This window comes from Stegostoma tigrinum, chromosome 14 (genome assembly GCF_030684315.1).
Source record: "Stegostoma tigrinum isolate sSteTig4 chromosome 14, sSteTig4.hap1, whole genome shotgun sequence".
NCBI lineage: Eukaryota > Metazoa > Chordata > Chondrichthyes > Orectolobiformes > Stegostomatidae > Stegostoma > Stegostoma tigrinum.
Genome location: NC_081367.1, coordinates 61,768,300 through 61,893,093, shown reverse-complemented (window position 1 = coordinate 61,893,093; position 124,794 = coordinate 61,768,300). Strand labels below are relative to the sequence as shown.

The window sequence follows — 124,794 nt, the reverse complement described above, 5'->3', positions numbered from 1 at the left end:
CTTTCCTCAGGATCAATGTTGGTACCTTTGCAATTCGTAATATTTACGATTGATTTGGAGGAGAATGTAACTGGTCTGATTAGTTAGTTTGTGAATGACACAAAGGTTGGTTGAATTGCAGAGAACAATGGGGATCATCAAAGGATGCAGCAGGACACAGATCTGCTGGTGACTTGGGCAAAGAGATGGCAGAAAAGGTTTAATCCAGAAAATTGAATGCATTTTGGAAGGTCTAACCCAGATGGAATAATATACAATCAATTGTACGACCCTTAAGAATGTTGATAGGTAGAGGGTTCTGGGTATACAGGTGCACAGATCACTTAAATTGGCAATGCAGTTGGGGAAGATCATCAACAAGGCATATGGCATGTTTGCCTTCATTGACCAGGCTTTTGATTTTAAAAATTGGCAGGTAATGTTGCAGCTTTATGGAATTTTAGTTGGGCTGCATTTGGAATATTGTGTTCAGTTTTGTTTGCCACACTGCCCAGATGGTATGGAAAGATTTGCCAGGATGTTGCCTGGTAAGGAGGGAATTCGCTATGAGGAGAGGTCAGAGAAACTTGAGTTGTTCTTATTGGAACAACAGAGCTTGAATTGCAGCCTGATACAGGTCTGCAAGATTATGGAGACCATGGACAAAGTGGACAATCAGAAGCTTTTTTTCCTCAGGGTGGAAGAGTCCGTTACGAGGGAGCATATAGTTAAGAGTGATGTACGAGGCAAAATGTTTACACAGGGGATGGTGGGTGCCTGGGACTTGCTGTCAGAGGTGGTCATTGAGGCCTATAAGATAGTGACTTTTAAAAGGTGTCTTGACAAATACATGAATGGGATGAGAATAGAGGGATGCGGTCCCCAAAAGGGTAGTGGGTTTTCGTTGTAATGGGCAGCGTGTTAGTGCAGGCTTGATGGGCTGGAGGCCCTGTTACTGTATGGTAATGATCTTTGTTCTCACTCTGAGACATGGGAATTCTATTATCAACAGAATTTGAACAGCTTTTGGTCATTGCCAATTATCTGTTTCTGAAAAGATTGATGTTCAGTGGAATACTGTGCAACATATGCCAACTCCCATGGTGTTGGTGGTGAAGGTGGAAGGTATTGGCTGTGACCACACTACAGATCACTGTGACTTGCAGGTCATTTTTCTTTGAAACATCGCCTGGATATTAAGACGGCGAAATCTGTCCAAATATTTTCTGGGTTGTTACACTGCAACTTGAGCAGGACAAATCAGATCTTCAGCTTTAAAGCATATCTTTCTTCATTGTTCTTTTCCCTCAGTCTCCTAAACATTTTATTGTCATTATAGAAAACCTTCCTTTAATATTACATGATTTTGTTTTGTTAATAGTTGATTTATCAAGCATATTTGGAAATGTAATTTCTACATTAACTGTACTGCCTATTTCGTGCCTGTATCTGACTTCATCAAATACTAAAACTCAATCATACAGACGTGTTTTTGATGTAAATGCGACAGACATTACCGAGTTGAAAAGATTTTCATCAGAATGTGTTTTGGAAAAGGAAATCAGAATATGATTGCAAAAACACAGAACAATGAAACAGAAATGCACCTCCAGGTATGCAAAAAGGAATCAGTTCATTGAGAACAATGTGGGTCCATTAGATGTAGAGTTAGCAGCATTTATAAGGGGGAGCAGACATTTAGCCAAAATGGTAAGTGATTACTTTGAGGATTCTTTTTTTTTTCGTCGTCACTGTGTTCATACTTAATAATTCAGCTGCTAACATTCTGTTAGTTACGTTGCCTCTACATTCAATTTGTTATTCATGGAGAAATGTCCTGTGAATCCAGCAAAACTAGAAAGAACACATAAGATACAGAAATTCTCTCCCAGCAAGAAAACAATGACAGCAATCGTCCTCCTGTTAGTCCTGACAAGTGATGTTTCTTATTTCATTATCAGTGCATTTTATGCAGTCAAAGCGGCAAAGGGGTTGTTCTTTCCGTGTTCCGATGGGGCAGCTTTTGAAACAAACTTGTCTTAAGAACCTGATTTTAGAGAAGAAATCTTATTTTCTTTATTTAGTATCTGATATTCAACATTTGAAAATTTTCTTTATGAACAGCCGACCCAGGAAACTGCAAATTGCTCACTTCTTTAACATTTCTGTTTGTGCCTTTATTGCAATTATCATATTAGCATGATAACCTGTTGATTTAATTTTGGGAAATTGTTGGAATGGATATTTAGAAACTGCGTGACGCCTTCATGACATCTGAGCCAATTAAAGTCAATCCAAGTTCGATTCGCTTATACAGTGTTGCCAAGGCTACAATTTGTTACTGATCCCTGATTGACTTTATTTGAGGTTTCTTGGGCTATTTTTTGAGAACAAGACATATAACGACCGTAGATTTCCTTTCTGACAGAATATTCCTGAAGCAGATGTGTTTTTAGAAGAATCGCCGGAGTGCTACATTTTAATTTCGATTTGATGGAATTTGAGTTTCATTATCTGGCATGGTCGGTCCTGAGAACATGAGCTGGGTGCTCGGCATTTCCAAACATGTTACAATCGGCAGCACGGTGGCTCAGTTCAAGAGACCCGGGTTCGATTCCACCCTCGGGCGACTGTCTGTGCGGAGTTTACCCATTCTCCCCGTGTCTGCGTGGGTTTCACCCAGGTACTCTCGTATCCAAGATGTGCAGCGGAGGTGGGTTGATGATGCTGAATAGCCTGTTGTGTTCACGGATGTGTAGGTTAGGTGGTTTACAGGGAGACAGGTCTGAGTGGAATCCTCCAAGGGTCAGTGTGGACTTCTTGGGCCGAAAAGTCTGTTTCCACTCTGCAGGGATTCGATGATAACATTATCACTTAGTCCTTTACTAAATGCGAGTTCTCCTTCACGGGCTTATCTAGCAGGTCTTTTACACCATGTCAGTAAGCTTTAGTCAGGAAAAATGAAATAATATAATCTGAAATTTTAGCCTTTACATCTCGAGAATTAAAACAAAACAAGGAGGACATTGTCCAACAATTACACAAAGCCATTCATCGCCACATCTGGAGTAATTATATTCATGATTAGCTCTGCAGCTTAGTAATGGCAGATTGCTTTCGGAATCAGTGCAGTCCCACGTCACCGGAAAGCTTCCAAAGGAGGTATCGCACTTTCAGACCTCTCTTTTCTACACAAAAGAGCCATTGGATGTTCAGTCTTTCGTGACTGAATTACAAAGTAACAGTTACGTGACACCTTTACTCTATGCAGATAAAGTAAGTCTGACTGTGTTTTCGTTGCATTTACTCATAATTTATGCAGGGAAGGGTCTGAGGAAGGGTCACCGCACCCGAAACGTTAACTCTGACGTTATGTTTCTTCACTGATGTTGCCAGACCTGCTGAGATTTTCCAGTGACTTCTGTTCTTGTTCCTGATTTACAACATCTTTTTATTTATTTGAGGAAAGGAATTGCAGTTTTCTTCTTTCACGGACATCAGTGAAGCAGATGGGTGTTTGTTCTTTTTTCAACGTGGTCATCATCAGACTTTTTAATCCATATTTTTTGGGAAGTTTTGATTTTTTTCGAAATTTCACCATTTTCCATTGTGGGATTTGAATACATGATCCCCAGCTCATTGCCTGGGGCTCAAGATTATTAGTTTAGTGATTACCCTATTAGACCAATGCCTCCCTTTTATTTGTCTCCATTGTAGTTATGTAGAATATTATCAGGTAAATACAATTGCATTCAAAAGTGTCGATTAGCGTGAGTCTATAAATGACAACAAAAAGTAATATGAGTAAAATGCTCTGGATGCTAGAAATCTGAAACAAACACAAAGAATCAAGACTCACAAAGGACAAAAACAAAATTGCAGGTAAAGCTCAGCAGGTCTGGCAGCGTCTGTGAAGGAAAAACAAGTTAACCTTTCGGTCCTGTGACCCTTCCCCAGAGACTCGTATCCGTTATGAAAATCCAACAATGATAATGTGCTCCTTATTCACATCAGTGTTGCTAAACCTACTGTGACAACTCCCCATCCTGAACATCAGTCCACTTTCGAAAAAGGGAGTGGTAATACTGAAAACAAAGTGATCTAATTAACAATTCATTGAGTCCACAGGACACAACTGTGAATTTAACTCAGGTTCCTATTTTTTTCTTTTATTGCAAGCAGATCTGATGGAATGTCTTTGGTTTGAAGCTATTTGGATTGAAATTCGCTATCTTCTACCTTTGGTCCTCTGTTTATCTTAGTCTCGTCCTTTCTTTTCCTTTTGTTTAACTTTCTCTTCCAGCCCATCTATTTTTACTGTTCTAAAAATAATGGTATTGTCGTTAGACTGTTAATCAAGAGAACGAGGTAATGTTCTGGCGGCCTGTGTTCAAATCCTGCCAAGGCAGATGGTGAAATTGAATTCAATACACAAAAAATCTGGAGTTAACGGTCAAATAATGATTATGAAGCCAGTTTTGATTGTCATAAATTCCCATCGGATCCATTAATGCCCTTCAAGGAAGGAACTTATCCTCCTTACCTGGTCCGGCGAACACATAAGTCCAGATCCACTGCCATTTGATCGATTCTTAGCTGCCCTATGAGAATTCGGCATAAATGCTGGCCCAGTGAAGAATGCAACATTCTGTGAATTTATGCATTAAAATGTCCTCCATTCATAAGACTGAATCCTCACCATGTTATTTTATTGCAGCTCAGTTTGAAAAAGTGTTTCACAGTCCAATTTAACCTTGGAAAGAATTTAATGAGTGAATAATTTGTCGCTGTGCCTCCCCTCTCTTTTAGTATCAATACAATTCAGATCACAGAATTCCGATCGGATGAAAGCAGGCAATTCAGCCCATTCCGCCCGCATCGATTCTCTCAAGAGCTTCCCAACAAGAACCACCAAATCTCTGCAAATCTCTATTTCACACTGCTAAGCCACCAGCAGGCATGACCTTGGCCAATACTGGGAGTTCATGAATCATTAAAAAATTGTTTTATAGGTGCAGCAAGTAATGAAGAAGACAAAGAGAGAAGATTGTGCTTCATCGCGAGAAGGATGGAATTTAAAAAATAGGCAGATTATACTGCGGCTGTTGAGGGTGCTGGTTAGGCTGCACTTGGCATACTATTTTCAGATTTCGTCTCTTTACTTGAGAAGAGATGTCCTCGCACAGGAGGAGGTGAAGGAGAGGTTCGTTAGGTTGATTCTGGAGTTCAGACAGTTGGCTTAAGAGGAGTGATGGAGTATACTGGGACTACATTTATTAGAATTTTGAAGAATGGGGGTGTTTATAGAAACATGTAAATTATGAAGGGAATACATAAGTACAAGTAAGGAGGTTTTCTCCCTTAGCGGATGAAAATAGAAATGGAGGCATAGCCTCAAAATTGCGGGAGCAAATTTCGGACTGTGTTGAGAAGGAACTTCTTCACTCAAAGGACTTTGAATCTGTGGAATTCCCTGCCTATTGAAACAACTAAGGCTGGCTCAGTGAATGGTTTTACAGCAAAGATAGATTTTTGACCAGTAAAGGAATTATGGTTTGTGGTTAGCAGGCGGGTAAGAGGTGCTGAGTCCACGAAAAAAAAGCCACAATCTCATTGAATGGCATGGCAAGACCGACGGCTTTCTTTGGTAATTTAGCATCGCCAAACATCTATCGGACACTTCTTTGGGCTGTGGAAGAAACCGCAGCATCCGGAAGAAACCCACGCTGACGCGAGTAAATTTGCGATAACAAGGTGTAGAGCTGTGTGAACACAGCAGACCAGGCAATGTCAAAGTAGCAGGAAAGCTGACATTTCGGGTCTGGACCCTTCCTCAGAAATCTTAAGAAGGTTCCTGAGGGAGGGTCCAGACGGGAAACGTCAGCGTTCCTGCTCCTTTGATGCTGCCTGGCGTGCTGCGTCCGTTCAGCTCTGCACCTTGTTATCACAAACGACAGCATCGGCAATTCTGACCATCTCTGAGGGAGAATGTGCGAACCGCCCAGAGACTGTGGCACGAGGCTGTAATCAAACGCGGTGCCGGAGAGCTGTGAGGCGGCAGTGCTGACCACTGAGCGTCCGTGCCGCCCGAGGCCCTCGGGAATCACGTTTGACTCCTCCCTCCGTGTGTCTCACGCATTAGTTTCCAATCCGGTGCACACCCTGCACAGCAGTACTTGACACCTCACTGCGCACATCGGACACCAAGAAAATCCTGGAAAGCAAACATGTTCTTGTCTGAATGTGACATGAATTCCTTCCAATGCCTGGCGCGCTGAATGCTTCCGCCATCTTGCATTGGCTGTGTCCTGCTGTTGCCGCAGTGCAGCTTCCAAATATAAAGCATTTTTCGGAAGGACCGTACCTAACACATAAAAGTGTCGCAGCCAATTACACAGATACAGTTACATACATGTAAAACGAATGCCATGAATAATGCGAAAACGACAATTTGCTTCAAAAATTGCGTATGTATATCTGAATGAATGAATACGCTGCGAAGGAATCGTGACGACTTCAGAAGTGTCAAAATGTGCAATTCGATGTTGGAGTGTCTGGTTCAATGAGACGACAATTCACCATTTATTAAGCACCGCATTTGTACACGGTAGCCTAACAAATATAGTCTTTGAGACAATAACTATACTCACCTTCATAAACATTAAAAGCATCATTTCTGATGGTGGATTGAGTGACATCCACCGCAGCATTATAATTCCCTTATGACTTTAATATGGTTGGGACAAAAACACTGAATTCCCCTAGAATTTGCATAGTAACAATCTTGAAACCTGGTGCAAAGATGTTTAGTCTGGAAATACGCATCAATATTGCTGATAATACAATCTCAAGTCAGCTCTGTTGAAAAAAAAAACTGCATATCTGGGAGTTGCACATGTTTATCTTCAATTAAGAGATATACCTTCTAAAAGCCAAAAAACAACGAGGCCTAGTGTACCACTGGTTATAAAGAAACTACTGCAACATTAGTGCTTATAATTTAATCGAAAGTTGCCTCTGTGGCTCGGTCCGGTCCGAAAGTAACTCCTTGCAACTGAGCCTGTTAACCGCGTCGGCTGGGCCTTAAAAATGGCTGGGCAGCCGATTGTTACTAAACTGTTTCGATGTTACACCCGATTCGTTAAGCTTCCAGTCAACGCTCAATATATACCTTAAAATTACAATCATAATAATAGCGTCATGTTTATCAACCTCAACGACTGTTTCTCCAGCGATTGAATGTTGCCAAACACTGTCAAGACGACGGTATATTTCATTGCGCAAAAACTTCCTGAATTTTTATCAGAGATTTCGCAAAATATATGAAATGGTAGAAAACATCACAACTCTTGGAACCTTTTGCATTATAACGTTTGTGATTGCCTTTGAAAGGAAAGATGCAAACAACCGAAAATCGCGTACGTCCTGAAAACTTCGTCATGAAAAATGTCACTACCTTTTGTCAAGCCAGGAACGTCATCAGTCCTCGATTGTATGCAGTTTATATCAATCTTCATCAACGCAGAGGTAAGGAGGTAATTTTAAGGCTCAAAGCAGACCGCAATGCATTTTAACGGTTAAATTGTGTCTTGTTTCATACAGCACCCAATTCTTATTGCATGTTCCAACATTTAATGACAATATGTGAATCCGCTATCAATAGATTACTGTTATGTTTAAAAAAAACGCCCATTTGGGTGGTGGTTCCTTGGAGATATCTTGCACAGTGTTCGCATATATCTGCTAAATGTGTCCTTCTGGATGGTCGTAGTTGCAAATTTGGGAAGTGCTGTTGAACAAGCCTTCGTGGATTCCTGCAATGCATCTTGTAAATGCGGCTACAGTATATTAGTAAGGGAAGACGGAACATTTGTGGATGTTGTAACAATCAAATCAGATGCTTTCTTCTAAGTGGTATCAAGCTGCTTGTATGTAATTGGAGGTGCATTCATGCAAGCAAGTGAGCAGTATTCTATGATATTCCTGACTAGCACCTTGTTGGTAGTACAGAGGTTTTGGAAATTCAAGATTGTCGATTATAGGGTAGGCAATGGCCTTGTGATATTTTCGGGATGCGATGAATACTGAAACCCAACTGATGGTCTGTGGTCCCAGGTTCAAATCCCACCATAGCTGGTAGTGGAAATGGAATTCAAAAAAAAGCCTGGAATTAAGAATTCAATGATCACCATGAAATCATTGCCAATTGTCAGAAAACCCCATGAAATTCATTAATGCCCATCAAGGGAGGAAATCTGCCACCCTCAACTGGCCTGGCCTACATGTGACTCCAGACCTACAGCAGTGTGGTTCACTCTCAGCTGCCCCCTGAAATAGTTCAGCAAGCCACTCAGATGCACCAATTGCTCCAAAGAATCAAAGCAATGAAACTGTACAAATCACCTGGCTTTGGCCTCGGCACCAGAAAATAAAAAAACGCAGAAACAGCCCAGTCGACCATGCAAAGTCCTGGGGTAGGCGCCAGAAGTGGGAGAGCTCTCTCAGGCTAGTTAGGAAACAGTCTGACATAGTTTCACTCACAGAATCATACAGAACAGAAAATGTCCCAGACGCCACAATCCCCATCTCGAGATATGTCCTATCCCACCAGCAGGACAGAACCAGCAGAGGGGGCGGTACAGTGGTATACATTCCGGAGTGTATTGCTCTAGAAGTCCTCAAAAATGACTCGGGACCACGTAAAGATTCATGGCTTCAGGTTAAACATGGGCAAGGAAACCTCCTGCTGATGACCACATACCGTGCTCCCTCAGCTGATGAAACAGTACTCTTCAATGTTGAACAATGCTCAGAGGAATTACCGAGGATTGCACGGGCGCAACACGTATTCTGGGTGGCTGATTTCAATGTCCACTACCAAGACTGGCTCGGCAGCAGTATTTGATGGTCTTTGATCTTCTGTGAGCAGGACTAGTGATCGAGCTGGACGGGTCCTAAAGGACAAAGCTACTGGACCCAGTCCGTAGCAGGTGGTAAGGGAACCAACAGAGGGGAAAAAAACATACTTGAACTCGTCCTTACAAATCTGCCAGATACGCTTGCATCTCTCCATCACAGTCTCGGTAAGAGTTACCATTGCACAACCCTTGTGGAGACAAAGCCCTGCCTTTACATTGAGAATAACCTCCAACGTTTTGTGTGGCACTATCACTGTATTAAATTGGACAAACTTCACACAGATCTAGCAACTCAAGACAGGACATCCACGAAGTGCTGGGGGATGTCAACAGCAGCAGAATTGTACTGCAGCACAGTCTGTAACCTCATGGCCCAGCAAATCCTCCACACTACCATTATCAAGATAGGGGATCAACACTGGTTGAAAGGAGAGTGCAGGAGGGCATGCTTGGTGCAGCACTAGGCATGCATGAAGAAGAGGTATCAAAATGGTGAAATCACCAAACAGGACTAAATGCATGCCAAACTCACTGGAGGAGGAGGGTCGACAGATATCCCCATCCTCAATGAGAGACGAGCCCTGCACATCAGTTCAAAAGATAAGTCTGAAGCATTTGCAGCAATCTTCAGCCAGAAGTACCAAATGGATGATCCATCTCAGCCTGCTCCAATGGGCCCCAGAATTTCAGCCAATTCAATTCACTCCACGTGATAACAAGAAACAGTTGGAGACACGAGATACTGCAAAGTTTACAGGCCCTGACACCACTCCAGCAATGGTACTGAAGACTTGTGTTCCAGAAATTTCCTGTCCCCAAGCTAAGCTATTCCAGTACAGTAACAACATTGGTATCTTACCATCAATGTGGATAAATGCCCAAGTATGTCCTGTACTCAAAAAAGGACAAATTCCCCTGGCCAATTACTGCCCCATCGGTCTACACTCGATCATCAGTAAAGTGATGAAAGGTGTCATCAACAGTGCGCTCAAGCATCGCCTCCCAGCAATAACCTGTTCTGTGACACTCAGTTAGTGTTCCACCAGGGCCATCAGCTCCTGATCTCATTACAACTTTGGTACAAACATGGACAAAAGAGCTGAATTTCAGAGGTGAGGTGAGAGTGCCATCCCTTGATATCAAGGATGCATTTGACTGAGTGTGGCATCAAGGAGCCATCGCAAAACTGAAATCAATGGGTATCGGGAGCATACACTTCAGTGATCGGAATTATCCCTGCACATGGGAAGATGGTCATGGTTGTAGTAGGCCAACCATCTCAGCTCCAGTACATCTCTGCAGGAATTCCTCAGTGTAGTGTCTTAGTTCTAACTGTCTTCAGCCGCTTTATCAATCACCTTCCGTCCATCATAAGGTCAGAAGTGGGGATGTTTGCACAATGCTCAGCACGAATCCTGACTCCTCAGATACAGTCCATGTTCAAATGCAACAAGATCTTAAATGTATCCAGGCTTGGGCTGACAAGTGGCCAGCGACATTCACGCCACACAAATGCCAGGCTCTAGCCATTACCAATCAGACACAAGCTAACCACCGTCCCATGACATTCAATTGTGTTACAATCACTGAATCCCACACAATCAATATCCTGGGGGTTACCATTGATCAGAAACTCAAATTGACTCCCCACATTAACACAGTGGCCACAAGAGCAGGTCAGAATCTCGGAATACTGTAGCGAGTAACTCCCCTCCTGACTCCTCAAAGTCAGACCACCGTCTACAAAGCACAAGTCAGGAGTATGATGGAATACGCCCCATTTGCCTGGATGAGTGCAGCCCCAACAGCACTCAAGGAACTTACGCCATCCAGGACAAAGCAGCCAGCTTGAATGGCGCCACATCCACAAGCATTCACCCCCACCACCACCAACGCTCAGTAGCAGCAGTGCACAACCTCTTCATGATGCAATGCAGAAATTCACCAAAGATCCTCAGCCAGCACCTTCCAAATGCATGATTACTTCGATCTGGAAGGACAAGGGCAACAGACATGTGGGAACACAACCACCTCCAGGTTCCCTTCCAAGTCACTCACCATCCTGATTTAGAAATGTCTTATCGTTCTTTCAGTATTAGTGGGTAGTGGGTCTTATATTTGTCCATTAAAGGAAGTGGATGGTGTGGCTTAGTTCCAGTAGCTTCAGCCTGTTGTGCAGATGGTGTGATGAGGGTCTTGTTCTTGTTTTACCCAAAAAAATAGACTGATCACCGGTAAACCCATGGGATCACCGATCTCTGGACAAACAGCCTAAGCAAAGAGGCAGAGAGGAGAAAGTACATCCCTTCAACTGATCCAGCCAAAACTATGGATACGCTAAGTGGACGACAATTTTGTGATGTTTACATGAACTAAACTGGAGGAGACACATGAACTAATAAACAACCCACTCACCAGAACCAGATTCAACAGGGAAGAAGTGACAAACAAATATCTCCCATTCCGAGATGTCATGGTGAACACAGGATAAATGGAGAATTCCTAACAAAGGCACACAGGAAAGCCACAAACTCTGACCAAGTACTGAATTTCGACTGCAACCACCTGAACACACAAACAAAATTGCATGAGAACACTATTTAAAAGAGCAATAACACACTGCACGCAGCACAGAGCTACACCAAGAAGAAGAAGAGTACATCTTCCAGGTATTCAAAGATAATGGATAACCGAAAAACTGGGTCAGAAGATGGCTATTATACTAATGACACCAGGAAGATACGACACGCCACGACACACTCATGACACTACTTTACACCAGGAACACAACTGAACTGACCACAAGACTGCTACAACCACTGGGCATTAGAGTAGCTCACCAACCTCATCAAACCTACAACAACTGCTCACCCAACCAAAGACCCATGACGCACCAAGGACTGTACCAGTGCATATTAGAGATTCCCTGCAGAGACTGTGACAAACTCTGCAACAGAGAAACAGGAAGGAAATTAACAAAGGGACACAAATACCATTTTGCTACAAAAAGACATAACCAGTACTTGTTCAACTCTGTCCCCTTGAATAAGGAGAACAACTCACCTGGGACAACACCAAGATACTGGGACAAGCAAAACAGAGACAAGCATGGGAATTCCTAGTAGCCTGGTACTCCACTGAGAAAATCTTCAACAGTCACATCGAGTTTGACCCCATCTCCGCTCCATTGTGAAGGAAAACTGAAAGTGAGACATTCCAGCTCAATGGACACCAGATTTTAAATAACAAGTGGGAAAATACAAGGTGCTTTATCGGTCGCTGCATTGATGATGTTACCCAGCAGGGTATTGAAACACCGGCAGAACAACAAACCAGCTCGGCGAGCTAACCAACCACACATCCACAACCCGAATGATTAATCTACTCTCAAACCTTAGAAATGTTGATTGACCCTGTCCATCAGTATCCTGTCCAATAATTTGCCTACCACTTGATGTCAGGCTCACTGGCCTGTAGTTGCCTCGCTTGTCTTTGTTAGCTTTCTTAAGCAATGGAACAACATTAGCCACCTGCTAATTTCTGGAGCTTCATTAGTGGCTAAAGATGAAGCAAAAATCTCTGCAAGGGCCCTTGCATTTTTTTTTGCCCTTGCCATCAACAATGTCCAAGGATGGACTTGATCAGGCCCAGTGGATTTATCCACCCTATGGCACTTCCAGACTGCAAACACCTCCTCTCTGTTAACGTGTTGCAGTCCAAAACATCCCCACTTCTTTCTCTTATTTCCCTGAAATCCATGAGGATAAATATTCATTAAAAAATCTCCCCCATCTCCAATGGATCCACATGTAAATGGTCAATCAGATCTTTAAGGGGGCCTATTCACTCCCTTGCCTCCCTTTTGCTCACTGTGCAGCAGTAGATATGTTTTAATGATCAGGAGATTTTCTTTCACAATATTTATCCGAACACATTAAGTACTACGAGGTGTGGAGTTAACATTCAGGCCGGCCATGCCGGCACTCTCTCGGTTCCGTACCCGTGTGTCACCATCTGTACTGACTCTGTCCAGCTCGTGCATATGACATACTCCAGCACAGTGATGGCACTTGTGGGACATCTTGTTTAATGTATGAATGTGTGAGTTCAATTATGCAGGCTTCCACTGGGCTAGTTTGTGAGATACTTGATGCAATGTTGGGATTCATCCCTAGATGTAAGCAAGGGGACAGCAGAACAATGCTTGCCATTGTCTTATTTGATGCTTTTGTGAATGTCAGGTGGTATATCCGATGTCACACCTTTATATCTTTGATTGTTGCAAATGAATGGTTTTCTAAGATAGTTCAAATTGAAGTGAAGAATAAAGCGTATCTTGCTCAACAACTTTATCTCTATGAAGGAATATTTGTGAACGAGGTGTTTTAATTATTCAACTTTAATTCCAGTTTTTGGTCAATTTAGATTTCAGCATTTACTGTGGTTGGAACACCCAGACCCATCCCTTTATCTGAGTAACAACTGAAAAAAAAGACTGTGAATGTGGTAAATCAGAAACTAAAACAGAGTTGCTGGAAAAGTTTAGCAGGTCTGGCAACATGTGTGAATGAAATCAGAGTTAACATTCGGGTCTAGTGACGCTTTCTCAGAAATGGATGCTTTGATTGCTAGTCCAGCCAGAGTACCACTGGGTCATCGGCTCCAACCAAATCAACTCACCTTTATATTTATTTTAATCAACCTGTTCAGATTTTCTCTGACACAATTGAAATTGAACCCGGACCATCTGACATGGTGGTTTGCAAATACCACTGCGCCATAAGACCTCTGAATTGACTCAAATCTATCTGAGACTGAGCAATACGCAAATAAATGAAATTTGAACTCTCCCCTCCGTGTTTATCTTTGATTGGCTTGTCAACCTCCAAGATCGTTAAGATATTTTACAATTAACCTGTTCAGAGATATCATTGCACACATCTGGAACAGGTGAGACTTGAACACAGACATCCTGGCCCAGATGTGGGATAGTACCACGCCACCACAAGAGGACCAAGACTCTTTTAAAGTTGATGATATTCCGGACGCTGAGGCACGAAAGGTATACATTTTACTCGCATCAGACTTTCTGAAGTATCGAATCTCATGCAAGAGAAACAAATCGCGGCTGAACACGCACAGGAAATGTAAACTAAACATCGCAAAAGTCAATTAAAATTGAAGTGCAGACAATATTCTCAGGTTGGAAACAGGGCAGACATCTTGCAGAGTAAGGTCTTCAAAACTGAAATGTGATAATGGACACTAATCAGTGAAAATGATTGAGAGTTTTATCTTCCACGGGACATTTGCATATTTCTATTCTCACCTATGAACATTACAACTGCAGATGTAAAGTGTGGCTGAGCGACCAAAGAGAATATCAGCTAAAGTCTCAGCCAAAACACTGAAACTCCAGAACAGAAATATTGCATTTGTACAATGTCAACCCAGTTCGTTGCGATTAGCTCAATGGAGTCGTTCTTGAACAGAAACACTCTGATGTGAACTTACATACGGAGCCACGACACCACTTCTGAGACATTATTGCTAGAACGCTAATTTCATCTAAAATCATACCGAACAAGAAGAATTATGCTGCCAAACAAAAATATCAGGCACTTTGAGAATGCAAAACTAAACATTGTCTTTTTTAACAAATAAGAAGGGCTGCTTTAAATAGGTACCCTGGTCCTCAGTGAGAAACAACGAGAAATTGTCTTGGACAAAGCATTTTTGGAAAGAAATTAAATGGCAGAAAAACAAAGTTCTTCAAGACCACGTATTTTCAACAAATTTCATTCATTTATTTTAGAAAATATAACAAACCAATTGCCTCATAATTTAACATTGAAAAAGTCGTGTCCTGTTCTGCATTACCCACTCCTGTGATTGTCTCCCATCTGTGCTCTATCCTGCTTCCCACAGTGCAATCCCAAGCTCGTTTCCACTGTGAACGATATGAGAGTATTTACTCTCTGATTAACTGATTTTAATACATGCAATCACAATATTGAGAAGTCATTTCACAGGATGTCAAAAGATCTGCATTTTCCAGGGACTATGCAGTTCATTTTAGTGTTAGAATTCGTGACATGAAACTAGTATTAAAGTAGATACCAGCAACGAAAGACTGTGATTTACTGATATGAAATTACAAATCATGAGTGGAATAACTAATGATCCTTGGAAGTTATTTAACCATCATGTGCTTCTTTGTATTTCTGTCTTTTCTCAACAGGAGAATGTAACACTTAGGGGCAAAAATGCAGAAAATGAGCCCGGAGCTGGATGCTAAAATCGCAAAGACTTCCACAGCTACTGCATATTTACCAGGGGAGCTGATATACGCTGGAATAAAAGTTATCCACACAGAGCAAAAGATAAGCATACTAAAAGTTATGTGTTTTGCTTCATTGAAATTGTTTGGAAGTTGTCGAGCTAGAAAAGCAACCACAAAACACACACAAGACAGAAATCCAATATAGCCCAGCACACAGTAAAAGGCTACCGGCGAACCTACATTGCATTCAAAAACAATTATTTTGCTGCTATAATTACTGTTCTTTGAAGGATGTGGAGGTGACGTTCTCAGCCAGACTGTGCATGTGAAACATTGTACCAGTGTGAGGACACACACAGACAGACGCTGCTGTGTAGGGCCAAACCATCTCATCATATCATTGCTGGGAAGGACCGCATTAAATGCCATCACCACAACAACTGTTTTACTCAAAACACACGAATTGCAAAGAACAAAAATGACACCAAATGCTGTGTGACGCAATATACAAGACCAGCTGGAAGGTTCTCCAAGGAATGTCACTGAGCACAGAAAACACAGAGTCAATGCACAAAGAAGCAAAAAGCTCAACTCGGAGTTGTTGGCTTTAACAATTGGAGTATTCCTGTGAACATAAAACAAAACAAGTACACCGATTGTGATGGAGGCTCCGAGAAATGCCAAAGTCACCAAAATAATCCCCAACAGATCGCCAAAAGAAAGAAACTCAATGTCCTTTGATATGCATTTATCTTGTCTCCAGTTGGGCCGATATTCCCATGGACATTTAATGCAATCTGGTGAATCTAAACAGAATGACATAAAAATGAATGAAAAAATGAATGTACTTCAAACGAATACTTCTGTTTATTCTAAATAATTTAATTCATAGCATTTCTGTTTGTCAGATCTCCCTTGTGTTCCATTCGTCATGAATGATGAACCATTCTGTGGACCAATGATACAAGTAAAACGGCAAAGTTCTTTGAAAATACTGAAATTCTCTCTCAGCAACCAATTCCATGACTCAATCTTTCTTGTTGCTCCTTACCAGTGACGGTGCTTATTTCACCATGAGCGCATTTTATGCAGTCAGAGCAGCAATGGGGTTGTCCTTTCCTTGTTGTTTTCCTCGTCCCTCTGGGACAGCTTTCCGAGCAAATTGCTCTTGGAACCTGATTAGAAAGTGAAAGAAAAATCATTATTTTCATTTACTGTGTGATGCTCGTCATTCTGCTTTTTTAAAAGGAAAATGTGAAACAGAACATTGGTGATCTATTTAACATCTCTGGTCATACATTGATTAGAATCAATACACTTTAAATTTGGGATAAATCTATGTTTGTTCAGAAAGTTTATTCAGGCATACGGGCCAAAAGTATGCATTTAAAGTTAGACCACAGATTAACTTTGATCTCATTAAATGCTGGAACACCCTCGAGAGTCTGGATACCTAACTTCTGTCAAAATGTCCCTATAATGAAATATTCAGTTTACTAAACAGCATTAAAACTGCCCAGATCGTATGGATGCACATACGTTTTCAAAAGGCAAATGAAACCTTCACTGTTCTACGGAGAAATTTAGAATGTCTGGTTGAGAATGTTTCTCACAATTTTGCAAGAATGTTGTTCGCCGACTTCTCGCATCCCATGCAAACAAGACTCCAGCACCTCACGATACTTTTCTTGACTTGCATCTAGTGATTCACTTAAACTTCCTTGAACTGCAAGATTAGATTGCAAAAAGTGACGCTCCATCTGTGTTTCCATTTCTTTTCGTACAGAAAGGTGCGTTGAATTTGCTGTTAGGAGCTTTCAAGGAATTGCAATGGTATCAAGTGAAAAACATTATGCGGGCAGGCAGCGGAGGAATTAAAGGTTGCTAAGTGAATTAAAGTGGCATAAACATTCGCAACCAGAAACGCTGGTTATTTAACTTGTCAATAGTTTTTGTTTTCAGGCCATCTGCAAAAATATACGTTCTTGCCAATGTTTTTTCACTGAGCGACTTGCAAGTCTATTTTCAAACGCTATCAGCTCAATTGTTAACAAAATAATAGTATTTTTAACTGATCAAGGGACCTAGAATGGAAAAGAATGCATACTGCTGCAGGTGTTGTAAATCTCAAATAAATACAAAAATTGCTACAGACACCAGATGGCATTCATGGAGAGGAGAATTGAGATGACGTTTTAATTGACTCTGACCGCTCGTCTCCATTTTCATGACAACTTATATTCCACTTGAAACATTAATTCTAGGTCCAGCTGTGCTGATATTGTCAGAGCTGTTGAACGGTCAAGCTTCTTCTGCCTTTCTACCACTAGTTGACCTGCTTCGTAAGATTACGGTGTAATTGTGTTATTCTGGCGGATTATCTTGCTTTGATATCTTTACAAAATGATGTTCGGTAAACTGTACACAATTTTCTATCGTATACTCGAATAGCTAATTTTGGTTTAACATTGCATCCACGTGTTTAGATATTTTTACTAAACTGTGCAGAGATTTTATGGTACACCTCTGGAATAAGTGGGACTGGAAGACAGTCCTTCTGGCTCAGAGTGAGGGACACAACCAATGCCCCACTGAATTCCTCAGTCATGGATTTAAATTCAAAAATACTCATTTGCATTCAATCGGGCTGTAATCATTTCTTTTAACTGTGAAATCTGCCACCACACATTCTCTATTCAAACTTACAAGAAAACAAAAAGAAAGGAGGTTGGTGAGACAGACAGGAAGAGACACCCGACTCTTGGTTACTTTCACAATGTAAGATTAGGAAGCTTGTAAAAGCTGGCGGTGCAGCTTCCGGAAAATACCCGTAAATGAGTGCACAGGAAAACATTTGGAAGTTTGGAGAGAAAGTGAACATCACTGTATGGTGATGTAATGATTGTTTGGTCCGGAAAAGCAAAAACTGAGTAAAAAATCTTACTGCTTTAAAGAAACATAATTTCTTCGTGCATTTCATTTGAAAACAAAAAGTTTAGCAACACACTAAGTAATTGCTCTGCACAATAATTAATTTGAAGGTTGAATCTTTGCAGTTTCGTCTGTTAAAGTAAATGTTGTTTTGAAAACGTTTGATTTATTTGGCATCTCCAAGAACATTATCGTTCGCAAACAGCAGAATTCAGGCCAAATCACTTGACCATTTTACTCGTCTCTTCACACTAACGTGCTGTCCGTGCAGAGAGATCATTATTACTGTTGTATTATGGAGAACATCTTTAACTCACAAATGAAGTGGGACAATTTGAAGATGGCAAAAAACCTAAACATCTGAGACGAGGAATCGCAACTTGACAAAGATGTTGAAGGCTATTCAGTCCATCGAATCAGCACTGGTCAAACACTGGCACTCAGTGATTCTAATGTCACTTTCCAGCATTTGCTCCGTCGTCTCTTATGTGTTGGAATCACAAGTAGCTATTTAAATACTCCCCAAGTGTGATCAGGGTTTCTGCCTCTTCCTCTACTGACATTGCAGGCAGTGTGTTCCAGCTTCTGGCCATCATCTCGGTGAAGCAAAAGTCCTCAGATTGCCTCAAACCCCCTTGAAACTTCTCTTCAAGTTTTGTACCCTGGTTAGTCATCCCTCTTCGAAGAGGAAGCATTCCTTAATGTCTCACAAGCATGGGTCCCTTCTTACGTCATTATCTCAAACATGTTTCCCTCTGCCGCCCCCTCCCAACCCTTCATTCCCCGCAGTTTCCTCTGTTCGGAGGAAAACAGTCCTAGTCTGTGCATTCTCTCTTCATAACTAAAGATCCAAAGCACAGGAAACGTCCAGATCGATCTCCTCTGCACACTCTCCAATGCAATCATATCCCTCCTGGAATGCGGATTAGAGAGCAGTGCTTCATCTACGATCTGAAGAGCATTTTGTCAGCAACAGGATAACTTCTCCGCACTTAAACAATATGATTTTCTTCAGAAAGACAAGTAACCCAGGGCACAACTGCTAAACGCGGCCATCAGTTCATGCCCTTCAAATATTCCGAAATATGTTGCCCTTGTAAAATGAAATTTGTCCGCCAATGCAGGCGACGTAAACAATCACATTTTACTCGAAAGGTGTGTGGATATTTTTTCACATCCACACTGTTTATGGCATTAATGCATTCCTACTGTGCCTACCGTCTTCTGACCTCCACTCCATAAAATCAATTCATCCTTGATCACAATTTCTTGTCCTGGAGGGGCTGAGCCGTCATAGACCCCAACAACGACAATGTCCACGCCACCAGCTGCATTCGGTTGCCAGTTTACGATGTCATAGATGGCCACCGGATCTCCATGATCATCAAAATGTATTTTTTCACCGATCTTGGTCGTGAAATTCACGGTTTTCATGTAATGCAGAAGCTTTAAAACAGAGCAAAGTATTCAGAAGTTAACATTAGTTGGCAAGAAAAACCGTACTGTTTAATAATATTTTCAATTTGATTGCAGCTGAAGCAATATTGACATATTACCTGCAAGGGTTGAAAACTTGAGATATTTGCACAACCTTTTTGGAGAAATCGATTTTTGCTAGTTTTACACAACAGCATGTCATGAAGAGCGTATGCTATCACATATGTAGCTTTATATACATTGTAAGTAACCCGGAACTGTGATTCATCAGTAAGTTCATTGCGTGTCATCCACAATCTCTCTTTTCCAGTGCATTCCTTCATCATAGTGGAGGATACATCATCTGTTGTGTTATCTGCGCCCTTCAACGCACAGCCAAAAGTTGATTCCCAAAATTCTTTCACTAAATGGTTGCCGGGATACATGGAGGGATGTACGTCCATGAGAAATTCTCTCAGTCCTGGTATATCTATCTGGCGAATTGCAATACCGATTGTGCCAGACACAAGCTGCCTACTCTTTTCCTGGGATAAAAATTGTGAAGATACCCAAGCCTCACTTCCAATCCATTGTATACCAGTCACATTCTGTTGTGCAAACTCATTCACTAAAGTTTTTATTTCCACAACATCAACGAACGCCACTATAACTTTGGTTGAAGATTTACGAACAGTGTCTACGATTCGAAGTAGCTTGTCTCTGTGGTAGGTTGTGTGAATAGACTCGGAGAAAGCAATGCAAACGCCCAATTGTTGGACAGTTTGGATGAAAGCTTGCATCCCAAAGTTGCCATAATCATCATCCTTCTGAATTGTCCCGATCCACGTCCAACCAAAGTAGTTGACCAGTTGGGCTAAGGCTCTTGCCTGAAATTTGTCACTCAGTATCGTTCTGAAAAACGATGGATATTCCTCCTTGTTACTCAGGCATGCACAAGTGGAAAAATAACTGACCTGTTGGAAATAAAATTTCAAGTATGTTATGATTTCCTCTGCAAAATCTTGAAATTCATGTTAAATAAAAAATCCGAAAATGAATTAAATAATTATACTCGTTACAGACGTGGTATTCATTCAGATTCAGCCCTGTAAAGAACAAAGTCACCAAATTAGAGAACAGTTGCAGCAAACGAGAAGGGCCATTCAGCCCACTGTACCTACACCGGGTCATCGAAAGAACATCGTTACCTCACGCCAATGTCCAGCTTTTTTTTAACCCAAACTCTTATTTCTATTGAAATATTTATCAAATAGGCTCTTGAATGCCTCAGTCGAACGTAGCTCCTCTACATTTATGGGCAGTGCATTCCATATCCTTTGTACTCATTGTGCGACAAAGATTTTGCTTACAACAGCCTTGCTTCTTTTGCAGGCTAATTTTGCTGTGGACCGGACAAACCCCCCTCAAAGTATAATTTGAAGGTCGCATAGATCCTAACTTCTTTCATCTTTTAAACGGACCCCGTTGTAGTTCAACATTCAAACCAGCCGTCTTGAAGCAAAATACAACTTTGGTCACACATTGTTGATCATATTCACGAAAACGAAGAAGAAATTGGAATAACTTCGCTCTGTTGGAAACCTGACCAGAATAATAGCTTATTTAACTACTAAACACTGAGTGCTCTGATGCAATAGCATCGAACAAATGCGACCTTCGGAAAAGCCAGCCCAGTAAAATAGATTGGCCCAAGTGCAATTACAGCAGCCCAGGAGGTTAACAAAAAAGACATCAAGAGGACACTCTGAGATAGATTGTGGCAGCGGGAGGTGTACTGCAGCTTTCAACCCCAAATTCAAAACCGCTGCAGCTGTTCCTGAAAGCTCGAAGTAAAAATTCTTTCTCTGGGCGTTTGACTCCTTTCATTCAGGCTGTTTTTATTCTTTAAAATTTAAATTCCAAACCAGGCCTCTATAGCGGTTTACTTTATTGGCTTCAGTTCTGCATCTTTGTCTTATCGCCTCTCTTCAAACAAATACAATCTATAATTTCTCTTTTTTTTCCATTTTATGAGCAATAACAATTTCCCTCGACCTCATCTATGCATCCCTCGCGATTATGAAAACCACTATCAAATCTCTCAAGTTGTTTCCCTGTCAAATGCAAAATGTCCCAACCTCTTCAATTTAAGTTCACAACTAAAACTTCTAATTTCTGGAAACATTTTCTTCAAACGCTTCTGCACTCCATTCAATGCTTTCACAACTTTCCCATAATGTTACGCACAGAACTGTACATCATACTCCATCCTCTCACAACTGTCTTGTACGAGTTCAACATTACTTTCTTGCTCTTCTGCTCTGTATCCCTATTAATAGAGCTCAGAACACGGTGTGATTTATGAAATGTTCTCTCCACCAGTTCTGACACCTCATTGATCTGTGCACATATGCACGTTTGTCTCTGTACTTCTAAAATAAAACATAGCAAAACACTACGCATGCTGGAGATCTGAAACAAAAACAGACAAAGACAGAAATTGACCATTTTTTTTCTTACCATGGGAATGCTGAATGGACCGAATAGCGTGGCCATTGCTATAGACTGCGAGGATCCAGACTCACCAACAACGGCAGATACTGTAGAGGAACTTCGGCAATTGGAAGACGTGTCATCACCTCTGTTTAGAAACTCAAAACTTGCTTTCAGACTGAAGAGTGGCATGGTACAAGTATCATAAATCCGGTATCCCAGGGTAATGTTAGGAAGCAGCTTAGGGTTCCTGTTGATTTCTTCAATGGCGAAAATCATTGTCAACACAAAACGGAAACCTCTGACCCAAAAGCTGCAGAAAATAACAACATCCGTGTGACGATTTTTTTTCGAGAGATAGATCACAGGCTTCTTAACATTATCAATATTGTCAAATGTGAGATTTAAAGAATTCAAACTGTTCATCGACATGGGGGGAATATAATATTTTGAAATCATTTCATTCAGAACGTTACTGTTTCATTAAACGTTTGGTTGAATGCCCGTTAAAATGCAAGACAATAAATTACTCAAGAAATATGCCATTCCTTGGTCATGAACGGTATTCAAAAAGAATGTTTTCTCACAAATTTGTGCAATTATTTGACATGATGGTGGATTAGCTAATTTACTCATTAATTTGCGTTGATTGTTCTTTTTTCAATTTTGCTTAAAGCATTTAAAATATATAATTTATATCATTGCCATTGTAACTGCAGCTTCACAGCCCAAGGGAGCGGGGTTCACTTCCACCCTCACGCAACTGCATATGTGAAGTTTGCACGTTCTCCCGTGTCTGCATGGATTCATTCGGGCTGCTCCAGTTTCCTCTCACTGTCCAAAAAATGTTGCAGTTCAGTGGATTGGCCATGCAACTTGCCGATAGTGTGCAGAGATGTGGAGGCTGGATAGATTAACCATGGGAAATGCAGGGTTAAAGTTTCACAGTGTAGGGATTGTGGGCTTGTCTTCAAAGGAACAGTGTGGACTCGATGAGCAAAATGGTTTCACATTGCTTCCACAATGGAGGGAATCTACAGTTATTAGATTTGACCATGAAATATTGGTGAAGCTATTCACTTTCCAAACATATTATTAACAACTCTTGTTGGAATTCAAACATCAATTATTTTCACTTCTCATGAACCTCCAAATACGAGTTTGCACTGCCAAGAGCATTAATTCATCCTTCCGAAGACCGTTTTAAATTTATCGCCTCTTGGACTGTTACCTTCTTGAGAACATTAAGCAAAATCAATAAGTCTTATCAACCACGGCAATCTTTTTCACATCAATTTGAAATATGATTTGAGCAAATGCAGCAAATTTCCATGGATTTCGGACAATGAACATCCTGAAAACCCAGGAGAAGTTATTTAATTGTTAAGGCCATTACTGTCGCTCACAGCAAATCTTGAGGGCGTCTGTTCACGAATTAAAACAATTCTCACTGTAGTTCTTGCCTGTGTGAGTTTAATATGAAACGTCCAATCTCTTAATAACAGTTGACAAATAGGACTCACATTTATGTATTTTTGAAATTACTACATCAGCTAAACACTCATGCTTGAAATTTAACTAAAGAAAGTGTTAATTAGCTCAAAACATTATGACTCTCCAGGTTCCAATTTTAACCCTGTGTATTTTGAATGAGCATAATCATTGACTTATTTCAGGTCAGTTGTAATTTCAAAAGTAAATCAGAAATTTCTGGAGAAACTGAGCAGGTCCGATAGATCTCGCAAAAACGCAGTTCACGTTTTGGGTGTGGTGACATTTCATCCTGTGACTGGAGTCACTGGTCTGGAAAGGTTAACTCTGCCTTCTCTCTAAAGATCCTGACAGACCTACATCAGTGTCGTTAGCAGTTTCTGTTTGTTTCATTCAGATCTCCAGCGCCTGCAATTGTTTACTTTGTTTCAGTTCAAATTTCAGTTGATGCAATGGGTTACAATTAAACCGCTTTTCCTTTTCATCAAATCTTCATTAGTTCTCTGAACAATGTGCAATATATAGACTTCACAATTAGGATGAGAAAATAACAGCCTCAGCTATGATGTAACAAAATAACAAGCCTACTTATTTATCTAAAGGCAGATGGAACGGTGTCGGCTATTCGAATGCTAACAAAGCGCCTTAATCTCAACGTAAGTTTGCAATTTTTTAAATGTTCGAGGAGAATAAAAGTTTTCACTGACTTTCTGCACTTTCTAAAATCTGGTTGCCGTTGGAAGGAAAGATCTGGATGATCAACAATGGTATGCACATTAAAAACTCCGCCAATAAGGATGTCACCTCCCCTGAACATTCCAACCAAATCATCATTTTCCCATGGCCTGCAGATTGGTTCATTCTTCAGCAGCACGGAAGCAACAAGAAACAACGATAAAAGCAAGAAAAAGATACAGTGCATTGTTAACGTTAGAAATAACTGCTCTTCTGAAAGCAACAAACTGTTTTTATATTATTCCATGTAATGACAATTAACAAAACAGCTATAAATAGATTTATATCACAACGTTCACACTCCCAACAGAAAACAAATAAAAACTTCTCCTTGCCTGGGGTGCAGGAGCAGAAAATGAAGGAAAAAAATTGCAATGATGTGCCATGGTTAACATGCAAACATTTATCCTCAATTTCCAAATTCTTTCCAGCAGACAAAGAGTTTTACAATATACAAACATGAACCAATGGGTTGCAGTTCATGTGAATGTCACGCTTCTTACAAGACTATTTGGATTAAAAGAAAATGAACGGTTCTCATCACTTCTGAAGCAAACAGCATTTTAAGAAAATATATATCTGCCTTCTTTGCAGTAATGATTCCATTTCATCCGTAAGGATATTTCTGAAAACTGACAAAAAGGAACATTAATTCCTGATATCATTATTAATTCTAAACACCACGTCTAGTTGACAATTCAGCACGCAATTGCTAGGCAACATCATGTTATTGACAGATAGTACAAAAGAAATAATAAATACAGTGGGAGTGAGCCAACTGAAACTTCTAGGACAATTTACCATGAAGGCAGAACTCTATGCCAGTTCTACCTTCCTGCAAATTCCTGATGTTTTATGTACAATACTGTCAATCGCTGACTTGGATATACTCAACAAACACAGCACTCTGGGACTAATAATTCCAGAGGGTCGCAGACCTTGACGTCCAACCTCAGTCCTAAACATCTGGCATTTTGTTCTGAGACTGTCCACTCTTCTTACTCACCAGCAGTTCTGGAAAATACCTTCCAAGCATTCATTCAGTCAATTCCTTTACAATTTTACGTTTATCAATTAAATAGAATGCTGAATTTAATGTCACAGAACAATTCTCTCATTTCAGATATTGATGCACTCAAGCTTCAATATATTGCATTTATGGAAAGTATGGCTTTTCTTCGGTTCTGAACCCAAATCGTACACAATCTTCCAGACGCAGTCAAATGAATCTCTCTGAGGCTTCTGTACTTTCAAATCTCATTTTTTAAAATAAAGGATATGGTCCAATTCCTGTTTCAGTTCCTTGCTGTGACTTTCATGCTAGCTCTCTGTGATTCAGGTATTTGTATGCACACGTTCTCAGAATTCCATTATCTTCCAGTCTCTCTCGATTTAAATATAAATTTTGCATTTTGTTGCTCCTTATCAAGATAGATCATTTCAATTTTGTCCAAAAGACATTCTATGCGCCATGTTCTTGCCTATTAACTGAACATTAAAATTTGCAGCCTCCGTGCCAGCTCTGTGCAGCCACATTAAGTTCCTTGGCAAGCTATTAAAACATATACTGTTTTTAAGGAAGTTGGCAGGGTAAATGCCGAGTGGATCTCCCCTTACGGGAGAACCTAGGACTATATAGGATAACCCTAGAATTGATCAACCTCAAATTAAGAATGAGATAAGGAGAAACTTCTTCACAAAGAGTCACAGAGAAAGAGACCATGGAAACAGACACTTCATTCCAACTTGTCTGCGCCAATCAGTCATCCCAATCTGACCACCCATTGTGAGACTTTGGAAAACTGTTCCAAATACAAATGTGTGCTGGACAACTTGTGTATATTTGAAACTGAGATTGATCAATTTTTGAAACATAGGGGAATGAAAGTTTATTAGGAAAGAATAGGAGGGTGGACAGAAGAAGTGTAGCATCAGCTGGGATTCGATTGAATGGTCGAGCATACTGAAGTTGTCAAACGATCTACACCTGCTCCTATATGTTATATATTTGACTACCATTAAACTGTCAGCAAAAATAGAAGCTTTAAACTTGGTTCTGTCATCTAAGCCATTGAAAGCGATTTAAAGCAGTAGAGGTCCAAGGGATCCTCTTCTTTTAGCCTGTCAAGTCAAATATGCAATCCTTGTACATTCTCTAATTTCTCTTCATTAGATGATCTGTCATGCGTCACGGACAATACGATGAGCACATATTTTCTGCAATGGCTACATGTTCAATGCCTTGTTGAAATCTTTGTAAAAATCCCAATGCACCATTCCCACCGATTTCTCTTTTGATCCCATTGATGCCATTGGCAAGGCATTGGAAGAAGTCCATCAAACGATGTTTTCCTTTCAAAAATCCATATGGCCTCTGGTAAGGTGGATCTTTATGCTTTCAGATGTTTGCAATTATTCTCTGTCAATGGCATAATAACTGGGTTTTTTTGCTTTCGTTTGTTTCGTCTCGAGCTCCTCCCTTGAATATCCAGGTACTTTTAATCTAATTTAAGACTTGTTTCTAATTCGAAGAAAAAAGCAAAAGATCAAAAGTAATTCATCTACTGTATTTGTCAGCACAATTTTTAGGGTATTTTTGTTCAACATTCACCAGAGTAACTTTGCTACCTTAAAAATCATCCTCCTAACTAGACCCAATATTCTGCACCTGTTCCTGGTTTCTTTTCATGTCATCTACGATGAAAACATTCAGAAAGAAAACTTTCATATTTCAGCCACATTATTACACATCATTATAATCACTTGTCTTACTGCCACAGACCCCATATTTGCCATCAGTAATCCAGTTCTTTTCACATCCTGCTGGAATTTTCACAGCTGATGTTATTTTCAGCGATCTAGTTTGAAAGAATTTTTTAAGCTTTTTCTGACCAAATTTGTCAATCATCCTTTGCTGAATTTTAAATGTTATAAATTCTTAGGTTTGTTATCTTTTGACAAAATTTAAAAGCCTCACATTTAATCTTCTATGCTATTAAACTTCTTTTGTGATCCCCTGTTGGCCCTACTTTGTGTGCAGTATTATGAGGAAACTGGGAAAGCTGGCCAATTAATGAGATCCAACCTAAACATGAAGATGGGCTGCCTATAAATCAGAAATTTCATTCTGTACACATTTAATAAGTTTGTGGATGCCACACAAGTTGGTGGAGTTGTGGATAGCGATGAAGACCATCAAAGGATACAGCAGCATCTGGATTGGTTGGAGAGTTGGGCAGAGAGCTGGCAGATGAAGTTTAATCCAGAACAATGTGAGGTTATGCATTTCAGAAGGTCTGACCCAGATGGAAAATAAACAGTAAATGGTGCAACCCTGAGGAATACTGACAGGCAGAGGGAAATGGGTGTCCTGATACAGAGGTCATTTCAAGTAGCAATGCAGGTGGAAATGGTAGTCAACAAGGAATATGCATGCTTGTTTTCGTCAGCCAGGGCATTGTGTTTAAAAATAGCAGGAAACGATGCTGCTTTGTAGAAATTTTGTTAGACTGCCTTTGGAACATTTTCTTCAATTCTGATCACCAGGCGGCCAGAAGGCTGTGATCGCTTTGGAGAGAATACAGAAAAGATTTCCCAGAATGTTGCCTGATATGGAGGGAATGAGCTGTGAGGAGACGTTGGAGAAATTTGGTTTGTTCTCACTGGAACGACACAGGTTGAGGAGCAACCTGAAGGATATCTACACGATTATGAAGGGCATAGACAAACTGGACAGTCAGAAGCTTTTTACCATGGTGGAAGTGTCAGTTACTCGGGGGCATATATTTACGGTGTGAGGGGCAAGGTTTAAAGGTGAAGTGCTAGACCAAGTTTTTTTCTAACATAGAGGTAGTGTGTGCCTGGAACATGCTGTCAGGAGAGGTAGTGTTAGCGGATAATAGTGACATTTAAAAGATTTCTTGACAAAACACATGAATAGGATTTAAATACAGGAATACAGTCCCCAGAAAGGTAACGAGTTTTAGTTGTGATGGGCAGCATGTTGGCGTAGGCTTGGAGAGTTGAAGGGCCTGTTTCTGTGCTGTATTTTTTGTGGTCTTGTTTGAACACACTAGGGCAGAGGGATGTCACTGAGGAGCATTCTGAAAGACTTCAGCTCAGTCACCACAACTGAAGTGAATCGTGAAAGAACCAGTGTCAAGGATCCCTGAGTCCCAAACATCAAATTCCTGTCATGATCTCATTCTTCTCTCATCCTCGAATCGAAATAAAAAAAACAAGAGTAAACTTCCAGTAAGTTACCTCCCAAGCTGGCAGCAGTCCAAGGGCCGACACCCAGGAAACAGTGAGAGGCTCAACAGCTTGAGGAGAAAAGGTGCGTGAGATAGCAGAGTGATGTCACAGCTGAACTTGTTTGTGATTGGCTGTTTGATGGGTGTGTTTAACTCCTCAGTTTTCTATAGTAACCGAATAACCTGTTGAGAATTGTAATAATGTTTCCGTGTGTCTAATTATTGGGTTAATTGTAGGGATAGCAGGCCAGCTCATTGAAGTGGAAGTAATATGTGGGAGTTTGTGGATGCTGATTGCATCGATTGTTATCATATGTGGAAGCGGTGCCACCTTTATATTCAAATCAAGCACAGGGCTATGGAGCCTGAGTGATGTCTGGAAGCAGTGAGGAGCATTGGAGCAAATGAAAGTTATGTGGGTAGCATGTATAAGGCGGTAGCCATACCTCAGTGAATAAAGCTGCAGGAGGAGGAGGAATGCGTGACTCTGGCACACAATCATAAGGTGATGCAGGTAGTGCAAGAGTCCCAGAAGGCCATCCAATAGCCAACTGGTACTCTGTGCTGAGCTCTTGTGATGGTGATCCTGCCTCAGGGAAATGCAGCGAAAACCAAGCCCGCAGCACGACAGGTTGTCAACTGCTCAGACAGGTGAGAAAAAGGTGGTCATGACCGCGGTGATAGGAGGCCAAAAGGGTGAGGGATCAGCAATCAGCAAGACAATGTGAAGCCTCCTTAGTTCAAGGAACCTGCAGGGTACTGCATGTCTGCGGAGCATTTGGGGAGTTAGGGAAGGGAACCAGTTAATGGTCGTGGTAAACGTTGATACCAACAGCACAAATACTAAGAAGAATTGCACACTGAAGATTGAGTTTAGAGAGTTGGGAGCCAAACTGAAAGCCAGGAAGTCAATGGCAGTGAGCGCCAGATTATTACCTGTGCTGCATGCTAGTAAGATTAGGATATGGCTGATTTGTCAGTTTAATTTGTGGCTGAGGCAGTTGTATAAAAGGGAGGCTTTTGTTGTTAGATAAATTGCATAATTATCAATTGCATACAGCGTGGCAAAGATACTTGGGAAAATACATTTTTGAGAAGTTTTTAAACATCAACAGATCGCCATGAGAAACCTAATGAAGAAAACAAAGATGGATTTTGAAAGCAAATTATCTCAGAATATAAATACAAATAGCAAAAGTTTTTCAAAATATCTAAAATGATAAAAAGAGACTCACGTAAGTATTTGTCATTTAAAGAATGAGAAAAGAGATTTAATCATGGAAAGTGAAGAAATGGCTGAGGTGCAGAACAGGTATTTTGTTTTGGTTCTCACAGTGGAAGGCACAAATTCATTGCCAATATTCGATTTTAAGGATGCTATGGAGGGTGAAGACCTAACACTGATAATTGTCACTAATGAGGTAATGGGGGCCAAAGGGCGGCAAGTCCCCTGGCCTGATGGAGTGCATCACTGGCTAGTATAGAAATGCCAGGGAAAATAGCAAATGTGTTTCTGGTAATTTATCTAAATTTGGTGGAAGATGCAGGGGTTCCAGGAGATTGGAACCTCGCAAATGTGATGCCACTGTTTAAAAAGAATGAGGTAGACAAAAGGCAATTAATTACAAACCAATTAGTTTAACTTCCACAGTGGAGAAAATGTTTGACTCCATCATCACAGAAGAGATAGTGAAATATCTGAATAGCAATTGTCCCATTGCACAGACGCAGCATGGGTCCATATAAGGCACATTATGTTTAATTCACTGGAATTCTTTGAGATCATTATGAGCACAGTGGACAGGCAGAGCCAGTGGGTGTGGTGTATCTGGAATTCCAGAAAGCTTTCAACAAGGTGATGCACAAAAGGTTGCTGCATAAGATAATGTTGTACCGTGTTATGGGTCATGTATTGGCATATACGGAAGATTGTTTAATGAACAAAAAGCAAAGAATGGGAATAAATGGGTCTTTTTCAGGTTGGCAATCAGTAGCCAGTGGTGTGCCTCATCAATCAGTGTTGGGGCCACAATTGCTTACAATGTAGATACATGATTTAGCAATGAGGATTAAGTAGATTGTGTCAGAGTTCACACAAGAACTTTGTATATTTCTATCAGAATACATTGGAAGAATGTAGTTCCATGAAGTGCAGAGTTAGCAGAATTCAAAAGGGGAGCAGAGAATTGTCAGAGAAGGTAATTGATTAATTTGAGTCTTTCTTTCATTGAAGACAATATAAATAATCTCTTTGAATTGGAAATACAAATTGTGACACAGAATGAGGAGTTGAAAGAAATGGTTGTTAGTATGAAGATTGTGGCGGAAAATTTAAAGGAGCTGAAATGATAAAAGCACTCAGGAGCTTAGACTCAAGCCGGAGACAAGTGAAGGAGGTGGCTGTCGTCGCTTGATACATTTGTGATCACCTTCAAAAAATCTCTTGATTCTCGTTTAAGCCCACCAGATGTCAAAATTATACACCATTCAATAAATAAATGTTAATGTATTATCATTAATTCTATCCAAACTGACATAATTATATTGGACAATGCTGCTGCACTTACAAATTCTTGATAAAAATCAAATAAAAGCGCGTGAAATCGGAGCTGAAATAAGCCGTACAGCCCAGTGAATCTGTTTTGTTATTCAATGAGATATTGGCTGATCTGACAATATTCATCGCCACTTCCTGCATTTTCTCATCAACCTTATTGTTTAACTTGTTGTTTAAAAATCTGTCTACCTCTTTCCATCCCACTGCATAAAAAAATCCATAGAGTCACTAGGCGGTGAGAGAAGAAATTCCTCCTATCCTTTATCTTAGAGATAATAACTTTTATTCAGAGATTATGCTCTTTAGTACTCCCAGAAGAAGAAAAAAAAAGACGTTTCGTTCCCTGTCTTGTCAAGTTGGCTCAGAATCCTATGTGTTTCATTAAGCCATCTCTCATTCTTCTAAATTCCAATCAGAAAGGCCCAAGCTCCTCATAAGGCAGGCTTTCCATCCATGTTGTCAGCCTGGTGAAACTTCTCTGGATTGCCTCCATTGCCAGTATGCCTTTCCTGAGATGAAAGGCCCAAACCTGTTCATAGTATTCAAATCTAGTAAGAACAGAGCCTTGTGTCCTTTTAGCAAAACCCCTCTATCGTTATACGCCTATCCTTTTGAAATAAAGATCAACATTCCTTTGACCGTCAACAATGTGCATTGAACTTGAATGATTGCATTTTTGTGATTCATGAGCAAGGGCTCCTATATCTATCTGCGGCCTTTCTCCAATTAAATATTATTCAAGTATGAAGGAAAAACAAATTTGGCAAAAGAAGCAATATCATTTCACAGCACTACAAGTCTGTCCAAAATAAACATAAAATAATGCAATGCTTCCTTCTCAGCTTCGTATGCACATTGTCCAAGAATTATTGTCCAGTCGACTCATGGCTTCTTAAAGAAATTGCTCCCATTAGAGCCCTGCCCTGTTTCAGAAAGTTCCTTTTACGGCCGTCAAATGAGAATTCTAATTGCAAAATAACTCATGCATATTAAAGTAATGATATGTGGATTTTAAACCATGCAGGCAGTAGAGTAGATCTCCATGTTACAAAGCTCAAAAATAAAAGGTTTACATTTTTCTTTCAGATCACATACTTTATTCTGTTGTAAAATATTGTCAACATATGTATCAACAACATTCTTGCCAAGTGAAAAACTTTGCTTCATAAAGTACATCACCACATTTGAAGGAATAACTAATGATAATTGGAAGTTGTTTTGTCCATCATATGCTTCTTTGTATTTTTGTGTTTTCTCAACAGAATAATATAACACTTAGGGGCAAAAGTACAGAAACTGAGTCCATAGCCGGATGCTAAAATCGCAAAGACTTCCACAGCTACTGCATATTTACCAGGGGAGCTGATATATGCTGGAATAAAAGTTATCCACACAGCACAAAAAATAAGCATACTAAAAGTTATGTGTTTAGCTTCATTGAAATTGTTTGGAAGTTGTCGAGCTAGAAAAGCAACCACAAAACACACACAAGACAGAAATCCATTTAACCCAGCACGCAATAAAAGGCTATCGGCGAACCTACATTGCATTCAAAAACAATTAATTCGCTGAAATAATTGCTGTTCTTTAAAGGGTAAGGTGGTGATGTTCTTAGCCAGACTGCACATATGAAACATTGTGCCAGTGTAAGGACACACACAGACAGACGCTGCTGTGCAGGACCAAACCATCTCATCATATTATTGCTGTGAAGGACTGCATTAAATGCCATCACCACAACAACTGTTTTACTCAAAACACACGAATTGCAAAGAACAAAACTGACACCAAATGCTGTGTGACACAATATACAAGACCAGGTGGAAGGTTCTCCAAGGAATGTCACTGAGCACAGAAATCACAGAGTCAATGCACAAAGAAGCAAAAAGCTCAACTCTGAGTTGTTGGCGTTCATAATTGGAGTATTCCTGTGACCATAAAACAAAACAAGTACACCGATTGTGATGGAGGCTCCGAGAAATGCCAAAGTCACCAAAATAATCCGCATCAGGTCGCCAAACGAAAGAAATTCAATGTCCTTTAATACACATTCGCCTCGTCTCCAGTTGGACCGGTATTCGCACGGACAATTAATGCAATCTGGTGAATCTAAATAAAGAAAATAAACTAGCATTGGAAAATAAATGTAAATTTTACAAATCGCACAACTGTGTTCGCACTCGATAATTCAGTTCTTAACATTTCAGTCAGTTAGATTGCCCCTGCGTTCTATTCGCCACTTATGCTCTATGATTCCAGTAAAACCACAAAGGCCTTCTCAAAATCTGAAATCCTCTCTCAACAAGCAAGCAATTACAGCAGTCAATCGCCCTGCTGCTCCTTTCCAGTGGCGCTGCTAATTTCACCATGAGCGCATTTAGTACAGTCAAAGCAGCAAAGAGGTTGTCCTTTCCTTGTTGCTTTCCTTGTTCCATTGGGGCAGCTTTCGGAACAAACTGCTCGTGGAACCTAGTTATGAATAAGAAGAAGTTATACTCCGTATACACTTACTGATATTCAACATTTGACAACTTTCTTTAAGAAAGAGGGATGCAGGAAATTGCTGTATAACATTTCAGATGGTACCATTATTGTAATTATAACATTAACATGATGACGTGCTAATTTAATAGTTGAAAAATTATTGGAATGGGCATTTAAGAAATCAAGATGGATTCGTTTATGGGATGTTGACAAGGCCGCAATTTGTTCTTGACCCCTCAGTTTATTCAGCTATTTCTGAGAATGAGACAAATAACGACAGCGAATTCCCTCTCCGAACGAATATTATTGGACTAGACGTGTTTTTTACAAGAACCGTTAGTGTGCTTCATTTTCACGCTAGAACTTATGGAATTCAAAATTCATTATCTGATAGGATCATTCCTGGAACATTAATCTGGTGCTCTGTATTTCAATCCTTGTTGATATTTCTACTGACCCCTTTTGAAATGCAAGCTTTACTTCGCAAGTTTAGAAGCTTTTTTATTTGTCATGTTTTTACCTTTTTGTCCAGAAATGAAATAATAAAGAATGGAATTTTCGCCTTTATATCTAGAGACCTGAGACAGATAAACAAGGATGTTTTGCAAGAATAACATAAAACCATTGTTAAACCATATCTGGAGAAATTACATTCAGCATTGACTCTGCAGCTTAGTACAGACAGATTGACGTTGGAAACAATGCAGCCCATATCAACAGAAGGCTACCAAAGGAGACATAGTCGTTCATGGGGGAGTTTGCTTGAACTAAACTTGCATTCCCTAAAATTTCAAATTTGAAAGAGGATTTGGTTCGGGCTTTGGTTTGATTTAAAGGAATTATAGTCAAAGAGTCATCAACCGTAGAATCAGGCCATTTGGCCCAACATGTCTACACCAACTCCATTTATCCCATTTACCTACATTTGGTCCATTGCCTATTGAACATTTTAAGTGCTCCTCCCAAAGTGTCCTAAATGTTGTCAACGTGCTTGTCTCCACGCCCTTTCAGACAACAGGTTTCATTCTCTGCCACCTTCTCGATGAAAGCATTTCCCCCCCTCCCCCCACCACGTTTTCCTCGTCATACTAAACTTATGCCGTCTGATTTTCGAAACGTCTACCGTGTATACATATTCTGACGACTTGCCCGGGCGATGACTCTCATGACGTGTGCATCTCAATCACAAAATCCTAACGCTCCCCAACTCTACTCTCCTCCCAAGGCAAAAAAACATAGCTCATCCAGCTAAGGAATTCGATCCGTTCTGAGGAAGGGTCACCTGACCAAAAACGATAACTCTGTTTTTAACTTCCTTCACAGATGCTACCAGACCTGCTGAGTTTTTTTCCAGCAACTTTGTTTTTAGAGCGAATCTGGCTAACTACTTAGATTTGCAATAATTGATGGATGAGGACTGTTCAGGTCGCTGCCATAATATGCATACCGTATTTTGGCCTCCACCCCATACAATTGCTTCATCCTTCACTATAATTTCTTGTCCTGGTGGGGCTGAGCCGTCATCGACTCCAACACCGACGATGTCCACGCCACCAGCCGCGTTGGGTTGCCAGTTTACAATGTCATCTGTGGCCACTGGATCTCCGTTATCATCAAAATTAACGTTTTCATCAATTTTGGTTGTGAAATTGACTGCTTTCATATTATGCAGTAGCTTTAAAATGGAGAAGAAAACCAGAAGTTGACAGTCTGTGTTCAGAAAAAAGATTGAACTATGTAAAAGAGTGTTAATATTTGATTTTCATGCTGAATTCGAAAATCATTTAGAAATGTACATACATTCAGAACGTGCCCCTTGAGACGGGAAAACGAGACTATAATGGCAAAGTTACTGAGCTAGTTAATCAGAGCTCGGTAGAAATACTATGAGAATTGATGAAATTTAGGCGCATTTAATAAATCTGAATTGGAAAATATTCTCGGTAATGTTGACCGTGAAATCATTGGAGATTGTTGAAAAGTCCATCTTGTTCAGCAATGTTAATTCGGAAAGGAGGTCAAATGTTATGACATCGTCAGCCTTACAAGAAATTTCAGACGTAAACAATTTTGACTTTGACATATCCTGGGAAATGGCCAAGTACCATACATAGTGGAACCACAGTCAGGAATGGGGAAGAAATGCGGCCTCGTTGATGTCACCTTTGCCGCATGAAAGAATAAGCACAAAAAGGTTTGAATGACGCCTTGCCTGCCACGATTGGAAACTCGAGATATTTGCACAAGCATTTTCGGAAAATGGTCCTTTCCCAGTTTCACACCACAGTGTGCCATGGAAGCGTGGGCAATGGCATATATAGCTTTAGAAACATTGTAAGTAGCCCGGTACTATGAGACATCAGTACGTTCATTGTGCACTATCCATAAACTCTCCCTACCGGTACATTCCTTCCACTTGTTGAAGAGAACTTGATCCGTTCTGTTATCTGTGCGCCTCAATGCACAGCCGAAAGTTAATGCCCGAAACTCTTTCACTAAACAGTTTCCTGGATATATGTGATCAGGGATAACGGGAACTGCAGATACTGGAGAATCCGACACAGCAAAGTGTGGAGCTAGATGAACACCGCTGGCCAAGCAGCATCTTAGGAGCATAAAAGCTGCAGTTTCGGGCCTGGACCTTTCATTAGTTTCTGATCAAGCATGTAGGCCCGAAACGTCAGCTTTTGTGCTCCTAAGATGCTGCTTGGCCTGCTGTGTTCATTCAGCTCCACACTTTGTTGCCTGGATATATGGATGGATGAACGTCCAACAGAAATTATCTCAGCCCTGATATCTTTACCTGGTGAATGGAAACTCCGATTGTGCCAGAGACAAAGCGCCTGCTTTCTTCCTGGGGTAGAAATTGGTGTGGACACCCAAGCCTCGTTTCCTATCCATTACATAACAGTCACATTCTGTTGAGGAATCTCACTGAGTAAAATGTTCATTTCCTCAGGCGCAACGAATGCCACAACTTTGGTTGAAGATTTCCGTACAATAGCTACGATTCGAAGCAGCATGTCCCTGTGGTAGGTTCTGTGAATAGACTCAGAGAAAGCAATGCAAACGCCCAATTGTTGCACAATTTCAGTGAAAGCTTACATCCCAAAGTTACCACAAACATCGTCGTTCCTAATTGTCCTGACCCATGTCCAACCAAAACGCTTTACTAGATGAGCTAAGGCTCTTGCCTGAAAATAGTCGCTCGGTATGGTTCTGAAAAACGATGGATATTCCTTCCTGTTACTCAGACATGCACAGGTGGAAAAATACCTGTGGACAATTAAAAGTGAAGCTTGTCATGTTTGCCTATTTTCACACTGGTGATTTTTTATTTATTAGCTGAAAATCATGGAAATCGTCAGGCCAGGGTGCCGCAATGAAAACGTGTGAAAGTTACGGAAAATCATGAGGAACATTTAGCACTGGAACATTACATCGCTTCCTATCGAAACGTTTGGGAAGAAACTGCCCAATGTTTCTAAGGTTTGGAGGAAGTTTAGAAGAAACTTACGAGAGTGATCATGGAGTGTGGACTGTTGGGCTTCAGTTACAAGGAACTTGTAGGTCGACCGGTACTACTCTTTAAGACATTAATGTAATATCTACTGGAAGGGAAACATCGAAAGGTTTTCAGGCAAGTGCAGAGGAATAGGATCAACTGCATTAGTAGTTTGAAATGTAGCAGCTCAAGTCATCATTTCCATGTGGAATGGTTCTCTGACTCAAAGATTGGCAATAATTAATATTTTCTTCATTGCCTCTGCTACTGTTAAGTTTGCAGTGCATTCAGAATAAAGCTGCGACACAGGTAATACGCCAAGTCACATTCGAGCTAATGGAGTGTTTTCTTTAAGTGAGGCAAGGAGAACTGAATGCAAAAATACATCACTTGCCATTTTGCCCAACAGAGAACACAAGAAACAACAATATGAGAAATAGACTGTGTTATTTCAGGTTTTATTTATTTGAATTCAAATATCACTCTTTACCGTGGCGGGATTTCAGCCAATGGATCCCAGAGAAAAGGGACTCCAGATAACCCATTTAGTGACAGCACACTTAGCCCATCTCATTACCTTTCCGATCGGGAGTGCTGGTACCACTGTCGTTATATGGAATATTAACGTGTAAATATGAAACCATTAAGAAAATATCTCGATTAGCATTTCAATGCATCAATGATAATAAAAACGAATAAACCGTCAAAGGTACAGATGTGGAAAGCTGAAAAAAAAAACAGAAAGGATGTCGAAGAATCTGTGGCGCATCTTCGTTTCTCAACAAGACACATTGGATATGAAATGTTAACTCCGTTTCTCTCCCCATAGATGCTGCAAGTCGTTCTGAATAAAATGAAACAGTCTGCCGTTTTGTCCATAGTGCCGTTTACTGGTCGTTACCGACTGAAATTGGTGATTTATATGAGTCTTACCATGGGAATCCTGAACGGACCAATTAGCGTGGCCATTGCTGCAGACTGCGAGGATGCGGCATCAATAACAATGACAGCAACAGTGGAAGACGTCGTGCAAGCCAGTTTGGAGGAGGTGATTTCACCTCTGTTCAAAAACTGGAAAGTTGCTTTCAGAGTTAAAGATAGAATGGCACAAGTGTCATAAATTCGGTACCCCAGGGAAATGCTAGGAAGCAGCCTTGGGTTCTTGTTGATTTCTTCAATGGCAAAAATCATCGTCAGCGCGAAGCTCAAACCACTCGTACAAAAGCTGTAGAAAAATATTTTATTTTGCAAGTAGATAAAATTAATACTGATTTAGTGTCAGCACAGAAACAGTCTCTTCCGTCCAACTCGTCGCGCCGACTAGGTATCCGAAAGTAATCTAGTGCCGTTTGCTGACATTGCGCTCATTTCCATCTAAACCCTTTCCTTTCATGTCGCCTTCCAGTTGCCTTTTAAATGGTCCAATTGTACCAGCCCCCGCCATCCCTTCCTGTGGCTCGTTCCAAACACACACCACCCTCTGCTTGAACAAGTTGCCTCTTAGGCCCCTTATAATTAGTTCTCCTCTCACCTTAAACCTGTACACTCCAATTCTGGACTCCCCCATCCAGGCGAAAAGGACCTTGACTGATCACAAAATCAATGTTCCTCATCATTGTATAAACTTTTTTCAGGAGCAACCCCCCCCCGCCCCGCCCCCGCCACCCCGCCTCAGCCAGCGATGCTCCATAGAAAATAGTCCCAGCTTATTCAGCCACTCGAAAGAACTCAAACCCTCCAACCCTGGAAACATTCTTGTAAATCTTTTCTCAACCCTTTCAAGTCTCTCGTTGCATGTCCATAGCTATGAAGACATTGACGTTAACTTTGACCAATCTATCATAATTGCAAATCATATAATATTTTGAGATAGTGCACACAATATATTAATGTTTCAATAAACCGTGCAAATAAACCTTCGTAAAATTAAAATCCAAGAAAATCAAACAGGTGATTGTGCCTGCAGAAGTGCTTTCAAAAGGTTATGTTCATTGACAGATTCTCGCAGACATTTCTGACAAGGCACTGTGTCAAGATCGTTTTCGGAGACCCTCACGGACTTGCAGCAATAACAAGACACTGACCTGTTTAGAAAAAAGACAAAAAATTTTATTACCAAGCAATACAAGCTATGGAGAATCACTGTACTCAACCCGGCACAGAGTACAGAGTCTCGCAAGTAATTCTCCCCGAGCAGCGGACAGTTCCGCTTTTTATACTTTACGGAAGACAATGTACAGAAAACAATTTCACAATTTACAAAATATAACAAAGTGTGGAGCTGGATGAACACAGCAGGCCAAGCAGCATCTCAGGAGCACAAAAGCTGACGTTTCAGGCCTAGACCCTTCATCAGAGAGGGGGATGGGTAGAGGGAACTGGAATAAATAGGGAGAGAGGGGTAGGCGGATTGAAGATGGAGAGAAAACAAGATAGGTGGAGAGGAGAGTATAGGTGGGGAGGTAGGGAGGGGATAAGTTAGTCCAGGGAAGGTGGACAGGTCAAGGAGGCGGGATGAGGTGGTAGGTAGGAAATGGAGGTGCGGCTTGAGATGGGAGGAAGGGATGGGTGAGAGGAAGAACAGGTTAGGGAGGCAGAGACAGGCTGGGCTGGTTTTGGGATGCAGTCGAGGGACGGGATGAGCTGGGCTGGTTTTGTGATGCAGTGGGGGGAGGGGAAGAACTGGGCTGGTTTTGGGATTTAGTAGGGGAAGGGGAGATTTTGAAGCTTGTGAAGTCCTCGTTGATACCATTGGGCTGCAGGGTTCCAAAGCGGAATATGAGTTGCTGTTCCTGCAACCTTCGGGTGGCATCATTGTGGCACTGCAGGAGGCCCATGATGGACATGTCGTCTGAGGAATGGGAGGGGGAGTTGAAATGGTTCGCAAATGGGAGGTGCAGTTGTTTGTTGCGAACCCAGCAGAGGTGTTGTGCAAAATGATCCCCAAGCCTCCGCTTGGTTTCCCCAATGTAGAGGAAGCCACACCGGGAGCAATGGATACAATATACCACATTGGCAGATGTGCAGGTGAACATCTGCTTGATATAGAAGGTCATCCTGGGGCCTGAGATGGGTGTGAGGGAGGAGGTGTGTGGGCAGGTATAGCACTTCCTGCGGTTGCAGGGGAAGGTGCCGGGTGTGGTGAGGTTGGAGGGGAGCGTGGAGCGGACAAGGAAGTCGTGGAGAGAATGATCTCTCCGAAAGGCAGACAAGGGTAGGGATGGAAAAATGACTTGGGTGGTGGGGTCGGACTGTAGATGGTGGAAGTGTCGGAGGATGATATGTTGTATCCGGAGGTTGGTGGGGTGGTATGTGAGGACGAGGGGGGTCCTCTGGGGGTGGTTGTGGTGGGGGCGGGGCGTGAGGGATGAGTTGCGGGAAATGCGGGAGAGGTGGTCAAGGGCGTTCTCAACCACTACGGGGGAAAGTTGCGGTCGTGGAAGAACGAGGATGTCTGGGATGCAAGGGAGTGGAATGCCTCATCGTGGGAGCAGATGCGGTGGAGGCGGAGGAATTGGGAATAGGGGATGGAAATTTTGCAGGAGGGTGGGTAGGAGGAGGTGTATTCTAGGTAGTTGTGGAAGTCGGTGGGCTTGAAATGGACATCAGTTACAAACTGGTTGTCTGAGATGGAGACTGAGAGGACCAGGAAGGTGAGGAATGTGCTGGAGATGGCCCATGTGAACTGAAGGTTGGGGTGGAAGGTGTTGGTGAATTGGATGAACTGTTCGAGCTCCTCTGGGGAGCAAGAGGCGGCGCCGATACAGTCATCAATGTAACAGAGGAAGAGGTGGGGTTTTGGGCCTGAATACGAAACCTCCACAAATCTGGGTGCTGTTCGTGTCCATCTGGATTAAGAGATATAACTTCTAACCGCCGAAAACAATGACATCTGCTGTACCATGAGCAGATACGTAATCTCTCATGAGATTACATGAGAGATTATAATCTCTCATTACAAGAGAGATTCACAGTTAAAATGCTACGTTTATGTTGTTTGGCATAAATGCTATAAACGCATCACTGCAACAGCCGTGCGAATAATTTAATCGAAAATTGCTTTGGTGGGCCGAATAAACAACGGGTCTGTCGAGTCTGATTGTAACTCCTTGCAAGTGAACATGTTAAACACGTCAGATGGGCCTTAAAAACGGCGGAGCTAGCGAATCACTACTGAAGCGTTTCGATTTTACAGTCAATTCATTAAGCTTCCAAGCAATGTTCAATATATATCTTAAAATTATAAACAGGTAACAGCAGCGTCATGAATAATACTCTGGACCTACTGTTCATCCAACGATAGGGTTTTGCAAAACACTGCAAGAAGACGACATGTATATTATTTTGCACAAATGAAGCCTTCAATTCTGAACAGATACTCTGCAAAGTATGAAATGGTAGAAAACATCACAACTCTCGCAGATCTTTTACATTTTACCGCTTTTGATTGGTTTTGTAAAGAAAGATCCAGACGATCGACATTCATGTGCACACTGAAAACTCCGCCAAGAACAATATCACCTTCCTTCGATAAACCGAGCAAGTTATCAGTCGCCCACTGTTTGCAGTTTGGATTATTCTTCATGAGCGCAGAAGCGGGGGGGATAACGATAACACAAATGGCAGAACGCAATGCATCTTTACCACTAAACTCGTCTCTCGTTTCACAGAGCAATCAATTATGCTTATATGCCCCAATACGTAATGACAATCAGTCAATTCGCTACGAATAGATTACTGGTGCGCTTAAAATGTCCCACCAGGAAACAAGAAATGATTCAAATTTGCCTGGAGTGCACAACTAGCGTGTGAATAAACAAATTGTAATCGTGCCCCTATTCCACCAAGTTCAAACTTTTCAAAGCCATAGCATTTCAATCGCAACTGAACAAAATGCTACTTGTAAAATTTCCATCTGACTGCACCAGGTTAAAAAAAATAAAGAATCTTTCAGTTTCTAAAAATGAACTACACAACGACATTCAAGAAAACGGTATCTCGGAAGAACGCGTACACCAGTTGCAGAGGTAATCTCTTTAATTGATAATAGCATTCTGCCCCTGCCCAAAAGTGGACAAATGTAATAATTTTAATCTGAATCTCAGGAATAATAGAAAAGGAAAGAAACAAGTACTGCAAGCGATCTCCGTTTCAATGTCGTTATACATGAGCCTAGTATCAGCTGCACCTCATTTTCTGTATATTCCTTGATGCCTTGGTCCTTTCAATCTCAGATTTTAACATACGCAAAAAGGCTATAGCTATTCCAAGACGATATCTTTCTGTGCCCTGTTTAGAAAAACATAACAGGACATAAATGTGTAGCATTTGAGCAGATGTTGGCTTAACCAGTAGGTTCATAACGTTGTGAGCCTTCGCCACAGGCCGAAAACTCCAATGCCGAATTCAACCTAACAAGTTCTGGAGAATTTTATACGATTCAGTGAAAATCATCTTTTATTCTTCCTAACTCAAAGAAAGTATGGACCTTATTTTCTACTCGAGCTAACTTCATTCAACAATTGTCTCATCTCAGGAATCAATCCAGTGATCAATCGTTGGACTCCCTCAAAGGTAAATTAGTTCTTCTTGAGCAGCAAAGACCAAAACAATAGCTTGTGCTTCAGCTGTTGGCTCATCAAGGGGACAAGCAACTTTATCAAAACTTCTTTGTGTGTTACAAGACATCTTTTGAAATTAATACTACCATGCCCAATTTATTACTTCCAATTACTTTCTGTCCCTGAGTTCAACTTTCTGTGATTCGTAGATTAGGAAACGTGGATCCTTTTCAATGCAAACATTTCCCACTCCTGCACCTTTTTAAACAAACCCATTTTTCTCTTTTTTACACCATAGCAGACAAAGTCATGCTTCTGGCATTACAGTTCAACTGCAAAGTTTTGTTTGTGAACTTAATTCTCAACATTTGCTGTCATTTTGCATTTTCCTAGCAACTTAATTTCTGACATAACTTTGTTCCATCAACCAGCTCACTTTCACTTCTCTCATTTCCCTCATCCAAGGCTTTGACAGTGATGATAATTAGTCAAGGCTCAGATATTGATCATTACAGATGAATCAGTAACAGCCTGTGAATGACTATTTTCTTTATTGACTCGTGGGACATGGGCATTACTGCCAGGCAGCAGTGATTGCTCATCTCTAGTTACCCATGAAAAGATGATGGTGAGTTGGCTTCTTGAACCCTACAGTCCATATTCTCAAGATTGACCCACAATGACATTCGGTGGGCTTTTGACAGTCCATGATATTGACCCAGTAGCACTGAGGGAGTAGTGATCTATTTCCAAGACTGGATAGTGAGTGGCTTGGAGGGCAACCGCTGGACGTGGTGGTGCTTCCATGAATCTGTTGTGTTTGTACTTCTCGGTAATAGTGGACATGGGTTTGGAAGGTGCTGTCTGATGAGCTTTGGTGAATTCCTGCAGCGCATCATCAAGATGGTACACACTGCTGCTCCTGAGGTAACAGTTTGCTGGAGTCTCCTGTTAACCTGATTTTATGATTGTGAGGTATGCTATCCCCCAGGTTAAATAAGATCAGTTCACAACCTGCCAATTCATTAACTCCTTATGGAGAAGGAGAAGGCAAGGATAGAGTTACTGGTAACAAAATCAGGATGACAGTTCTGCTCTGCATTGACTTTGTTTAAATCATTTTCGGTTTTATTTTTAAAAATAAGCAATTATATTCTATTGAATGTTATATTCATATTAACGTTATTTTCCAGACAATATACATGTAAGTAACTGTACAAACGTTTTGTTTGTTCTCACTCAAAACAATGTATTGGCTGAATGTATTGGAATATTGGACTGCCAAACAGATTTTATTTTTATTATTCACATATGGGATGGGTGTGTCACTGGCTGACCAGCATTTGGTGCCTGCATGTATTTGTTTTTGAGAAGGCGATGATGATTTATCCTCTGTAGCCATTGCAGCCCATGTGCTGTAGGTAGACGAACAGTTCTCTGAGGGAGGGAATTCTAGGAATTTGACCCAGTGACAGTAAGCAACAGAGATACATTCCCAGATCAGGATTGTGAGTGGCTTGTAGGCAAACTTACTGGTGGTGATATTCCTAAGTGTCCGTTGCTCCGTCCCTCTCGACGGAATTGAAGATAGGTTAGAAAAGTACCTTCTGAGGTTGTTTCACGAATTCCTGCAATGCATATAACTGCTGGGAGTGAGCATTGATGATGATGGAGTAGGTGCTTGTGCATGTGGAGAAAATGAAGTAGGCTGCTTTATTAAGTTTGGGTCCAATCTCCTTGAGTGTAATTCGATTGGACCTGGTCAGGCAAGTGGGTCTATTTTATGACACTTCTGACAGTGTCTTATAAACTGTGGACAGGTTCTGAGGAGTCAGGAGGTGAGTTACTCACCTCCATATTGCTAGCCTCTCACATGCTCTTGTCGACACTGTATTCATGTGTTGAGTCCAGGTGAGTTTCTTTTCAATGTTGTTGGCAGGGTATGATAAATCAAATGATATCTTCAACCAGATCATGAAGGTTTAATTATACATGCCAACAAGCAATCAAAGGAAAGTGGAATAATATGTGAGAACAGGCTGTTTTGCAAGAAGGTGTTCTGAACATGAGAACTGACTTTTTGCAATGATACCTGAACTTGTTTTTGACCACGTGCACAGGGATGCTTGGGAAAAGTACTGAGAAGGGGCAATTCAACATGCAACATCAAATCCAGTGCACAATTAGCATCAGGGATGCTGCACCATTGTTGGGCTTCACCATTAAACCGGGTTCACAAACGGTGCTGGAGAAATTGAGATTGAGCTCCAAGTGCTAACCATGGCAAAGAGGCCTGAATGAGCATAAAGATGGAAGACACATTTGTTGAATGCATCTGAAATCATTTAAGCTAATAGATTCACTCATGGGTTTGTATGTGTCTAAAGTAGTTTCAGCTCATACATTCACTCATTTGTTTGTAACTTATCAGACGTAGATAATGCGAATTCATTTGTTTTATATGGAAGTGCACATCTCTTCTTTTATTCATATTGATCAGACCTTAAAGAACCAGCTATGGCACTTTAGCAGTAGCCCACAGGATGGTGGTAATGGCGAAATGGTGACGGTAATGGCATTGAATATCAACGGAAAATATTCAACTTGTAACTTCTGAGAGATGGTCAGTGCCTGGCATTTGTGTGGCACAAAAATATTATTTGCCACTTATCAGTCTAATCCTGGATATTTTCCAGACCTTCGTGCATGTGAACATGAATGGTCCATTATCTGAGGAGTTGAGAATGGTGTTATACATTGTGCTCCCACCAGTAAACATTCCCACTTCTGACCGCTTTTTGGACAGAAGGTCATGATCAAAGCAGCTAATGATGTTTGGGCTTAGGACAATGCCATGAGGAACTCCTAAAGGAATGTCCTAGAGCTTAGGTAACTCTCCTCCTAAAGCGACAACCACCAGCTATGACTCCAACCAGTGGAGAGTTTACCTCTGATTCTCATCTATTCCAATTTTGCTCAGGCTTCTTTACGTCATATTCCATTGAATGTGGCCGTAATACCAGGGGCTTTCATTCCCAATTCTCCAGTGGAATTCAATATTTTTGTCCATGTTTGAAGGTAAGTTGTGATGTGTTCAGGAATTTATTTGCCAGAACCCAAGCTGGGTATCAATCTTTTCATTATTTCTGAGCAGGTGCACCTTAATTAAATTGTTGATGACATTTGTTTATAATTTTCTTGATGATCAAGAACACGCTGATGTGATGATCTTTGGCTGAGTTGGAATTGTCCTGCCTTTCAGGTGCTCAATATACACATGCATTTTGTAATATTGTCAGGTAGATACAAGTGTTGTAACTGTACTAGAATGGCTTGGCCAGGAGAGCAGCAAGTTCTAAAGCAGAAGTATTCAATAATTTGGCTGGAAAATTGTCAGGTCCCAGATCCTTTGCAATATCCTGAGCATCTGACTTTTCCTGATATCACGCCCAGCAAATCTAATTGACTGAAAACCAGCATCTGTGATCCTGGGGACCACTGGAGAAAGCTGAGATGTGTTATTTACTTGGCACATCTGGCTGAAGATTACGGCTTATGCTTCAGTCTTATCTTTTGTATTGATGCGTTTGGCTCTTCCATCATTCAGGATGAGATTGAATCCCTAAGTAATTTGATTGATCGTGACCTTAGACAGATGGATATGACAGGACTGCAGATCTTAGATCTGACCAGTTTGTTGTGGGATTACTTAGCTCCGTCTAGCTCTTTTACTTATGATGCATTACATGCAAGTGATCCCATTTGGTAGCTTCACCTGGTTGACACCTCAGTTTTAGGTCTGCCTGGGGCTGCTTGTGGCATTTCCTCCTGCACACTTCACTTGACCAGGCTTGATTCCATGGCTTGATGGTAATGACTGAATGGGAGGATTTGTTGTTTCATGAGTTTGCAAATTGTACTGGATTAAAATTCTGCTTCTGTTGATAGTCGACAGAGCTTCATGCACACCCAGTCTTGAGTTGCTAGATCCGTTCATATGATGACAGTGTAACAAAACACGATGGAGATATCTTCAACTGAAGGTGAGATTTCAGCTCCATAATGCCTGTGCAGAGGTCACTCCTACTGATACTGTCATAGATACATGTATTTACAGCGAGCAGAGTGGTAAGAAGGAAACTGATTATTCCTCCTTGCTTCTTCCCTTGTCACCTGTCATAGACTCAGCAGCTATGTCCTGTAGGGCTTGACCAGCCGATCAATAGTGCTGCTGACAAGCTAGCTCTGGTGGTGGACATTGAAATCACACACTCAGAACACATTTGGCACCATTTCCATGTGCGTCTTCCAAACATTGTTCAACATAGAACAGATACTGATTCATCAGTTGATGGAGTATGGTACATAATAATCTGCAGGAGGCTTCCTGTGTTCATGTTTAACCTGAAACCATGAGAATTTGCGGACTCCAGACTTCACATTGAGAAATCCCAGGACAGCCCCCTCTTGACTGCATACCAGTCTACCACCACCTCTGTCGGGTTTCACCTGGTTGAGGTACAGGATATATCCAGGATGGTAATGCTGTTGTTAGGGACCACCACATCTGTTAAGAATGACACAATAAGTTTGAACTATGTCAGTGTGTTGCAGTGATGCTTCTCTCCCAATTTTGGCAGTGGCCCCCAGATATTAGGAAGGAGGACTTTGCAGTGTCAACAGGGGTGTTTTTCCCATTGCCTTTTCCATTGCCGAGATCAATGTAAGGCTGAGCATCCACTCTTTATACCAATTAGCAATGATTGTTGTCTAACGAAAGCCAATCAGAATGCAGTAGCATAACAGATCATGATGTGAGTTGTTGCTTGGAAAGAATCAACAAGCAGCAGCTTTCACTGACCAAAACACACGTCAAGCTTGAAATTGAAGTTATCCAGCCATGCAACCAAACTCAGAAGGTGCTGGAAGCATTGGATAGAGGCCAGAGACCAAAAATTGACTTGCACTAAACAGAACCTTTATTTCGTTCATTCACAGGATATGGGCATCACAGGGCAGGCCAGCGAGTATTGCTTTCTCCTTTCTTCATGACATCTCTGCCATATGTACTTGTTAACTTACATGCTTACTTAATTAATTTGAAACATGTTGTTGTGGAAATGTATTGTGTATCTTCTCAATGGGGTACGACAATAAATTTGAGCAAGTAATTTTCCAAGTAATTACTGAATTGATTTTTTTGTTTGTTTTTATGTCGGGTTGGATATACTGCACTCATAGTTTTCTGCCTTGATTAAAATCAATAGAGATTAAGAATTGGTGTTTTAACACATTTAGCCATTACTCATGTTAATTAACAACAAGGTGTCCATGGAACTGAATTTTATTCTTTCTCAATAAAGGTGGCCAACATTTTGGTGTTAATTGTGCGAAAGATGATCATAATTTTATCAGGAAATATATCTTCCATAGGGAAAAATGAAAGGCCTTGATTTGGAAGTCATGTTTCTCAAACGTATTCAGTCCCTTTGAACTGTATTTGCAGACTTGGCCATATCGCAATCCTGTACAGGAGGAGAGTTTATCAATCATTAGCTCATTGACAATCCAGGGATGGAGGCATGTCCCCTTAGCGACTGGGCAGTGGAATAGTAATTTTGCTGAGATGGCGTACTCCTGCTTCTCATGCTGCAGAAGCACAGAAATAAATTTACGTCTTCCATATCGTAATTATTGCCTCCCTTTAGCTGTTAGTTTGTGATGCAGTAGAAGAAATGCTAAATACCATGGCTGTCATCAATAGACAAATAAATTGCAGGGATTAAACTTTATTACAATATTCATTCTACCTCCTGGACAGGTCAGTCACTGGACCATTCTAACGCCAAATCATGGTTTATGCATTATTTTAGACTTCTTTAAGAATGGAGTATGTGTGTCGACAAAGGGGAGCCAGTTAACATGTTGCATGTGCATTTCCAAGCAGCATTGAACAGACTAACATACGAAAGCTTTCAATGCACAGTACCATCCACATCTTGCCAGGCACTGCAACATCTCAGGCTGAAATGCAGCAAGATTTGGACAACATGAAGACTTGGGCTGATATTTGCCATGTGACAATGGTTGTTGTTCAAGGCAATTGCTGTCACCATCAATAAATAATCAATTAGGTTCTCTTTGACAGTCAATGATGTTGCCATTGCTGAATCCAACCTCCACAATTAATTGCCGCAGGCATACTATTGACCAGCATACAAAATAAGATGGAAATATCTGTATAGTGACCACACGAGCAGGGCAGAGGCTTAGAATTCTGTACAAAGTAAATTGTCTCTGTGCAACAGCTGTCCATTATCTACAAATCACAAAATGGGTGTGCGATATCATATTCTCTGCTTTCCCGGATGATTTGCAGCCCCAGGACCACTGAAATGTTTTAATACTATTCAAGACAACACAGCTTGCTGATAGTCATTTGACAGCAATAGAACTGGGACCACTTAGGAATATATTCTGCCTGCTGAAGTCACTTTTTGCAAGCTAGAACAGAATTGCAAGGAATCAGAGTTAGTGGAAGCAGTGAATATTTCAGTCCTGTTCATTTTTCATGCCACAGTATTTTAGATAACAATTAAATTTTGCTAACTTTAATAAAGATTGAAGAAAAGCAAAAATGATGAAAAATGCAGTCTTCAAGATTTCATTCTGAGTAGGGACATTCCAAATGATTTTTGACTGATCCCCTTAACTACTTGGACCTGACCATAGGTCAGCGCCCTAACTGAGTGGCACCCATCACTTTCAACATAAACTCCCAAAACAATTGAGACATATACAATTGATCCAATACATTGATGACTGTATCATTGCCACCTCGTGCTCCCAAGAGAAGCTTGCACAGTTCATTCACTTCACCAACACCTTCCACCCCATCCTCAAGTTCACCTGGACCAACTCCAACACATCCCTTACCTTCCTGGACCTCTCTGTCTCCATCTCAGGCAATCACCTAGAAACAGATGTCCATTTCACGCCAACTGACTCCCACAGCTGCCTAGAATACACCTGACCCCACCTACCTTCCTGCAAAATTTCCATTCCCTATTCCCAATTCCTTCGCTTCTGCAGCAACTGTTCCCAGGATGAGGCATTTCACTCCCGTGCATCCCATACATCCTCGTTCTTCAAGGACAGCAACATTCCCCCCACAGTCATTGAGAATGCCCTTGACAGTGTCTCCTGCATTTCCCGCAACTCATCCCTCACAACTTAGCCCCACAACAACCATCAAAAGAGAATTCCACTCATCCTCACTTACCACCGCACCAACCTCTGGATACAATGCATCATCCTCCGACACTTCCACCATCTACAAACCAACCCCACCACCAAAAACATTTTTTCCATCCCCACCCTTGTCTGCTTTCCGGAGAGACCACTCTCTTCGCAACTCCCTTGTCCTCCCTCACCCACATCGCAGGCCCCAAGAAGACGTTCCACGTCAACCAGATGTCCACCTGCACATCTGCCAATGTGGCATAATGCATCCGTTTTGGCTTCCTCTACATCAGGGAAACCAAGCAGAAGCTTGGGGATCACATTACAGAACACCTATACTTGATTCACAATAAACAACTACACCTCCCAATCGCGAGCCATTTCAACTCCCCCTTCACATTCCTTAGATGACATGTCCATCCTGGGCCTCCTGCAGTGCCACAACGATGCCACCCGAAGGTTGCAGGAACAACAACTTATATTCCACTTGGGAAGGCTTCAGCCCAATGGTATCAATGTGGATTTCACAAGCTTCAAAATCTTCCCTCCCCCCAATGCATCACAAAGCCAGCCCAGCTTGTCACCACCTCCCGAACCAGTTCAACCTCTCACCTATCCTCTCCTCCCACCTCAAACAGCACCTCAATTTCCTACGTACTAAACTCATCCCTCCCCCTTGACCTATCCATCCTCCCTGGACAGACCTATCCCTTCCCTACCACCCCACCTATACTCACCTCTGCAGACTCCATCTCTGCCTCTTTAAATTGTCTGTCCCCTCTCCATCTATCTTCTGCTCTACCCATGTTTGATCTGCTTCCCCCTCTCTCCCTATTTATTTCAGAACCCTCTCCCCATCCTTCTTTTCTGAGGAAGGGTCTAGGCCTGAATCGTCAGTTTTTGTGTTCCTAAGATGCTGCTTGGCCTGCTGTGTTCATTTTGCTCCACAATTTGTTATCTCCAATAACAATTGATGTCGAATAGCAATGGAGAATACACTCTGCAAGATGCACAGTTGGACCATTGCTGCATCAACAACATCTCAGACCCTCCACAGCTGAGAAGTGCAAAGACAGCAGATGCATGGAAATACCAGCAACCACAAGTTTCGTTTCACCAATGCTGATTGGTCAACCAAAAAACTCTGGTTGGCTGATGCATTGTCACCGAGTGGGAACTATGAATGGGCAATTTTCAAAAGGTGCTTAGCTTGAATATGTATATATATATGTTGTGTCCAACCCCTGCATATCATTAAATAAAGCCTTAAACAGGCAGTAATTAGTACTTTTCAGAGGCTCTTGTGGTGTATTGAAGAGTTGTGGTTGTTTGGCTCACAGAGTTGTTTGTTGTTCGCAGATGTTTCATTACCCTACTGGGTAACACATCAGTGCAGCCTCGGATGAAACCCCTTTGTGTTTTCGCGCCTGTTATTTAAACTCCGGTATCCATTGAATTGAATTACCTCACATTCAGTTTTCCTTCGCAACGGAGTGTTATTGGTGGCTATTTTTGTGTGTTTGTTGATGGTTTTCTTCGAGGTTTACCAGGCTTCTAGGAATCTCTGTCCTTTGTCTCTGCTTTGCTTGTCCCATGATCTTGGTGTTGTCCCTTTTAAATTGGTGGTTCTCCATATCCATGTGGATAAAGATGAATGAGCATTGGTCATGTCTTTTTGTTGCAAATTGGTGTTTGTTTATCCTTACTGTTAATTTCCTTCCTGGTTGTCCGATGTAGAGTTTGTCACAGTCTCTGCAGGTAATCTTGTATATGACATTGATCCTGTCCATAGTGGGCAGTGGGTCTTTGGTTCAGGTGAACAGTTGTGGTAGAGTTGATGCGGATTTGTATGTTACTCTGATGCCCAGTGATCGCCGGAGTCTTGTGGTCTGTTCCGATCTGTTCCTAATGATCGGTAGTGTGATTAGTGTGTCAGGGGGTGTAGTAACTTCCTGGTGTCGTTGGTGTAATAAGCATCTTCTGACCCAGTTTTTGGGTAACCATTGCCTTTGAAAACCTAGAAGAGGTAATCAAGCTCCGTGTTGCTCGCAGTGTGTTGTTGCCCTTTTAAATAGTGTTCTCATGCAACTACGTTTGTGTGTGTTAGGATGGTTGCTGTACATGGTCAGTGCATGGCTTTCCTGCGTACCTTTGTTAGAAATTCACATTTAGCCTGCGCTTCACCACGCCACCTAAGAATGGGAGCTGTTTGTTCTTCTCTTCTTCTCTGATTAATCTGATTCAAGTGAGGGTGTTGTTTATTAGATCATTTCCTCGAGTTTGGTCCATTTAACAATGATGACGTTTCGTCTGCATAGCGTATCCATAGTTTCAGTTGCATTAGCGGAAGCGTCATACTTTCAAGTCTGTACATCAACATTTTGGCGATTAGTCCGAGGATGGGTAATCCCATTGTTGCCCCATTGATCTGTTAATGCATTTGGCCATTAAAGGTGAAGTGAGTGGTGAGGCATAGGTCCAGTAGCTTCACCTTGCTGTCTGTTGAGATGGTGTCACTGGTGTCTTGCTCTTCTTTTTGGAGTGTACCAAAAATTTATCTTGCTAGTGGTATGTCTATCGATGAGATCTGAGAATGCATTGAAATACACAATTTTGGATTATGGGACGTAAGTAGAGCAACTGGAGGAATACCACACAGACACAGGAGAATGTGCAAACTCCATAGACAGTCGCCTGAAACTGGAATCAAACCCAGGTCCCTGGCCGGAGAGCGAAGCACTCTGCTGTTCCAGCTGAATTGAAGATGTGCATGTGACTATGCTTGCAGTTTTGTTTTCCTTTCATGAGTCTCCTGTTGACGAAAGCGGCGATGTGATTTTGTAAGGGGTGAGTGAAGTTTTTTTTTTCAAAAGAGATTGAAATCGATTTGGCACTCATTAAGGCGTTTTTCACTGAAATAGCAGGAGCAAACATAAATCATTCATTGTACTGTCATACAATAAAATGCCCTGTCATCGAAGCACTATTAGGTCTTTTTCGTAGCGAATTCTGCTGTTGCCCTGCATGGCCCAGTCATGTAGATGCTCGCAAACATTGGGTTGGGTATGATTCCCTGCGATTGTGGAAGGATGGAGCTATCTCGTAGGGTGGAATTTGTTTGATGCATTAAGATCACTTTGAGCATCGGCACCTTTCATTCAGCAAACACCCGGAGCCGGCAAAATGCCTCGGGTTAACAGGTGCCATGAGATGCTCCATTGTGTTCATTACAGTGGAAACAATTCTGCCGTCATGCTACTTCACACGCTTATACGATCGCAGTCTGAATTAATTTGTGAATTTAACAATAAAAAATAATCGTTCACTTTATTCTTGAGAAGTTGACCAAAGTGGGTCATAACCAATCGGGTACTTTTGCCATATCGTCAATTTAACATTGTTAATACAGCAATCAACGTATGCACCACAAGTTCCCGCAATTAGTTGTGACCAAAACTCATCAACCTCTTTTGGCATCTTTGCCTGAGGCATAATTATTGGTTAAAGCATTGTGAGAGTTCTCCTGCTTATGGGATACACCATTTACGATTCTTGTGTTTTGACCCAGGTACCATGAGAAGCAACAAGGCAAACATCTCCTCTATTAACTCTGAAGCCTTCTCCTTTTTTTCTGTGATTTTTTTGTTGATGCTGGACCCATGAGTCTTAGCAAAAGCACATTCCATTGGTGCCTTCAGATTCCCGATGATAGAAGATGGTGTTTAATGATTCGGTTGTGCATTGTGGGAAAATTTTTATCAAGCGTATATCACACGGTGTTATTCAAATCATTTAATCCATCTTCTATGCATAATTCGGAACATTTATAAATGAGCCAAAGCAGACTGAATTCTTCAGTTACATCCTCATTAACATGTGCTTTCAGGATAGTGAGATGGTCCAATACAATTACTGTGGATTTCCCTTCGGCTGGGTTTAGCCAGAGCTTAATAATGAGGTGATTATAACTGTTATTTGAAGGTACTGATTCAAAAGCCAACATTTCAGAAACGTGGTCATGAATAGAAGGAAGCTGTGAACTGAAAATGTTCAAAAATTATTCCAAAAATTGGCAATTTAGGTCATTTTTACTCTTTCCTGAGATGTGGGTTGTGCTGGAAAAAAACAATATTTGTTTCTATTTCCCAGTTACCCAAGAGCCGAATAGTTTGTTTTCTCGTGTTCAGGTGAGATTAAAAGTGTGTTTAATTGGTTAACTGAATAAGACCATAGCAGTGAAGTACTACAAGTATTTAATGCATAAATTGTTAAAGTTAATTAAATGAATTGTTATGGCTGGACAGGTGATGTGCCGTACCTGTATGCTGTCGGAGCTGGCTAATCCCACTGTGAACGGCAGCAAGCGCATCAGCAGCAAGTGTTGGCTGCTGGAGGAACTCCGGATCAGAACTGATGATCTGGAATTTGAGCTTCAAACTCTGTGGCACATCCAGGAGGGGGACAGCTACCTGGACACTTTGTTTCAGGAGGCAGTCACACCCGGTAGATTAAGTACTTCAAATTCAATAAGTGCTCAGGGACAACAAGGTGTGACTGTAAGTGAGGCAGGTAGCGGGATTCTGAGTTCAGGAGTGCAGGAGCCTCAGCTCTTGACCTTGTCCAACAGGTATGAGATTCTTACTCCCTGTATGGATGAGGGAAAGAGCTGTTGCCAGGATGAGCCAGCTGACCATGACACCATGGTGCAGAGGGCCATTCGAGAGGGGGGAGCAAAAAGTCAAGTAGTTGTTATCGGGGATTCTATAATTAGTGGGAATGATAGGATTGGGAGTCCTGCATAGAGTGTTGCCTGCCCAGGGCCAAGGTGCAGGACATCTTCAACCAGCTGGAAAGGATATTGGAGCGGGAGGGGGAGGATCCAGTCATTGTGGTCCACATTGGGACTGACAACATTGGCAAAGGTAGGGTAGAGGACCTGTTCAGGGATTATGAAGCACTAGGGAGGAAATTGAAGTGTAGGTCCTCAAGGGTCATAATCTCCGGATTACTGCCCAAGCCAGTTGCCAATTGGCATAGGGATAAGAAAGATAGGGAAGGAAACATGTGGCTGAGGGATTGGTGTGTGAAAGAGGGATTCCATTTCATGTGGCACTGGCATCAGTGTTGGAGCCGGGGAGTTTTGTACTGTTGGGTCGGTCTCCACCTGAACCGATCTCAAACCAGTGTTCTCGCGAAAAGGATAAATAGGGTGGTCAGTAGGACTTTAAACTTCTGAGTTGGGGGGGCGGGGAGGGAAAGCGAAACTGACAGAGAATATGGAGTTAATTGGAAAGATAGGCAGCAGGATAACATGTGTGCAGGTGGGTTTCACCTCGAGGCAGACTAGCAACACAGTAAAAAGGAAGGATAACATAGGGCAGCTTATGATTTCCAATATCTCTAATAATAAGAAAGTTAGCATTAAGTCACTTTACCTAAATGCTCACAGTATTCGTAACAAAGTAGATGAATTAATGGCACAAATCATTTTGAATAATTATGATGTGGTAGGCATCACAGCGAGGTGGTTGCATGGGTTTCAGGACTGGCAGTTAAACATCCAAGGATTTACAACTTATCAAAATGACAGGGAGGTGGGCAGAGGGGTGGGGTTGCCTTGTTAGTTAAGAATGAAATTAATTCTATGGCACTGAATGACATCGGTTCAGATGATGTGAAGTCTGTGTGGGTGGAGTTGAGTAACCACAAAGACAAAAAAACCGTTCTGTCCAGACCTCATAACAATGGCCAGGACCAAAGGTGCAAGATGCACTGGGAAATAGATAGGGCATGTCAGAAATACAAGGCCACGGAGATCATGGGGGACATCAAATGCAGGTGGGCTGGGTGAATAATATTGCCAGTGGATCCAAAGTAAGGGATGCTCACAGGATGGCTTTTTGGAACAGTTTGTGATGGAGCCCACAAAGGAGCAGGCTATTCTGGACTTGGTGCTGTGTGATGAGCCAGACTTTATAAAATATCTTAAGGTAAGGGAACACTTAGGAGGTAGCAATCATAATCTGGTAGAGTTCAGTCTGCAGTTTGAAAGAGAGAAGGCAAAATTGGATGTAATGGTGTTGCAGTTAAATAAAGGTGATGACAGGGGCATGAGACAGGAACTGACGAAAATCGACTGGAAGCAGAGCCTAGCGGGGAAGACAGTACAGCGACAATGTCAGGAGTTTCTGGGTGTAATTGAGAACACAGTACAGAGGTTCATCCCAAGAAAAGAAAGATTATCTGGACGGGGTCATGTTGCGGAGGGGGCGTGCAATTAGAGACCCATGGCTGACAAAGGAAGTCAGGAATTGTATCAGAGAAAAAGAGACAGCCTGTAAGGTGGCCAAGAGCACCGGGAAATCAGAAGATTGGGAAGGCTAAAAAAAACAAACAGAGGATAACAAAGCGAGAAATAAGGAAGGAGAAGATCAAGTATGAAGGTAGGCTAGCCAGTAATATTAGATGTGATAGTATAAGTTTCATTCAATATATAAGAAACAAACCAGAGGCAAAAGTAGACATTGTGCTGCTCCAAATTGATGTTGGAAGGCTAGTGACGGGAGACAAGGAAATAGCTGAAGAACTTAATAAGTACTTTGCATCAGTCTTCACACTGAAAGAGATGAGTAATATCCCAACAATTAAGCAGAGTCAGGGGCCAGAGTTGAGTATGGTCGGCATTACAAAAGAGAAAATGCGAGAAAAGCTAAAAAGTCTAAAAATTGATAAATCTCCTGTCCCTGAGGGGCTACATCCCAGAGTTATGAGGGAGGTGGCTGAGGAAATAGCTGAGGCGTTGGCTGTGATCTTTCAAAAGTCACTGGAGTCAGGGAAAGTCCCAGATGATTGAAAAATCGCTGTTGTAACCCCCTTGTTCAAGGAAGGATCAAGACAAAAGATGGAAAATTATGGGCCGATTAGCCTAACATCGGCCGTTGGTAAAATTCTTGAATCCATTGTTAAGGATGAGATTTCTCAATTCATGGAAGCACAGGATCAAATTAGAACAAGTCAGCGTAGATTTGGGAAGGGGAGGCCATGCCTGACAAACCTGTTAGAATTCTTTGAGGAGGCAACAGGTAGGTTAGACCAGGGAAACCCACTGGATGTTATCTATCTAAACTTCCAAAAGGTCTTTGTTAAGTGCCTCACGGGAGGCTGCTGAGTAAGGTGAGGGGCCATGGTGTTCAAGATGAACTACTGGCATGGATTGAGGATAGGCTGTCTGACAGAAGGCAGAGAGTTGGAATAAAAGTCTCTTTTTCGAAATGGCAACTGGTAACAAGTGGTGTCCTACAGGATTCAGAGTTGGGACCGCAGCTGTTCACTTTATGTATTAATGATCTGGATGAAGGGACTGGGGCCATTCTGGTGAAGTTTGCTGATGATACGAATTTAGGTGGATGGGCAGGTTGTACTGAGCAGGTGGGGAGGCTGCAGAAAATTTTACACAGTTTAGGAGAGTAGTCCAGGAAATAGGTGATGAAATTCAAAGTGAGCAAATGACAGGCCATGCACTTTGGGAAAAAAAATACAGGCATGGACTATTTTCTAAACGGTAAGAAAATTTATGAAGCCAGAGCACAAGGCAGAAAAAAGCAGATGGGTTACAGTCAGGGGCCGGAAAGGTAACCAGCTGTGCAGGGATCCCCTGTGGCCATTCCCCTCAACAATAAGTATACCGTTTTTGATACTGTTGCGGGGGGGGTGTACTTACCAGGGGAAAGCAGTGGGCCACAGGTCTCTAGCACAGAGTCTGTCCCTGCTGCTCAGAAGGGAAGAGGGAAGCAGAGCAGAGCAGTAGTCATTGGGGACTCCAGAGTTAGGGAGACAGATAAGAGGTTCTGTGGGGTGGTGCCGTTTATGGAGGGATTGTCTTATGAGCAAAGGCTGAGGGACTTGAGGCTGTTTTCGTTGGAGAGAAGAAGGTTGAGAGGTGACTTAATTGAGACATATAAGATAAGCAAAGGGTTAGATAGGGTGGATAGGGAAAGCCTTTTTCCTAGGGTGGTGACGGTAAGCACAAGGGGGCATAGCTTTAAATTGAGGGGTGAAAGATATAGGACAGATGTGAGACGTAGTTTCTTTACTCAGAGAGTAGTAAGGGTATGGAATGCTTTGCCTGCAACGGTAGTAGATTTGCCAACTTGAAGTATATTTAAGTCGTCATTAGAAAAGCATATGAACGTACATGGAATAGTGTAGGTTAGATGGGCTTGAGATCGGTATGACAGGCCGGCACAACATCGAGGGCCGAAGGGCCTGTACTGTCCTGTAATGTTCTATGTTCTTTGTTGTATGTTCTATGTACAAAGGGATCTGGGAGAGCTGGTTCAGGATTCTCTGAAGGTTAACTTGCAGGTTGAGTCCATGATAAAGAAAGCAAATGTAATGTTGTCATTTATCTCAAGTGGGTTAGAATATGTTTCTGAGACTTTATAAGGCTCTAGTTAGGCCCCATTTAGAATACTGAGTCCAATTTTGGGCCCGACACCTTAGGATGGACGTAGTGGCACTGGAGCTTGTCCAATGGAGATTCATTTGGATGATCCCTGGAATGGTAGGCCTAACATACGATGAATGACTAGGATCGTGGGATTGTATTCATTAGACTCTAGAAGGTTGAGGGGAGATCTCATAGAAACTTACAAGATAATGCATGGCTTAGAAAGGGTGGACACTGGGAAGTTATTTGCATTAGGCAGGGAGATCAGGAACCATGGGCTCAGCCTTAGAATTGGAGGGGGTCAGTTTAGAATGGAAATGAGGAGACAGTTCGTGAACAAAAAAGAACAGTAGCTGCTGGAAATTCACAGCAGTACAGGCAGCATTTGTGGAGAAAAGTCGCAGTTAATGTTTCTGGCCCAGTGACCCTTCTTCAGAATATGGCATGGATTCACTTGTAGGTTAGATGTCAGTGAATGATATGGGAACATTTGTTTCGTACAATCATATCTACCGGTAGCTGTCTTTAAGTTCCAGATGTAATCCATCAAGTTAATTTGCATTGGTGAAATGCTGATGACATTTTCAGACCTGAACCTTCACCCTTTGATCATCATTCTGCATGTGCTAAATAATTCAAATATCGACTTTATAAGAGTTCTACTTGACTGCAGTCAACCAGACCATTGCTGCTATCGCAGATTTTGATGAACACAGCAGGCCAAGCAGTATCACAGGAGCAGGAAGGCTGATGTTTCAGGTCAGGACACTTCTTCATAAATGGGAGAGGGCAAGGGGATTCTGAAATAAACAGAGAAAGGGGGAGGAAGATCGAAGGTAGATACAGGAGCAGATAGGTGGAGAGGAGACGGACATGTCAAGGAGGTTGGGATGGAACCAGTAAAGGTGAGTGTACAGGGAGAGAGAGGATGGAGGTTGGTCAGTCAACCTGCAACCTACAACCTACATGTCTACATCAGGAAACCAAGCGGAGGGCTGGAGACCGATTTGTGCAATACCTACGTTTGGTTTGCAACAAATGACTTCAAGTCCCCTCCAACTCCTTGGATGATATGTCCATCCTGGGCATCCTCCAGTTCCACAACGATGCTACCCAAAGGTTGCAGAAACAGCACCTCATATTTCACTTGGGAATCCTGCGCTCAATGGTATCAATGTGGACTTCACAAGCTTCAAAATCTCCCCATCCCCAACCTCATCCCAAAACCAGCCCAGATTATCCTCACCTCCTCTACATGTCCGTCTTTTCTCCCATCTATCCACTCCTCTCACCTCAAGCCCCACCCCCAACTCCTACCAACCAGCCTCATCCCCAACTCCTTTCCCTGTCCGTCTTTCTTGACTGACATTACAAGGAATATGAGCCAGGAGCTGGCAGGTGGAACTAGTTTAATTTGTGATTACAATCAGCATGGAGTGGTTTGACTGAAGGGCGTGGTTCTGTACTGTGTGGTTCTATGACTGTGATTAACACAACTTATCATTTGAGTAAGGGCAGGGTAACAATGCTCAGGGGGCAAAAACTGAGAAAAATATCTTACACTTCCCTTAAATCTTATAAAGAGAAGTTTGATCCCCTCTAAGAACTAAAACTGAAACACGAAAAGAAGAGCACACTGCACGATAATCTGTGAAAGGATTGTGAAAGGTGGCGTAACCTGCATTTAAGCAACTTCTATTAGTTAAGTAGAATCAATCCCTGACTCTCACTTTACAATCCACAGGTAACAATTTGTTTATCCAACCCTAACATGGAAAAAATCATCTGAAATATTGACAAACTTACGAAACCACTTCTAACTACAAACTATAGCTGAACAAAACCAGATTCTAATAGTATGCTGTTCGAATAAGTACAACTCACACTTATATATGAAAGAAAAGTAGAATTTAGTCTCGTGAAGTTACAGTCAGTTTAGATGTCTTCCGGAATGTTGTCAGAAATCACAGGACCCCAGAAATAAACCTGTTCAACAGGTTTATTTGAAATCACACTAGCTTTTGGAGCACAGCCCCTTCATGAGGTGCGGGGAGACAGCAGAGCACAAACACCCAGGGTTCATCGGTAGACAGGCCAATGGCAGAATGATCAAAAGTTCATGCAACTGGTGTGAGTGGAGTGTCAGATGATTGTTAGACAGTGTTAGACAGTGACTAAAGTGTCAAAACTGAACAGCAAACGGATAATCTGTAATTTGCATAAATGAGACAGAGAAATAATTACAAAAAGTTAAAAACAAAATGGTGTCAAAGATAAAACTAAATGACAGGAATAACATGACGTGTAGAAGAGTCACATGTCAACATTCTAACCAAAGTAATATGCAAAAATATACAAACTAATTAAGGTCGAGCAATCATGCAATTGATTAAGGTGATGCTGTCTAAACAGGACAAGAGCAAAGATTTTACAGATAGAGAACAGCATGGTGGGGTTACCAGTCACGTGACATCAACAAAAGATTACAGTTGGGGCCACCTCCACGGCTACAGAACTTGGTTATCAGTCTGTTCTTGGTGATTGTGCATTGTTGTTGTTCTTGAAATGTACCTTGGAAGATGTTTGCCTGAAGATCAGAGGCCAAATACCCGTGACTGTTGTCGACACTTTATTAATCATCTAACACTCTTCATCACCTGCAGAGACTTGTCATATTACACTCCATTCACATTATTTGTATCACATTTTGATCTCTCTGACCTTGATCTGTCTGCCTATAAACTCTGCGTCTGTCCGCTCTGCTCTCTCACTGCACCTGATGAAGGTGCTGTGCTCCGAAAGATTGAGTGATTCCAAATAAACATGTTGGGCTATGATCTGGTGTTGTGTGACTTCTAACTTTATCCACCCCAGTCAACAATAACACCTCCGCATCCTGTCTTCTGGAATATTCAATTGTTGTGCCATACGTAGCTTTGTTATTTAGTTGGTACTTTCTGTAATGCATAGGGAAGCCTATGAGAACCAACAATTCTCTCTTGAGAGCTGAAGATGTTAACTCTGATGGATGGCAGTTAGTTCTCCTGTCTTTGCTCATAGGTTCTCTCCTTTAATACAATTGATAACATGCCAATTTCTTACAACAGGATTGGTGATATATTGTTGAAGCCATTAGATTTAAATTTAATTGGTTTTTGGTATCGAAGTGCCTGTTTCAAATTGTTTGGCTTAATTCAGAATGCTGGCGTCTTAATATAAATTACTGCTTGGCCTGCTAACTGTACGGCCTTTTGATAGAAATGTTTCAATTCAGATGCTTTCTGTGTACTTGCAAACATTCAAGCTGCTCCTCACAGATTTATTAAATCTCTAAATACAGAAAAAGAATATCATCTTTTAAAGGGCCAACGCAAAGCTTTTCCCTCTAGCCTTTTACAAATAAAAAAATCTAACTTGCTGCCTCCCAATCTACAAGTACTCTAAACAAAGTCACGACAAAATTACCTTGCAATATCAGCTACACTGTAAATGCAAAGAACAATGCGTAACCAGATAGATTTTCCCAGAACTTCTGAAATTAAGGAAATGCAAAATGGAATGGTAGACAACGTTGCATATGAATTAATTGTGCAGAAAGCCTGCTCAGCAGCAAACAATACACTAAATACAATGCTAACTATACAAAGCAGGTATAATATTATTAGTTGAAATAAGTCTAATTTAAACTACACGACATTTCGGTTTGGGCTCACTGGGCCATATTTAATTCATGCTTGAGAGACAGTGAGCTTAAGTTTAGTGCCAGATCCCAGATGAAATGTTCAAAGTTGCACTTCGCAATCTTGAATGAAAAGCAATGTTGAACATGCTGATAAAGATGCAAAGGACGTGACAAAGAGTCATTTTCTGTTCGGTCAACGGTGTAAATCAGGTCACATAGAAGTAGCAACATATCTCACATAATGTGTCTCTTTTTCCTCCATTAACTATAACGGTAAGGGACAAAAGGCAAGATCGACAATGACTGCACAATACAATATTGTACAAATATCGAATTATCCACAATAAGCCGATACGGATTGTGTGAGAGAGAGTAAGATAATGTTTTACAACATTCTCCATATTACATTGTGAGGTTTGGACAGAATGCGAGGTTGCAGCTAGGATCAGGTCAAGAAAGAATGAAAACATATTGGAATGAACTTTGGGAGAGAACTTCTGAATGAGACGCTTTGAAATAATTAAATGAGTAGTTTACTATATGTTTAAGGGAGTTTCTCTTGGAATCATGACGCGAGTGGAAAGGAGATAACAGGAAGTGCAGATGCTGGAGAATCCGAGGTAACAAAGTGTGGAGCTGGATGAACACAGCAGGCCAAGCAACACCTTAGCAGCACAACAGCTGTCATTTTGGGCGGTGACTCTTCATCGTAAAATGGGGATGAGGCGAGGATTCTGAAATATGTATGGAGAAGGGCGAGGCGGATTGAAGATGGATAGAGGAGAAGATGGATGTAGAGGAGAGAATAGGTGGGGAGCTGGGGAGGGGACAGGGCAGCCCGGGGAGGATTGACAGGTCAAGGGGACCGGATGAGTTTAGTAGGTAGAAAATTGATGTGCGGCCTGAGGTAGGAGGAGGGGATAGGTGGGAGAAAGAACAGGTTAGGGAGGTGGGGACAAGCTGGGCTGGTTTTGGGATGCAGTGGGAGGAGGGGAGATTTTAAAGCTTGTGAAATCCAAATTGAGACCATTGGGCTGCAGGGTTCCCAAGCCAAATATGAGTTGCTGTTCCTGCAACCTTCGGGTGGCATTATTATGATGTTGCAGGAGGCCCAGTATGGATATGTCGTCTGAGGAATGGGAGGGAGAATTGAAATGATTCGCGACTGAGGGGTGTAGTTGTTTGTTGCAAACCGAATGGAGGTGTTCCGCAAAGCGGTCCCCAAGCCTCCGCTTGGTTTCCCCAATGTAGAGGAATTTGCAAAGCAGTCCCACCAACAACTTCCACCCCAACCTCAAGTTCACCTGGGCCATCTCCAACACATCCCTCACCTTCCTGGACCTCTCTGTCTCCATCTCAGGTAACCAGCTATAAACTGATGTCCATTTCAAGCCCACCGACTCGCACAGCTACCTAGAATACACGACCTCTCACCCACTCTCCTGCAAAAATTCCATCCCCTATTCCCAATTCCTTCGCCCCCACTGCATCTGCTCCCAGGATGAGGCATTCCACTCCCGCACATCCCAGATGTCTGCGTTCTTCAAGGACCGAACATCCCCCCTGCAGTGGTCGAGATCACCCTTGACCGTGTCTCCCACATTTCCCGCAACACATCCCTCACACCCTGCCCCCACAATCACCGCCCAAAGAGAATCCCCCTAGTCCTCACATACCACCCCACCAACCTCTGGATACAACACATCATCCTCCAACACTTCCGTCAACTACAATCCGACCCCACCACACAAGATATTTTTCCATCCCCACTCTTGTCTGCCTTCCGGAGAGACGACTCTCCTGGATTCCCTTGTCTGCTCCACACTCCCCTCCAACCCCACCACACCCGGCATCTTCCCCTGCAACCGCAGAAAGTGCTAAACGTGTCCCCACACCTGCTCCCTCACCCCCATTCCAGGCCCAAAATGACTTTCCATATCAAGCAGATGTTCACCTGCACATCTGCCAATATGATATACTGTATCCATTGTACCTGTTGTTGCAAATACCTTCGCTCAGTTCACAATAAACAACTGCACCTCACAGTCGCAAAACATTTTCACTTCCCCTCCCATTCCTTAGATGACATGTCCATCCTGGGCCTCCTGCGGTGCCACAATGATGCCACCCGAAGGTTGCAGGAACAGCAACTCATATTCCACTTGGGAATCCTGCAGCCCAATGATATCAATGTGGGCTTCACAAGCTTCAAAATCTCCCCTTCCCCCACTGCATCCCAAATCCAGCCCAGCTCGTTCCCTCCCTGAACTGCATCCCAATACCAGCCTAGCTCACCCCAGCCTCCCTAACCTGTTCTTTTTCTCAGCTATCCCCTCCTCCCACCTCAAGCCGCACCTCCATTTCTCACCGACGATCCTCATCCCTCCTCCTTGACCTGTCCGTCCTCTGCGAACTGAGCTATCCCCTCGCCACCTCCCCACCTACACTCTCCTCTCCACCCACCTTCTCCTCTATCCATCTTCGGTCCGCCTCCCCCTCTCTCCCTATTTATTTCAGAACCCTCTCTCCATCGCCCTCTCCGATGAAGGGTCCAGGCCTGAAAGGTCAGCTTTTGTGCTCGTCGGATGCTCCTTGGCCTGCTATGTTCATCCAGCTTCACACTTTGTTATCTTGGATTCTCCAGCATCTGCAGATCCCATGATCTCTGATCACATAATCGTCTAACTTGATTAAAACCAATAGAGATTAAAAATTGATGTTTCAACACATTTATCCATTATTCGTGCACAAGAGCTGCAAAACACCCATGAAAGTGAATTTCATTCTAAATAAAAGGTGACGTAAGTATTGGTGTCCCCTGTGGGCAAAATGACAAAAACCATTATGAAACACAAGACGATTAAATACCCGATTAAGTTTTGAATCTTTCATTGGGTGAATGGGCGTGCTTGATTTGGAAGCCTTAACAGTTTTATTCATTTCCTTCGAGCTGAATTCTGAGTCTGGGAAGAGTCAACAATCCTGGATAAGTGGATATTTGTGGATTTTTTTTTCATGTCACGAGCTCGGTGCAGTTGTTTAGAAGGAGAGTTTCTCCTTACCACAGTCCTAACTGTCTAGCTTACAATCTTGATATTGAGACACTTTCTTACTTCATTTGAACTCGGTGTAGGGGTATTCCTGGCCAGCATTTGTTCTTGATCCTTAATGCCCTGCGACATCTCGCAGGGCAGGTGTGTACCATTATCCGGTGGAACTGCAGTGGCTTGACAGCCATAAAGGTTGATGATGGTGGATTTCCTTCCTAAAAGGGCATTACTGAACCAGCTGAGTATTAATAAAGTTTAGCAATTTTTAATAGTAAACATAAGACTGGAATTAAATTTCAGATTTTATTTTATTTTAAATTTGAAATCAAATGTCACCATCTGCTATGGTGGGTCTTGAACACATTACCTCAGACCATTAGCCTGACTTATACACTGCAATAACAAGGAGAAAAGGTTTGAGTATAATTGTGCAATGTGTTCATTCCAAAACAAAATTCTGTTTCTAAAGTTGAACCAACATTTGTGTTGTATTGAACATTAAAGAGCTTGATAGTTCCAAGACTTTGCCTTTTATTTTTCTGCTGTAAGTATTGAAGGTTTTGATTTAATTTGGAATTTTCATTGCCATTCAGCATTATTACAATCACTTTGAAAGGCATGTGATAAAATAGTAAAACTTTAAGTGTGTAATATTTTGTTTTGTTTTAATCCGCCTAGATTGTATTTAATCCAGAAAATGTGTGTTCTTAATTCAATTGCAATTACAGAGGTTAATATCACTTTTTTAAAAAAAAATTGCGATACAGTTGTAGACATTTACAACATGGAAACACATTCTTCGGTCCAACTCATCAAAACCAATCACATATAAATTAATCAAGCCCCAATTGCCAGCATTCGACCAATATCTCTGTAAACTCTTCCCATTCTTGCACCCATCCAGATGCCTTTTCAAGATTGTAATGGTGCCAGTCTCCAACACTTCCTCTGACAGATTAATCAATATATACAGCACCCAATGCATGAAAAAGTTGCCCCTTAGGTCACTTTTAAACTTTTCCCCTCTCACAGTAAAACCCATAATTCCAGTGGTTTTGGACACCAACCCTAACTGGGGATAAGACCTTGGCTTTTTACCCCATCCTTGCTCCTCATGGTTTCATGAACCTCCATAAGGTCAACCATCAGCCTCCCATGCTCGAGAGAAAATAAGTCTAGTCCATTCAGCCTTTCCCTATGGCTCAACCCTGAAACCCTGACAACGTTCTGGTAAATCTCTTCTGAACACTTTCAAGTTTTGCAACATCTGTCACACAGCAAGGAGACCATACTGGGACACAATATTCCAAAATTTGCCGCAACAATGTCCTGAGAGCTGAAACATGGCTCCCCAACTCATAGCACTAATTAATTAAGGGAAATGTACAAAATGTCTTCTTCATGACACTGTCTCCCTGTGCCTTTAATTTCAAGGAAATACGAAACTGCATTCCAAGGTACACTTGTTAATCAACATTCCCCAGGAGCTTCCAATGTATAAGTCCTTACCAACAAATAGAAACTCATATTTTTCGAGATTAAACTTCATCTGTCACTCCACAAGCAATTGGCCTTCTGATCAAGCTCCTGTTTTACCCCGAGGTCATGTTCTTTTCTGTTCACTGTAATGCTAATTTTGGAGTCATCTGCAATCTGACTAACCATACTGCCAAAATGCAAATCCAAATCAATTTTATGGATACAGAAAGCAATAGACCTGACATAGATTAATGCAGTATCCCGTAGTTCACAGACTTCCTTTCCAAAAAGCAACCCTCCACCAACACTCTCTTTCATCAACCCCCAATCCAAGCTTGTATCTAAATGGTTAGTTCTTCCTTATTCCATGTTATATAACATTATAAACGGTGTGCCTTGCACAACCTTGCTGAAAACCTTACTTAAGTCTGTACAGAAAAAGTTCACCACTTTGACTTCATAAATATTTCCTGACAATTCTTAACTTCTTCAAAAAACGCAATCAAGTCAGTGAGAAACAACTTCCCACACACAAAGCCAAGTGACTGAAAATAATTAGTCCCTGTATTTCCAAATCTATGGAAATCCGTTCCCTGAAAACCCCTCCAACTCCTTGCCCACTGCTGGTGATGACGTAGCTCTCTGGTCAACGGTGCTTTGGCTTTTCCTTAAAACTTTGCTAAAATAAAATACAGTTATTCTTCAAAAGTGGATGAATTCCTGTCTAAAGATATAATTAAAGTTGAGGACTCAAATAAAGGGAAGATACTGCAGATGATGGACTTGTGAAATAAAAACCAAATGTACTGGAGAAACTCAACAGTTCTGGCAGCACCTGTGGCGAAGGAAACACAGTTAATGTTTTGAGTGCAGTATAGCAATTTAGATCTTCAATTTGTGAACTTATGGCCTGGCATTTCTCCAAATTACTACTGCTCACAAGCCAGGCATCAACCGTATTTCAAGGAAGAATATGAGAAGTAATATCAGAAGCAGTAGCCAGGTATATCTAATAATGAAGTGCCAACCTACAAGCTCGTATGCCAAACAGTAGATGTCATATGTGATGGAAAGAACTAAGTGAGCCACATACAAAGGATGACATGAGATATTTAGTGTTGCCACATAACTAGTGGACCATGATACAACTTTTAGCAGGGAGAGCTCCCCAAGCATTCCCATCCACAATGATGAAATCAATCAGAACAACAATGTGAAAGGCAGGTAATTTGCAAACTTACTCAAACTATGCAATTGTCACTCCAGCGGTGTTGTCCTTATCATCAGCAAAAAAGATTTGATTTGTTGTCAATAGGGTTAGCAACTGGAATTTAGACAGCAACTGTCTCCTTATGGAGTCTCCGGGAAATTTACCAGAGCCATTCAGCTCCAGGTGACATTGAAACACAGGTGCAAGTATGAACAAAAGTCTTGAACTCCAGAAGTGAGGTGAATGTGACTGTCCGTGATATCAAGGCAGCAACTGGCCAGACAATGCATTAAGGATCTCTGAGACTATTACAATCTGTGTGAATTGTGAGGAAAAATCAATTTTGTTGACTTCTCATGTGGCAGAAAAGAAGATGTTGTGATGTTGGATATCAATCATCTCAATGTTTGGAGGTCAGTGCAGGAATCACATAGAGTGGTATCCGGGGCTCAACTATCTTCACCTACAGTATCATGACCATCTGCCCATAAGAGGCCTGGAAGTGGAAATGTCCTCTGATAACTGCACAATGCACAGCACGATCTACAATTCATCAGGCACTGAAACATCCCAAGTCGAAATGCAGCAAAATCTGGACAACACGAGTTCATGGTCTGAAAAATGCAAGCAATATTAGTGCCAGATAATCTAAGACTACAGCCAACTTCATCAAAAACAACCCAATCTGTTCTCTTTGGCAGTCAATGGATTTACCATTGCAAAGTTAATCCTTGACCATAAAGAGCCTGAAGCATATCATTGGCCAGAGATCAAAATGCGCCACACTTCTCAGTTTTGTGACAGCACGAGCAGGTGAGGAACTTGTAATTCGTTTGCAAGTAGCTCATCTCCTCTAAACAGCAGCTGTGCACGATCTACAATTCACAAATCAGAAGTGATGTGTTATATTCTGCACTTTCCTGGATGATTGCTGTTCCAGGAACACTCAAAAGATTTGATACAAGTCAGGAGGAAACAACTTGCCTGATATCAATTGATAACAGGAGAGGTGAAACTGTTTGGGGATAATATCTGGCAGCTGAAGTTGCAATGAATTGTAGTGAATTGGAAGCAGCAAAGACTTCAGATTTTTATTTTTGAAGCAAAAGTACTTTGGTTAACAACTAAACATTGCGAACAATTGCAGAAACTGAGTAAAAGCAGAAAGGATGCAAAATGCAATCAGCAGGATTTTATTCAATAAAGGAACATCCCAAATGATTTCTCATCCATCATCTTAACCACTCAGCGATGGCCATATGTCAGCACCCACTTTGATTAACATCCCACCAATCACATTCAGTATGCATTTCCTTTCTCCCTGGTGCACAAGTGCAACGCCGAACACACTCAACAAGAAGCACAATAGCACCATTGTTCACTCAACAATGGCTCACTCTCTAGAAGGACAAAGACAGCAGATGTATGGAAATATCAGCATCCACAAGTTTCATTTCAGCGATGTTGATTAGTTGAACGATCAATTCAGATTCACTGTACATTGTTACCATAATGGGAGCTATGAATGGGCAAATTGAAGAGGATTCAATGCTTGAATATCCACTCAGAGGTAGTAGGAACTGCCGTTGCAGGAGAATCTGAGATAACAAGGTGTCGAGCTGGATGAACACAACAGGCCAGGCAGCATCAGAGGAGCGTCATATTCTGAAAAACGGTCCAGAACCAAAACATCAGCATTCCTGCTCCTCTGATACTGCCTGGCCTGCTGTGTTAATCTAGCCCTGCATCTTGTTATCTCCATCCTTGAATATGATCTTTTTCATGTCATCCCTGCATTTTATTACATAATGCGTCAGCAAGCAGTACCATGCATTTTCCAGGAGGTCTTGTGTGTCGAAGTGTTACTGTTTCTGAACCAGGAGGCCTGATATCATGTCCCACATGCTCGAAGATAACATCTCTGAACAGGATGATGAAAAAAAAGGCAAAAGTGAACACTTTATCAGCTCAAGGAAAGATTTTAATTTTTTCAGGATTGTTCAGCAATTGCGACTTTATAATCAAATTACTTTGTATAATGGTCAACGGGCACTGCCATTCAAACAAAATAGATATTTTAGGGCTGAAGGCTGAAGACTGTTCGTGAAACACAATACTCACAAACGCACTGCATAGCAGCAGCATTTAACAATTTTCTGCAGAAACTGCTGTAAAAGTTCAGCAGGTCTGGCAGCATTTGGAGAAGGGGCACTTGACACGAAAATTTTACTCTGATTTCTGCCCAAAGATTCTTCCAGACCTGCGAGCTTTTCCAGGATTTTCTGCTTTTGTTACTGGAGATGGTTGAGATATTTTTTCTTCTCAATAATTGGAAATAGGGCCCCCAGTTTTCAATTTTAGAAGTGGCAGCCTTTGGAAAATTTGTGAGTTTGCGTAATTTACAACAAACAATGATTTGACTAGAATTAACATTACTCCGCAGAAGGGAAGAGATGATGGTAATCCCGTGGCTCGTAAATCCAGGTTCTGTACTCATCGTTCTGTGGCCCTGAATCCCACTTAGAGATCATTTCAGGATTTTGAGGATCCATCGATTTGCACATCTTTGATAGTGAGAGGAAAATGGAGACAAAGAGGAAACTCACACAAACACGGGAAATGTGTGCCCGAGGCAGGATTTGAACCCAGGTCCCTGGCAGCAGTGCGAACTACAATTGCAGACCCAAATGGAATGAAGGTACACAGGTGACTTTGTTTGCAATTATTTCCTTCATCAGTCTCATGTCGACTGAAGTGGTGATGTGTTTCCTTTCGGGACTAGCAAAGTAATTTGTTGACGTTCAACAGAGATTGAAATTTATTTGGTTCTCATTGGGATGTTTTTCACAGAAATAGCTAGAGCTTACGAAAAATCAGTCATTCTACTATAAGTTGAGGACAATAAATTATCTATAAAAGATGCATTATTGATTCATCTTAGTAGTGAATTCTGCTGTAGCCTTGGCATGGTCAAGTAATGAACAGGCTTGCCAACGTTGGGGGAGGTTTGATTTACTGGGCTTGGAGAAAGATGGAGATATTAAATTGGGTGGAATTTTTGGGATGCATTCTTACCGCGTTGACCATCGCCATCTTTCGTTTAGCAGTCTTCCGGAGCCAGTAAAATGTCGCAGGTGAGCTCGGCCAATTGGAAAACATTTCCCCTCATGTTGCTTCGAGGTTTATTTGATCGAATTCTGAATTAATTTCCGAATTTATGGAACAAAACTTCATTCAAATTCCTTTTGCAAAGTTGTCCCAAATTGTTTCTTAAAAATTCTGGTACTTTTGCAAATTATTTAATGTTGTAACGTGGTAATACAGCAATGTGTGCGCCACAGGCTCCCCAATTAGTGTCGCGATAAACACTCTGAAACCTCTTTTAGGGTTTAGGGATGAGAAATAATTGCTGGTTAAGGTATTGTGAGAGGTCTCCTGCTGTTCTTCAAAATCCTTCTATTAGACCCAAGAAGGAAGGTCGGTGATCACCTCAATGTTTCATTTGAAATTCAGCATAGTGTCAGGTCTTTGTCTAAAGTCAGATAAAATTTTGTGCCCAAAGATCTGCATTGGGGGATCGAACAACTGACTTCCACTTTAGAGAAAGCTTGTTGCCATTGAAATATACTTAATAATAGCGAAGTGGTACCTCCCTCAGATACAAATGTCCTCATAGTTTTCTGCATTTTTTAAAAAACATGTTCCTTCGCTTTATCTGCAGCTTTCAGTTTAGAGGTTTCCGATTTGCACTGGCCATGATTTTTGCAATTGAAGAAATAAATAACGATACAGCCCTCCTTCCCGGTGTCACATTGGGATACCGCCTGTATGAATCTTGCGCGTTGACCCAGTTATCGCTGAAAGCAGCTATGGCGTTTCTGAACAAACCCGAGGAAAGCACATCCTCTGATAACAGTAAAAGCTCTTCCATTGTTTCGGCGATTGTTGCTGATTCTGGATCCACGAGGTCTTTAGCAATAGCACCTTCCATCGGTGCCTTCAGAATTCCTATGGTAAGATATGGCTTTTAATAACTCTGTTATATAATGTGTGTAAGCTTGGATCAACAGTATATGATGTGATGTTACTTGTGTCGTTTAATCCATTGCCTAAGCAAAATTTGGAACCTGTGTTGTTAATCCAAAAGATGCTTAAATCTTCATTTTCATGCTCATTAGAATGTTCATTCAGGACGGTGAGATTGTCCAGTACAATTACTGTTGATTGTTGTTTCGCATGGCTTTAGCTTTATAGCAAGACTATATTTCCTCTTCCTTGAAGATACTCCTTCAACAGTGTCATTTCAGAAACTTGAAGATGAAGAGAAATAAACTCTGAGAAAGTAAACATTCAAAAATGGTTCAAAAGTTAGCAATGCAATAACCCAGAACGCTATTCCATGAACTTTTGAAATTAAGGGTTGGCAAAATTGAAGGGAAGCAACATAACACATGAATGTGATATCTCTCCAGTCTACCTGCAGCAAACCACACCATAAACATAATGCTAAATGATGCGATGCAAACATTGTAGGAAGCAGAGAGTCGTGGTTGAAGGTTGTTTCTGGGACTGGAGATCTGTGATTATTGGTGTTCTATGGGGTCGGTGCTGGGACCGTTCACATTTGTTACTTATGTAAATGATCTCTATCTGAATGTGCAAGGCATGGTGAGTAAGCGTGAGGATGATAAAAAGTTAGGAGGTACTGTTGATAATGAGGAAGGTTATTAAAAATTACAAAGGGATCTTGATCAGATGAGGAAGTGGCCTCAGGATTGGCAAATGCGAGTCAGTGTGAGATGTTGCACTTTAGAAAGACAAACCAAGGTTGTGTTTGTACAGCAAATGTTAAGGTACTAAGGAGTGTTGTGGAACAGAGGGATGGAGGGGAAGAAGTACATTGTTCATTGGAAGCGTTGTCAGTGAGGTGAAAAAGCTCTATCGCAGGCTGGCCTTCATTAGTTGAGGCATTACGTATAGGATGGAACATCATGTTACATTTGTATAAATCGTTGGTGAGGCTGCACTTGTAGTATCGTGTACAATTTGGGTGCTATGTTATAGGAAAGACATGGTTAAACTAGAAAGTGTGCAAAGGAAATTTACTAGGATGTTGTCAGAACTAAGAGGCCTGAGTGAAAGGGAGAAGTTGACCATGATAGAACTTTGTTCCTTGGAACACAAGAGAAAGAAAGTTGCCCTTACTGATGTGAAAAAGTCATGAGTCACATGGACAGAATAAACGTCTATTGTCTTTTTTTCCAGTGAGAGGGAATGAAAAACAGTTGGCATATGTTTAAGTTGAGGGTCATAAGATTTAGGAAGAACATGAGGGCTGATTTCTTCACTCAGCAACTGGTTTATATATGGAATGGCCTGCTAGAGAATGTGTTTGAGGCAGATACAATGGCAACGTTTACAAAATGAACATTTGGATGAACAAATGGATGAGAAGAGTTTAGAAGGCTATGGACCAATTGCTGGAACTGGAAGTAATTGAGTGGGCACCATGGTCAGCATGGACCAATTTCAGCTGAAAGGCTTGTTGCCATGCTGTATTACTCTACAACTCTATGACTGTGTGACTCAATGACGAAGAAACCTGCAAGAGGCTAGAGAAGACATTGTGAGGACCCTGGCTGATATATTTACATAATCATTAGCCATGGGTGAGGACACAGAGGCTGGAGGGTAGCAAATGTTGTGTCCTTAATCAGAAGTACTGCAAAAACACACCTCAGAATTATAGACCGAACCTCAGCCCATTTCCCAAAACTTCCACTTCCACCCATACATGTCCACTTTGGTCGCTGACGGGTCCAAACCCCTCTCTTTTTATACACTTTCCTTTAATATACTTCAGGAATCTCAGTAATTCAGGTTTGGGTTCACTGTAACTTTCTCAGCCAAAGCTGTCTCATGCCCCATTCCACCCTCCTGGTTTCCTTCTTCAGTAAACTCATGCATCCCTGATATCCCACCAGGGATTCCTTGATCCCAGTTGTCTGATCCTGAGCTACACCTCCTTGTATCTGATCAAGGCCTTATTATCGCTTGTTGTCATGGTTCCCTACCCCTGCCGACATTGCCTTTCACATTCACAGGAACAAATAGATCTTGAACTCAAGCTATCACACTTTTAAAGGCTTCCCACTTGCTGGAAAACAAACTATGCCAATCAACACTGACAAGCTCCTGTCTCATTCCATTAAAATTCACCTTGCCCCAATTTAGAACTTGAACCTCCTGACCACTTTTGTTTTTCTCCATAACTATTTTTAAAAAATAGAACTACGGTTAGTGATCCCAATATCCACCTCCACTGTCACCTCAGTCAATGGTCCAGCCTTATTTCCCATGAATAGGTCGAGTTTTACCCCTTCCCGAGTGGGAACCTCGACATACTGATTGAGAAATCTTTCCTGAATACATTGAACAAAATTCACCCCACCTAAACAAATAATACTATGGATGTCCCAGTCTTATATTAGCAAAATTAAAATCCCTGAATATACAAACTCTATTTCATCTGCAATTCTTTGCAATCTCCTTGCATATTTGTTCATCTAACTCCCATGGACTATTTTGGAGCCTCCAGGAACATTACCATCCTCCTGTTATTTCTTCACTCCAACCACAAAGCTTCACTGGACAATCCTGTAGTTATTTAATCTCTCTAAGGATTTGGAGTAGGTCTGAAGCTCGGCTTGTCAGTGTTGAGTATGGTTAGCTCGCCAAGCTGGTTTATTGTTCCACAGACATTTCGTTACTGTGCTTTGTAACATCCTCAGTGCAGCCTTTGATGATGCGTCGGTGTGTTTTCCCGACTGGGTTTCAAACTCTGCACTCTGTTGCAAGGGGATCCAGGTTCTACGGCCTTCCTAAAGTGCACAAGCCAGAAGTCCGCCTCAGACCCACAGTCTACCTACCAGGCACTCCATCGCACAGATTAGCCACAGAACAACAAAGACTCAAGCATCTCATCAACAAATTTCTCCACTCCATCCCCTCAACCCAAGATTTCCTCAACTCCATCAAAGACAGATGTTAGAAGATGAAGAGATTATGATATTGTTTGATGTCACCACCTTACTCACATCAATAGACAAAACACAAGCAAGGGAAACAATCGCAACACCACTTGAACAAGAACACAACTCCAGTGAAACCATCGCCAAGTACAAAATGCTTAAACTACTGTTCCTATGCCAGACCACCCACTTCACCTTCAATGGCCAAACATTCGAGCAAATCAATGGAATGCCCATGGGATTGCTTATCTCCAGAGTCATAGCAGAAGCAGTGATGCAAAGACTGGAAAGGACTGCCCTTCTGCAAATCCAACCGAAACTATGGATACGCTCCATTAGATGATACCTTTGTCATCATTAAACTGACAAAATTAGAAGGGACACACAAACTCATAAACAACACTCTCACTGGAATAAAATTCACTGGACAGGAGGAAAAGATCAAACAACACCCATTCCTGGACATTATGGTAGAGCACAAGACAAATGTGGAAATACATTAGAGGAAAATACAGTAACAACACACTGCAGCAACATGGAACTCTGCCAACTGGAGTAGGAATACCTCTTCCAAGTGTTCAAGGATCATGGATATCCAAAGAACTTGGTCATGAGATGCCTACAGGAACAGGGTCAGAAAGATTCTACACTCCCCAAAACACTCATCACACTTCCCTACATCAGGAACATGTCAGAACTCACCACAAGGCTTCTACAACTGCTGGGCATCAGAGTGGCAAACAAACCCACATCAACCCTACTCCAAGAGCTCACCTAAGCTAAAGACACACTCCCCACCATGGACAGGACCAATGTCATCTACAAGACCTGCAGAGACTGTGAGAAACACGACATCGGACAAACAGGAAGGACAACAAGAGTACATGAACACCAATTGCCTCCAAAAAGACACCATCAATACTCACTCATCGCAATCCACATGGACAAGGAGAACCACGACTTGGGCTGGGACAACACAGAGATCCTGGGACAGTCTAGGCAGAGACAAGCACGAGAATTCCTGGACGAATGGCACTCCACGAAGCATGCTATTAATAAACACTTTGAACTTGACCACAAATACATTACACTGTGGAGGAAATCAGGAAGTGAGGCAATCCATCGCGACGGACCCCAGATTCTTAAAAATCAGGCAGTAAAACACATCGACGATTCATCAGAAGCTGCACTGAGAATATTACCAAGCACGGTAACGAAACGTCTGTGGAACAACAAACTATTTCATCTTTAACTACCGCTACAATACTCATCTTAATCGAAAATACAACCTGCTCTCCCCCATTTCCTCCACCTCTGTCTCGACTGAAGCACCTGTACCCTCAAACATTAAGCGGCTAGTCCTGTCTCTCTCTTCACCATGTTTCTGTCATGGCTATAATATCCCAGTCCCATGAAATAACTCACGCAAAATAGGTGGATTGGCCACGCTCAAATAGTAATTCTTTTCAGGGATGTACATTTGATTGGGACTGTACTGAGAAATATAGGGTTACAGAAATAAGGTAAGGGTGTGGGTCTGGTATAATGTTGAAAATGTTGCCAGTGATATAAGGGCTTGCTTGAACAGTAATATGAAGTTTGAGAAATGCTGTATAGTAGGTCGTGTAGAAATACTTACAAATACTACACCTGCCTTTTCTATTCATTCCATTGACTTCAATAGAAAGAAAGAAAATACGAGTTCAACAATGGACCCTCTCTACTTAATTAAGTGAAGTTAGGATTTGCGCGGGGAACACTGGGGATACAGAGAGAGAGCGAGAAAGAAAGAAAGATTATTCGAAGACGTTCTTGCAGTTAAATTGCAGGGGCAAGGCATTTTGCATGGTTACAGTTCAAACACGGAGAATCAAGAAAGAGCAAAGCTTGCAATAAAACTTGGGAGTGGAAATTTGATTGGCACATTTGAAAATATTAAATAAGTGGTTTATACTGCTTTCAAGAAGAGCCACTCTTAAAAGCTCCACACGATTTGGAGTCATTGCACCTACCCACTGATATTTTTGCCTTGAAATCATGAACAACCACAAATTATAATTGAAACGCAAATGTTTTTGCTTTAATGCTGACAGGTCAGCTACTTTTCTACCTGTGCGTGCCTGAGCAATAGAAAAGAATATCCATCATTTTTTAGAACAATACCGAGTGATTACTATCAGGCTCGAGCATTGGCCCAGCTGGTGAAACATTTCGGATGGACCTGGATCGGGACAGTTAAGAGTGACAATGACTATGGAAACTTTGGAATGCAAGCATTTGAAGAAGCAGTCCAACAATTAGGCGTTTGTATAGCTTTTTCTGAGGCATTCCATATTACACACACGAGAGAGAAATTACTGAAAATAATTGACACCGGAAAGACTTCCACGACAAAAGTTGTCGTTGCCTTTGTGGGACAATTAAGCATGACGACTCTTCTAAATGAAATGATAAGCCAAAATGTCAGCGGCATACAATGGATTGGATCTGAATCGTGGGTTTCCACGTTGTTACGTCCTCCAGAGGAAAGCAAAAAGATTGCTTCTGGGACAATTGGAGTTGCAATTCGCAAAGTCAGCATTCCAGTGTTGAGGGAATTCCTCATGAAAGTTCATCCATCCTTATGTCTAGGCAACCATTTAGTGAATTTTTTTTGGGAAAGTTGTTTTCATTGCACTCTCAGTGTGGGAAACAAAACCAATTCCCGAAAATGTGAATTGGAGCTGAAGGAATGCACAGGGAGAGAAAATCTACAGAATGTCCAAAATGAATTTACTGATGTGATGCAATACAGAGTCACATACAATGTGTACAAAGCAACTTATGCTATAGCTCATGACTGCACAACATAGCATCATGTAAAACCGGGGAAGGACCTTTCTCCAACGGCAGTTGTGCAAATGTTTCAAATTTTCAACCGTGGCAGGTGAGGAACGCTTAACGTGGTTTGATAAGGGCATTTACATTTAATTCCCATGTGGCCAAATTCACGGTTGAACATTTGCAAGGAATGTAAACGAGTTCCCATTTGTTTTTGTTCAAAGTTGCTACATTACATCAGAACAGTGAAGTTCGTTACCAAGATTGGCAAAAAGGTTTATTTTGACAAAAATGGAGACCCTGTCCCCACATATGACATTGTAAACTGGCAGCCAAATGCCCTCGGTGGCATTGATATTGTAAATGTTCGGCTCTATGATGGATCAGCTGGTACCGGAGAGGAATTTAAGACAACAGAAGGGGCAATTGTTTGGAATGGAGAGCAGAAGTCGGTAAGATTTTTAAACACTGCCTTTCTCATAATTTTAAATTCTCTTCTCTGAAATGGAAAAAGTAAAATGTTTGCTGGATCAAATAGGCACCCTACCAGCAGCTGGCCATTTCCTGATGTGAAGAATAGTTGCAACTTATCAAGCATTGTTAAACAGAACATATCTGCCCAACAATTCCAAAATCATTGTGCATTCATCAAGCTAAATGTAATACCAGAGAGATATTTTATTTGCAGCCACTTGAACAGCAGATTTTCTTTGAACATAACTGATGTAATTAAATTTCACAAAAAGGTACGGTATAAAAATGAATTATAAACATAACTATATGTTAAAATACACTGAATGAACACAGAAATGTACGAGACACAAATATTAAATCTAAACATATGGAAAAGCGGTTGAATAGGTGTGAAAGCAAATCCAATGGGGCAACGGTTACGTTGGTTATGCATAAAGGCATATTATGTTTCATATTCATCTTGGCCACAAACACATTTGTGCCACATAAGAACCAAGCCATGACCATCTCAAACAGGAGAGATTCTAATCATCTCCCCTTCATTTTCAAAAGCATCAGCATCACAGGCTGCAACACCATCGGCATCACAGCAGGCACCATTTACAAGAAGCTGAACCGAACTAATATAAGCTTTGTGGCTACAAAAAGGATATCAGATGCTCGGAAACCTGCAATACCTAGCTAACCTCTCGGCTCTCCAACTCATAACCATACCTTCAAGGCACAACTCAGGACTGTGATAGCATCTTCCCCCTGGATGGGTGCAGTTCCAATAAATCTGATGAAGCTTGACACCATCTCAGAAAAAGTGGCCTACTTAATTGGTGCCACATTCACTTCCTCTACTACATCTTCTCAGTAACAGCAGCTACAAGATACTTTGCAATAATTCAACAATGTTCCTTAAACAGCACCTTCTCAACCCATGCTCACTTCCATTTGGACGAACATTGGCAATAAATCCATGGGAGCACCGTACATGCAAGTTCCACGGTCAGCCACTCACCATATTGATTTGGGAATATATTTCTGCTTCCCAGATATGAGAGTATGGCCCTCTCTACACCAAATGGATTTCAACTTTGGGAAGGCAAACATTGAGCAAATGGAGATGGGTAATAAATGCTGGCCTAACCAAAAACCACCACGTCCTGTGAATAAATGAAGAAAAATGTTTTTATTTCTGAATCTGGTTTTCATTTTATCCATTAAATGTAATACTGCACTTTGCATCCAATTTAATTTGGTTGTTTCCCAATTTCTTTTTAACAATAATAAATGAAGCAGCTCCAAGGAAACACCATGAGTGTTATTACCAGAACCTGAAATCATCAAAAATATCCTGTTTCTGCAATTTTAAATCTATTCTAAGCCCTTTACAGTGGCTCCGAACTGTGGCATGATGAGGCCACAAACCGTTATGTATTTCCAAAAGGACAATCAACAAGAAAGGTAAGAGAAATAGGTTTTTTTTTTCGTGCCGTATTGCAGAGTGAATGTTGTACATTTGCCACATCGAATTGCCAAGATTTCTCCATCATTGTATTTGCATTTGTAATGAGGTTCCCAAAGCTGTTTGCTCTGAAAACTGCCATCAAGGAACAAGGAAAGCGGGAAGAAAAGGACAACCCATTTGCTGTTTTGACTGCATTCCATGTGCACAAGGAGAAATTAGCAACACAACTGGTAAGAAAACACCAATGCAAAGGCATTGCTCCCAAAATTTGATGTCTGCATTGCTCAGGCATTTTGATGCCTCAGATAATATCAAAGTCTTGTGTTGTTTTTTAGATTCCGTTCATTGCATAAGATGTCCATTGGAATTCAAATCTAATGAGAGATGGGATCAGTGTGTTCCAAAGGATGTCATATTTCTTTCCTTTTTTGAGACATTGGGAATAATTTTGGTGACACTGGCGTTGTTTGGAGCCTGCAGCACTGTTGGCGTATTCACAATATTCTGTGCCCACAGACACACTCCGATTGTTAAAGCTAATAACTCTGAGTTAAGCTTCCTTCTTCTTCTTGCCCTGACACTTTGTTTTTTGTCTTCAATTCCATTCATTGGTGAACCTTCAGTTTTGTCTTGTATGCTCAGCCACGTGGCGTTTGGTATTAGTTTTGTACTTTGTATCTCATGTGTGTTGTGTAAAACGATTGTTGTGGTGATGGCATTCAAAGCAAAGTTTCTGAACAATATTATGACGAAGTGGTTTGGACCAAGACAACAACGTCTGATGGTTTACATGGTTACCCTGGTAAAATGTGCAATATGTGCTACCTGGTTAATTGCATTTCCACCTTATCCTTTTAAAAACACCGTTCACTCCAATGAGATAATTGTCTTTGAATGCAACATCGGGTCTTTGTTAGCCTTCTATTGTGTACTCGGTTATATTGGATGTCTGTCTTGCGTGAGTTTTGTGGTAGCTTTTCTAGCTCGACAACGTCCAGATAATTTTAATGAAGCTAAACACATAACGCTTAGCATGCTTATCTTTTGTGCAGTTTGGGTAACTTTCATTCCAGCTTACATAAGTTCTCCAGGGAAATATGCTGTGGCAGTTGAAGTCTTTGCTATTTTGGCCTCCAGTTTTGGACTACTTATTTGCATTTTTGCCCCAAAATGTTACATTATTTTTCTGGCAAAAGAAAACAATTCAAAGAGGAGCATAATGGGCTCAGTTGCTTCCAAAATGAGTTTAGAAAATGTTCATAAATGAGGCCAGAATATTTCAGTAGATGATAATTTTGTCATAAAGATAGCAAATGGGAATTCCATGTAGAGGCACGTAAAGCCGAACGTTTTTCCAGCTCCCATTCTACACAATCCTGCAAAGCCACAGTGACCAGCAGGTTGTGCAATTCTGAAGTCACGCTGATAATTTTGACCATCACATACCTCTTCCCCGGTTTTCATTTATTCAGAATTGAAAATCAGGTGTGACACATTTATTTAAATTTAGATCCAGGCCACTTTTAGTTTCCTCATCTTGCCTTGAATTGCTTCATTGCGTGGAATTTCTGTTTGAAACTTGTTTCATCCGTCAATAAAAAAAAATCCTTCTCAAACTTGGCCTATTCAAGTGTCCAAAATGGATCACCTAAAATGCTTTCACAAAACACATTCATAGAAGTGCCGTAACTGTGCTCAGTTGATTTTAAGCGTGGTGATTTTCGTTAGAATGAGGGGTGATTTTGGTGGTGGAAAGAAGGAAAGTCTTGGAATCTTTGAGTTCACCGTTTTGGCAGAATGGTGGAAAATTGAATGCACAGCTTTTTTTTTCTTCATAATTAGTTTTCTTTTCACATTCCATAGGAACTCAAAGATAACTTTCTTCTTCCAAGGCATTTTATATGAATTTAATTAATATGAACCATCTGTTTTACATACACTTATATGTGCATTTTCTCACTTAGATGTAACTCGCACTGCTGTATTGTGAGTTAATCACATTCAGCGCCTAATTTGTCAAGCCATTCCTGAGGTGGTTGTTCTTCAGGCAGACTATCATGTAGAGCACGCATAGTTTTCTACCTTAATTGAAATCAACAGAGATTTCAAACTGTTGTTTTCAAGCTAGTTTTTCCAATGTCTATGCAATGTTCGTCCAATTATGTAGAATACAACACAGATATCAGTCCTTTTCGTTCTAAATAAAGATATCATGACTGTTGATATTCATCACAGGCAAAATTACAGAAACCAATATGAAACACGATATGATTAAATATTTGAACAGGAATGATATCTTTAAAGGCGAGTGGAGGTGCTTTAGTTGGGAGCTGGACATATCAAACACACACAGTTCCTTTGAACTGAATGCAGAGTGTGGAAGAAGTCAACAACCCTGGAAGAGGAGATATCGACATATCTGTTGTAGATCACAATCTTGGGGGAAGTAAGTGGTCCAGGAGGAGAGTTGAACAGTCCTTTAAGGATTGCCAATCCTATGATGGAGGAATGTTACCTTGAGAACTGGGCTGTGGGGTGATAATTTTGCTGTAGAGATGATTCTACATCCTATGATATATTTTCATTAAATAAATTTACCTCTTCCATGTAATAGCCATCGTCTTTCTTTAGCTCTCAGTTTACAAGGCAGCAGAAGAAAGCCTCTCAATTTTGGCTGGAGTTGGTAAACAGATAAATTGTAGCAACTAAAATTTATTACAAGAATAAAATTTCACTCCATCTCCCGGGAAGTGCGGATATCAGACCTTTTCAACACCATATTGTGTCCCATCAATTTATGAGACACCTTAAAGAATGAGCATTAAAACTGGAACAAGTTGAAGTGATGCATGTGAATTCCAGAAACACATTAAATAGTGTGACATGTGAAAAGGTTACTGCGCAAGGTATGAGATTGGAGTGATGAATTAAAATTGATATAATTTTGGCTAACTAGCATGAGTCATGATTGAGAGATCATCTCCAAGTCAGAAAAGTGTAACTAATGGGATGCACCAGTGACAGTCCAACGGGTATTAATAATAGTATTATTAGTGTTTGAAGGGGAGACAGCATGTCCCAGACAAATATGCTGATGATATGAGGACAGGAAAGCATTTTTGAGGAGTAAAATGTTGTGACCAAGTATCGACAAAATGATATAGTTGGCTTGATTGATTAGACAAAAATGTCAAGTAGATTCTGTCATGGATTAGTTCAAGGTCAATCCTTTAGTAGGATAGATTTTTTTTTAAAAAAGTCATTTCAAAAATAATATGGTACCCACTTTAGGTGAAGTTGAGGAAAACATTCTTCTCTCAGAGCGTTTTTATCTTCAGAACTTAGTTTTTATTTATCCAGAGAGCAGTAAATGTTGACTTATTGAAAATATTCAAGGGCAAGTTAGATTGATTTTCAATGCACAAATGAGTTGAGGGTGATGACTAGAAAGGTGGAATCTGCTGGAAACGCTATAGACAAATAATCTATCATCTTACTGAATGATAAATTAGGATAAAGGTGGTATAATTGAAAATATGACAATTGCGCTGTCAACAAACTTGAAGGGAAGATTATCAACAATCAATTGTGCAGGACTTGCTGAAATGCCGTCCAGGCTGAAAAGTCAATGATCGATGTTGTAACTTCTACATCCAGTTCTGTGCCTAGTTTGCAGATCATGGTAAAATCATACCATAGAAATATTGTTTTAAAATTGACCATCCATAGTATTCATATTGAACGTCATGTGGATTTGTCAGCAAGGTTTAACTTCCCAACATATAATGGTTAGCTATGCATTCTCATGGCTCCTCTTCACATTTTTGGACACAGCAATTTTTAATGTATGTTTGTGTTATGTCTCAGCTCGACACCAGCCCACATTATTAATTTAGTCCAAAGATGGCCAACAATTTGAATTGTAGAATAAAGTTAATATTGAGGAAGGTGGTGTTTGATAGAGAGCAGCCTGAAGAAACTTAAATAAAATTGATCCATGGAAAACCTGTCCATTGGCTCGAGCTGTACTTATCACAATTTTCTTGGAGGCAAAATACAGTTTCACTCATTTCCCAGAATGCTGATCTCAGTCCAATAATCTTCAACAACTTGAACAATGAAATTTCTTCATCAGGAGGTCTGAAGTGGAAAAGTGGCAATGTGTTCACTCCCATTTTCAATGACACAGATAATGGAGAAGTTCAAGCCTATCTGCAGAAAACACATGGATAGTTTGGAGTCTTGGGATGGTGAAGTGGCAATCAACATGCAAGTCACACAGGGACCAAATAATAACCATGTTCAACAAAACAGAGATCAATTATCACCGCTAACCTTTATGATATTAATGCTAAATTCCCGACTTTCAGCATCCCGCTTGATGCCATTGGCCTGGGGATGCCATTGAAATGTTATCCTCAAAGAGGCTGAATTTTCTGAATGTCAGTGCTCATTTCATGGTTTCCTGCAATCTTTTCATCAGCTGTGGGATACACGTCTGGAATACAATGAACTGTGCTCATTTTACTATGCAGTGCAATGCCAACAGCACGTCAACAGCATCTAGGAACAAGCTGAGTTGCCAAAAACATGAAGCAGATGAAACCTGAACTCCAGTTTTGGTATTGCAAAATGCCACTAATGCATTCTATCAACAAGATTCTCTGGAGCAAAATAAAAATGCCTCTTTCCAAACCCACGACTTCTAACATCTAGAATCATAACGATGACAGGTGTTTGTGAATACCAATGTCTGAAAGTTGCCCTGCAAGCTCCAAACCATCTTCTTTTGGAAATGTACAAAATCTACTGGTTCCCCTTATTGATGATACTATTTATGTCAATGACAAGACATTGGAACAAATTCATCAAACATTATTTTCCTTTCATAAATCTACTAAGTTAGACTTTGATATTCTAAGAGGCTTGTTGTTGTATTCTCAATACGAACATATTCTCCGTCAATGCCATGAAAAATAGCATTTTTCCTGGAATTTTGTTTCTCTTGAAATCCTTCCTTGAATACCAAATGATTTTCATCTAATGTTCAATCAACATAACTGTTGCCATATCGAGGAAATAGCATAAGATCAAAAGTAATCCTTCTGCAGCCTCCCCTTTTGGGATATGATTAATGATGTCTGATTTTTTTGTTCAACATGGACTCCAATAATTTCCCCAGTAATATACCTTTATTAATACTACTATCCTAAAAGTCATCATCTTTACTGGACATAATATTCTGTACCAATTTTATCTATTTTTCTAATCTCATCTCCCATGACAACTTTCTGAAAACACTTCACTAATATTGATGTCAAAGTAATATTCATCATTATAGTCACATTTCGTCTAGCCACAGAATCCACATTTACTCTCATCTATTTATTCATTTATTTTCATCTAATTTTTGAATTTTTAAGTTGATGTTTTGTGCAGTGATCTAGTTTGAAGTCATATAATTTTTACTTTTTTCTGAACAAATATTTGTCAAACTCAGCTGAATTTTAAAATACCACAAATTCTCAGGGTTTTTTTGGCTACAGAACAAGCCCTGTCTTTAATCTGGTATCATGTTAAACTTCTTACACTATCCACAATTGGAACATTCTTCATCTGAGATATTTCAAAATTTCTGGGAAACCGTGTGAGTTGATGCGGTCAACTTAATCATCAACACAGGCTGACTGTAAATCAGATTAAATATTTGATGTATATACTTTGAATTTAGTGAACTAGATGATAATCTGTTTTGAAAGTTTTGAGCATTTTCACATATTTTGAGCTGATATTTGATCATAAATTGTGCTGTAGTTATCATTTCCAATTAAGACTAAATCATGGAATCAGAGAATCCTTGTCGTGCAGAAGTAGACGTCAGTCCATCTGGTCTGCACTGATATTCTGAACAGAATCCCACACAAACCCAGCCCACCCCTAGCTATCACGTTACACCACATGTGCACTGCCAAATCTACTTCCCCTGCACATTGATGAGCTGTGGGAGGAAAGTGAACTCAATTGAAACCCATATATGAGGGGGGAGAATGTGCAAACTTCAGACACACGCAAGTAGACATGAATTCCCTGAAGGCTGGTAATTCCCAACTGTCTTCAAGCAGGTAATGCCCAACTGCCCTTCAGGCAGGACAAAGATTTCGAATGGAGTTCCTCAGACATCAGTACTCGAACCCCTCACTTTTCCTGATATACATCAATGATTTTCCTGTGTAATGAGACAAGAATAATGAATGATCTCATAGTTAGGGATCCTCTCGGAAGGAGTGATCACAATATGGTCTAATTTAAAATACAGATGGAGCGTGAGAAGGTTAAATCCGGAACCTATGTCCTGTGCTTAAACAAAGGAGACGATGAAGGATTGAGGGAGGAGTTACCCAAAGTAGAATGGGAGCAAACACTTTCTGATCGGTCAATTGAGGAACAGCGGAGGACTTTCAAACGATTTTTCACAGTGCTCAGAAGAAGTATCTTCTCAAGATATGGAAGAACTGTAGGTAAAGAAATCATCAATCATGGATGTCTGAGGAAATAAAAGAAAGTAGCAGACTGAAAAAAAATGTGCGATAAAGCATTCAGTCGTGGGAAACTAGTAGACTGGTAAATCTTTAAAGGCCAACAGAAAGCCACAAAAACTGTTATAAAGCAATGAAAGATAGATTATGAGAGTAAACTAGCTCAGAATATAAAAACAGGCAGCAAACTTTTCTATAAATATGTAAGTCATAAAAGAGTGGCAAAGGTAAACATTGGTACTTTGGAGAATGAGAAGGTTGATTTAATAACTGGGAATGAAGAAATAGCCGAGATATTAAACAGTTATGTCGTGTCAGTCTTCACAGTGGAAGACACAAATAACATGCCGAAAACTAATGGCAAAAAGTTTATAGTAGGTGAGGACCTAGAAACTATCATTATCTCTAAGGAGGCAGTGGTGGGCAAGCTAATGGGGCTAAAGATAAACAAGTCTCTATGCCCTGATTAAATGCATCTCATGGTACTAAAAGAGGTGATGGGGGAAAATAGAAAATGCACTCGGAATTATTTACCAAAATTCACTGCTGTCTGGGGTGGTTCCCGCAGATTGGAAAACAGCCACTGCTAAAGAAAGGAAGTGGACAAAAAGCAGGTAGAGATAGCCCGGTTAGCGTAACTTCAGTAGTGGGGGTAACGCTTGAATCTATCATTAAGGAAGAAATAGGAAGACATCTAGATATAATTTGTCCCATTCGAAACACCCAGCATGCGTTCCTGAAGTGTAGGTCAGGTTCAACTAATGTGGTGGAATTCTTTGAGCGTGTTATTTGCAAGCTGGACAATGGGGAACCTGTGAATATGGTGTGTCTGGATTTCCAGAAGACATTTGATAAGATGCCACGCGAAAGGGTGCTACATAAGATAAAGTTGCATGGTATTACAAGCAATGTATTGGCATGGATAGAGAATTGGTTGACCAGTAGACAGCAAAGAGTAAGGGTAAATGGGTGTTTTTCTGGTTGGCGTTCAGTAGCTAATGGTTTGCCTCAGGGATCAGTGTTGGGATTGCAATTTTTTGCAATTTATATAAATGATTTGGAGTTGGGGGACAACATATGGTGTGTCAAAATTTGCAGATGACACTCAGGTGAGTGGTAGAGCAAAGTGTGCAGAACTCACAGGAAGTCTGCAGAGGTATCTCGATAGTCTAGGTGGATGGGCAAAGGTCTGGCAAATGGAGGACAATATTGAAAAGTGTGAGGTCATCCATTTTGGTAGGAATAACAGCAAAATGAACTATGTTTTAATGGTAAAAATTGCAGCACGCTGCTGTGCAGAGGGACTTGGTGTCCTTGTGAATGAATTGTCAAACATGGATCGCAGGTGCAGCAAGTAATTAAAAAGGCAAATGGAATTTTGTTTGCCATTACGAGAGGGATGGAGTTTAAAAACAGGGAGGCCATGTTGCAGATGTATAGAGTCCTAGTGAGGCCAACCCTGGAGTACTGTGTGCAGTTTTGGTATCATTACTCAAAAGAGATATTCTAGCACTGGAGGGGGTGCAAAGGAGATTCACTCTGTTGATTCCAGAGTTGAGAGGGTTGGATCATGAAGTGAGACTGAGTAGACTGGGATTATACTCATTGGAATTCAGAAGAATGAGGGGAGATCTTATAGATACATATAAGATTGTGAAGGTGGTAGATAAGTTGGAGGCAGGGAGGTTGTTTCAACTAGCAGATGAAACTCATACATGTGAGTATCACCTCAAAATGAAGGGAAGCAGATGTAGGACTGAGGTCGGGAGAAACCTCTTCACCCGAAGGGTTGTGAATCTGTGGAATTGCCTGCCGAGTGGAGCAGTTGAAGGTACCTCACTGAATGTGTTTAACGCAAGGCTGGATGAATTATTGAACAGTAAAGGAACTAAGGGTTGTGGTGAGTGGGCGGTTAAGTGGGACTGAGTCTCAAAAATATCAGCCATGACTCGTAGTAAATGGTGGGGCAGGCTCGAGGGGCAAGATGGCCTACTTCTGCTCCTAGTTATTATATTCTTATTTAGATCATGGTGTACAGTGGTCAATTTTAAATCTTACAAATTGAAGCAAACTTGGAAACCTTGAAAACCGCAAAAAGGCCAATATGGAACACCAAAAGAGCATTGACAAGTTATTGGAATTGTTGAATAGCTGCCTGATAAGATTCAATACAGTGTGTGTGACACAATGAACTTTGGCCAAAGGCGCAGGAAAGAAAATACCACACAGAGGACACAATTCCAAAGGGAGGGCAAGGGCAGAGGTACCTGTGTGTACATGTTGCGTATCACTGAAAGTGGCAGGACAATTGAAGATAGTTAATAAAATATATAGTGTTCTCCAATTTATAATAGCTGCAAGGAGTAAAAGGGCAAGGAGAGCACGATGAACTTGATCAAGTCACTTGTGGATCCCAAAAGGAGGATTGTTCACAATTCAGGGTAATTTTTTTTTTTTAAATGGGAAGGGTGTGACAGCTTTGGAGGAAGTGCAGAAGTGACTGAAAAGGAACGTTCCGTGATTTGCAAAAGTTGAGATATGACAATAGGCTGAAGTTAGGACTGCTCTTATGGGAAAGAAGACGGCTGAGAGGAGAATTGATCGCGGTTTCCAAAATCATGAGCAGGCAGTATATATGAGATCGGTAAAACCTAACTCTAATCATAAAAGAAAAATAAATCAGATTGAAAGTGATCTGCCAAAGTTGCAAGGGTGATGTGAGAAAAGTCCTTTTTTGAACAGCAAGTGCTAATGACATGGAAAGTACTGTCTGGAAATATTGAGGAGCTAATTTCAATTTGGCATGTTTGAGAGAGCACGATATGGTTATTTGGATAGAAATACTTTTCAAGGACATGGGGAAGCTTCTGGAGATTGGCACGAGCATTAGAATCATTTCAGGCACAATGGGCCGAGCGGCCTCCTTCTGTGCTGTTGGATGCACATACAGCATGAGGATGGCAGAAAGTTTTTGACTGCAGTTTTAGAGATATGGTTACATCCAACGTGCAGGCAGACAGATGGATGGCTGTTGGAAGGGGCAGGCATCCTGTGTTGAATCCCCTGTGATTGGAAGCCTCTCCACGAAGTGTACCATTTTGGGCACTGTTGCGGGAGATGGCTTATTTGGAGATAACAGCAGTAGCAGCTAGACTGGTGGTACCACAGCTGGGGCTGTCCAAAAAAATGGAAGGACAAAGAGCACTAGAGCAGTCGTGGGAACTCTGTAGTTAGGGGAACAGTTAGAGGTTTGTGTTGGACTTAAAATAGACTCCAGGGTGGTATGTTGCCTCACTGGTGCCAGGATCCAGGATGTCTGTAACAGACAGAAAGCATTCCGAACAAAGAGGGTTAACAGCCAGAGGTCACGGTATATACTGGTAGTAACGACATTGGTAAACCACCAAGGGTGGAATCTTGAGATTACTCCCTGTGCCATGTGCCAGAGATGCTGCAAAAAGAAAGATCGAACAGCTCAATGCATGGCTAAAGAGATGGTGTGGGGGGGATGATTTCAGACATCTGGAACACTGGGATCTCTTTCAGGGCAGGTGCAACATGTACAAGAATGAAAGGTTGCATCTAAACTGGAGGGGCACAAATATTCCGGCTGGGAGGTTTGCTGTGTCATTCAGGAGGATTTCAAATAGCTCGTCAGGGAGTTGGGAACCAAATCAAAAGTGAATTGACTGAAATGGAACGAGAGTCTCGGCTCAGAAAGACTCATAAGAAGAGGAGGGAGTGTATGGTTGCTGATCAAAGCATGTCTGGTGGAATGAAATGCATCTGTTTCAAAGGAAGAAGTGAAACAGGTAAGGCAGATGAACCTGGAGCTTGGATTAACGCTTGGAGCAATGATGTTGTTGGTATTACAGAGACTTGGTCAAGAGAAGGACAGGATTAGTAGACTAATGTTCCAGGATACAAATGTTTCAGGCAAACCATCAGAGTGGTGAATTTGTAAAGATATTCAGATGTGATTTCGCGTCAACTATGTATTTTATTCACTGTTCTTGCGCAGTTAATTGAGGGAAATCATCCAAAGGAAGGTGTTTATCAATTCAGAAGCGCAGTACATTCAGAAGCCTATCAATCCGCATCATCCATTCCATCCAGATAACCTTTCACTTACAAAATAAAGACAAGCACACAGACTGAGAGTTTTTCACTCCCTCCATTCCAATTTTACAGTGATGACAGTCACTCTGGAAACAAATGCCAAAGCCCGTTTACAGACAGCAGACGCTGAAAAAGAAAGTAGGCAAAGTGGCTCAGTGGTGAGCAATGCTGGCACAGAGCACCAGGGACCCAGGTTCTAGTCCAGTCTAGGGTGACTTTCTGTGTGAAGCTTGCACATCCTCCTGGTATCTGTGTAGGTTTCTTCCCACAATCCAAAGATATGCAGCGGAGGTGAATTTGCCATGCTAAATTGTCCGTAGTGTCCAGGGTTGTTAACGTGAGGTGGGTTAGACATGGGGAAATGCAGGGGTGCGGGTACGAGTCAGGGTGGGATGCTCTTGAGGGGCACTGTGGGTTTTAGGGCTGAATGGCCTGTTTGCACCCTGTCATGATTCTGTGAAAGTATTTAAAACTTAACAAGGAGTCAGGAAGTGTAAAAGGGATCATTTGCCAACGAGATTAAAGAAAGCCCCAAGGCTTTGTATGCAAACATCAAGACCAAGAGTGCAGCCAGGCAGAGGGTTGATCTACTCAAGCACAAGGAAGAGAATAAATGTGTGGAAATAGATGACGTGGGTAAGGTATTTAATGAGTACTTTGCATCATTATTCACCACAGAGAAGGACTTTTTGGATGATGAGTCTGGGGAGGGGCATGTCGATAGTTTGGATCATGTTGAGATAAAAAGGCAGGAGGTACTGGGAGGGACTTGAAAGACATTAAGGTCGACAAGTCCTGAGGGCCTTATGGGATGTAACTCAGAATATTGAGAGCGAGGAAATTGCTTGTGCCTTGAGGGAAATGTTTGCATGTTCAATGGCTACAGGGGTGGTCGCAGAGGTCTGGAGAATATCCAATGTTGTTCCTTTGTTTTAGAAGGCTGGCAGGGATACTCCAGCTAATTACAGGCCGGTGAGCCTTATGTCAGTGGTAGGAAATTATTGGAGAGGATTCTTCGAGACAGAGCTTAATCCCACTTAGAAATAAGGGCACATATTAGCAAGAGGCAACATAGTTTTCTGAAGCGGAGATTGTGTTTCACTAAACTTGCTGAGTTTTCTGAGGAAGTGACAACGATATGGTTAGGGCAGTGGATGTTTCCTACATGGACGTCAGTAAGGCCTTTGACAAGGTCCCTCATGGCAGGCTGATCAGAAGATAAAGTTGCACTGGATCAGAAATGAGTTTGCAAGTGGAAGGCTAAATTTCTGAGTAGAGGGCTGTGACGAATGGCTTTTTTCGGGATCAATGTTCGTACCTCTGCAATTCGTAATATTTATGATTGACTTGGCGGAGAATGTAACTGGTCTGATTAGTTAGTTTACAAATAACACAAAGGTTGGTGGAATTGCAGATGACAATGGGGATCATCAAAGGACACTGCAGGATACAGATCCGTTGGTGGCTTGGGCAAAGAGATGGTGGAAGAAGTTTAATCCAGAAGATTGAATGCATTTTGGAAGGTCTAATCCAGATGGGTAATATACAATCAATTGTAGAACCCTTAAGAATATTGATATGGACAGGGGTCTGGGTATACAGATGCACAGATCACTGAAATTGGCAATGCAGTTGGAGAATGTCATCAACAAGGTGTATGGCATGTTTGCCTTCATTGGCCAGGCTATTGATTTTTTAAAATGCCAGGTAATTTTGCAGCTTTATAGATTTTAGTTGGGCTGCATTTGGAATATTGTGTTCAGTTTTGTTCACCACACTACAGAGATGATACCAAAAGATTTGCCAAGATGTTGCCTGGTAATTAGTGAATTAGCTGTGAGGAGAGGCTGGAGAAACTTGAGTTGTTCTCATTGGAACAACGGAGCTTGAAGGGCAGCCTGATAGAGGTCTGCAAGGTTATGAAGACCATGGACAAAGTGGACAATCAGAAGCTTTTTTTGTCCCAGGGTGGAAGAATCAGTTACAGGGGAGCATATATTTTATGGGTCATGTACGAGGCAAGATTTTGACGCAGAGGATGGTGGGTGCCTGGGACTTGCTGTCCGAGGAGGTACTGGAAGCCCATAAGATAGTGACTTTCAAAAGGTATCTTGACAAATACATGAATAGGATGAGAATAGAGGGGTATGGTCCCCGAAATTGTAATGGGTTTTTGTTGTGAGGGGCAGCATGTTAGTGCAGGCTTGAAGGGCTGGAGGCCCTGTTCCTGTGTGCTAATCTTCTTTGTTCTAATTCTGAGACATGGGAATTCTATTATCAACAGAATTTGAACAGCTTTAGGTCATTGCCAATTATCTGTTTCTGAAAAGATTGATCTTCAGTGGAATACTGAGCAGCATATGCCAACTCCCATGGTGTTGGTGGTGAAGGTAGAAGGTATTGGCTGTGACCACACTACAGATCACTTTGACTTGCAGGTCATTTTTCTTTGAAACGTAGCCTGGATGTTACAGGCTGCGAAATCTGTCCAAATATTTTCTGGGTTGTTGCACTGCAACTTGAGCAGGACAAATCAGATCTTCAGCTTTAAAACATATCTTTCTTCAGTGTTTTTTTGCACTCAGTCTCCTAAATATTCTATTATCGATATAGAAAATCTTCCTTTAATGTTACATGATTTTGTTTTGTTAATAGTTGATTTATCAAGCATATTTGGAAATTTAACTTCTACATTAACTGTACTGCCCTTTCCGTGCCTGTATCTGACTTCATCAAATACTAAAACTCAATCATTCAGACATATGTTTGATGTAAATACGACAGACATTACCGAGTTGAAAAGATTTTCATCAGAATGTGTTTTGGAAAAGGAAATCAGAATATGCTTGTAAAAACACAGAACAATGCAATAGAAATGCACCTCCAGCTATGGAAAAAGGAATCAGTTCATTGAGAACAATGTGCGTCCATTAGATAATAAAATGTGTGGCTGGATGAACACAGCAGACCCAGCAGCATATCAGGAGCACATTAGATATAGAGTTAGCAGAATTTGTCAGGGGGAGCAGACGTTTAGCCAAAAGGTTAAGTAATGACTTTGAGGATTCTTTTTTTTTTCTCACTGAGAAAGAAGGAATAAATTTCCCAGAGTCAGAGATCCAAATAACTACACAGAATGAGGAGTTGAGTGAAATTAGTATCATTATGACGATTGTAGCGGAAAAATTAAAGGCATTGAAATGTGAAAAGCACTCAGGAACTTAGACTCAATGTCGCTGAGGGTGGTGGCTGTACATATTTCATGCATTTGTACTTTCCTTATATAATCTATATTGAGGATTAAGTTCCATTCAACAAATGACATTAATATATTGTGTGCATATGCGGGTTTTCAAAGATATTGGGGAAAGTATTAAGTTGCACTTACAGATTCTTGATTAAAATCAAATAAAACCACATGAGATCAGTGGATATGTAGGCCATTCAGCCCACTGAGTCTGCGCTGCCATTCAATGGCATCATAGCATAACTGGCAATCCACAATGCCATTTCCCTGCATTTTCACTATCACTCTAAATTCAACCTGAATTCAACCTTAATTCAACCAAAAATCTGTCAACCTCAAAATTAGACATTTTGAATGACTCAGCCAATTGCATAAAGAATTCCACAGAGTCACTCACACCTGAAAGAAGAAACTACGACCAATATTTGTTTTAATGATATCAGTCTTTATTCTGGGATTATCTTCTCTAGAACTCGCACAAATGGAAACGACCTCTCCTTATCTACCCTGCCAAATCACCTCAGAGTCTAATGTGTTTCAATTTGACCATCTCCTACAATTCTAAATTTCAATGAGCATAGGCCTAAGCTCCTCAATCCCTCCTCATATGGCAATCCTTCCATACCTAGCATCTGCCTGGGGGATCTTCAGTAAGTCTTTCTTTAGAATAGAGGCCCAGAAATATTCATCATATTCTAATGTGGTCTGGTTCATGCCTTATGTACTTTTAGCAAAGCTCCCTACTGTAGTACACCATTCCCTTTGAAATATACTTTCAGCAAAGCTCCCTACTGTTTTCCACCTTCCCTTTGAAATAACAGTCAACATCCTTGTTGCCTTCAATAGTGTATCAGAGTCATAGAGTCAGAAACGTGTGCAGAACAGAAACAGACCTTTCAGTCTAAATCATCCATGCTGACTATTTATCCGAGATTAATCTTGCCCCAGAGATAGCAGGAACTGCAGATGCTGGAGAATATGAGATAACAAGGTGTATAGCTGGATGAACACAGCCAGCCAAGCAGTATCAGAGGAGCAGGAAGGCTGATATTACAGGCCTTGAATTCTGAATAAGTGTCTAGGCCTGAAATGTCAGCTGCCCTGCTCCTCTGATGCTGCTTGACCTGCTGTGGCCATCCAGCTCTACAATTCTTCATCTAGCTCCATTTGCCAGCATTTAGCCCATATCCCTCTAAACCTTTCCTATCCATGTAGACATTCAAATACCTTTTCCTATTCATATACACATCCAGATACCAGTATTTACCACTTCCTCTGGCACCTCATTCCAAATATGCACTACACTCTGTGTGAAAAAGTTTCTCCTCAGGTCCTTTTCAGAGTGTCTCCATCTCACCTTCAACCTTTGCCTTCTTGTTTTGGACTCGCACACCCTAGGGAAAAGATTTTGCCAATTTATCCTGTCCATTCCCCACACCCACTTTATAAACCTTAACAGGGCATCCCTCAGCCTCCGAAACACCAGGGAAAATTGTCCGTGTCTGTTCAACCTCTCCTTTTCCCTTGAATCCTCTAAACCTGGCAACATTCTCACAAATCTTTTCTGAGCCCTTCCTACTTTCACTACATTCTTCCAATAAGAAGGACACCAGAGTTGCATGCATTACTCCAAAAGTGGCCTTTTGCACTGATCTTGAATGATAGCTTTTTGTAATTCATGTACAGGAACCCTAACCTGTCTGTTCTGCAGCTTACTACAGTCTTTCTCCAATTAAATATCATTCAGCGATAGAGACAAGAAAAATTTGGCACAAGAGACAGTATCATTTCACAGCACATCAATTTCATCTCAAAAAGAAATGCGAGGCTTCCTTTTCAGCTTGGTATGCCTAGAATATGAGAAGTAATGTCTGATCTATTCACTGCCTTCTGAAGGGAATGGCCTTGGGAAGTGCTTTGCAATGTTTCAGAAAGATTTTCTTTTAATGCCTGTCCTCTGATAATTCCAACAGTGAAGGAACGTATCATCAATTCAAAGTTGATCAATGGATTTTAATTCATGTCGCCAGTATAGGAAATGTAATATTACATTGCTTCAATATGGAATGTTTACATTTTATGCTAGAGGAGCGGCAACAAAACATACATTAGAGAGAAACCAATATAACCGAATACACAATAAAAGGAGACAAGAGAACATACAATTATTTCACTGTAGTAATCACTGTTCTTTAGAAGCTGAGGAGGTGATGTTCTTCACCAGACTGAACATAATAAACATTGCACCAGTGTAAGGAAACATACAGTTAGATGGCTGTGTGGGTCCAAACCATCTCATCATGTTATTGCTGTGAAGGACTGCATTAAATGCCATCACCACAACAACTGTTTTACTCAAAACACACGAAATGTAAAGAACAAAAATGATACTAAATGCTGTGTGACGTAATTTACAAGACCAGGTGGAAGGTTCTCCAAGTAATACCATCGAACACAGGAAACACAGAGCTCATGCAAAAAGAAGCATGAAAAAACCCCTCTTCAGAGTTGTTGGCTTTCATGATTCAAGTACGTCTTGGAACGTAAAACAGTGCAAATGTACTGCTTGTGATGGAATTTCCGAGAAATGCCATAGTCACCAAAATAATCGCCATTAGAGCGCCAAGAGAAAGAAACTCAATGTCCTTGAATATGCATTTATCTTCTTACCAGCTGAACTGGTCTTCCCGTGGATATTTTATGCCATTTGGTGAATCTAAATGGGGAAAATCAAAATGCATTGGAAAATGAACCTAGTTATTTTTTAAAAAGAAACTCATCACAATAATTCAGCTGCTAACATTCTGTTACTTACGTTGCCTCTCCATTCTATTCGTTATTCATGGAGAAATGTTCTGTGAATCCATCAAGAATATAAACGATAGCTAAGATACAGAAATCTTCTCCCAGCAAGCAAACATTGACAGCAAATCAATCCTCCTATTAGTCCTTATCAGTGATGTTGCTTATTTCATTATCAGCGCATTTTATGCAGTCAAAGCGGCATAGGGGTTGTTCTTTCCTTGTTCCATTGGGGCAGCTTTTGAAACAAACTTCTCTGAGAACGTTATTTTAGAGAAGAAATCTTATTTTCTTCATTGATGTTGCCAGACCTGCTGAGATTTTCAAGCGACTTCTGTTCTTGTTCCTGATTTCCAACATCCGCAGTTTGATCTTTTTTATTTGCGGAAAGGAATTGCAGTTTTCTTCTTTCACGGTCATCAGTGAAGCAGATGGGTGTTTTTTTTCCCACCTGGTCATCATCAGACTTTTTAATCCAAATTTTTTGGGGAGATTATATTTTTAAAAAAATTCACAATTTTCCATTGTGGAATTTGAACACATGATCCCCAGCTCATTACCTGGGGTTTAAGGTTATTAGTTCAGCGATTACCCTATTAGACCAATGCCTCCCTTTTATTTGTCTCCATTGCAGTTATGTAGAATATATCAGGTAAATACAATTGCATTGAAAAGTCTTGATTAGCGTGAGTCTATTAATGACAACAAAAAGTAATATGAGTAAAATGCTATGCATGATAGAAATCTGAAACAAACACAGAGATTCAAGACTCACAAAGGACAAAAACAAAGTTGCAGGTAAAGCTCAGCAGGCCAGGCAGCATCTGTGAAGGAAAAAAAAGTTAACGTTTCCGTCCCGTGACCCTTCCCCAGAGATTCGTATCTGTTATGAAAATCCAAGAATGATAATGTGCTCCTCATTCACACCAGTGTTGCTAAACCTACTGTGACAATTCCCCATCCCAAACATCAGTCCACTTTCGAACAGGGGAATGGTAATATTGAAAACAAAGTGATCTAATTAACAATCTTTTAAGAGCCCAGGACACAACTGTGAATTTAACTCAGGTTCTTTTTCTTTTATTATAAGCAGATCTGATGGAATGTCTTTGGTTTGAAGCTATTTGGATTGAAATTCGCTATCTTCTACCTTTGGTCCTCTGTTTATCTTAGTCTCATGCTTTCTTGTCCTTTTGTTTAACTTTCTCTTCCAGCCCATCTGTTTTTGCTGTTCTAAAAATAATGGTATTGTCGTTAGACTGTTTATCAAGAGAACGAGGTAACGCTCTGGGGACCTGTGTTCAAACCCGGCCAAGGCAGATGGTGAATTGAATTCAATACACAAAAAATCTGGAGTTAACGGTAAAATAATGATTGTAAAGCCAGTGTTGATTGTCAGAAAACCCCATGTGATCTATTAATGTCCTACAAGGAAGAAAAATGTCCTCCTTACCCGGTCTGGCGGACACATAACTTCACACCCACTGCAATGTGATTGATTCTTAGCTGCCCTATGAGCAATTCGGCATAAATGCTGGCCCAGTGAAGAATGCAACATTCTGTGAATTTATGCTTTAAAATGTCATCGATTCAAAAGATTGAAACCTCATCATGTTATTTGATTGCAGCTCACTTTGAAAAAAGTGTCTCACAGTCCAATTTATCCTTGGAAAGAATTTAAGGATTGGACAATTTGTCGCTGTCGCTCCCATCTCTTTTCGTATCAATACAATTCAGATCACAGAATTCCGATAGGATGAAAACAGGCCATTCAGCCCATTCAGCAGACACCAACACTCTCAAGAGCTTCCCATCCAGTACCACCAAATCTCTGCAAATCTCTATTTCACACTGCTAAGCCACCTAGCAGGCATAACCCTGGCCAATGCTGCGAGTGCATGAATCATTAAAAAATCGTTTGTAGGTGCAGCAGGTAATGAAGAAGACAAAGTGGATATTGTGCTTCATCGCGAGAAGGATGGAATATTAAAATAGGCAGATTGTACTGCAGCTGTTTTGGGTGCTGATTAGGCCGCATTTGTCATACTATTTTCAGATTTCGACTCTTTACTTGAGAAGAGTTGTCCTCGCACAGGAAGGGGTGAAGAAGATGTGAATTAGGTTGATTCTGGAGTTCAGACAGTTGGCTTAAGAGGAGTGATGAAGTATATTGGGACCACGTTTATGAGAATTTTGAAGAATGCGGGTGTTTATAGAAACGTCTAAGTTATGAAGGGAATACATAAGGTACAAGGAAGGAGGTTTTCTCCATGATCGGATGAAAATAGAACTGGAGGCATAGCCTCAAAATTGCGGAAACAAATTTCGGACTGTGTTGAGAAGGAACTTCTTCACTCAAAGGACTTTGAATCTGTGGAATTCCCCGCCCATTGAAGCCACTGAGGCTGTCTCGTTGAATGTTTTTACAGCAAATATAGATAGATTTGTGAACAGTAAAGGAATTACGGGTTTTGGTTAGTAGGCGGTTAAGAGGTTCTGAGTTCACAAAAAAGTCAGCCATAATCTCATTGAATGGCACAGCAAGACCAACGGCCTTCTCACATTTCTTCGTAATTTAGCATAGCCAAACATCTATCGGACATTTCTTTGGACTATGGGAAGAAACCGCAGCATCCGGAAGAAACCCACGCCGCGAGTAAATTTGCGATAACAAGGTGCAGAGATGGGTGAACACAGCTGGCCAGGCAACATCATAGTCGCAGGAAAGCTGAAGTTTCGGGTCTGGGCCCTTCCTCAGAAATCTGAAGGAGGTTCCTGAAGAAGAGTCCAGACGGGAAACGTCAGCGTTCCTGCTCCTTTGATGCTGCCTGGCCTGCTGCGTCCATCCAGCTCTGCATCTTATTATCACAAACGACATCATCGGCAATACCGACTATCTCTGGAAACACGTTTGACTCCTCCCTCCGTGTGTCTCACGCATTAGTTTTCAATCCGGTGCACACCCTGCACAACAGTAATTGACACCTCACTTCGCACATCTGACACCAAGAAAAATCCTGGAAGGCAAACATGTTCTTGTCTGAATGTGCCATGAATTCCTGCCAATGCCTGGCGCGCTGAATGGCCACACCATCTTGCATTGGCTAAGTCCTGCTGTTGCTCTGGTGCAGCTTCCAAATATGAAGCATTTGTTGGAACTACCACACCTAACACATAGAAGTGTCGCAGTCAATTATACAGACACAGTTACGTACATGTAAAATGAATGCCAAGGATAATGCGAAAATAAAATTGCTTCAAAAATTGTCGATGTATATTTGAAGGAATCGTGGCTACTTGCGAACAGTGTCAAAATTTGCAGTTCCACGTTGGAGTGTATGCTTCAATGAGATAACACTTCACCATTGATTAAGTACTGCATTTGTATACGGTAGCTTAACAAATACCGTCTTTGAAACAATAACTATATTTACCTTCATGAACATTAAAAGCATCTTTTCCGATGGAGGGTTGTGACATCCGCCGCAGCAATTTAATTCGCTTATGACTTTAATACGGTTGGGAAAAATAACACCGAATTCCCCAAGTATGTGCACAGTAACAATCTTGAAACCTGGTGCAAAGATGTTTAGTTTGGAAATACGCATCAATATTGCTGATAATGCAATCTCAAGTGAGCGCTGTTGAAAAAAAACGTGCATATCTGGGAGTTGCATATGTCTATCTTCAATTAAGAGATATGCCTTCTAGAAGCCGAAAACAACGAGGCCTAGTGTACCACTGGTTATAAAGAAACTATTGCAACATTAGTGCGTATAATTTAATCGAAAATTGCCTCAGTAAGCCGAACACTCTGTGGCTCGGTCCGGTCCGAAAGTAACTCCTTGCAACTGAGCCTGTTAACCGCGTCAGTTGGGCATTTAGAATGGCTGGGCAGCCGATTGTTACTAAACTGTTTCGATGTTACACCCGATTCGTTAAGATTCTAGCCAACGCTCAATATATACCTTAAAATTATAAACATAATAATAGCGTCATGTTTATCAACCTCATCGACTGTTTCTCCAGCGATTGGATGTTGCAAAACACTGTCAAGACCACGGTATATTTCATTGCGCAAAAACTTCCTGAAATTTCATCAGAGATTTCACAAAATATGAAATGGTAGTAAACATCACAACTCTTGGAACCTTTTGCATTATAACGATTCTGATTGCCTTTGAAAGGAAAGATGCAAACAACCGAAAATCGCGTACGTCGTGAAAACTTCGTTACGAACAATACCACTTCCTTTTGTCAAGCCAGGCACGTCAGCAGTCCTCGATTGTATGAAGCTTGTATCATTCTTCATGAACGCAGAGGTAAGGAGGTAATTTTAAGGCTCAAAGCAAACCGCAATGCATTTAAACGGTTAAGTTGTGTCTTGTTTCATACAGCACCCAATTCTTATTGCATGTTCCAACATTTAATCACAATATGTGAATCCGCTATCAATAGATTACTGTTACATTAAATAAAAATGCCCATTTGGGTGGTGGTTCCTTGGAGATATCTTGTACAGTGTTCCCATATATCTGCTAAATGTCTCCTTCTGGATGGTCGTAGTTGCAAATTTGGGAAGTGCTGATTAACAAGCCTTTGTGGATTCCTGCACTGCATCTTGTAAATGCGACTACAGTATATTGGTAATGAAGGGCGGAACATTTGTAGATGTTGTTACAATCAAACCAGATGCTTTTTTCTAAATGGTGTCAAGCTGCTTGCACCTAATTGCAGGTGCATTCATGCAAGCAAGTGAGCAGTATTCTATGCTATTCCTGACTTGTACCTTGTTGGTGGTGCAGAGGTTTTAGAGCTTCAAGATTGTCGATTATAAGGTAGGCAATGGCCTTGTGATATTTTCAGGAGGCGATGAATACTGAAAACCAACTGATGGTCTGTGGTCCAAGGTTCGAATCCCACCATGGCAGATAGTGGAATTGGAATTCAAAAAAAAGTCTGGAATTAAGAATTCAATGATCACCATGAAATCATTGCCAATTTTCAGACAAACCATTCAAATTCATTATTGCTCAACAAGGGAGGAAATCTGCCACCCTCAACTGGCCTGGCCTACATGTGGCTGCAGACCTACGGCAAAGTGGTTGACTCTCAGCTGCACTCTGAAGTGGTTTAGCAAGCCACTCAGATGCACCAATTGCTACAAAGACTCAAAGCAATGAAACTGTACACATCACCTGGCATCGGCCTCGGCACCAGAAAGTAAAAAAGGCAGAAACAGCCCAGTCGACCATGCAAAGTCCTGGGGTTAGCACCAGAAGTGGAGAGCTGTCTTACAGCCTAGTTAGGAAACAGTCTGACATAGTTTCACTCACAGAATCATACATAACAGACAATGTCCCAGACAGCACCATCACCATCTCAAGATATGTCCTATCCCACCAGCAGGACAGAGGGGGCGGTACGGTGGGATACATTTGGGAATGTATTGCTCTAGAAGTCCTCAAAGATGACTCAGGACCAGGTAAAGATTCATGGCTTCAGGTTAAACATGGGCAAGGAAACATCCTGCTGATGACCACATACCGTGCTCCCTCAGTTGATGAAACAGCACTCTTCAATGTTGAACAATGCTTTAGGAAGTACTGAGGATTGCACGGGCGCAACACGTATTCTGGGTGGCAGATTTCAATGTCCACTACCAAGTCAGGCTCTGCAGCAGTATTTGATGATTTTTGATCTTCTGAGAGCAGGACTAGTGATCGAGCTGGACGGGTCCTAAAGGACAGAGCTACTGGACCCAGTCCGTGGCAGGTGGTAATGGAACCAACAGAGGGGAAAAAAACATATTTGAACTCGTCCTTACTAATCTGCCAGACACACTTTCACCTATCCATGACAGTATCGGTAAGAGTGACCATTGCACAACCCTTGTGGAGACAAAGCTCTGTCTTTACAGTGAGAATAGCTGTCATTGTTTTGTGTGGCACTATCACCGTATTAAATTGGACAGACGTCACACAGATCTAGTAACTCAACACAGGACATCCACGAGGTGCTGGGGGCTGTCAACAGCAGCAGAATTGTACTGCAGCACAGTCTGTAACCTCTTGGACCAGCAAATCCTCCACACTACCATTATCATCAAGATAGGCGATCAACACTGGTTGAAAGGAGAGTGCAGGAGGGCAAGCTTGGTGCAGCTCCAGGCACACCTGAAAAAGAGGTATCAACCTGGTGAAATCACCGAACAGGACTAAATGCATGCCAAGGGCAAAAGCAACAAGTGATTGTCAGAGCTAAACAATCCCACAACCAACAGATCACCAAAAAGATCTGCAGTATTACTACATCCAATCATGAATGGTGCCGAGCACTTAGACAAGTCACTGGAGGAGGAGGGTCCACAAATATCCCATCCTCAATGATAGAAGAGCCCTGCACATCAGTGCAAAAGATAAGGCTGAAACATTTGCAGCAACCTTCAGCCAGAAGTAGCAAATTGATGATCCATCTCAGCCTCCTCCAGTTGGCCCCAGAATTTCAGCCAATTCAATTCACTCCACATGATATCAAGAAACAGTTGGAGACACTAGATACTGCAAAGGTTACAGGCCCTGACACCACTCCAGCAATGGTACTGAAGGCTTGTGTTCCAGAAATTTCCTGCCCCCCGAGCTAAGCTCCAGTTCCCAGACAGGAACAACACTGCTATCCTACCGACAACGTGGATAAATGCCCAAGTATGTCCTGTACTCAAAAAGCAGTGCCAATTCCCCTGGCCAATTACTGCCCCATCGGCCTACTTTCGATCATCAGTAAAGTGATCAAAGGTGTCATCAACAGTGCGCTCAAGCATCGCATCTCAGCAATAACCTGTTCTGTGACACTCAGTTAGTGTTCCACCAGGGCCATCAGCTCCTGATCTCATTACAAACTTGGTACAAACATGGACAAAAGAGCTGAATTTCAGAGGTGAGGTGAGAGTGCCATCCCTTGATATCAAGGCTGCATTTGACCGAGTGTGGCATCAAGGAGCCTTCGCAAAACTGAAATCAATGGGTATCGGGAGCATACACTTCAGTGATCGGAATTATCCCTGGCACATAGGAAGATGGTCATGGTTGTAGTAGACCAACCATCTCAGCTCCAGGTCATCTCTGCAGGAGCTCCTCAATGTCATGTCTTAGGACCAACTATCTTCAGCTGCTGCATCAATGACCTTCCCTCCATCATAAGGTCAGAAGTGAGGATGCTTACACAATGCTCAGCATGAATCCTGACTCCTCAGATATGGAAGCTGTCCACGTTCAAATGCAACAAGATCTTAAAAGTATCCAGGCGTGGGCTGACAAGTGGCCAGCGACATTCACGCCACACAAATGCCAGACTCTAGCCATTACCAATAAGATACAATCTAACTACCGTCCCATGACATTCAATTGTGTTACAATCACTGAATCCCACACGATCAACATCCTGGGGGTTACCATTGATCAGAAACTCAAATGGACTCACCACATTAACACAGTGGCCACAAGAGCTGGTCAAAATCTCGGAATACTGTAGTGAGTAACTCCCCTCCTGACTCCTCAAAACCTGAACAACATCTACAAAGCACAAGTCAGGAGTATGATCGAATACACCCCATTTCCCTGGATGAGTGCAGCCCCAACAGCACTCAAGAAACTTCCAGCATCCAGGACAAAGCAGCCAGCTTGATTGGCACTACATTCACAAGCATTCAGCCCCGCCACCATCAATGCTCAGTAGCAGAAGTGCACAACATCTACATGATGCAATGCAGAAATTCACCAAAGATCCTCAGCCAGCATCTTCCAAATGCATGATTACTTCCATCTGGAAGGACAAGGGCACAGACATGTGGGAACACAACCACCTCCAGGTTCCCTTCCAAGTCACTCACCATCCTGACCTACAAATATATTGTCGTCCCTTCAGTAGTAGTGGGTAGTGGGTCTTCTATTTGTCCGTTGAATGAAGCGGATCGTCTGGCATAGATCCAGTAGCTTCAGCGTGTTGTGGAGATGGTGTCATGAGGTTCTTGCTCTTGTTTTACCCAAACCAATGTGCTGATCATCGGTAAACCCATGGGATCACCGATGTCTGGATGAATAGCCAAAGCAGAGAGACAGGGAGGAAAAAGCATATCCCTCAACTGATCCAAACAAAACTATGGATACGCTAAGTGGACGACACTTTTATGATGATTAAATGGACAAAACAGGAGGAGACACATGAACTAATAAACAACCCACTCACCAGAGCCAGATTCAACAGGGAAGAAGTGACAAACAAATACCTCCCATTCCGAGATGTCATGGTGAACACAGGATAACTGGAGAATTCCGAACAAAGGCACACAGGAAAGCCACAAACTCTGACCAAGTACTGAATTTCGACTGCAACCACCTGAACACACAAACAAAATTGCATGAGAACACTATTTAAAAGAGCAATAATACACTGCAGGCAGCACAGAGCTACACCAAGAGGAAGAAGAGTACGTCTTCCAGGTATTCAAAGACAACAGATAACCGAAAAACTGGGTCAGAAGATGGCTATTATACTAATGACACCAGGAAGATACGACACGCCACGACACACTCATGACACTACTTTGCATCAGGAACACAACTGAACTGACCACAAGACTACTGCAACCACTGGGCATCAGAGTAGCCCACCACCTCATCAAACATACAACAACTGCTCACCCAAACCAAAGACCCACGACCCACTATGGACTGTACCAATGCATATTAGAAATTCCCTGCAGAGACTGTGACAAAGACTACATCAGACAAACAGGAAGGAAATTAACAAGGGGACACAAACACCAATTTGCTACAAAAAGACATGACCAGTATTTGCTCAACTCTGTTCCCTTGGATAAGGAGAACAACTCACCTGGGACAACACCAAGATACTGGAACAAGCAAAACAGAGACAAGCATGGGAATTCCTAGAAGCCTGGTACTCCACTATGAAAACCATCAACAGACACATCGAGTTTGGCCCCATTTCCGCTCTATTGTGAAGGAAAACCGAAAGTGAGGCATCCAGCTCAGTGGACACCAGATTTTAAATAACAGGTGAGAAAATACAAGGTGCTTTATCGGTGGCTGCATTGATGTTGTTACCCAGCAGGGTATTGAAACACCGGCAGAACAACAAACCAGCTCGGCGAGCTAACCAACCACACATCCACAACCCGAATGATTAATCTACTCTCAAACCTTAGAAATGTTGATTGACCCTGTCCCTCAGTATCCTATCCAATAATTTGCCTACCCTGATGTCAGGCTCACTGGCCTGTAGTTGCCTCGCTTGTCTTTGTTAGCTTTCTTAAGCAATGGAACAACATTAGTCACCTGCTAATTTCTGGAGCTTCATTAGTGGCTAAAGATGAAGCAAAAATCTCTACAAGGTCCTTTGCATTTTTTTTTGCCCTTGCCATCAACAAGGTCCAAGGATGGACTTGATCAGGCCCAGTGGATTTATTCAGCCTACGGCACTTCCAGACTGCAAACACCTCTTCTCTGTTAATGTGTTGCAGTCCAAAACATCCCCACTTCTTTCTCTTATTTCCTCGAAATCCATGAGGATAAATATTCATTAAGAAATCCCCCCATCTCCGACGGATCCACACGTAGATGGCCATGCTGATCTTTCAGGGGGTCTGTTCACGTCCTTGCCTCCCTTTTGCTCACAGTCTAGCTGCAGATATGTTTTAATCACCCATAGATTTTCTTTTACAATATTTATCCGAACACATTAAGTACTACAAGGTGTGGAGTTAACATTCAGGCCTGCCATGCTGGCACTCTCCCGGCTCTGTACCCGTGTGTCACCATCTGTACTAACTCTGTCCAGCTCGTGCATATGACATACTCCAGCACAGTGATGGCACTTTTGGGACATCTTGTTTAATGTATGAATGTGTGAGTTCAATTATGCAGGCTTCCACTGGGCTAGTTTGTGAGACACCTGATGCAATGTTGGGATTCATCCCTAGATGTAAGCAAGGGGACAGCAGAACAATGTTTGCCATTGTCTTATTTGATGCTTTTGTGAATGCCAGGTGGTATATCCGATGTAATTCCTTTATATCTTTGATTGTTGCAAATGAATGGTTTTCTAAGATAGTTCAAATTGAAGGGAAGAATAAAGCATATCTTGCTCAACAACTTTATCTCCATTAAGGAATATTTGTGAACGAGGTGTTTTAATTATTCAACTTTAATTCCAGTTTGTGGTCAATTTAGATTTCAGCATTTACGGTGTTTGGAACACCCAGACCCATCCCTTTATCTGAGTAACAACCGAAAAAAAACGACTGTGAATGTGGTAAATCAGAAACGAAAACAGAGTTGCTGGAAAAGCTTGGCAGGTCTGGCAGCATGTTTGAATGAAATCAAAGTGAACATTCGGGTCCAGTGACGCTTTCTCAGAAATGGATGTTTTGATTGCTAGTCCAGCCAGAGTACCACTGGGTCATCAGCTCCAACCAAATCAACTCACCTTTATATTTATTTTAATCAACCTGTTCAGATTTTCTCTGACACAATTGAAATTGAACCCGGACCATCTGACATGGTGGTGTGCAAATATCACTATGCCAGAAGACCTCTGAATTGACTCAAAACTGTCTAAGACCTAGCCATGCTCAAATAAATGAAATCTGAACTCTCCCCTCCATGTTTATCTTTGATTGGCTTGTCAACCTCCAAGATCGTTAAGATATTTTCCAGTTAACCTGTTCAGAGATATCATTGCACACATCTGGAACAGGTGAGACTTGAACACAGACATCCTGGCCCAGATGTGGGGTAGTACCACTCCACCACAAGAGGTCCAGGACTCTTTTAAAGTTGATGATATTCCGACCGCTGAGGCATGAAAGGTATACATTTTACTCGCATCAGACTTTCAGAAGTATCGAATCTCATGCAAGAGAAACATCGTGGCTGAACACGTACAGGAAATGTAAACTAAACATCGCAAAAGTCAATTAAAGTTGAAGTGCAGACAATATTCTCAGGTTGGAAACAGGGCAGACATCTTGCAGAGTAACGGCTTCAAAACTGAAATGTGATAATGGATAATAATCAGTGAAACTGATTGAGAGTTGTATCTTCCACGGGACATTTGCATGTTCCTATTCTCACCCATGAACATTACAACTGCAGATTTGAAGTGTGGCTGAGCGACCAAAGAGAATATCAGCTAAGGTCTCAGTCAGAACACTGAAACTCCAGAACAGAAATCTTGCATTTGTACAATGTCTACCCAGTTCATTGTGATGAGCTCATTGGAGTCGTTCTTGAACAGCAGCACTCTGATTGAACTTACTTCCGGAGCCACAACACCACTTCGGAGACATTATTGCTAGAACTCTATTTTCATCTAAAATCATACCGAACAAGAAGATTTATGCTGCCAAACAAAAATATCAGGCACATTGAGAATGCAAAACTCTACCTTCTTTAACGAATAAATGGTGCTGCTTTAAAGAGGTACCCTGGTCCTCAGTGAGAAGCAACGAGAAATTGTCTTGGACAAAACATTTTTGGAAAGTAATTAAATGGCAGAAAAATAAAACTCTTCAAGGCCACGTATTTTCAACACATTACATTCATTTATTTTAGAAAAAACAACAAACCAATTGCCTCATAATTTAACATTGAAAAAGTCGTGTCCTGTTCTGCATTACCCACTCCTGTGATTGTCTCCCATCTGTGCTCTATCCTGCTTCCCACAGTGCTCCCTCTGCCGCAATCCCAAGCACGTTTTCACCGTGAACGTTATGGGCGTATTTACTATCTGATTAACCGATTTTAATACATGCAATCACAATATTGAGAATTCATTTCGCAGGATGTCAAAATATCTGCATTTTCCAGGGACTATGCAGTTCATTTTAGTGTTAGAATTCGTGACATTCAACTCGTATTAAAGTGGATACCAGCAACAAAAGACTGTGATTTACTGATATGAAATAACAGATCTTGGGTGGAATAACGAATGATCCTTGGAAGTCATTTAACCATCATGTGCTTCTTTGTATTTCTGTCTTTTCTCAACAGGAGAATGTAACACTTAGGGGCAAAAATGCAGAAAACGAGCCCGGAGCTGGATGCTAAAATTGCAAAGACTTCCACAGCTACTGCATATTTACCAGGGGAGCTGATATACGATGGAATAAATGTTATCCACACAGCGCAAAAGATAAGCATACTAAAAGTTATGTGTTTAGCTTCATTGAAATTGTTTGGAAGTTGTCGAGCTAGAAAAGCAACCACAAAACACACACAAGACAGAAATCCAATATAGCCCAGCATGCAATAAAAGGCTACCGGCGAACCTACATTGCACTCAAAAACAATTATTTCGCTGCTATAATTACCGTTCTTTGAAGGATGCGGCGGTGACGTTCTCAGCCAGACTGTGCATGTGAAACATTGCACCAGTGTAAGGACACACACAGACAGACGCTGCTGTGTCGGGCCAAACCATCTCATCATATTATTGCTGGGAAGGACTGCATGAAACGCCATCACCACAACAACTGTTTTACTCAAAACACACGAAATGCAAAGAACAAAAATGACACCAAATGCTGTGTGACGCAATATACAAGACCAGCTGGAAGGTTCTCCAAGGAATGTCACTGAGCACAGAAAACACAGAGTCAATGCACAAAGCAGCAAAAAGCTCAACTCGGAGTTGTTGGCTTTAACAATTGGAGTATTCCTGTGAACATAAAACAAAACAAGTACACCGATTGTGATGGAGGCTCCGAGAAATGCCAAAGTCACCAAAATAATCCCCAACAGATCGCCAAAAGAAAGAAACACAATGTCCTTTAATATGCATTCATCTCGTCTCCAGTTGGACCGATATTCCCATGGACATTTAAGACAATCTGTTGAATCTAAACAGAATGGCATAAAAATGAATGAAAAAAAAAATTGCAGTTCAAACGAATACTGCTGTGTTTATACTAAATAATTCAATTCATAGCGTTTCTGTTAGTCAGATTTCCCTTGTGTTCCATTTGTCATGAATGATGAACCATTCTGTGGACCAATGATACAAGTAAAAACGCAAAACTCCTTTAAAATACTGAAATTCTCTCTCAGCAAACAATTCCATGACTCAATCTTTCTTGTTGCTCCTTACCAGTGACGTTGCTAATTTCACCATTAGCGCATTTTATGCAGTCAAAGCAGCAAAGGGGTTGTCCTTTCCTTGTCGCTTTCCTTGTCCCAATGGGACAGCTTTCCGAGCAAATTGCTCTTGGAACCTAATTATAAAGTTAAAGAAAAGTCAGTCTTGTCATTTACTATGTGATGCTCGTCATTCTGTTTTTTAAAAAGGAAAATGTGAAACAGAACATTGGTGATCTATTTAGCATTTCTGGTCATGCATTGATTAGAATCAGTACACTTTAAACTTGGGATAAATCTATGATTGTTCAGAAAATTTACTCAGGCATACGGGCCAAAAGTTTGCACATAAAGTTAGACCACAGATCAACCATGATCTAATTAAATGCTGGAACACGCTCGAGCGTCTGGATACCTAACTCCTGTCAAAATGTCCCTATAACGAAATATAGAGTGTACTAAACAGAATTAAAACTGCCCAGATCGTGTGGATGCACATACGTTTTCAAAAGGCTGATGAAACCTTCACTGTTATACGGAGAAATTTAGAATGCCTTGTTGGGAATGTTTCTCACAATTTTGCAAGAATGTTGTTCGCCGACTTCTCGCATCCCATGCAAACAAGACTCCAGCACCTCACGATACTTTTATTGACTTGCACAGAGTGATTCACCTAAACTTACTTGAACTGCAAGATTAGATTGCAAAAAGTGACGACTCCAGCTGTGCTTACATTTCTTTTCACAGAAAGTTGCGTCGAATTTGCTGTTGGGAGCTTTCAAGGAATTGCAATGGTATCAAGTGAAAAACATTATGCGGGCAGGCAGCGGAGGAATTAAAAGTTGCTAAGTGAATTAAAGTGGCATAAACATTCGCAACCAGAAACGCTGGCTATTTAACTTGTCGATAGTTTTTGTTTTCAGGCCATCTGCTAAAATATACGTTCTTGCCAATGTAGTTTCACTGAGCGACTTGCAAGTCTATTTTCAAACGCTATCAGCTCAATAGTTAACAAAATAATAGTATTTTTAACTCATCAAGGGACCTCGAATGGAAAAGAATGCATACTGCTGCAGGTGTTGTAAACATCAAATAAATACAAAAATTGCTACAGACACCAGATGGCATTCATGGAGAGGAGAATTGAGATGACGTTTTTATCGACTCCGACTGCTCGTCTCCATTTTCATGACAACTTATATTCCACTTGAAACATTAATTCTAGGTCCAGCTGTGCTGATATTATGAGAGCTGTTGAATGTTCAAGCATCTTCTGCCTTTCTAGTGCTAGTTGACCTGCTTCGTAAGATTACGGTGTAATTGTGTTTTTCTGGCGGATTATCTTGCTTTGATATCTTTACAAAATGATGTTCGGTAAACTGTACACAATTTTCTGTCGTATATTCGAATAGCTAATTTTGGTTTAACATTGCATCCACGCGTTTAGATATTTTTACTAAACTGTGCAGAGATTTTATGGTACAACTCTGGAATAAGTGGGACTGGAAGACAGTCCTTCTGGCTCAGAGTGAGGGACACAACCACTGCCTCACAGAATTCCTCACTCATGGATTTAAATTCAAAAATACTCATTTGCATTCAATCGGGCTGTAATCATTTCTTTTAACTGTGAAATCTGCCACCGCACATTCCCTATTCAAACTTACAAGAAAACAAAAAGAAATGAGGTCGGTGAGACAGACAGGAAGAGACACCCCACTCTTGGTTACTTTCACAATGTAAGATTAGGAAGCTTGTAAAAGCTGGAGGTGCAGCTTCCAGAAAATACCCGTAAATGAATGCATTGGAAAACATTTGGAACTTTGGAAAGTAAGTGAACATCATTGAATGATGATGTGATGATTGATTGGTCCAGAAGAGCAAAAACTGAGTAAAAAAATCTTTCTGCTTTAAAGAAGCACAAATTCTTCGTACATTTCATTAACAAAGTTCAGCAACGCACTAAATACTTGCTCTGCACAATAGTTATTTTGAAGGTTGAATCTTTGCAGTTTCGTCTGTTAAAGTAAATGTTGCTTTGAAAGTTGGCATCTCCAAGCGCATTATCGTTCGCAAACAGCAAAATTCAGGCCAAATCACGTCACCATTTTACTCGTCTCTTCACACTAGGGTGCTGTCCGTGCAGAGAGATCATTATTACTGTTGTATTATGGAGGAAATCTTTAATTCACAAATGAATTGGGACAATTAGAAGATGACAAAAAAACCTAAACATCTGAGACGAGGAATCGCAACTTGACAAAGATGATGAAGGCTATTCTGTCCATCGAATCAGCACTGGTCAAACACTGGCACTCAGTGATTCTAATGCCACTTTCCAGCATTTGCTCCGTCGTCTCTTATGTGTTGGAATCACAAGTAGCTATTTAAATACTTCCCAAATGTGATCAGCGTTTCTGCCTCTTGCCCTACTGGCGTTACAGGCACTGTGTTCCAGCGTCTTACCATCATCTCGGTGAAGCGGAAGTCCTCAGATCGCCGCAAACCCCCTTGAAACTTCTCTTAAATTTTTGTCCGCTGGCTATTCATCCCTCCACCAAGAGGAAGCATTCCTTCATGTCGCACAAGCATGGGTCCCTTCTTAAGTTATTATCTCAAACATGTTTCCCGCCGCCTCCCCCTCCCAACCCTTCATTCCCCACAGTTGCGTCTGTTCGAAGGGAAACAATCCTTGTCTGTCCATTCTCTCTTCATAACTAAGGATCCCCAGCTCAGGAAACGTCCAGATCGATCTCGTCTGCGCACTCTCCAATGCAATCGTATCCCTCCTAGAATGCGGATTAGAGAGCAGTGCTTCATCTATGATCTGAACAGCATTTTGTCAGCAACAGGATAACTTCTCCGCACTTGAACAATATGATATTTTTTTTTCAGAAAGACAAGTAACCCATGGCACAACTGCTAAACGCGGCGATCATGTCATACCCTTCAAATATTCCGAAATATGTTCCCCTTGTAAAATGAAATTTGTCTGCCAAAGCAGGCGACGTAAACAAACGCATTTTACGCGGAACGTGTGTGGATGATATTTCTCATCCACACCGTTTATGACATTAATGCATTCCTACTGTGCCTACCGTCATCTGCCCTCCACTCCATAAAATCAATTCATCCTTGATCACAATTTCTTGTCCTGGAGGGGCTGAGCCGTCATAGACCCCAACAACGACAACGTCCACGCCACCAGCTGCATTCGGTTGCCAGTTTACGATGTCATAGATGGCCACCGGATCTCCATGATCATCAAAATGTATTGTTTCACCAATCTTGGTCGTGAAATTCACGGTTTTCATGTAATGCAGAAGCTTTAAAATAGAGCAAAGAATTCAGAAGTTAACATGAGTTGGCAAGAGAAACCGTACTGTTTAATAATGTTTTCAATTTGATTGCAGCTGAAGCAATATTGACATATTACCTGCAAGGGTTGAAAACTTGAGATATTTGCACAACCTTTTTGGAGAAATCGATTTTTGCTCGTTTTACACAACAGCATGTCATGAAGAGCGTAGGCTATCGCATATGTAGCTTTATACACATTGTAAGAAACCCGGAACTGTGATTCATCAGTAAGTTCATTGCGTGTCATCCACAAACTCTCTTTTCCAGTGCATTCCTTCATCATAGTGGAGGATACATCATCGGTTGTGTTATCTCTGCCCTTCAATGCACAGCCAAAAGTTGATTCCCAAAATTCTTTCACTAAACGGTTGCCGGGATACATGGAGGGATGGACGTCCATTAGAAATTCTCTCAGTCCTGGGATATCTACCTGGCGAATTGCAACACCCAATGTGCCACAAACAAGCCGCCTGCTCTTTTCCTGGGATAAAAATTGTGACGATACCCAAGCCTCACTTCCAATCCATTGTATACCAGTCACATTCTGTTGTGCAAACTCATTCACTAAAGTTTTTATTTCCACAACATCAACGAACGCCACAATAACTTTGGTTGAAGATTTCCGTACAGTATCTACGATTCGAAGTAGCTTGTCTCTGTGGTAGGTTCTGTGAATAGACTCGGAGAAAGCAATGCAAATTCCCAATTGTTGGACAGTTTCGGTGAAAGCTTGCATCCCAAAGTTTCCATAATCATCATCATTCCTGATTGTCCCGATCCACGTCCAACCAAAGTGCTTTACCAGTTGGGCTAAGGCTCTTGCCTGAAATTTGTCACTCGGTATCGTTCTGAAAAACGATGGATATTCCTTCCTGTTACTCAGGCATGCACAGGTGGAAAAGTAACTGACCTGTAGGAAATGAAATTTCAAGTATGTTATGTTTTCGTCTGCAAAATCCTGAAATTCAGGTGAAATAAAAAGTCCGTAAATGGATCAAATAATTATAGACGTAACAGACGCGCTATTCATTCAGATCCGACCCTGGAAAGAACAAAGTCACCAAATTAGAGAACAGTTGCAGCAACCTAGAAGGGCCATTCAGCCCACTCTACCTTCACCAGATCACAGAAGGAACATCATTACCTCACGACAATCTCCAGCTTTCTATTTTAACCCAGACTCTTATTTATATAGAAATATTTATCAAATAGGCTCTTGAGTACGTCAGTTGAGCTCAGCTCTTCTATATTTCTGGGCATAGCATTCCATATCCTTTGTACTCATTGTGCGACAAAGATATTCCTCTCAACACCCTTGCTTCTTTCTCAGGTTAATTTTGCTGTGGACTGGACCAAACCCCACTCAAAGTATATTCTGAAGATCGTATAGATCTTAACTTTTTTTCATCTTTTAAACGCACCCAGTGTAGTTCAATATGTCAAACCAGCCGTCTTGAAGCAAAATACAACTTTGGTCACACACTATTGATCATATTCACGAAAAGGAAGAAGAAATTGGAATAACTTAGCTCTATTGGAAACCTTACCAAAATAATAGTTTAACTACTAAACACTGAGTGCTCTGATGCAATAGCATCGAACAAATATGACCTTGGGAAAAGCAAGCCCAGTAAAATAGATTGGCCCAAGTGCAATTACAGCAGCCTAGGAGGTAAAATAAAAGACATCAAGAGGACACTCTGAGACAGATTGTGGCAGCGGGAGGTGTACTGCAGCATCCAACCCCAAATTCAAAACCGCTGCAGCTGTTCCTGAAAGCTCGAAGTAAAAATTCTTTCTCTGGGCGTTTGACTCCATCCATTCAGGCTGTTTTTGTTCTTTAAAATTTAAATTGCAAACCAGGCCTCTACAGCCGTTCACTTTATTGGCTTCAGTTGTGCATCGTTGTCTGGTAACCTTTCTTCAAACAAGTACGAGGACAAAATACAACTCTTGAAGCTATTGTGTCATGATCTTTCAATCTATAATTTCTTATTTTTTTTCTGTTTTCTGAGCAACAACGGTTTCCCTCGACCTCATCTATGCATCTCTTATGATTATGAAAACCACCATCAAATCTCTGTTCAGTCTTTTCCTGTCAAATACAAAATGTCCCAAACTCTTCGATTTATAACTAAAACTTCTAATTTCTGGAAGCATTTTATTCAAACGCTTCTGCACTCCCTTCAATGTATTCACAACTTTCCCATAATGTTACGCACAGAACTGTACATCATACTCCATCCTCTCACAACTGTCTTGTACGAGTTCAACATTACTTTCTTGCTCTTCTGCTCTGTATCCCTATTAATAGAGCTCTGAACACGGTGTGATTTATCAGATGATCTGTCCACCTGTTCTGACACCTCATTGATCTGTGCACATATGCACGTTTGTCTCTGCACTTCTAAAATAAAACATAGCAAAACACTGCGCATGCTGGAGATCTGAAACAAAAACAGACAAAGACAGAAAATTGACCATTTTTTTTCTTACCATGGGAATGCTGAATGGACCGAATAGCGTGGCCATTGCTATAGACTGCGAGGATCCAGACTCACCAACAACGGCAGATACTGTAGAGGAAATTCGGCAATTGGAAGACGTGTCTTCACCTCTGTTTAGAAACTCAAAACTTGCTTTCAGACTGAAGAGTGGCATGGTACAAGTATCATAAATCCGGTATCCCAGGGTAATGTTAGGAAGCAGCTTAGGGTTCCTGTTGATTTCTTCAATGGCGAAAATCATTGTCAACACAAAACGGAAACCTCTGACCCAAAAGCTGCAGAAAATAACAACATCCGTATGACGATTTTTTTTTCGAGAGATAGATCACAGGCTTCTTAACATTATCAATATTGTCAAATGTGAGATTTAAAGAATTCAAACTGTTCATTCACATGGGGGTAATGTAATATTTTGAAAACATTTCATTCAGAATGTTACTATTTCATTAAACGTTTTGTTGAATGCCCCTTAAAATGCACGGCAATACGTTACTCAAGAAATATGCCATTTCTTGGTCATGAACGGTATTCAAAAGCAATGTTTTCTCACAAATTTGTGCAATTATTCGACATGATTATTAGCTAATTTACTCATTAATTTGCGTTGATTGTTCCTTTCTTCAACTTTGCTTAAAGCAATTAAAATATATAATTTATATCATTGCCATTGGAACTGCAGCTTCACAGCCCAAGGGACGGGGGTTCGCTTCCACCCTCACGCAACTGAATATGTGAAGTTTGGACATTCTCCAGTGTCTGCATGGATTTATTCTGGCTGCTCCAGTTTCCTCTCACAGTCCAGAAATGTTGCAGTTGGGTGGACTGGCCATGCAACTTGCCCATAGTGTGCAGAGATTTGGAGGCTGGATAGATTAACCATGGGAAATGCAGGGTTAAAGTTTCACAGTGTAGGGATTGTGGGCTTGGCTTCAAAGGAATGGTGTGGACTCGATGAGCGAAATGGTTCCACATTGCTTCCAAAATGGAGGGAATCTACTGTTATAAGATTTGACCATGAAATATTCGTGAAGCAATTGACTTCCCAAGCATATTATTGACAACTCTTCTTGGTATTCAAACATCAATTATTTTCACATCTCTTGAACCTCCAAATATGAATTTGCACTGCCAAGAGCATTAAATAATCCTTCCTGAGACCATTTGATATTTATCGCCTCTCGGACGAAGTTACCTTCTTGAGAACATTAAGCAAAATCAGTAAGTCCTATCAACCAAGGCAATCTTTCTACAATCAATTTGAAATATGATTTGAGCAAATGCAGCAAATTTCTGAGGATTTCAGACAACGAACATCCTGAAAGCCGGAGGGAAAGATATTTAATTGTCCAGGGCATGGGTGTCGCTCACAGCAAGTCTTGAGGGGTGTCTGTTCACAAAATAAAACAATTGTCGCGGTAGTTCTTGCCTGTCTGAGTTTAATATGAAACGTCAAATCTCTTAATAACAGTTGACAAATAGGACTCGCATTACTGAAATTACTACATCAGCTAAACACTCATGCTTGCTATTTAACTAAAGAGAGTGTTAATTAGCTAAAAACATTATGACTCGATGGGTTCTGATTTTTACCCTGTGTATTTCGAATGTGCATAACCATTGACATATTTCAGGTCAGTTATAATTTCAAAAGTAAATCAGAAATTTCTGGAGAAACTGAGCAGGTCCGATAGATCTGGCAAAAACGCAGTTAACATTTTGGGCCTGGTGACATTTCATTCTGTGTCTGGAGTCAATGGTCTAGAAAAGTTAACTCAAACTTCTCTCCAAAGTTCCTGACAGACCTTCGTCGGTTTCACCAGCAATTTCTGTTTGTTTCATTCAGATCTCCAGCACCTGCAATTGTTTGCTTTATTTCAGTTTAAATTTCAGTTGATTCAATGGGTTACAATTAAACCGCTTTTCCTTTTCATCAAATCTTCGTCAGTTCTCTGAACAATGTGCAATACAGAGACCTCACAATTAGGATTACAAAATATTGTAACAAAATAACAAGGCTACGTTTTTTTTTATCTAAAGGCAGATGAAATGGTGTCAGGCTATTCGATTGCTAACAAAGTGCCGTTTACTCAACATAAGTTTGCAATTTTTTAAATGTTCGAGAGAATAAAAGTTTTCACTGACTTTCTGCATTTTCCAAAATCTGGTTGCCGTTGAAAGGAAAGATCTGGATGATCAACAATGGTAGGCACATTAAAAACTCCGCCAATAAGGATGTCACCTCCTCTGAACATTCCAACCAAATCATCATTTTGCCACGTCTTGCAGATTGGTTCATTCTTCAGGCGCACGGAAGCAACAAGAAACAGCGATAAAAACAATAAAAAGATACCGTGCATTGTTAACGTTAGAAATAACTGCTCTTCTGAAAGCAACAATCTGTTTTTATGTTATTCCATGTAATGACAATTAGCAAACCAGCTATAAATAGATTTATATCACAACGTTCATACTCCCAACAGAAAACAAATAATAACTTCTCCTTGCCTGGGGTGCAGGAGCAGGAAATGAAAGAACAAATTATAATGGCAACGATTTGCCATGGTTAACATGCAAACATTTATCGTCATTTTCCAAATTCTTTCCAGCAGACAAAGACTTTTACAATATACAAGCATGAACCAATGGATTGCAGTTGACGTGCATGTCACGCTTCTTACAAGACTAGTTGGATTAAAAGAAAATGAACGGTTCTCATCACTTCTGAAGCAAACAGCATTTTAATAAAATATATATCTGCCTTCTTCGCAGTGATCATTCCATTTCATTCGTTAGGATATTTGATCGCTTCTGAAATCTGACATAAAGGAATATTAATTATTCAGATAATTATTAATTCTAAACCCCATGTCTAATTGACAATTCAGCACGCAATTGATAGGTAAGATCATGTTATTGACAGATAGTACAAAAGTAAGAATAGATACAGTGGGAGTGAGCCAAATGAAGCTTCGAGGACACTTTACCATGAAGGCAGAACTCTATATCAGTTATATCTTCCTGCACAGCCCTTATGCTTTATGAACTATACTGCCAATCGCTGACTTGGATGTACTCAGCAACTACAGCATTCTGGGACTAATAATTCCACAGGTTCGGAGACCTTGACGTCCAACCTCACACCTGAAACATCTAACATTTTGTTGTGAGACTGTCCACTCGTTTTACACACCAGCAGTTCTGGAAAATACCTTCCAAGCATTCATTCAGTCAATTCCTTCACAATTTTCTGTTTATCAATTAAACAGAATGCTGAATTTAACGTCACAGAACAATTCTCTCATTTCAGATACTGATGTACTCAAGCGTCAATATACTGCCATTATGGAAAGAATGTCTTTTCTTCGGTGGGGAAACCAAATTGTACGCAATATTCCAGATGCAGTCACGTGAATCTCTCTGAGGCATCTGTACTTTCAAATCTCATTTCAAATAAAGGATATGGTACAATTCCTGTTTCAGTTCCTTGCTGTGACTTTCATGCTAGCTCTCTGTGATTCAGGTATTTGTATGCACAGGTTCTTAGAATTCCATTATCCTCCAGTCTCTCGCTATTTAAATATACATTTTGCATTTTGTTGCTCCTTATCAATATAGATAATTTCAATTTTATCCATAAAGCATTCTATGTGCCATGTTCCTGCCCATTAACTGAACATTAAAATTTGCAGGCTCTGTGCCAGCTCTGTGCAACCACATTAAGTTCCTTGACAAGCTATTAAAACATATAGGGCTTTAAGGAGGTTGACAGGGTAAATGCTGAGAGGATCTCCCCTTATGGGAGGACCTCGGACTACATGGTATAAACCCAGAATTGATCAACCTCAAATTAAGAATGAAATAACGAGAAACTTCTTCACGTCGAGTCACAGAGAAATCTACCATGGAAACAGACCCTTCAGTCCAATTTGACTGCACTAATCAGACATCCCAATCTGACGACCCATTGTGAGACTTTGGAAAACTGGTCCAAATACAAATTTGTGCTGGACAACTTGTGTATATTTGAAACTAAGATTGATCAATTTTTGAACAATAGTGGAATGAAAGTTTTTTGGGTAAGCATAGGACGGTGGACATAAGAAGTACAGAATCAGCTAGGATCCTATTGAATGTCGAGCATACTGAAGGGGTCAAACGATCTACACCTGCTCCTTTACGTTATGCATTTGTCTACCATTAAATCGTCATCAAAAATGGAAGCTTGACACTTGGTTCTGTCATCTAAGCCATTGAAAGCGAGTTAAAGCAGTAGACGTCCAAGGGATCCCACTTCTTATAGCCTGTCAAATCAAATCTGCAATTCTTGTACCTTCTCTGATTTCTCTTCATTAAATGATCTCTCATGCGTCATGGCCAATACAATGAACACATATTTTCTGCAATGATTTCATGTGCAATACCTTGTTGAATTCTTTGTAAAAATCCAAATGCACCATTTCCACTGATTTCTCTTTTGATCCCATTGGTGCCATTGTCAAGGCATTGGAACAAGTCCATCAAACGATGTTTTCCTTTCATGAATCCACATTGCCTCTGGTAAGGTAGATCATTATGCTTTCAGATTTTTGTAATTATTCTCTGTCAATGGCATAATAACTGGTTCCTTGCTTTAGTTTGTTTTTTTTTTCTCGAGCTCCTCCCTTGAATATCCGTGTACTTTTCATCCAATTTAAGACTTGCTTCTAATTCGAAGAAAAAAGCAAAAGATCAAAAGTAATTCATCTACTGTATTTGTAAGCACCATTTTTAGGGTATTGTTGTTCAACATTCATAAGAGTAACTTTGCTATCTTAAAAATCATCCTCCTATCTCGAACCAATATTCTGCACCAATTCTGGATTTCTTTTCATGTCATCTACCATGAAAACATTCAGAAAAAAAAAACTTCATTTTTCAGCCACATTATTGTGCATCATTATAATAACTTGTCACTGCCACAGAACCCATATTTGCCATCAGTAATCCAGTTCTTTAGACATTCTGTTGAAATTTTCACAGCTGATGTTGTGTTCAGCGATCTAGTTTGAAAGAATTTGTTAAACTTTTTCTGACCAAATTTGTCAATCATCCTTTGCTGAATATTAAATGTTGTAAATTCTTAGATTAGTTCTCTTTTGTCAAAACTAAAAGCCTCACATTTAGTCTCGTATGATATTAAATTTCTTTCGTGATCCCCTGTTGGAGCCGACTATGTGTGCTGTATTATGAGGAATTCTGGGAAAGCTTGCAAATTGATGAGATCAAACTTAAACATGAAGATCGGCTGCCTATAAACCAGAGATCTCATTTTGTACAAATTTAATGAGTTTGTGGATGCCACACAAGTTGGTGGAGTCGTGGATAGCGATGAAGACAGTCAAAGTGTACAGCAGGATCTAGATTGTTTGGTGAGTTGGGCAGAGAGATGGCAGATGCAGTTTAATCCGAAAAATGTGAGACCATGCATTTCAGAAGGTTTAATCCAGATGGAAAATATACAGTAAATGGTGCAACCCTGAAGAATACTGACAGGCAGAGGGGAATGGGTGCCCAGATACTCAGGTCATTTGAAGTAACAATGCAGGTGGAAATGGTAGTCAACAAGGAATATGCATGCTTGTTTTTGTCGGGCGGGACACTGTGTTTAAAAATGGCAGGTAATGATGCTGCTCTGTAGAAATTTTGTTAGACTGCATTTGGAATATCTTGTTTAATTCTGATCACCAGATGGCCAGAAGGAGGTGATCACTTTGGACAAAGTGCAGAAAAGATTTACCAGGATGTTGCCTGGTATGGAGGGCATTAGCTTTGAGGAGACGTTGGAGAAATTTGGTTTGTTCTCGTTGGAACAACAGAAGTTGAGGAGCAATCTGAAGGATATCTACAAGATTATGAAGGGCATGGACAAACTGGACAGCCAGAAGGTTTTTACCATGGTGGAAGTGTCAGTTACTTGGGGGCATATATTCAAGGTGTGAGGGGCAAGGTTTAAAGGTGATGTACAAGGCCAAGTTTTTTTTCTAACATAGAGGTGGTGTGTGCCTGGAACATGCTGCCTGAAGAGGCAGTGTACGCGGATAATAGTGACTTTTAAAAGATGTCTTGACAAAACACATGAATAGGATATAAATACAGGAATAGAGTCCCCAGAAGGGTAAGGAGTTTTATTTGTGATGGGAAGCATGTTGGCGCAGGCTTGGAGAGCTGAGGGGCCTGTTTCTGTGCTGTAATTTCTTTTTGGTCTTGTTAGAACAGACTCGGGCAGAGGGACGTCACTGTGGAGCATTCTGAGAGAGTTCAGCTCAGTCACCACAACTGAAGTGAATCATGAAAGAATCCGGTGTCAAGGATCCCTGAGTCCCAAACATCACATTCCTGTCATGATCACATCCTCCGCTCATCCTCGAATCAAAATAAAATACAAGAGGAAGCTTCCAGGAATTTACCTCCAAAGCAGGCAGCAGTCCAAGGGCTGACACCCAGGAAACAGTGAGAGGCTTAACAGCTTGAGGAGAGAAGATGCGTGAGATAGCGGAGTGATGTCACAGCGAAACTTTTATGTGATTGGCTATTTGATTGGCGTGTTTTACTCTTCAGTTTTCTGTAGTAACTGAATAACCTGTTGAGAATTGTATTAATGTTTCCGCGTGTCTAATTATTGGGTTAATTGGAGGGATAGCAAGCCAGCTCATTGAAGTGGTTGCTCCACCTGTAATATGTGGGAGTTTTTAGATACTGATTGCATCGATTGGTATCATATGTGGAAGAAGTGCCACCACTATATTCAAATCAAGTGCTGGGCGATGGAGCTTGAGTGGCGTCTGGAAGCAGTGAGGAGCATTCAGCAAATGGAAGTTATGTTGGTAGCATGTATAAGGCGATAGTCCATAAGACCATAAGACATAGGAGTGGAAGTAAGGCCATTCGGCCCATCAAGTCCACTCCGCCATTTAAATCATGGCTGATGGGCATTTCAACTCCACTTCCCTGCACTCTCCCCATAGCCCTTGATTCCTTCTGAGATCAAGAATTTGTCGATCTCTGCCTTGAAGGCGTCCAATGTCCCAGCCTCCACTGCACTCTGCGGCAATGAATTCCACAAGCCCACCACTCTCTGGCTGAAGAAATGTCATCTCATTTCAGCTTTAAATTTACCCCCTCTAATTTTAAGGCTGTTGCCACGGGTCCTAGTCTCCCCGCCTAACAACTTCCTAACGTCCACCCCTTCTAAACCATACATCATCTTGTAAGTTTATATTAGATCTCCCCTCAACCTTCTAAACTCGAATGAGTACAATCCCAGGATCCTTAGCCGTTCATCATACGCTAAACCTACCATTCCAGGGATCATCCGTGTGAATCTCCGCTGGACATGCTCCAGGGCTAGTATGTCCTTCCTGAGGTGTGGAGCCCAAAATTGGACACAGTATTCTAAATGAGGCAAAACTAGAGCCTTATAAAGCCTCAGAAGTACATCGCTGCTTTTATATTCCAACCCTCTTGAGATAATCAACAACATACCATCTGCTTTCTTAATTACCGACTCTACAGTAGTCGCCCCACAGTGAATAAGGGTGCAGGTATGCTTGGAATCGGTGACTCTCACACACAATCATAAGGTGATGCAGGTAGTGCAAGAGTCTCACAAGGCCATCCAATAACCAAACGGTATTCTGTGCTGAGTTCTTGTGATGGTGATCCTGCCTCAGGGAAATGCAGCCAAAGCCAAGACTGCAGCACCACAGCTTGTCAACTGCTCAGACAGGTGAGAAAAAGGTGGTTATGACCATGGTGATAGGAGAACCAAAGGGTGACGGATCAGCAATCTGCAAGATAATGTGAAGCCTCCTTAGTACAAGGAACCTGCAGGGCACTATGTGTCTGCGGAACATTTGGGGAGTTAGGGACGGGAAGCAGCTAATGGTCGTGGTAAATGTGTGTACCACCAACATAGGTAATAAGAAAGATAGCGCCCTGAAGGCTGAGTTTAGAGAGTTGGGAGCCAGACTGAAAGCCAGGAAGTCAATGGTAGTAAACACCAGATTTTTACCTGTGCCACATGCTAGTGAGATTAGAAATTGGCTGATTCGTCAGTTTAATCTGTGGCTGAGGCAGTTGTACAAAAGGGAGAGCTTTTGCTTTTGGATAAATAGCATAATTATCAATTGCATACAGTGTGGCAAAGATATGTGGGAAAGTAGATTTTTGGGAAATCTTTAAATGTCTACAGATCGCCATGAGAAAACTTATGAAGAAAACAAAGATGGATTTTGAAAGCAAATTAGCTCAGAATATAAATACAAATAGCAAAACGTTCTCGAAATATCTAAAATGATAAACAGAGACTCAGGTAAGTATTTGTCATTTAAAGAATGAGAAAAGAGACTTAATCATGGAAAGTGAAGACATGGCTGAAGTTCAGAACAGGTATTTTGTTTTGGTCTTCACAGTGGAAGGCACAAATTCATTGCCAATATTCTATTTTAACGAGGCTATGGAAGGTGAGGACATAACACATTATTTGCCACTAAAGAGGGAATGTTGGGCAAGCTAATAGGGACCAAAGGTAGGCAAGTCCCCTGGCCTGATGGAGTACATCACCAGCTAGTTTAGAAATGTCAGGGAAAATAGCAAATGTCCTTGTGGTAATTTATCTAAATTTGGTGGAAGATGCAGGGGGTCCAGCAGATTGGACATTCGCAAACGTGATGTCACCGTTTAAAAGGAATGAAGTAGACAAAAGGCAGTTAATTATAAGCCAATTAGTTTAACTTCTGCAGTGGTGAAAATGTTAGACTCCATCATCAAAGAAGAAATAGCAAAATTTCTGAATAGCAATTGTCCCATTGCACAGATGCAGCATGGGTCCATGAAAGGCACATTATGTTTAATTCACTGGAATTCTTTGAGGTCATTATGAGCACAGTGGACAGGCAGAGCCAGTGGGTGTGGTGTATCTGGAATTCCAGAAAGCTTTCAACAAGGTGATGCACAAAAGGTTGCTGCATAAGATAATGTTGTACCGTGTTATGGGTCATGTATTGGCATATACGGAAGATTGTTTAATGAACAAAAAGCAAAGAATGGGAATAAATGGGTCTTTTTCAGGTTGGCAATCAGTAGCCAGTGGTGTGCCTCATCAATCAGTGTTGGGGCCGCAATTGCTTACAATGTAGATACATGATTTAGCAATGAGGATTAAGTAGATTGTGTCAGAGTTCACACAAGAACTTTGTATATTTCTATCAGAATACATTGGAAGAATGTAGTTCCATGAAGTGCAGAGTTAGCAGAATTCAAAAGGGGAGCAGAGAATTGTCAGAGAAGGTAATTGATTAATTTGAGTCTTTCTTTCATTGAAGACAATATAAATAATCTCTTGGAATTGGAAATACAAATTATGACACAGAATGAGGAGTTGAACGAAATGGTTGTTAGTATGAAGATTGTGGCGGAAAATTTAAAGGAGCCGAAATGATAAAAGCACTCAGGATCTTAGACTCAAGCCGGAGACAAGTGAAGGAGGTGGCTGTCGTCGCTTGATACATTTGTGATCACCTTCAAAAAATC

The 124,794-nt window shown here is 41.2% G+C and overlaps 3 protein-coding genes across 3 annotated transcripts; 1 reads left to right on the top strand and 2 right to left on the bottom strand.

Moving 5' to 3' along the window:
• Window positions 1–15,090: 15,090 nt before the first annotated feature.
• Window positions 15,091–70,282, bottom strand: LOC125458016 (extracellular calcium-sensing receptor-like). Its single transcript, XM_059650843.1, has 17 exons — window positions 70,155–70,282; window positions 65,093–65,267; window positions 44,458–44,567; window positions 44,211–44,364; window positions 42,234–42,334; window positions 37,979–38,270; window positions 34,988–35,215; window positions 34,021–34,118; window positions 33,374–33,525; window positions 32,152–32,330; window positions 28,946–29,089; window positions 26,994–27,160; window positions 22,048–22,333; window positions 19,668–20,501; window positions 19,330–19,557; window positions 16,232–16,355; window positions 15,091–15,986 (listed from the first exon to the last, which is right to left on the bottom strand). Exons 1-17 carry the CDS (start codon window positions 70,280–70,282, stop codon window positions 15,091–15,093), a joined length of 4,296 nt encoding a protein of 1,431 aa, XP_059506826.1.
• A 499-nt stretch (window positions 70,283–70,781) lies between these two features.
• Window positions 70,782–80,766, top strand: LOC132210499 (extracellular calcium-sensing receptor-like). Its single transcript, XM_059650842.1, is given in 7 exon segments — window positions 70,782–70,852; window positions 71,440–71,731; window positions 76,843–77,584; window positions 77,587–77,675; window positions 77,794–78,021; window positions 79,606–79,729; window positions 79,835–80,766. Coding segments are annotated over 7 exon segments (2,478 nt in total).
• Window positions 80,767–108,226: 27,460 nt separating this feature from the next.
• Window positions 108,227–117,476, bottom strand: LOC125457672 (extracellular calcium-sensing receptor-like). The gene is made up of 6 exons (XM_048542221.1): window positions 117,367–117,476; window positions 115,214–115,499; window positions 112,794–113,627; window positions 112,456–112,683; window positions 109,371–109,494; window positions 108,227–109,122 (listed from the first exon to the last, which is right to left on the bottom strand). The coding sequence occupies exons 1-6, from the start codon at window positions 117,474–117,476 to the stop codon at window positions 108,227–108,229; spliced, it is 2,478 nt and encodes an 825-aa protein (XP_048398178.1).
• Between the last annotated feature and the right edge of the window lie 7,318 nt (window positions 117,477–124,794).

Coding starts and splice junctions, on each gene's coding strand:
- LOC125458016 (XM_059650843.1), bottom strand. CDS start 70,282: ATGTGCAAATCGATGGATCCTCAAAATCCTGAAATGATCTCTAAGTGG. Junction 44,568..65,092: donor CTACACCGAGTTCAAATGAA/GTAAGAAAGTGT, acceptor ATCTGGTTGAAG/ATATCATTTGATTTATCATA. Junction 15,987..16,231: donor TGAAATAAGCACCGTCACTG/GTAAGGAGCAAC, acceptor CATTCTGTTTAG/ATTCACCAGATTGCATTAAA.
- LOC125457672 (XM_048542221.1), bottom strand. CDS start 117,476: ATGTTCAGAGGAGGTGACATCCTTATTGGCGGAGTTTTTAATGTGCCT. Junction 113,628..115,213: donor GTCCATTCAGCATTCCCATG/GTAAGAAAAAAA, acceptor CATTTCCTACAG/GTCAGTTACTTTTCCACCTG. Junction 112,684..112,793: donor CAAGTTTTCAACCCTTGCAG/GTAATATGTCAA, acceptor TCTATTTTAAAG/CTTCTGCATTACATGAAAAC.